Here is a 124,050-nt window from a genome sequence, read left to right on the forward strand (position 1 = left end):
TTTGATTCGTATTCTTTACTGTATTTTTGAGATTGTTCGTTATCTTCACCTTTTGCATTAAAATGCATTAAAAATTTCATAGTCCTGGGTCCTGATTCAGGTTCAATGATTTAGCTTTGTCGGTCATACACAGTATATCATTTTCTTTTACCTGAGTCAGATTTTCGTCCCCATTTGAATGCAGGTTAAATACGGTTGAAGCATGGATACATTAGAGTGGTTTTGCCCTCTAAAACATACCCCTCTTACAATTGTCATTAGTTGTCAATGCACAGAATTTCTGTGTAGGGGTGTTTTTTTTTTTTTAGAGTTTTTGTTTTCTTTGCAAGGGGGGGGGGGGTCTCTCATTCTCAGTAAAATATTTAATTAACGGGTCAGACAATATTTATCATTAGTGTGTAGCCAGTGCAAAGTATGATGGGACAAGTATCTAACTATGAAACTTAATATTTATATGACTGTATTTAAATGCAGCCAAAAAAGCATAATTAAATTCACTTCATAACAAACTTAACAATTTACTTTCATGATTAAATCCTTGAATAACAAGTTTTCCTTTTTTTTTCAACAAAAGAAATTTTTGGACGTAGGCTTGAGTAAGAAACTGTCTCCTGTTTCCTTTAACTTTCAAAATTGTATATAATTCATATATCATTCTAGATTTAGATAGGAAATGCATATTAACGACAAGGAAAAAACCAAATTGCCATTTTCCTATGAAAAGAGAGAAATGTTATGGTCAATTAAGAAAACTCATCAACATGGACAAAATTTTTAGTATTTTTTTTAATATTCATTTTTTTTTAAATTATATGCTATAACGAGAACAAATATTCCAAATTTGCCAAAATTAAAGTAAAAAATTATTGATTGACTGTGTTTAATATGATGATAGTTGCTTTCTTTGAAAATTGAAGTCCTCTTATATCATTTCATTTTAGATTAGAAAGTACCTGCTATCACAGGGAAAACAACTTACACCAAATTCGACATTAAAAAATAAAAAAAAAGTTATTATGGTACTTTAAGGGAACACACCAATATCGATTGACTGAGTTTAACATGATGATGGATGCTTTCTTTGAAATTTTAAGCATCCTGACAATATATCATAATTTTAGATTTAGAAATTACATGCTATTACAACAAAAACATCATCAGATTTATCAAAATGTATTGAAAACAAAAAAGTTGTTCTAATTTAAGAGAACACATGAATTCGATTCATCGATTGACTGAGTTTAATATGATGATGAATGATTTCTTTAAAATTTTAAGTCTTCTGATAATATTTCATTTTAGATTTAAAACGTACATGCTAATAGTAGGAAAACTACACCAAATTTGCCAAATTTCACTGAAAAATAAAAAAAGTTATGGTCATTTAAGGGAACACACTAATATTAATTGAGTTTAACATGATATTATGACGGATGCTTTCTTTGAAATTTTAAGCATTCTGACAATATATCATAATTTTTAGATTTAGAAAGTACATGCTATTACAACAAAAACAACACCAGATTTGCCAAAATGTATTGAAAAATAAAAAAGTTACGGCCATTTAACAAAGGTAGTTTTGAACTCTGTGAGTGATGGTCTACCACTTGGTACACATCGTTTTTATGTCAAATAAGAGTTTGGCGGACGCCAATTTGCCACTTTTGAAGTGGCAGAATTATCCGGCACAGTGTTATGTTTATGACTACATCTGTGTTAAATTTCATTTTGATTTGAACTGTAGTTTTCTATATATAGAGATAGTTCGCGAACCTTTTGATCACCCCTCGTATACACCTCCTAGAACTTCATTTTAAAGTGAATTCACCCTGAGCTACACCTATGGAAAGAGTTTGGACCAGTCAGAGGGCATAAAAAGTTCTGATCATTTTCTTTAAAAAAGTAGATCGATTTTGCACCCTGTACTCGGATATGCTTTTTTGCAAAGTCGATATATCTATGGAAAGACTATAATTGTTTCATATTATGTTGCTTAGAATATAGGTCAACGTCCCAGACACATTATCAGGGAGATGTGGAAGGCTAAAGGTTAGACTACTATACACATACTTGGGAGGTTTCGTCCGTTCGATATCTTTGACAGAATCAAACTTGGCATACTGGTTCCCGCTCAAGGAAAAATGGACCTCTCTTGATTTTGAGGTCACAAGTATTGAACATAGGATATAATGACCTCTCTATATCTTGTGAACCCTTTGCTTAACATACATCAAACTTGTTGCACCAATTCCCTTAATTGACCAAAGTACATTTTAAAGTGAAGGCTGAGGCTACTCTAGAGTTAGGAAGATAATGTTTGCTCAATATTTCGAGAACAATTTACTTCAAACTCGGTATTTGGTCTTCTTGAAAGAATACATGACGTCTACAGATTTATAGGTCTTAAGATCAAGGTCAAACTGGACATAGTAAGATATTCTCTGTTCAATATCTTAAGAGCCCTTTGCTTGACAAATATCAAACTTTGTACACTGATACCCCTTTAGAGGGTAGATAACCCCTGTTGATTTTTCGATCATAAAGACAAGGGTTGAACAACATTGACACTAGACATGTTACGACATCAAATGATATACACGTGTACACTGACATGGGCGGATACAGGATTTTTGATTAGGGGGGGCGTGGATAACTTCGTTCAGGCAGGGGGTCTGGGGGCCGCCTTAAGACCCCCAGTGGGTCCAGGGCGAAGCCCTGGTGGGGGCACGGGGGCGAAGCCCCCGGAAGCTCCTGGGTTTTCGTGTATTTTAAGAGTAAAACCAGGCACAATAATAGTGGTATTGGTTAGTTTATATGTACCAAAGTTTGGCATTATTAATACTAGTCATATCATACTTTGAATAGAGGGGGGCCCAGGGGGCGAAGCCCCCGGAAGCTCCTGGGTTTTCGTGTATTTTAAGAGTAAAACCAGGCACAAAAATAGTGGTATTGGTTAGTTATATACTTAAGTATGGCATTATTAATATTAGTCATATCATAGTTTGAAAATTTTAGGGGGGGCGTGCGCCCCCCACGCCCCCCCTTAAATCCGCCAGTGACTGATACCCTTTTAAAAGAATAATTACCTTAAAGATATTTAAGTCTGATGGAGATAAAACTTACTATTATGTTTGCCCTTGACTAGTATATGACCAATTGTTTTCAATGTCATTGGAGATATTATATTTAAAGTTGTTCCTTTTTTAAATATTGCCACACGTCACTGCTACACTATTACAGATATATGAAAAATTGAAGTTTGTATTTTTAGCTCACCTGAGCTGAAAGATCAAGTGAGCTTTTCAGATCACTTTTTGTCTGTAGTCCGTCTGTCTGTAAACTTTTCACATTTTCGACTTCTTCTCTAGAACCACTGGGCCAATTTCAACCAAACTTGCCACAAAGCATCCTTGAATGAAGGGAATTCAAGTTTATTCAAATGAAGGGCCAAGCCCTCTTTCAAGGGGAGAGAATTAAGAATTAGTGAAAAATTAATAGCATCTTTTAAAAATCTTCTTCTCAAGAACCACAGGGCTAGGAAAGATGAGACTCATGTGAAAAGATCCTCAGGTAGTGTAGATTCAAGTTTGTTCAAATCATGACCCCCGGGGGTAGGGCGGGGCCACAATGGAGGATCAAAGTTTTACATAGAAATATATAGGAAAAATCTTTAAAAATCTTCTCAGGAACAACAAAGCCCTGATTGGTCATATTTATGTGGAAGCATCCTTAGGGTGTAGATTCTATTTTGTTCAGATGATGACCCCGGGGGTAGGCTGGGGCCACAATGGAGGATCAAAGTCTTACATAGAAATATATAGGAAAATATCTTCTTTTGAAGAACTGCAAAGCCATGATTAGTCATTTTTATATGGGATCATCCTCAAGTAGTATAGATTCAAGTTTATTAGAATGATGACGGGATAGGGCGGGCCACAATAGAGGATCGAAAATTTTACATAGGAACATATAGGAAAATATGTTCTTCTCAAGAATAGAAAATCATGTTTAGCATTTTGTTATGGAAGCATCCTCAGGAAGTGTAGATTCAATTTTGTTCAAATGATGACCCCCGGTTTGGGTGGGACCACAATGGGGGATTGGAAGTTTTACATAAGAACATATAGAAAAAAAAATTCTTCTCAAGAACAAAAAAGCTAGTTTTGTCCTATTGATATGGAAGCATCCTCAGGTAGTGTAGATTCAAGTTTGTTCAAATGATGACCCGTGGGATAGGGAGGAGCCACAATGGGGGATCAGATTTTTTTTTTACAAAGGAATATATGGGAAATTTTTTTTAAAAATCTTCTCAAGTACAACAAAGCCATTTGTTATATTGATATGGAAGTATCATCAGGTAGTTTAAAATTCAAGCCCCCCCCCCCCCCCCCGTAATCTTTTCAATACTGAACTGATTTGTGCTTTTGCTTAGCCAATGTGCTGAGGTGAGCGATGTGGCCCATGGGCCTCTTGTTTTAAATATTGTCACACGGGGGGCATAATTATATGTTTCTCAAGCATTTTTGTTTTCGGAGACATTCAGCAAAGGTGATGAGGTGAATGCATTTTTTCCATCCGATAAAATGTATTATAGGGCCAATTTGGGAGAATGATAGAACCAAGAAGTCAAGAATACCTTTATTTCCATCTTTCGGTGTCACAGAAAACTGTAGATATTATTATTGTGTTTTTGTGATTTGAAAAAAAAAGTGCTACATGTACGTCCAAAAAAATAGGAAGGCGTCGGTCAGCGCACGCCATGAAGCAGTAATTTTGTTAATTATTGAAATTTAATGTCAGCATATAACATTTAAGGTGATAGTCTTGTTTAAATTAGCAGTGTACTTCTCGAGAAGATTAATTTCAATTTCTGAAATACGTTGATAAACCAATCGACGCGCTCCTAAAGTAAAAACTTATTTAATGCTTCTTTTTAATGTATTTTAAAACACGTTTATATCTGAGACGTGCAATTAACCTAGAAGATTAACTTTGAAAAGGAGTCTTTTTTTCATTTTCAGAAAAACAGCAAAACCATTTAAATTGAAACTAAGCCAACCAATATTTAAGTTCTCGGCGGTTAAATGGAAACCCTAAAACAGTAAATGAGATAAAGTTTTTAGGTATCATCTTTGATAATAAACTCTCCTTTATCTCACATGTTAAGGTTTGTCACTCGTGATACGAGTTATATCAAGGATTTTTTTGAGAAGTATATTTTAGATAACTACTCATATACCATGACTCAAAATCGCAAAAAATAGGGGGGTCAGTGTGCATCTTATTGAGCAACGGTGCAATTAACTTGACCTTTTTGCACTTAAATTGTAGCTTTTAGGTTAATCACTTTAAATTTTACCATTTTTTACCAAATGTAACCATGGCAATAAATATTATCTTATTTTATGTAAAATAGTTTGAATAATATTTATTATTGAATAAATTCTGCATATTAATACGCGTACTATTGTGTGATCTTTTTGCACTAAAAAAAATCATTTGGGGAATAAAAAATCTAGGTAGGCAATAAAATATTTTCTTGTATCAATCTTTGTATGAAATAAGTGCTGATCGGTTGAATGTATCGTGTAATTTAGAATAATGAAAGTAAAATTGGGGTCAGTGATGTAAATTTTGAGATATTGGTCAAAATACCATCATGGAAATTAATCAAACTAAGTGAGTGTAGATACACTCTCTCTCACAATCTTTAACTGATTTTAAGACATTGGAAAAAAATTCTCTTGTTTTTAAACAAAATTAGCCGAAATAAAACATTCTAAAAGTTCTACAGTCGAGATTTATAGAGATGGTCCAAAAGACAAAATAAAAGTAACAGCGGTTGCAGCGATTAAAAGTAATGCTTCCAAATGAAGCAACAACATTTTACAGCAGAAGCGAAACCATACCATTTGCACTGGAATATATTCAATCCTCTCAAGTGACAATTTTAACAATATTATCGGACTCACTTTCTTGCTTACAATAAATATAAAATATGAGTATCGATCAACAGTACACTTTTGATATATGAATTCAGTACTATCATTTCAACACTTTAAACCATTCCTCACGATAAATTAACAACCAGGCTTCTTGACATCATAGACAGCTGCTTTTTCAATAAAATGAAACTCGTAAATTTACTTCCTTTGTCATTGGTCATTTGTTATTTGCAAAATAATTTTGTTAAAAACATTCCGATTGTACACAAGTACTTCGAAGTTGATATAAAAAAGATGCTTGAGTTTCTGATTGACAATAGCTTTGTCAAGTTGATCAAGTTTTCTAACAATCTGCTGGAATTTCCATTGGAAATTATTGTGGCCCATTATCAGACCCATTTTTGTATCCATATGAAGCAGAATTTATGCATAAACTTCTACAGGAAAAGAAACAAATCTCTTGCTGTGGCCTTTATGATTAATTTAATATTTAGTCTTAACGAGAACATACTATCAATTAACAATCTTCATTTTTATCCCTACGATGATTCGATATATCCCTTTGAACTCAAAATAAAAGACACCACTGAGTCCGACATATCTGTTTCATATTTGGATATTTCATTGGAAAAAGACGTTAATGGTAACTTAACAACAAAACTCTATAATAAACAAAATAACCTCAACTTTTCTATCGTCAACTTCCCTTATTTATGTAGCAACATATTACCTTTATATGAAGTTTATGTCTCCATGTTGATTAGATACGCAAGAGCTTGCTCTACGTGTGATCAATTTCTAAAACAAGACAAGCGTTTGACAAATACGTTGATGGTAATGTACAAAGATATCAAGTGTCTCGTTTAAAGTAAACATTTCGAAAAATTCTATGGTCGATACAATGACCTTACCAACAAATGCAATCTATCATTTAGTCAAATGTTTACTGATGTTTTCATACAAATTGCCAGGCCATTATTTTCACACTGAATTGTCGATGGATTTTTCCCGTTCGACCGATCATGACAAGATGCACACAGCGGGTGTGACCAGTCCACAGTGGCTTACTGCTTACTCATCCATGATACCTGATCCCACCTCGTTTGTCGACAGGGGCTTACTTACTTTCTACTCCTCCATGATACCTGATCCCAGCTCTTGTGTTTTAGAGGTCAGTGTTTGCTCTGCTCCCATTTTGTATTGTTTCAATGGACTTTTGAGCTTGGTTATTGTTCGTTCTCGGCATATTTCATTGACTGAACAAGGTAAAACAGTTGACTTTTGTTCGATTCCAATTCATATTGGCATCTCTGGAAACACTAAGGCTGATAGTGCTGCAAAAGGGGCACTTCAGTGTGACATTACTCTTTTTATAATTCCTTGCACTGATCTGAAATATTTTGTTAAACTTTATGTTAATTTCTTTCGCAAATTTTTGGGGAATTTTTATGATACAAGTAAACTTTTTGCTATAGAAAAAAAAGTTAAAAAATCATCTGACTTGAAACTGCCTCAAACTTCGGGACGAAGTGATTATTTCAAGAATAAGTATTGGTCATTCAAAAATAACGCATACATTCTTTCTCACTCAATAATTTTAGCCAAAATATTTATCTGTGACTGTCCGCTAACTATAAGTCATATTCATTTAAAAAGTACTGATTTTTCGCCTATTCAAAGTAGACTTTTTAATAATGCGAACGACGTATAATTTTTTTTTTACTAATATTAATACAATTTTAGATTATTCATGAAACTGTAAAAAAAGTACAGTAAAATTTAGAGATTCATAATTTAAGCAATTTTGTTGATCAATCTGTATTTTAAAATCCATAATCTATATTTTACATGTTTTAACTGTTTACATATTTTTTTAAATTTGAAGTCCGTCGGATGGGACGTGAAATGGTGCCCATGTCAAGGATTACAACACCCTTTAAAGATCGTTTCTTTTGACTTTGGAAATGATTTTAACAGCTAAAGGTGTTAGTACACGTATTTGAAACAAAAATGAGAATGTAACTCAGTATAAATCTATTTTTTGTTTGAAAAGTCATGCCTCTTTGGTTAGATGAAGGATTAATGAAATTATTGGATATGGGCTCAAAGTCAGGCTGTAAAACAATACATCCTCCAATGCAGCTAGTAGTACAGAGACCATTACCACAAAAGCTTACACCAAAGCATATTATGACCTAAAAACAACTGGATTTTGGTAAATTGATAATGCTGTTTTATATACATATGTATTCATTTTTCTGACACAAAATGTTAACATTATGGTTTCAAACAATCATATTCAGGATATAGTTTTTAATTAAAAAAAAAAATTCATGTTTGTATTAAGAATATATAGGCCTAATCTAAAATAGTCTTACATTCGGATACAAATGTGCACAAGTTTCATTGTTATTATTCGGGTCTTGAGAAGCACATCGAAAGGCAAAATTTACAAACAGGACCAAAATAATTCCATCTGTTCGAGGGTTATGCATTAAAAAGTGAAATTTTTCAAAACAATAAGAAATAACATAGTTTTCTTTTCTATTTTATTTACATCCCTTCCAAATAATCACTATTCACTTCAACACATCTTTCAAGTCTTTTTATCCAGTTTTGTAACATGTCGTTATACCCCGAAAGAGGTACATGTACTCTTTAGATACTGATACACCGCTGAACCTAATAATGCAGAACAGGAATGGAAACGGCGTCCAGTTAACGTTTATTTCAATTAAGGGAAAACGAAAAAGTCTCATCATGATGGTGATAATTCTGGTGAATATGATTGATTGTATGTTGTTTAACGTCCCATTCGAGAATTTTTCACTCATATAGAGACGTCACCATATACCGGTGAAGGGCTTCAAATTTTGACCTTTACTCGCAGTCAGGGCCATTGAACAGTGAGGGATCTTTATCGTTCCAACGCCTGAAGTTGACACGGGAACTCGGTGTTTAAGGTCTCATCCGAAGGACCCGCAACTTTCATTTCAAAGTGCCGAGCGCATGGCGAAGGAACAGTTGCTACCCATTTTTTATCGACTTAGGTCAGTCAGCCGAGATTCGAACTCAAGACTTTCCGATCACGAAGCAAGCGCTCCACCGACTGAGCTAATGTGAACGGTTAATCTGGTGAATAAGGAAGGTGGTCGAGTTGCTGTATTCCATGTATTTTGCAATGTGTGCTTAGAAATTTAAAAAAAAAATGCATACAGAACTCTCCTTGCTGTCCGTCCGCATTTATCAATGTAGGTAGTTTACTTTCTTCAGCAAGCCCTAATTTGTTTCCCAGTTTCCTCAGTTTCTGAACATATTCCTCTGTTTCTGAACATATTCAATAGTTTTCGAGAAATTTGCAATTGCTTTCGTATTTGATTATCATTTAAAATGGATTAGATCCACATCGCAGATACTTTCCCGACTCCTAATCATTTTTTTTTAATCTTTAAAACGCTACCCGATGAAATGTTCAACTTCTTGGCAATCCACCGTCTCTGTCAAAACGGTTTTACAGCTGCAACTGATTTCTCGTTAATAACTGTTCAAGGCCTTCCTGATTGATATTTTCAACTGAATCCTTACCAGTTTGAAATGCTTTATCCATTGGTAAACAGTTTTGATAGATACAACAGAGTTTCCATATAATGACACGAGTTCTTGGAAAATTTCTTTTCCAGAAATACTAGTTGTAATAGAAAACGATAATTGATATACGACCTGTTCAGAATGTCCTTTTGGGGCTTCTTTCTGACTCATGTAAATAATGTCCTGAGGATAGCAGACACTCCAATAAATGTGCAGTATTACAAAAATATAATTAACAAGTTATCCTTTTGATACAGTTGCATCATACGAATTGACAAGAATATGATTGTGAGAATCTGAAGTCTTTAAACTCTCTTACTGATGAGAACATCCAGATAGATAATAAAGAAACAAGGAGTCTGTGAGCGAATGCGCACTAGAAATACCCCCGGTCTGATGTGAATATACACTCTCATGTTGACATCCAATTCATACAAAAATGAATCTTACCATTTGGCATGCCTGCACAAAGATTGTGCTAAAATTTCAAGCATCTGCCCTAGCAGTTGCTGAAAAAACTGTGACAGAAATTTGGTACGAACAGACGGAAGGATAAACAGGAAGTTGACATCGGATTCGAACAATCGTAAATCCCACCATATGGCATGCCCAAACAAAGACTGTGCTAAAATTTCAAGCATCTGCACTGAGTAATTGCTGAGAAAACTTTGTTACGGACAAACGCACGGATAAACGGGAAGTTGACATCAGATTCGAACAAAAATTAATCTTACCATATGGCACGCCAAAACAAAGATTGTGCTAAAATTTCAAACATTTGCGCTGAGTAGTTGCTGAGAAAACTGTGGCGACAATTTGGTACAGACAGAAGCACGGGGAAATAGGAAGTTAACATTGGATTTGAACAAAAATGAATCCTACCATATGGCATGCCTAAAAAAACCATGTGCTAAAATTTCAATAATCTGTGATGAGTAGTTGCTGAGAAAACTGCGACAAAAATTTGTTACGGACAGACACACGGACACACACACAAGTGTAAAACAGTATCCCCCTTCGGAGCGGGGGTATAATAACCCTTGGAAGAGTGGCTGGCTATTTTCACAAACTCAACTAAAAAGATGGAACATTGAAACATATTCAACATTTGTCTTAACCCAAAAGAGAAAGCGTCAATGATTTTATTTATCACAAGTATTGTTCAGTCAAGAATACCTCTTTTGATCAAGCCTTAGAAATGTTGACTACTTTGGGTAAGGGGGCTTATATATCACGCTTATACATAAGCATGTTTTTCTGCTATTGCCAGTTCACCCAATGCATCAGACTTTGAATTACTAGGTTACAAAATTAAAGGGAAGATATTTATATGTGTCTGCCATTTAGATGTTCGGTAAGCTGTGCTGCAATTGAGAAATTTTCAACTTTTCTTGAATGGGTGGTAAGAAGTCAAAGTCATTGTAATAATGTGTTGCATTACCTGGATGATTTTTTTCTTGCAGACAGTGCGGTTACGGAGGATTGCAGTGAGTTAATGTTGCTCTTACGTCATGTATGTGCAAGTAAGGTATGCAAATTGAAAAAAACGTTAGCCCCCACCACTAAGCTAGTAGCCTGCGTGGCGCAGTGGTTAGAGCGTCTGCTCTAGAGTTTATCCTTACGTCGCCGGTTCGAATCCCACTATGGGACGTGGAGACCGGTCCTTCGGATGAGACCGTATAAACGAGGTCCGGTGTCGCAGTAGGTGCTGGCACGAAAAGATCCCTCACAGCTCAATGGCCGGAACTGCCGAGTATAGGACAAAATTTGCAGCTCTCCACCGGCAAGTGGTGGCGTCTCCATATGAGTGAAAAATTCTCGAGAGGGACTTTAAACAACATACAATCAATCAATCACTAAGCTAGGATTTTTTGGTTTGGAAATTGACATTGTTGACATGTCTATCAGGATTCTTTCAGACAAATTGGAGCAGCTCTGTTTTCAATTATTATATTTTTATCTCGTCAAAAAGGTAACCATTAGAGAAATTCAGGTACTGACGGGCTTGTTAAATTTTGGATTCGTACTATCCAAGCTGGAAGGGCATTTGTAAGACGGCCAACTGAGTGGAGTGGAAACGGTCAAATATATTTAAGGACATTACATTCTTGGAACTTATTCCAATTGTCATGTCATTTGCTATTTGGGGCAATGATTTATCAGGCAAACGTGTCATACTTCACACCGATAACAAAGCCCTGGTCACCATTCTAAACTCAGACATTTAAATCAAATAGGGTTATGTACATGTTAAGGTTATTAGTTTTGCATTCACTTTTATATAATATTCAGTTTAAGGGTCAACATATTGAAAGCATGAAAAACACCGACTCTTTTTCTCGACAGCAATGGCTCAGATTCCGACACTCATTCTCAGAGGCCGATCTACTACCAACAGCAATCCCTGCCTCCTTCCTACATAAAATCTACAGCAAAGGATTGAAGAGTTGCTAAGCTGTGCAGTGTTTGAAAGCACTAAAAATTGTACAAATCTTCATTTTGTCAATTTAATTCATTCCGCTGTATGTACTGGGTCAGCGTGATGCAGTCTGGACCCCTGTTCTTCAGGACTTGGTGATTTCGTGGCTAATCTTTCATACAGGCATTTTGCCCCAATACAGTTAGATATTGTATAGCAAAAATATATTTTTTATGAGATTAATGGTCTTCATGACACAACCAAATCATTTATTCTTAACAAGATGCTAGTGGGCTGGAGTAAGGCTAATGCTAGGATAGACACTCGCAAAACCATCACTTTATACATACTTGTTAGCATGAATTCTATACCCCCAAAGATGTACCAGTCGAGTTATGAATCCTTGATGTTTAGTGCAGTTTTCTCAACAGCCTGTTTGGCCACTTCAGAAAAGGTGGCCTTGTCCAAAACTCCAGAGATAAACTCGGTCATGCTATTCAAATGGGTGATGTTATGTAGCAAGCAATAAATCAATTGACATACTATAGGGTATTCTGATCAGTTTATTTGTCCCCTTCTCAGGGACCAGTTTGTCCAGTTCAAATATTGCAAAGATATAATTATGCATGCAAGACCATATTTCCCAGGTTTTTTTCTGTCATATTACTGGCTTGCCAATTAAACGATATCAAGTTGAATCCCTATTTAGGAGAGTCATTCAGAAATTAGGTTTAGATAACGAATTTTACAAAAGTCATTCATTTGGCTTAGGGCCTGCCTCCAATGCATGGGCTAATGGCACTAGTGATCAAGACATCTCGCACATGGGCAGATGGAAGTCTCATTGTATGCTTGGATACATTAGGAAGTAGACGAGTCGTATGTAGAGAAATGAGTAAATTATACGTATCAGGTGTCTAGATGCCAGTGCATACTTGGGTATTTTTGCTTTTGTCGCATAATTTAAAAATTTTTTGCATTGTCTTTTCTGGTTGGCTCATCTTCAATAAAGAGGGTCTTTTGCCATGCAAGGAAATCTAATTTTCGTGCAATTCCAGAGTTAGAGAGACAACTTGCATCCATTCTCTTGAGGGAATGGAAGGAATAAAATGATCGGGATCTTACTCAGGATTGTCGACCCTCCTCACTTCTTAGTTATTCATTGTGGGGGTAACAACACACCCGTTACTGAAGGGGGTAAGTCAGTAGATTTAAGGTTTCAGATAACTAGCTATAGAACCCTGCAGAAACTGGCACAGCAGTTGCCCTCAACAATTATTAATAGTTTGGTGTCAAATTTTGCCTCTCCTACACTGGAGGGAGAGCATTAACCAGCAAACAATGGAGAAGATACGAAAGCGCCTAAATAGCAGTGCTGCAACATCTCTAATAAATGCGGGTGAAGATATTTTAGGTACCCTGAGATCCGCGCTGATAGTCCTCAAGTTTCACCTTTCAGATTTGGGCAGCAACTTATTTTTGTAAAGGTTACAGGAAGGGTTGCAGGCTTTCCTTTCAAACCCTGACTTAAAGGTTTGACCAGCACAAGGAGAGTTTGGCCATGACTGCGCTATGACTAGTTATGGGGTTTTGTTTTAGTCATTTACTTAACGTGGCTGCATTTTGTATACTTGTATTTGTTCGTGACTAGTCCTTTATTGGCGATGCTTTTCCCTTATTTTGGTAATTTTTTTTTTGCCTCAGTGCATTTTTGGCGATGATTTCGCTTATTTGGATAATGCTTTTGCCCCCAAGTTAATTGCATATTTCTAACTATGTTTTTCTATTGAGCATATGGCCTTTTCCTTACATTTGCTTTTAGCAGTTTTGCTAATACCGTTCATACGTGTCTGCATTTTTTAAATATACATGTCATAGTGTCAAGTAAAAAATGGAATTGATTTTTTTTCTTGTTTTGTTTGCGAGATCTTTTTTTTCAATATACAACTATGTTACCCAGTGTCCGTGATGCTTTTATTTTAGCCTTATAACAAATCATAGTTACCATGTGTCATACGGTCTCGTGGCGACTATAAGGATCACCAGTAGGCTCTCTGAACTTTTTGTCACTTAACCGAACATTTAAAGTATATATGGACTAGTCACAAAAGGTGAACTTGTTTCCAGGGTGCCCTTTGCATTTTTAGGATGCCATTACAATGCAGTATATTGATGCCTCGGCTCCCTTATTTAAGCGGCGTAGCTTATTTTCAAATAAAATATTGGTCGTTTTTAATTTTGTTTTTGTTATTAAATACAATGAAGCAATAACCTTTTTTTTTGTTTGGTTTTTGCAATCCCTGTTCAATTTTAAGTGTTTTTCATATTATGATAATGGTATTTAAGGTTAATTCCATTTATCAAAATGAAATACCGGTATTTTGTTTTTTCGGGTTCGGTTGTCAGTGCGTTTTAGCTAACTTGCCTGTTTTATTAGTTCCCATCTTTTCCCGGGGTTATTAGTGTCGCCTTAACGCAGAGCATTGACGTCACGGCAAATTATGACATCCGTCTGTGCTGAAACTTTCACCCTTCCAACTAACCCTGACAGACAGCGGTTGAATGATTCAATGTCATTAATTGCGAGTGTTCTAATCATGTGTATATAATTCAGAGTATTTTTCTTTTTTAAAATGTTTTAGAAGATTCATTTTACATAGTTATTTTGTCGGATTTGTATTTTTATCAGTGTTTGTATATAGCTGATTACATCATTACTGAGGAGCACCTCGTTACTGTCACCTTTTTGTGCCAGCCTTACCAACAATAGCGATAGACACGCGGCTATTAAGCTCACCAGTAGGCTCTCTGAACTTTTTGTCATTTAACTGTACATTTTAAGTACATAGGGACTACCGTAGTCACAAAAGGTGAATATCTGTTGCCAGGGTTCTCCTTACATTTTAAGGATGCCATTACAAGGCAGTTTATTGATGCCTCATTTACGCGGATTTAGCCTATACAGCCAAATAAAATATTCGTCGGTTTTTATTTTTATTTTTTTTGTCATTGAATACAATGAGGCAATAAGTATTTTTTTGCGATAGTAGTTTAATTTCAAGTAATAATGACTGTACACTGCTGTACACTCGTTTGACATTTAAAAAGGTAAGGATTTTAGGAAGGAAATAAAATTTAGAAAGCTTCTGACAGTTTACATATCTATTAAAGTAAAGGGATATTATTTTCATGTTGTGATAACATGCACGTACACTTTTGTTTTCAATAATAGTGCATTTATATTTAAAAGTACTACCCATAATGAAGGGGCTTAGAATATCTAGTATGCACATGTATTCACGCAAGAATTGTAAAGTTAACTTTGATTGACTTTAACACCTTTGTTGCAAAGGGTGTATAAAGGAATACCTGTTCAGGTTTGATCAAACGAAAATTACTGTTGCTCGAAATAATATTTCTGATTTACAATCATGAAGCAACTTCGAATTGTATTTCTATGAGCCGAGCAGGTTGGTAAAACAAGCACTATTGAACAATTTCTCTACCAATCATTTCAAGACGTGACCGCAACTCTGGGAGAATGTTACAACGAGACTGTTTGCCTACCAAGTAAGTTAAACTTCTCTTTTCCGACAGCTCATTTAATTTCGTTCACTTTCTTTAGGAAAAAAAAATCATCAGTCGCTTTATTTCTCTCACAAGTTTATTATGTTGATTTCTGTATTAAAATGTTTTCTTTTTGCAGATGGCATTTGTCAACAAATACAGATTATTGATACAGCTGGCAGCGATGAGTTTCCGGGCATGACTGATTTAAGGACGTACAACACACCCACTACGAAAAATTTCCTGTCGTTTAATTTTCGCTTTTTTGTATATGTTACACATGACTATATATACAATGCGTATGCACATTTTGGACAAAATCGTTCGAGTCGTATTTGGACAGGAAGTTCCAAAAGTTACCCCCCTTTGGTTGTACACGCGGAGAAGAAATTTTCATTCGGCTGGCTATAAAATCCTTGATTATCAAAAAAGTTGAGCTAGTCTGGCCGTCAAATTTCATCGACTCATTCATAAAACCATTATCCACTCAAATAAAGTATTTTTGTAGAGGTACTCATTGACAAAATATTTTTTGAAGAACTTAAACTGAAAAACTATGGTTCATTTAAGCCTTAAAAAAATACTTATTTTTTAATTTAAATATTTTTTATGAAAAAACCTTTCGTTAATTTTGGAAAAAATACTTTTTTCATGTAACTGGTTGCAAAAGTAATCTTGATAATTTTTTGTAATTTTTTTAAACGAGCCGTTTTGAATTTATAGCGAAAAATCACCCCCACCCCCCCTTCTCCTTCAGTCACGTTTCTCAAGCGTCTTTCAGATGTGGGACGAAAACATTGTTAGATCTACAAATACACATGAAAAATTCCAAGCTAGAAAATATTTTTTGCTTAAAAAAAATTATTTACATTATATATCGGAGTTCTTAAAACTTTTCAGTTCATTGAAATGCAGATGTATAGGCAATTTTTGACGAAGCCCCCCCCCCTTTTTTTTTTGGACGCAGTCATTAGAACTTATGAAACGTAGGTTACCTCGAGATATATTTTTAATCTTTTAAATCCCTGAAGTACCAATTCATTCATTCATTCATTCATGCAGATTAAAATTCTGACAACTAGAATAAGAGTTAAACAATCAACTACTAGAATAAAAGTAAAACATATTCTCTAAGGATTTTAATTCCACGTGTCCAATATGTAGTCCATACACATGGCTGAAATGCATTTAATTTTATACCTGCGTATGAATTCAACTTACATTGAATTTTAATCTCATTTTTCATTAAAAGTGAACGCACAATGTTGAAAATTCAACTCTTCTATGATGTAAACAGACTGGTAAATGGAACATATTGTTTCTTATTTATTTCAAACAAGAGAGGGGTCTAAAAGTACATATATATATATGAAGTCTTTTCTGGAGCAATAAGCTTAATTAAGTTGTACGGCTCAGGAGGCAAAATGACAATTGCTATAAAACATAGCACAAAAAGACCTCATGAAACGTAAATCGGTGATTTTTTTTCTCTCCGTAAATGGAAACCTTCAATAAAATAACTCCAGACCAGGAAAAGTTTCTTCTTTAAAGATTGTTAAAATCATGCAGGTTTAGATTTGATTGATTGTATGTTGTTTTACGTCCCGTTCGAGAATTTCCCCCATATAGAGACGTCACTATAAACAGGTAAAGGGCTTCAAATTTAGACCTTTACTAGGCACTCAGGGCCATGATCACAGAGGGCTCCTTATCGTGCCAACGCCTACCGTGACACGATGCCTCGGTTTTTAAGGTCTTGTACGAAGGACCCGCAACTTTCACTTCAAAGTGCCGAGCGCTTGGCGAAGGAACAGTTGCTACTTATTTTTAACGACTTATAAATAAAGTCGCCGCCGTAATTCGAACCTACGACCTTCCGATCACGGAGCGAGCGCTCTACCGACTGAATTTTGGTGAATTTTACCCACCCATTACATTGTCTATCATCAAATGTTTCGACTGTAATAGATGGAAATGACGTATGCTGCATATTTCCAATCTTGCCAGTTAATGTTCCGCGGTCTTATTGCAAATTGACATCATTGTTTATACCATTTCTTGTCCAACTTAGAAACTATAGATCTAGTTGCATATTTTAGTTCGTCAATTAATTATCAAACTTCCTGCCGCGATGCTGGAATTTCACCGTCGGAAAGATTTTAAAGTCCACTGGTGTCAAATCAGGACTATAAGGTACAAGTTCCACTCTCTCAAGTCCAAGAATATCAAGCTGTAGAACTGGTGTTTCTGCTCGATGTGCAGGTGCATTATCCTGGTGCAAGATTACATGTATCTCTGCCAAAATTGTACCTGGTCGTTTCTTTCCTACGGCATGAAGGAGATCTCGTCTGACAACCTGGAATTAATTATCCCGTTCATTAAGGCTTTTTAAAAATAAAATTTACTGCGATATCTAAAAATAAACAAGCAAACTCAAAGAATTGTGGTCCCCCGCTTTCGGTGTCTTAGTGGTCGGGATGCAGTTATTTAGAGCATATTGTAAGTGTCTTGTTTGTGTATCCTTCAAACTTCTAGATGAAAGTCTTGAAGTCAAAAATGACATACCTTTCTGAAAGATGTTGTCATAGGTAATGTAATGTAAAATATAATAGACCCCATCTTCTTTCATTCAAAAGGTATTACCAATTACAAAAAAAGAACTGAAGACTGTAGGTTAAACTTTAAAGTAAAGAGGTCAAAAAACAGAATACATCGTGAAAGGTTTTGAAACAGACAATGCAGATGTCAAATATAAATTCACTATCTTCTCTCATTCAAACGTTTTCAGCAATGTATTTTTTTTAAATTAGGTCAAACTTCCAAGGTTTAGCTCATTGGGTAAAAAATCAAAGCACATTAATTTTGGAAGCATCTTGTCTAAGGTTATGCACATGTCAAATATACCCTAAACTTCTCTCTTTCAAAAGTTGGCAGCAATGATATTTTTTAATTACTTCATATTACGGTTCAAATATCATAGCATGATCAGAAACGATTGGTCACAGGTAACGCATATGTCAAATATGAATGCTGTTTCTTCTCTCACTCATGTTATAAAAAAGGTAGGTCAAAATTCAAGGTCAAAGCAAAGGGTCAACAATTAAAGTACATTAAGATCTTCTCACAGGTAATGTACACATGTGGAATATCAAAGACCTATCTCTTCTCAATCAAAAGGTTTGACCAAGGTAAAAGTAATGTTAATTTTTTTAAGTAGGTCACAGTTCAAGGTCATGGGGTCAAAAATCATAGTATATTTGGAAAGATCTTGTCACACAGGTAATGTACATGTGAAATATGAAAGCCCTATCTTTTCTCATTAAAAGTTTTTGACCAAGGTTAAAGTTTTTGTGACTGACAGACGAATGAGATTTAATGTTCCCTCGCTTTCGCGAAATCGGGGGACAGAAAGTTATAAGCTACACAAATAATTTATAAAAAATTCCAATTATAAAAATACAAAAATGAATCCCACCATATGGCATGCCTAACAAAGAGTGTGGTTATATTTCAAGCATCTGCAATGAGTAGTTGCTGAGAAAATGCAACGAAAATTTGGCAAGGACAGACGCATGGATACACAGGAAGTTCACATTGAAATACAAAAATGAATCCCACCATATGGCAAGCCTAAATAAAGAGTGTGCTAAAATTTTAATCATCTGTGATAATTGGTTGCTGAGAAAGCTGTGATGAAAAATTGTTACGGACAGACACACACACACACAGACCCACAAGGATAAAACAGTATACCTCATCCCCTCTCCTTTGGAGCGGGGGTATATACATTGTCTATGTAATATACGTTTGTATTTTAAATTGAACTTATTTTCAATTGGTCATGTGTATAAGGACAAATAAGTAAACTTGATAGAATATCATTGCAAATTTGCAGCACCTAGCAGGGCAAATATAAACATTTATTAGTGATATCTTTAAAAAACACTATGTTTTGTTTAGCTTCTATTGCACTGGAAAAAAATTGATATGTTTGTTTGTTTGTTGTTTAACTTCCCTCTCGAGAATTTTTCACTCATATGGAGACGCCACCACTTGCCGGTGGAGAGCTGCAAATTTTTTACCTACACTCGGCACTCAGGGTCATTGAGCAGTGAGGGATCTTTTGTGCCAGCTCCTACTGCGACACGGGATCTCGGTTTATACGGTCTCATCCGAAGGACCGGTCTCCACGTCCCACAGTGGAATTCGAACCCGCGACGTAAGGATCAACTCCTTACTCCGCGACTCCAAAAGTTTAAAATTTAATGTATTATATGCTTAGAAACAAAATAGAAACATGTGGAGTGACCCATTATTGCACCCTACATCATACTAATTTTAAACAGTTGAAAAAGTGAAAAAAGAAATTGTCTACATGTGGAGCGGCCAATTATTGTCCCGATATAGCACTCACTTAGAAAATTATACAAGGAAAAAAAAGTCTCACACAGGTTATATATAATCATGAACATTTAAATATATTTAGCCACATAATATTAAACTTCAAAAAAGATATTTTCTACATGGGGAGCGGCCAATTACCGCCCCCGATATATTACACTTACACTGAAGATAATGCATGAAAATTGAAATTTTTTGACAGAGAAAAAGACCGATTAATTTTAGGTTTACAATCATAAACTAATGTACTCATTTCTCAATTCAAGATATATCTTTGCCAGCACTTGCAATTTTTTAAATGTCCCTGTACTTGCTGCTGCTTCCATGTCTTCATTCTCGTTTATATTCCTGGCAGATTACCTCCTCTGTAGCACAAGTCTGCTTAAATAAGAAGCAATCTGATTTGCGACAGAAATTCGTCACTGCCAAATATTTTCCCCATTCTGTTTTTGTCATTCTCATTTCCAACGAAACTTCTTCTGGGTCACACTTATGTCCTGTTCTTTCTCCCTTTGCAAATTTTTCTTTAAGAAAAATGCTTTGTGTGTCTGTAAACTTTTTTCACTGGTTTTCTTTGTTTCAAAGCCCATCCTGCGGACAGTTTGTACGAATTTTCAGGTTCTTTGGATTCTAGAGTACAGTTTGGTAAACCTACCAATTTCCTTTCAATTTTCTCTTACTCCTCCATGGCACCTGATCCCACCCCTGATGTTTTAGAGGTCCGTGTTTGCTCTGTTCCAAAATTTGAATTGTTTAATGGACTTTGAACTTTGAACTGTTCGTTATCGCCATACATTTCAGCTTGGACTTGTCTGATAATGATGGTATTGTTTGTTTGGTTCTGTGAGTTTGTCTTATCAAATTTCCATGCTTGGAAGTGAAAAAAGAATTAGATAGATTACATGATCAGTACGTACTGGTCCCTGCTGACAAAGCAGGTAACAACATTTTCTTTGTTTGTAAGGTTCATTATATTAAATGTATTTTAGAGGAACTTGGATTTAATTCTACAAGTAGTAATCCAACTTATACTCGTAGTTCCCTTTCTAAGGAAGAAATTCTTCAAAATCATAGGTCAGTTTTGAATATTTTTAATATTCCAAACAACCAAAATGAATTTGAATTACCATATTTATATTGGATTCCGAAACTTCATAAAAATCCTTACAAACAAAGATACATAGCGGCTTCCAGTAAATGTTCAACCAAGCCTCTTTCTTTACTCCTCACTAAGATATTAACAGTGGTGAAGGAGAAACTCCAACAGTACTGTGCAACAATATATTCGAGAAGTGGTGTAAATCAGATGTGGATACTTCAAAATTCCAAGGAACTTTTGGAAAATTTGAAATCGCAAGATTTTACCAAAATCAACAGCTTAAAAACTTATGACTTTTCTACTTTATACACAACCATTCCCCACGATAAATTAAAGTCCAGGCTTTTTGATATAATTGACAGCTGCTTTTTCAATAAAAATGGAATTCGTAAATATACTTACCTTGCCATTGGTCATTTGCAAAATTATTTTGTTAAAAAACATTCCGATTCTACACACAAGTGCTCTGAAGTTGACATTAAAAAGATGCTTGAGTTTCTGATTGACAATATCTATGTGGTTTTTGGAGACTGGTTCTTCCAACAATCTATTGGAATTCCCATGGGTACCAATTGCGCCCCGTTATTAGCAGACATTTTTTTGTATTCATATGAAGCAGAATTTGTCCAAAATCTTGTACGTGAAAAGAAGAAAACACTTGCTGTGGCCTTCAACTCGACATTTAGATATATCGACGATGTATTGTCAATTAACAATGGCTATTTTCATTCTTATGTCGATACGATATATCCTGGTGAGCTTGAGATAAAAGATACCACAGAGTCTGACACATCTGTTTCATATTTGGATATTTTACTTGAAAAAGACGTTAATGGTAATCTAACAACCAAGCTTTATGATAAACGTGATGACTTTAACTTTTCAATCGTCAACTTCCCTTACTTATATATGCAGCAATATACCTTCATCACCTGCATACGGGGTATATATCTCTCAGTTGATTCGATACGCAAGAGCATGCTCTACGTATGAACAATTTCTAAAACGAGGTAAATTATTGACAAACAAGTTAATGAAACAAGAATATCAGCTGTCTCGTTTAAAGTCATCATTTCGTAAGTTCTATGGTCGATACAATGACCTTGTCAACAAATACAATTTCTCATTGAGTCAAATGCTGACTGACGTTTTTCATACTAATTGTTAGGCCATTATTTACACACTGAATTCTCGACGGATTTTCCCGTTATTTCCCGATCATGACAAGGAGCACACGGCGGGTGTGACCGGTCGGCAGGGGATGCTCACTCCTCCATGGAACCTGATCCCACCTCTGATGTTTAGAGGTCCGTGTTTGCTCTGCTCCTATTTCGTATTGTTTAATGGACTTTTGAGCTTGAATACTGTTCGTTTTCTCCATATATTTCACGTGAAGCATATAACTGGGATGCAAACATCCTGACTTGCACAGATCATAAAAATTAACATTAACCTTCAAATTCAATGAAATTTGTTTTGAAAAACTTGAAACTCACGAAAACTGTGTGTTGAGTAAATCACTGGTTGATTTTCATGACTTCTTCTATACCTCAACTCAGCGTCAATTTCCCTTTTATCGTCTGCTCCAGCTCATTTTTGTCTTTCACAAGGAAAGCAGGTATTAAGTGTATTTATGCACTGTAAATAAGGCATAACAATGTTTTGAAGTACCTGTTTGTTGTGCCATATCTTCTCAACCGCTGCATCATGATCATGCATCAAGCTTGACTTCTCTGCTATGCATAAAGTAATTTCCTTTCCTGGAGAGTGCCGCAAGGGGAGACAATCAAACTGCTGCAACTGCTCTTTTTGTCAAATTTCTGCGGTTTTAAAATCAAATACTGTGTTTTGCTACCCTTTTTATTTTTCGTATTTCTCAACGGTTATGTCTACTTGTTTTAAAGAGTATCTCTTTAAACATATATTGTTGCGTTTTTGAGAAAAGAGATATTGAAATATGGGCCAAAAAATGTATATCCATAATTCTATGTCTTTAATATAAATTGAGATTTTTTTCCCAAATTTTCTTAATTTTCCTTATAAGAATAATTTTTAAATTTCAAATAAAAACATATATTTTTAGGTATTTGAATTTTTTAACCAAAAAATGGGTCATAGACGAAATAAGGAGACAAATATGTACTAATTAATATGGCATATTAACGGCCCTGTTAATCACAGAAGCGAAAAATGGGGGGGGGGCTTTATTTTTGCATTTCATATATATTTCTCATCAGAATACCAACTTTTAATGGAAATTTTAAATTTTCCATTATTTTTACGAAAAGCTCCATGATTCGTTTCACAGCCTCTAAACGACTTAACTCCAAAGGTGTGCAGGTATTTCATTCTAGAACGTGTAGTGTCAACGTGCGTTGTTGTGAATTGGGCGGTATTGCATCAACTGCGTAGAAAATGGTGTAATGGTTGGGGTAGAAGGGGGGGGGGACTACATATTGTTGCAGAGTTGTAAATGTATATACCATTGTTACACATACTTAAATATCATCCCATTGCGTGTTGAAACGGAAATTAATTCTAAAAAACCTTATATTTGGGTACATCACTTCAACTATTTTATTCCTTGCACAAGATGGACTTTTCAATGCTAGGAAATTTTAAAAACTTTTTTGGTTTCTTAAGCACGATAAATTTTTACGTATATATTTAAATGATGGTCTTAAAGGTGTTCAGTAAATTAATTTAACAAAACCTAGCTACTGCTACTAGCTACTACTAGATACATTCCTGGTATTAGAAAATAGTGGTGTTCAAGATACCGTACAGACAGTCAACTGTGAAAATAATATATAAGCATTGTCATACACTAAATGGTTTTCAATGTAAATGTAACGGCACCAAGTACCACGTACCAATGGAATTTACCAATTTTTTGTCTGTCGCCAAGTTTTGGTTTCTCTAACCCGGTCTTATTGATCAAACTTACCAAAACTGCTAAGTTATAAATATATCAACAGTCATATGTATATCAAAAACATTGATTTCATTTATTTTTTTAAGTAAAGTGCAAGAATATCTACATGTAAAACCTTAAATTATTCAAAAATTAATCCTGTGTTTATTCACTTAAAGTGCTTGTTACACAAAAGGGAAGATAATATCACATCATTATGCAAAGATATTTTTGAATGTATCTGGAATGCAAAATGTTACAAAATTCTGTACGTACGATTGTGATTCAAGATTATCAGCATGGGGATTAAAAATGGTGGAAATTAAAAAGTTAATGTTCGAAGTTAAATAGGTAAATAGCAGATAACTGGATAGTTATTTTCGAAGTTATAAATCGTACTGACTTCTTGATTTTGGCTATGTATTTATTCCTAAACGTGTAATCACCAAAACTATTTTTTGGCAAGACATCTTTAACTCTATGCTCCACGTCATTGAAAATGATCTGTAGATATTTGAGTTGGTACATGAACACTGTTCATAAAATACTGATATGAAAAAGGTATGAAACCTTTCAGATTTTTTTTAGACGAGACCGGAATTTTTTGTTTATTTTTTTTCCCAGCAGAAATCTTGAACACAAAACAATATTTTTTCATGTCTGAAATGGCAAATAAATCTTATTTTGTATTATTGCAGAAATCTTCATGAACAATGTTAACGAATAAAATATTTTATACTTTTTCTTTATTTCAATTTTATGACTTCCTTCTAAAGAGTTTGAGGTGTATAATAACGTCATAGATACACACGTTCACCTACCTTTCGGTTGAGAAATCGTTATATTTGACATCCTCCTCCTCTACTTCTGACTTCCCCCTTTGTGTTTGAATTGAAAGTCCACCCCGTCACTATTTACGTTTTTTAAAAACACTTCTATTAATTCTTCCCTGTTGTTGAATACTCATCACTTGAAAACTGGAAGAGGGGAAACGCTCATTTTGACACTATGGGTATCCCCAGTAATTAAAATTGCAATATAACGATGATAACAAAGTAAACAAAATCATCTTAGTAACATAGTTATTCCATTCATGCACTTTGCCACAGCATATTCACTTTTTATCGTAGTGTGCACTTCATTAAAAATGGAAATCGTAATTTGCATAAATATCTAGCTTATCAAACTTATTTTGCTAAAAACATTCTGATTCTACACACCAATAAATCGAGGTTGGTATTGAGAGATGCTCGAGTTTTTCATTCAATATCTATATAGTTTTTGGACACAGCTCTGTTGGAATTTACATGGGTACTGTGACCTGTTATTTGCAGGTTATTCATATCAAGCAGAATTTATTAATAATTGTTACATGAAAAGAAGTCTCTTACTATGGCCTTCAATTTGATACTTCGAAATAGAGACGGTGTTTTATCAATTACGTTTAACAATATTCAGTTTCATTTCTATGTTGATTCGATACATCTCATTGAACTCGAAATAAAAGAGTCTGACACATTAGTTTCATATTTTATATGTTTTACTAGAGAAAGACATGGATGGCAAACTTACAAATAAACTTCTGAAAAACTTGAAGACTTCAACTTTTCTATCGCCAACTTCCCTTGATTGTGTAGCAATATACCATTATCACCTGCATATGGAGCTTATGTCTCCCAGTTGATACGATACGCAATAACATTTAATGCGTACGAACAACTAAAACGAGACAGACTATCGACAAATAAGTTTATACAAGGATATCAATCTTGTTAAACGTCAACAGTTCACAAATTCTATGGTTTATATGTTAATTATTACCCCAAGCAACATTTTGAAATATGTTTCGAAATTATTTTCAAAATTTACTTTTGTTATCTTTAAAATTGACAACACAAGCAAAATTATAATGATTTTGAAATAATCATCAGAGAGAAAGAAAAGTATGAGTAGTAAATATCAAAACGCCGTTGGAGAGCGTCTTGTCTGCTTAAAAGAAGGTCAATGTTTTACGTAGCGAGTCCTGTATTTCAATTTATTTTAGAAGTGAAATTATTGCAGTAATAAAAAAGACGTTGACATTCATCTTAATCATTAAATGCACATTTTTGACATTTGCATTGTACACATGTTTAACAAGTTAAAATTAGTTTACTCATAAAGAAAGACATTAAAAATTTATTTCAATTAATAATATACACTTAATGCATTTTGACATTTGCTATACATGTTTATTTATACTGGTATGTGTTTGTTGATGTTACTACCAATCGCAAAGCTCTAAATTGATTGATTGATTGATTGTATGTTGTTTTACGTTCCGTTCGAGAATTTTTCGCTCATATAGAGACGTCACCATATACCGGTGAAGGGCTTCAAATTTAGATTTTACTCGGCACTCAGGGCCATTGAGCAGTGAGGTTCTTTATCGTGCCAACGTCTACCGCGACACGGGGCCTCGATTTTTAAGGTCTCATCCGAAGGACCCGCAACTTTCACTTCAAAGTGCCGAGCGCTTGGCGAAGGAACAGTTGCTACATGTACCTATTTTTATCGACTTAGGTCAATCGCGGCCGTGATACGAACACACGACCCTCTTCACGGAGCAAAGCTTTAGATCTATATAGGACAATCTTCTCACTCATGAGCACATCAATTTGATGCTAGGATCTGGATTCGACAATGACTTTAATTCAATTACTTAGTACAGCAAACGATGAAAAGTACACCTAAACTGATGCATCCCGATGAAGAATCTTGTAGACCTAAGTAACGTACTAAAAGCATAAATCAATTTGTATGAGAAACCTACATTCATTAATTGGAAAGAATGACATACATATTTCATATTTGACGAAAGTTTGTTTCGGATTCTAAAAAAATTAAATGTGAAAGGGTTTTAACTTGCTTTTCAAAGAATATATACTATCTATATCAAATATGACTGGATCTCCAAAATTTGTTTGAATTAATTACCATAGGTACTAATTGTGTCCCATTATAAGCAGATCTTCTTTTGTGTTCTTATGAAGTCGAATTTATTCAAAAACCTACTTAAAAAGAATATATCTATTGTTGCGGCTTTAAATTCGACCTGTAGATAAATCGACGTTTTATCATTTAACAATGGAAGTATTAATTTTCAATCATACGTTGATTCGATTTATCCCAATAAACTCAAAATAGCAGATACCGCGGAGCCGGACACATCTGATTCACCTTTGCAAATTTTACTAGAGAAAGACATTAATTTTGGTAGCAAACGAACAACTTCATGAAAGACGTGATGACTTCAACTTTTCTATCGTACACTTCCCTTACTCGTGTAGCAATATACAGTTATCACCAGCATACGGAGCTAACGTCCTCCCGTTGATTCGATTCGCAAGAGCATGGTCTTCATATGAACAATTTCTAAAATGAGGCGGAATACTTACAAATAAGTTGATGATACAAGGGTATCTATAATAACATTTCAGGTCAAAAATTTTGCAAAGTTTGTTTGTTTGTATGTTGTTTAACGTCCCTCTCGAGAATTTTTCACTCATATGGAGACGCCACCACATGCCGGTTGAGAGCTGCAAATCGTGTCCTATACTCGGCACTTACGGCCATCGAGCAGTGAGGGATCTTTTTCGTGCCAGCACCTACTGCGACACGGGACCTCGGTTTATACGGTCTCATTCGAAGGACCCGTCTGGTCTCCACGTCACACAGTGGGATTCGAACCCGGGACGCAAGTATCAACTCCTTACGCCGCGACTCTAGAGCTGACGCTCTAACCACTGCGCCACGCGGGGGGCTGTACTCTTTGTGTTAACTTTAAAATCCTTATCTAATTCTGTAAATCAATTTACCGAACAATTACATCATTAACAGTTATTACTTATCACATGCGAATAGCAAAGAGGAATACCTTCCCTCTGTTGCGTACAAATTTCCCTAAAATATCAATAAAGCCCTGCCCAGCGCAAGAACACTCGATCCACTGGTGAAGAATTTTACAAATCCAGAAAAAAATACCTTTGCTCATTTGTGCACTGTTGGTCCATTAAATGCCCTGGATCAGAGAATATTTTCGAAGAGTTAATGCATGTGCTTTATATTATTAAGTTCCACCCTAACACCAGAGCCATGAAATTCACAATTGTGAAAGGGGCAACCATGCTTATCCTAAAAGTGACTTTTTTATCTGCTAAAAACCCAGGGGATGTGATGAAAATTTTCAAAGAATGCATTTGCATTAAGAGCTCTGCCTTCCAGAATCCTTGATCCTGGGCCGTGAAATTCACCGTTTTGAAACCATTTACTTAGTTTTCCGCTAAATATAATGCTATATGATGCTATATGCCAAAATCGACTGAAATTGTTCAGCAGTTAGAGATAGGAAGTTGAAAATGATCAAATGTTAACGCACTACGAACGACGAAAACAGATAGTAATAGGTCTCTCTTGTGACTCATGTTACTTAAAAAGTAAACAATTGGACTAGGTGTGACTTATCACGTGAACGTTATATGAATATCAATCTATTTCTTAAATCACTTAGATGTACTCGATGTTACACCTCTTTTGTAGTGTTACTTCAGTCTATTTCTTATTAATTTATTTTCTGCTTTGAAAACATCCCACTGGGGGACGTGGAGACCGGTCCTTCAGATGAGACCGTATGAATCGAGGTCCCGTGTCGCAGTAAGTGCTGGCACGAAAAAGATCCCTCACTGCTCAATGGCCATGAGTGCCGAGTATAGGTCAACAAATTTGCAGCTCTCCACCGGCAAGTGGTAGCGTCTCCAAATGAGTGAAAAAATCTCGAGAGGGACGTTAAACAATAAACAAACAAACTGCTCTGAAAACGGTATGACAATTAAATACGTGTTGACATATTAAACTTTCAATCTGAAACCAAATGGCAAAATGAAAGTTCTTAATAAAAAAAAAGCAATGACAGAAAATTGAAATATATCGACAAACACCGATGGTCCGTAAATAAAGTAAGTGTATAAAATAGTACATGTAAATTATATCTATATACAGTGTTTATTACATGTATTATGTTTAATAAAAGTGCCATGCACGTAAGTAAAAAATGAAATTTGCAATTCAAATTTTCAATTATTATACAGAAATAGCTTTAAAACAGTTAGTTTTAATATACACTTTACATAATTATCCTTTGCAACTTTTTCAGTTAAAATTATACGTGAAAGTGTCAGAAAATATGCCTTAGAAAACGTTTTGAGAAATTTGTTAAATATCCTAGTAACACTACATTTTCATCCACTGTACTTCAGGTCTGTAGCAATCAAAAGTGTGTCCTGTAAAAAAAAAGAAAGGATTTTAATTTGCTTAAAACACAATTTAAGTCAAAGTAGAAACACTTATTTCAAACTCTTCTTAATTTGATATTTTAAAAATACATTTATATTGAATACATGTATATAACCTTATTTAAGAAGAGGATAAACTAGTATTTACTCTATTTCTCTAGACATATGGCAAAACATCTGAGCCAACAAAACACAAGTGTATCTAAGAGACAAAGTTAAAGGGTTCAAACTAATGTTGTACAAAGCAAATCTCAGTTTAGGGGTGCGAAAATCACATTTGAAGAATGTAATATTAAAATATAATTAAAATAGTGGGGGGGGGGGGGGGATCAGGAAATAAGATATTTTATCGAGAGAAAATTCTAGCGGCGGCGATTTCTTGTGGATTATTATTTTCTAAAGGTACCCTAGTTAATTATTGTTTACTGTAGTTTAATATAGTAAATTCAAGTTTCAAAGTTATCATATTATAGTTAATCAAAGTTTTCAAAGTTATCACTATAGTATCATAGTGATCACTATAGTAGATCAAAGTTTTCACTGAAGTGTCAAAGTTATCACCACAGTTTATCAAAATTGTCAAGGTTATCACTATAGTAAATCAAAGTTTTCAAAGTTATAACCACAGTAAATCAGAGTTTTCATAGTGATCCCTATAGTATCTTAAAGTTTTCATGGTTATTACTATAGTGTCATAGTGATCACTATAATAGTAAATCAAAGTTTCAAAGTTATCACTTCTGTCACTATAGTTAACTATAGTTTTCATAATGTCAAATTTATTCCTAAAGCTACATGTATCTATAGAAAATTATAGTTAACTAAAGTTTACCATAGTATTTTTTGTAACGGTAAACAGTGTTTCTTTTGTTTTTTTTTAAATTTATGAGAGCTCTTGGTCATTACGTCAACTTTGATCTGATCTGTTTACCAGAAGTCAATGTTACGCTGAGGTTCACCACTTCTACCGCCGCTGGATATACTGAATAAGAACTCTAAATCATTTATAGCTTCAGTTTACTTTTACTGCCCTTATTCTGCTGGTATTAAGATTATATGAGGTCAATTATCAAATTACTGAGATTTGTTGTCTGGTTTTCGTTCATACTATTGAATTTCTTCACTGCATGCGATTATATTACATAAAATAATACATGGTCTTTTATACACATAATAGTTGCAAAATGATGATTAAAAACACATTTAATCTGGACTTTGTGAATGATATTCCAAGAAAAAAAAATTGTGGCAAAAATGAAAAATTAAAAATTTAGTCCGAATTTCCTCTGCACCACCATATATTTAATTTTGTTCTTGCATATTTTCTTTAAGTTATTAGATATTAAATTTTTAAATAGATATTGAGTTATATCTTTGTTGTTTGTCCATTTAGAACATTTTTTGAATTAAAATATTGTAATTCATATCACTCCGTTTCTGTAATCTATAACCATCAGTAAACGTCATCCTTACATGTAAGCCAACCTTTTTTTGCCAGGCAGCTTAACACTTTTGTCTACGTTTGAAAAAATAAAGTGCCAAGCCACAGCATGATACGCCCGTCAAATATTGTTCAATTATCATAAACAGTTTAGAGTGCAAGATTGATTGATTGATTGTATGTTGTTTAACGTCCTTCTCGAGAATTTTTCACTTATATGGAGACGCAACCACTTGCCGGTGGAGAGCTGCAAATTTTGTCCTATACTCGGCACTTACGGCCATTGAGCAGTGAGGGATATTTTTCGTGCCAGCACCTACTGCGACATGGGGGCTCGTTTTATACGGTCTCATCCGAAGGGCCAGTCTCCACGTCCCACAGTGGGATTCGAACCCGCGACGTAAGGATCAACTCCTTACTTCGCGTTAGAGTGTAAGAAAATCATGTTAACCTTGATACAAAGCCTTCCATGATTTTTTGGCCATTGAATTTTAATTAAAGGTCAGAGCGACCTACTTTTAATGCGCGACACACTTTCTACCCAAGATGTATCAGCTGACAAAGTTTGATAATTCTAGGCCTAATAGTATTAAAGTTATGAGCCGGACACGAAAAAGCTAACAGACGGACGGACGGACAGACATACGCTATAACATAATGAGACGTGCGTATAAAAATGAAATATGAAGATAACGAACAGTATTCAATCTCGGAAGTCCAATGAAACGATACAAATTTGAAGCAGAGCAAACACGGACCTCAAAATTTAGAGGTAGGATAAGGTGCCTTGGAGGAGTGAGCATCCCCTGCCGACCGGTCACACCCGCCGTGTGCTCCTTGTCATGATCGGGAAACAAAAACCGGAAAAATCCGTAGACAGTTCAGTGTATAAATAATGGCCTAACAATTAGTATAAAAAACGTCAGTCAGCATTTGACTCAATGATAGGTTGTATGTGCTGACAAGGTCATTGTATCAACCGAAAAACTTGCGAAAAGATGACTTCAAACAAGACTGTTGATATCCTTGTTTCGTCGACTTGTTTGTTAATAGCTTGCCTCGTTTTAGAAATTGTTCATACGTAGAGCATGCTCTTGCGTATCGAATCAACTGAGGGACATAAACCCCATATGAGATGATAAGGGTATATTGCTATATAAGTAAGGGAAGTTGACGATTGAAAAGTTGAAGTCATCACGTTTATAAAGCTTTGTTGTTAGGTTACCATTAACGTCTTTTCTAGTTAATATCTAAATATTAAACAGATGTGTCAATTTGTGGTATCTTTTATTTCAAGCGCACTGGGATATATCGAGTCGACATATGAATGAAAGTAACTATTGTTAATTAATAATACATCGTCGATATATTGAAATGTCGAGTTGAAGGCCAAAGCAAGTGTTTCATGATGATAAGGAGGTCAACATAACATTTATACTGTACTTTTCCTAAATTTTAAAGTTCATTCTTTTTCGAATGTGCTTCAACCCCCCCCCCCCTTCCATTTTACACTATGTGCAAAATGTAACAATGCAATTAATGTGCAGGAGCCTACATTGTATAATTTTGAGTCTAAGACGTCTTATATTCTTTGAGTCACCTTTTCTTACCCCATTTTGTATAGTTAAATACATGTATGTTTGACTATTTTCGTTAATTACTTCAATAAATACGATTTTTCACTTCAACATGGTGTTATCATTAACTCAATAACATTATTTCAAAATAACTTTTATTAAATAAGCATCAATACCTACCCATTTCTTAATGCAACTGTATTAAATTAGAATTTCCTTCTAAGAAACAAGTTCAAATTCTTGTACAATAATAATCCAATGACGGTGACATTTAAAAGAAACATATTCTAAAATGAAAGAGTAAAGTGCCCCGCCACAGCATGATACGCCCGTCAAATATTGTTCAATTAATTGTCATTAACAGTTTAGAGTTGACGAAAATCATGTCAACCTTGATACAAGGATTTCAATGATTTTTCCATTCCTTATAATATTTATTTATACATCTCCTGTGGTGTAGGCATTAATTATAACAAATATTACATTATAGATCCTAAACTGGTTGTGTTAGAGCTTGACAAATGCCCATCTGTAGCCCCCCCCCCCCCAGCTTTCAGATTTGTGAGACATGATGCTCTGAATTAATTGATATTTTTCAAAAATTAAATAAAAATACCATACTAAACAATATCAATCTAGTCTTAACAACTTAATCTATATCAAATTAATGTTAAAAATAAAAGGCTGACCATCAAATGACATATGCTATAAATTGACAAGCAGTTCTTCTGTCTAATTCCCAAAGGATACAGATAAGAGCTGCTTGATCAGAGATCCTCTAAAAGAAATGATTGAGACAGCTAGCCTTCCTACACTGAACTCATTAATTAATCTTTAACTGGATACATGTCCACTTATTACTCCCAACGGAAGAATGGATCTACATGTATAGATACTATTTGCTTTGTAGTGCAATAAAAATGCATATTTATGTCATTCTGAAATTAAATTTGAAAACAAAGATTTATTTTAAAATTTGTTACAAAGATTTATAAAACAGAAAAAAATACTTGCATAATCTTGATGCAACATTTTTAATAATTAAGTAATCAAGGTTCGTGCATTCCTCTTAGATTTGTAGGGACTATCTACCAGAATCTATACTTATAAATTAATAAATTTTGCAAATAAACTCCGAAACGGGTGCACCAGAGTTCTTACTTACTACCCTAACAATACACTAGATACAAGCTGATGTCCGTAAACTATATTTAGATTTCACTCGCATAGTAAGTATCTTACATTAAATTAAAAGTCTACTTTCATTTTCTATAAACAGCCATGAAATAGCTAAAAAGTGAGTACTGTGGCGTTTCCGGTTGGCGGATCTAAGTTACTGGCAATTTTTAATGAAACTGACAACAAGCAATCGTTTATTTATTACATAAAACGTCATCACTGAAATATTCAATCAATACTCGATTTAAATGATATAAAAGAAATAAGTTGTGATAACCGATTAAAAAGGGAAATGTGCAAAATATTTTCGTCATTCACCGATCTTTATATTGACGGAAGCTTCTAGAACATCATATGGCATCGAGCCCGATGTTAAGAAAAAAAACGAGGCGATTATAGCTGCATGACCATAAAAAAAGCTTTTGTGTAAATGGTCATAATTGAAATAATGGTAAATCACTGATAACACTATAACTTGTGAATATAATTATATATCGAAAGACTATTACATGTACATGTATGTATAGTAGGTTTTCCTAATTAATTTATCGGTAAAATTTGTATATATTCCTTACTGAGAGCATCGTGGCAACGAACCCGAAGTACAATTTGTACTTCGTAATAAACTTGCTTACATGAAAAGAGAAAATTAATGAATAAGGTATTGTTCAAATACAATTAAAGATGTAAAATTTTGCGCTTTAATCAATGCACAGTTCATTTCTGAATACAATCTTTTATAGCTGCAATAATGTAGCCCTCTCCTTTTTTGAAGGGGGGGGGGGGGAGGGGGAGAGAGAGAGAGAGGCCAGAAAATTTCAGATCTAAAACAAAAAAAAAAAAAAAAAAAAAATCGGAGAGGGCTACATTATTGCAGCTTAGTCTTTTGTGTCAAATACCCAGCCTATTCATAGGGCGTTAAAAGCTAATTTTTACACAGATACTTGGTTCTTGGTTTATAAATATGTATGTACCTTATTGATAGGTAAAAAAGTAAAGTACATTTTTACATATCAATAAGTTACAAACATATTTATAAACCAAGACCCAAGTACCTGTGAATTTTTACACCCCCCCCCCAATCAATTTATTAGTAAAATGTGCATATTCGTTGCATGCTTTTATCCTTGACGGAAATGAAATAAGAGCATCGGAAGTACAATATCCATAACATAGTATAACAGGTTTCACAATAAACGTCAATTAATGAAATTGCTATTTTTCAAGTTTAAAAAAAAAAATTAAAAAAAATAATACAAACACAAAAAACGGGGGGGTTGGATAGGTAAATCTACTTCATGCGGGATTTTGAACACAGTATTTGTTCCTGCTATAAGCCTGTAGGCTGTCCGTAGAGAACTACAATATATATATTCTGTCGGTAGTGGTATAAATTCAATTCCCCGCGCTTGCGCGGGATTTCATCTAGTTAAAACATATTTTTAAATACTTCATTTTTTTTTAAGATTTAATGTCAGACTGGTTTTAAGCTGCAATTCATCCCGATATCCCCCCCCCCCAAGTATAATTAGTTTTAATTATATTATACAATATCAAATTAGTTTATTATACAATATCAAATTAATTTATTATACAATATCAAAGGTTTAAGTACTTTTCACCAAATTCATTTTAAAAGTTAGGCTAGCCAACTATTTAATCCAACACGGCTGATTCTTTTTGCCCAGTTCCCAAGAGACACAGATAACACCTGCTTGATCAGAGATGTTCTACCAGTTAGCTCCTCACACTAAACTCATTAATTTCTCTCTAATTTGACATGCAATTTTCTGTTATCAAATTCTCCTTGACTAGTGCTTGATAATTACACCCCCTGGGAGAGGTGGAATTTCTCTTGTAACATTACATTTGTTATAGATTGCTGTAAAGTATACATGTATAATGAAAAAAATAAGTATTTTCTTGATTTAACATTTTTTTTTAATAAGGATACTGCAACACTCATGCATTTTTGGGATTGTGTAATCTTATAGTAAAAAGACAGTTTTTTTTTAAATTTTACCTAAATTAAAGGTCACAGTGACCTTGAAATAGGTCTCGAGACACCTTCTACTTAAGATGCATAAATTGGCCAAGTTTGATGATTCTAAGTCCAATAGTTTTCTAGTTATGAGCCGGACAGGATTTTTCCATATTGACCATAGCATCTTAAAGGTCAGAGCGACCTACCTTTAGTGCGCGACACACCTTCTACCCAAGAAGTATACTAGCTGACAAAGTTTGATAATCCTAGGCCTAATAGTATTAAAGTTATGAGCCGGACACGAGAAAAGCTAACAGACAGACAGACGGACGGACATGAACGCCATAACATAATACGTCCCGTCTTTAGACGGGACGTATAATAAAAAGTGAGCAAACTCACATACCCCACGCTCCCTCAAAACTTGACAATTCAGCAAAAATTCTAAGTGCAAAAATAATGGAATCGGAATTTCCTGGCAATATACACATCTACACACTGTGTCCTAAATATCTGCAAAGTTTGAAGAAATTCTGTGCAGCGGTTTAAGAGGAGTTGCGCTGACAAACTGTTCATCTCTATATTCAAGATATGGCTAAAAATCTAAGTTGAAAAGTGCCGAAATTCCCAGAAAAATAATGGAATCGAAATTTCCTGGCAATATGCACATCTACACACTGTCCTAATTTATCTGCAAAGTTTGACGAAATTCTGTGCAGCGGTTAAAGAGGGGTTGCGCTCACAAAAAAAGCAGGACGGACGGACGGGTCAAGAACATTATAACCCCTGTAACTTGTTGCGTGGGGTTTAAAAAGGGGGGAAAAGCATTTTGAAAGGGGGTAATTTTAAGCAGTTGTTGAGAGTACAATGTTATATATTAAATGAAGTGGATAATTCGTGTTGATGATTTCATGCACGTACAGGTAGATTTTCTGCTTTTAATGATGGTGAAATAATAAAAACTCTATCCATAATTGAGGGCCTTGGAATATCTTGAGTTTTTCTCCGTTTTCATTCGCTAAAGAGATTTTTACGTAAGTCTTCTAAGAAATATTCATTTTGATTGACTTTAACACCTTTGTCTCTAAAGAGTATATAAATGAATAGTTGTTCAGCTTTGATCAGACTAAAGTTATTTTGCGATTTTTTTTTCATTCTAAATTTACTAACATGAAGCAGCTTCGAATTGTATTTCTCGGAGCCGAGCAGGTCGGCAAAACAAGCACTATTAAACAATTTCTCTACGGCTCATTTCAAGAAATGACCGAAGCAACTCTGGGTGAATGCTACAACGAGACTGTTTGCCTACCAAGTAAGTTAAAATCCTTTCCAGCAGCTCACTTTATTTCATGCACTCTCTTCAGAAAAAGAAATATTGTTTTAAATTTCTCTCAAAAGTTTATGAATAACCTATTCATCTCTGTACTAAAATGTTCTTTCTTTTTGAAGATGGCATCTGTCAACAAATACAGATTATTGATACAGCTGGCAGCGATGAGTTTCCGGGCATGACAGATTTAAACATCAGAAATGGAGACTATTTCGTCGTTGTGTATGCAATAGAGGATCGCAACACTCTTGATCACGCATTAACATTATGTCAAAAAATTAGACATATTAAAGGTAAATAGATGACGATAAAGACTTTAGAGAAAACATTTCCTACTGTTTTATAATTATGATTTATAAAAAAAAAATCCTGCGTTCATTTAATGAAAATTTAAATTTACTTAAATGTTTAAAATTTTTCTTTCAGGAAAGGATTTCAACAGAATAGTGCTAGTGGGAAATAAGATAGACTTGAATAGTTCTAGACAAGTAACTACAGAAGAAGTCCTACAAAAATCCATAGCCGATAAAAATTTCTGGTTTACTGAAACTAGTGCCAAACTGAACTGCAATATTAGATGTCTCTTCCAAATCATTTTAAGAAACTATGTGAAATCAGATGACTTGTTCCGTAGAAATGAAAATACAAAAGTGACAAAAAGCAAGAACATGAATACAAAAGTAATTCGTTCTAAATCAAGAAAAACATCTATTCAAAATCTTGTATATTCACTACAAGCCAAAGGAGAATGGAAACGTATAGTTTAAGTACCATTTATTTGCATACATTTATCCTTTATTAAGGTGTAAACAAGTTTACTAATATGTACATTTCACTTTTTTTTTTACTTATTTAAACAATAAATGAACATTACCTTGTCATGTTGAGTGTTAGATACGCATTTGCTTAATATTTATTTGATTATTTGTTAGGACTATGCATATGACAGCTTAGCAAGGATGCGCCCATGAATGAGATTTTTATCAATAATACAGAAAAGAAATACTAGTAGTCAAAATATTTTCTAGAGCAATTTGAGATAGTATTAGGCTCAAAGGGCAACCTGGTAGAGAATAACTACCAAAACCTCTGCTTTAGGTGAGACGACCTTTCATAAGGACCTTTTCCCTCTGCTATGGGAAATTTTCAAAAAATATCCGTTGGTCATATAACTCCCTTCTAGGAAAAATTTTCTCTTCTGGGATAATGAAATTAAGGGAGGTTTCATATAAAATCTTTTATGAAGTCTAAGCCTCTACCAAAGCCTTTTTACTATTGTCAGCATATGAACAAATGTTGTTGATGGTCACTTCGCGAAAAACATTAATAGATGACGGGAATAAACCTATCACTTAAAATAATTTATCTCATCATGTATATATAAAACTGAAAATATTAAATTTTCCAGAAATCTTTGTACCTGAGTCAACTTCTATTTCAGAAGCACTTAATAACACTTTATAATGAATAATTTTCACTATTCATTTTACCATGCTTCTTAATTTTAACCCTTTGCACCCTTAAAATCAGACACACAAAAACACATTTAAAGGACGTCTTTCAGGAAAATCCAGTTGGATAACCAGTGAAGACTTTTCTATGAAATATGGTAAAAGAATAAAAGTATTAACGCAAATTAAAAGAAAATTATCAGTTACCTTAGCAATTGTCACTTGCGTGTCAACAAAATGTACAGATTCGATGACGGGTAGAGGGAAACCTTTACTTCCAAAGTCTAAAGAACAAAACATATATCATCATGATATTATGTAACATTCATTAGTGTTGTAAATCATATGCTAATCGTATGAATTAAACTTTGTAAAGAATTTGACTTTTAAAGAAAAAGGAATGACCTGAGCGCTAGCAAAATAACTCAAAAAGTGCACGTTATCAGGTCCATCACATTTCTAAGAGGTCATGCATTTAACGTGTATATACTACAGAAATTACGCATGCCATAACATTTTAAACATACAACTTTGATATATATGTACGTCAGTAAGCAAGTGATAATCATATCGAAGACCTACCATTTAGTTTTGGTTCCACGAATACCGCAACAACACCTTTTATAATCAAATCCAAAACCTGGGGCTACAAAATAAGAGGAAAAAAATGCATTAAAATTTAATATGCATATTTATTGTTATTATACAGCTTAATATTCAATTTTTTTGTAAGTGCAAGATTATATCCAGCTTACTGAAAGTTGTCCGATTTTCGAATCTTTCACTTTCACTGCAATCCTAATTTTGGTAAAATAAAACAAATGTTTTATTATCAATCTGATAAAGTATAGATTTGTGATAATAACCTTTCCAGGTGTAACTCTTCATAGGCAGTAACTGTTCTTAGGCAGTGTAGTGATTTTTCTATGCATCTATGTGACATTTTCGCAAGTATCTATTTTGTATCAAGATATATTCAACAGTTGCAAGCAGGGTTCATTGAAATCTTAGCTCATGACTTTCCTTTTTAAACGAAGACAAACTAATTACATTAGAAACCGTCTCATTTGGTATCACTTATCTTACAATAATTAAAGATTTGTATGTTTTCCAGAAGAACAGAAAATTTGTCAAAAATTTCTTTTTCGTACATAAACACAACCTTCATAAGAATAACAATATAGCCCAAGATCTGGTAAACTTACGGTAATTTTAGGACTTTGGCATAAATCTTCTCATTTTGTATCCTTACAGATATTGTTGATGACATCATCTACGTGAACAATGTATTTGAAAAAATACCTGTAGTTAATACTATTAAAATTAAAATTCATTTACTTAATAAGGAATGATCCTCTGGTAAGAGAGATAACTAAAAGCGATAATGAACTTTTTCAGATTACTATCATTCTGTTCACTTATATAAATTTTGTTTAACACTAATTATTTTCCAAAAGAAAAGGCACACAATTGCAGCATACATTGCCATGCGGGATTTTACAGAAATGGCAATTTTATAAAGACAATTCTATAAAGAAATAAAACTCATTAATCCCAGTTAGAGAACCTTTAACATGTTCATCTTCAATGATTTGTCTAATTTTGGTAATGATTAAATTAATTTGTTTTGAATTTTATTTTTAGCTTTATATTCTGTTAGAAAATGGATAAATTTACATTTAAAAATTCCATGTTCGTTTAGATGACCATTTTCGCTCAAATTTAAATTAAATTTCACAAATGACAAACTATATTCTAGTAAGCATACTTACTGCTGACAATGTTAAGAAGTGGGTGTACTTCCCACCTTGTTGTTGAGCAAAGAAAAGGATGTCACCAGAGGATTCCACCATAGTAGACCCATTCCGGACAGTCATGTTTGGCATCGTTGTAGATTTCATGTATAACATCACTGTTGTGTTGGGAAATCTCTTTCCGATCTAAACACAATAATTTCTTATTAAATAAATGTTAAAATGAATACAAAAGAACATCAAAACATGAACATAGAAACTTAGTGACTCTAGATCTGTTTTTCTTACGAAATAAGATGATGATTGAATGTTTTCGGACTTATCTAATTCTTTATACATTAACCCGCACAAACATCAATTGGTAAATTTAGAAACAAAGCTTTTATACTTCTGGGATGAAATTCCCTATGCATGTAATCTTTTGACAGGTTGTGTTCAAAACCCCTCCAGGGAGCTAAAAGTAAAATAATGTAGGTACATAAAGTTTTAAAAAACATATATATTAATTAGAAATTCATTAAAGTAATATCTCCTCGTGGCTTGAAAATACTTACATCTTTGTTTGTAACGTTGTATTGGAGTTGATTATATTTGTATGCATTATAAGACATAGAGTTGAATAGAAAATCAGACACCCAAAGGTACATCATCCTTGATGTATTGGAAAATCTCAACAATGGAGGAACTGGAAAAGGTGCCTCGTTCGGGTTTGATTTCCAAAATACTTCACCCTAATGTTTGTAAATACATGTAGTTACTAAGAAGGATTGTAGAAGACAACATGTTGTAAACATCATTAATATACATAATGCAATAAACTAATATCTCTCTCATGTAAATATTGTTGTAAACAAGTGATTCAGTATGTTGTATAACTCCCATTTAAATCGTTGCCAAATTTGAAATACATATTCATTGTAGGTGATATTTGATATTACTAAAAGCTAAAAAAAAAAAATACAGGAATAAATTAAAAGAAAAATTATTTCAATTATAAAGAGACAAGTGTAGATATGTAATTCTAAAAAAAAAATAACTATTTCATTTCATATATTTTATTCATATCAAGAGCTCGAATTGGGGATGAGGTGGACTTGCTTAAACATGAAAAAAAACTAAAGGTTGTTTATGGATGCCCATTGATTTCATACGCATCGAAAGGAATATTACAGAGGTACATAAACGTAAATAAGAATTTCAGTTTTGTTGAAATTTACCTTATGGTATGTCTCCATAAATGTAGATTGAAATGAAGGTTTTGACAGGAATCTGTAATCCAGTAGGAACAGCTTCGCTATTTCCACCGTAACTATAAGTTAGTAAATAACAAAAAGTTGTACATGTTACTAAATTAATATCCCTTAATCTTATTTACATCAAATTGAAATTCGATTTGTGCATCTTATATGTACCTGGCAGTTTTTTAAGACTTTCCATTCCATTTACATTCACAAGATTGTTAAGCTGTTGGCATAACTACAAAACAAACTAGAACACTTAACCAATGATTTATTTTTTAAATAGTAAACTAATTATGTTTCAATTCAAAAAGAAGTCTTTTTTTGTCACTTTTACTAACAATTCCATTGCTTCCTCCAACAATATCTTTCAGTTTATCTGCCACTATACCAGAAAACAAATTGTAGATCCATGCAGTGCCGCCATGAAAGCTTATGTCCGCTGAGCCAACACTGCAGCTACAACCAACTGATTTCATTGTAGGATGCCCCGTAGTATCCGACCCTTAAATTGGTTGAATTATTATTTATAACCAACTCATAAATATAACTCATACTCTTAACAGCTGATCTGCGTAAACTTTTAGTAAGGTATTCTCATTTTTAATGCCATTACACGTTATGGTAAAGAATTAAAGTAAAAACTTGATGATTCTTGAGTAATGTGAAAACAAGGAGCCGAAACTATTCAACCTTAAATAAATACATGAGAAACAAATCCCTTCATAATTACGGAATAATTAAAGCAAATTCATACTCTTATTTTAAATGACTATTTTTTAGTGATAATTATTGAACTTCTCCCGAATGAAAGCAACAGAATTGTAAAATGTATTTTATGATTTAAAATAAAAAATTAAAGGCTTATAATATATGGATTTGTTTGTTCTCAAATAATCACATGCATTAAAGAAAAAATTCTCTCTTTTATTTTCATTTTTTTATGTGATAATCTGTAATTGACTTTTGATCTGTTGTCAATTTAAACAAAACAATTTTTAATAGTAGGAAAGACTAGAAAGAGACACATGTCGATGATGAATTGTGAGTTTAAGATACTTCCTCACCCAATTCTATATTAATAGCAGCATTAATGCCACTTGCTCTCAGATCAAAACTTCCAGAATCCGATATAGGAAATCTGTAAAAAGAAAAGAACACATACATGTAGCTGAAAACGTTTATAAAAGATATAAAACGAATACAAAAAATGTTATAATCTTCATCTTAAGATATGTAATTAAAATGTAAAGTATATGACATAGAATTATTGTTTTAAAATGTCTTACATTCCGTGGTATTTATAATGAAATTTTCCGTGGACGTTAAGTGAACCTCCGCTTGTACTCCAAGCCACTCCAACCTTCTGTATCAAAGAGACTCTACTGCTAGGCTTGCTAAATGCGTTTATCTTTAATCTTGAATGAGATATTAATATCATTTATTTTATATTCCAACAGAATACGATAACAATTTGGGATGTGCAAATGTAAATATTCCTTGAAAAATAAAAATAAAAACACAGGTGAAAATTACAATTTATTTTATAGATTTTTAATGATATTCAATTACCCTGTGATGTCATAAGAAACGTCCCCAGAACTACCGTGTTGATCCGGAATTTCCAGGCCCGTCACCTGTTTGGAAAGTATGTCTAACGCAACATCTGTGGCTGTCAATACAGCAAAAAAAAAAAAAAAAAAAAAAAAAAAAAAAAAAAAAAAATTGCTTACTGACGTACATATTAAAGATAATGATTTTAATAAGCTCTTACATATGATGTATGAGACCAATTATTTTTCAGGCATTTATGCAACGAATGCTTATAAGTATATATCTACAAATGAATAAAGGTTGCATAATACAAGTACATGTATTTTGTACATGTAATAAAGTTGTTTTTAGTGTTGTATTTCCTTGTTTGCTTTTATATAAATCAACATGAAATATCATATCTAATTTATGATTTCTTACCTAAAGATACATGTAGGAAGAAATGCTATAGATATTCAAAAGTGGCGTGAAAGGCATCGATGGGTAAAACTATCATATAGAATTTCCACGAAGCATGAATTTAGGCAGGGACTCGTGCAAATAAACATGGATGTATCGGTATAGGTATTTAATAACTGTAGCGTATACATTAACAATTATTTTTTGTGTCTCTAGCTGAATCAGGTATTCATAACTGAAGAAATTCAACTCGGTGATTTTTTTATTTCAATATTAAGAAAACAACCACCATGTTGTATAATTCCTTTTTGTTTGGATGAAGCCTTTGTTAAATGGTAACACTAACTAGTAAAAATTATATTTTTTCCTGAATCACTACATACTACATTTATCGTAGTTGGCCACACACAAACACACAGAAAGAGGAGAGAGAAAAAGCGAGCAAGAGAGAATTTCAACATACCATAATTAAGCGCTTTGTCTGTTATTCTTGTTTGTAGTCCTGGTGTATTACATTTTATGCTCGCCACAGTTATCTGTAAGACAATCAGCCAGTAAACAGGTCCCATGTCCGCAACTTTTCTATAGATTCACATTACTTTACTAACTAAATCGCCATGTTGATTTGGGCAGTGTTTACAAACATGTGTAATAGGCTGTGACCATTTAAACACACCCATGACCTTTCACACAGCCCTCTTATTAAATACGTGTACGGAATATAGTGTATAACTTAGCATTAGCACACATTGTGACGATGGGCATACTCGCCTAAATTACGGGACTGAATTCAGCGTACATAATAATGTTGCATGTATTTCCTTTTTCAGTAAGTATAAAGATACTAAATTTCAACAATAAAATTATTATAATAAAAATAATATCTACACGGAAAAACCTACTGTGACTGCACCTCCTTTGCTTTAATATATTTTCTATGTTCAATAATGACATAATAATATGGGAGAAATATGTGGTCTAAGATCATTGTAGTGTGGTAGATATAAATGCTGTTCTATGCATGCTGGTTTAATAGATTATTAAATGATTAAAAATGACCTGAAATTTGAGAAAGAAATTCTTTTAATTGATTAATTATACTTTTGTGTTGAAAGCCATGAGCACTGTGTAAGTATTGTGCTGAAGAAACGCGGGGTTTTTAAACAGGTCGACCTGTTAAAGATATAGTCCGAAAAATTAATTAATCTAAACATTTTTTCTCAGGTTATGCGTCCGACGTCCGCAGAGTTAAACGTATCTAGTACAGAACCATCTAAACATAGCGATATAAAAACAAAATTAATATATATTTCAAAGTCGGGTGATGTAAAACAATGATGTCATGAACAAACATAATTTAAACTGTATATATGCAAACTCTCACGTTATCCGTTCGATATTCGTTTAATTCTTTGTTATTTTGATATTCCTATGTCAAATTAAATATAGGCCAGACTTTACCGACTCATGACAACTCAGGTTGTTGGACTACAATGCAGCTACATCAAAGTTTGTTTTTTAAATGAAATTCAGAATCTAATTCACAGAAGATTAGATACATTTATTTAGATATTTTTCAAAGATATATTTTCCATGTTTTAACACGGTTATATTATTCCTGTAAGAGCTAGGAGATGTATAGAATTGATAAGATATCCATGACTGGCTGTAAATTTCTAAAAGGTTGGGAGTGGACCGGGGGAGGGAGACGGGGGTGTATTCGCCTTAAATTTTCTAGGTCAATCTCTTTATCAGGAGGAATTTATAAACCAACAAAGAATGTCTTGTGTTCATATTAAAGTTTTGTTAACATATACCAAACTACAAAAGAGACAAGTCACTCAGCACACCACGACTATTTCTAGGCAATGCCATTTCGCACAGGTACCACAATTACAAACTTATGGCAATTTTTATGGGAGCAACTTGTGCTGTCAGTATTGCCTGGATCTCCCCTTAGATTGTTTTTGTTATCGTTACATAAAATGATAACATTCGTTTTATTGTCATCTAATAAATGACAATATTCACAGTCACAATACTTGTGTTATGTTTGGACTGTTGTTCCTATATTATGGAACTTTGCCAGATCAACAACATTACATAACAAGATCTAGAGGCCCAAGGGCCTTAACGGTCACCTGAGTATAATACAACAATTTAGAAGTTAAATACACTGATAGATGAAGCTTTGTTGCCCTAAAGCAAGAGAAGTAGGAAGATCAGGATCAACAAAATAATTAGTCTAGTATTCAGTATCAACTCATAAATTAAGTTCAATCTGTCCCCCACTTAACACTATCACCATGCAGACTATTAACAAACTATTAGTGCTTCTGTACTATTTTTAAACCCATATTAAAACCTCTAGCATTGACCTCTCTTATGGTCTTTGAAGAACTTTTAATAAGATAAGTTATTTTTGTCTCATTTTTATTTATCTATTACTTACAGGTCTATCTGATTATTAAAACTAAGAAAATACTTTTTGAATTATACAATAAACATTCTTGCATAATTATCTTATTTTATTAACCTTTCAAATACATTATTTACAGTGATTAATTATCAAAGGTGAATGGAAAAGGGGAATAAATTCTCTCAGTAGAATACAAATTACATGTAATAGAGCCCTGCCCAGGACCAGAATGCTTAGACAAATGGTCCAGATGTTCAAAAATCTGGTAGGAATACACTTACTTATATCATTTAAACTTATACTCAGTTTGCTTCCGATATGCCCAGAAGCAGAGAAGAATTTCACAGGTACAATGCATTTTCACTACAGATTCAACAAAGCCTTACCCTAACACCAGAACCCAAGACCAAGGGTCAAGAAATTTACAAATTTGGAAGAGTTACCCTCATCATCATAACTATGGATTTTAAAGAATTAAAACTTTTCTACTATATTATCAAAAGCCCCCCCCCCTCGTTATGCCAGAACCCCTGACCCTAGGACCACAAGATTTAAAAATTCTGTTCGAAGCTCCCATTTTCATCATAGCTAAGCAATTTATTGATCAGCTCAACACTAAGGAGCAGACAGGATTAATCAATGATTAATTGATAGAATTAATGATTTTTCAGTATATAATCAATAGAGCCCCGCCCTTACACCAGAACCCCTGACCCTGGGGCCATGAATTTCACAATTTTGGAAGAGGCACTCTTGCTCATTATAACTATGTACTTAGTTACTTTATTTACTTTATTTAATACCCAGGAGCAGAGAAGAAGATTTTCAAAGAATTAATGCATTTTCACTATATAATCAATAGAGCCCCGCCCTAACACCAGAACCCCTGACCCTGGGGCCATGAATTTCACAATTTTGGAAGAGGCACTCTTGCTCTTCATAACTATGTACTTAGTTACTTTATTCAATACCCAGGAGCAGAGAAGAAGATTTTCAAAGAAATAAGGCACTTTCACTATATGATCTATATAGCCCCACCCTGGGGCCAGAACCCCTGACCCTGGGGCCATGAATTTCACAATTTTGGTAGAGGGCTCAATGCTTATTACAATGATGCCAACAGTTTGACTGCTTGATGTACAGGAGTAAAGAATTTTAAAGATTGCATTATTTTTGGTGGTTTTAGCCCCACCCCTCAGGCCCCAGGGGGGCAGGGACCATGAAATTCACAATTTTTGTTCCCCTTTACCCATAGATGCTATATGCCAAATTTGGTTGAAATTGGTTGAGCGGTTTCAGAGAAGAAGCTGAAAATGTTCAAATGTTAACGCACATCGCACGACGCACGCCGACGGACAAAAACGGATAGCAATGGGTCACCTGAGTGACTCAGGTGACCTAAAAAGGCAACGGAAACATCCGATTTACATATATCTAAATTACTTTCGAAAGAATGTTATTTAATCCTTTACTGCTACCCTAAACATACATGAAACATGTAACTATGCTGAAAAAGTTTTGTGTTGACTAATTTTCCAAATCGATCTAGTTCAATCATAAATATATAACAGCTTAAAAAATTGGTTTTAAAAGAAAACTATACGATTCTGGAAAAATGAAATATATTTCCAGCACCCCTAGCACTACACACACTATTTATTTCCGGCTAAATAAAATATTTAATTTAATATACATATTCTACAGACCCCAGGGTATCAATATCCGCACGTGGGACGTTTGCATTCGATTTAATGCTCATCTTGTAATATGAAGAAGTGGTCATTTTACCTTCTTTGGTGTGTGTATACTATTTCATAGACGAATAACTTTTGAGACTGTTGCAAATTGTGGTGATTTTTCATTTCAGAAATAAGATATCATTTTTAGAGTTTCATTGGGATATGACATGAAGTTGGTCAGGTGATCAAACCTTATAACGCCCGAAGAGCGTTATAGTAGATTTGACCAATGAAACTCTAAAAATGATACTCTATTTCTTATATTTATATTTTATACTTTTATTCTTGTTACAAAGAAAAATACGCTCTTTTTAGACTTTGTTATGAAAATGCAACAAACGTACCTACGACATCATGTGACGTCACAATCGGAACTTTCCAAATGACTCGCACAGTTTGCTTTCTATACGCAAGGAAGTCTGATCACATGACCAACTGCATGTCATTGAAAATTGAATGTCAATTTAATTCATATTCTCATATAAGGAAAGACATCTGCAAACGTAAATATAAAGTCTTATTCAATTATGGACTCTTTCGGCTTCGCCTCGGTCAATATTGATATTTTTCTGGTAAATAACAAATCATATTCACTACCGAAAGATTCCATAATTGTGTTATAATATAGTCAGGATTTGAATGAATAAGACGTTGAAGGCTGCAGGAGGATTACATTTTCATTAACGAGCTTTTGTCGTAGAAATATAAAAAAAAATGTCCAGATTACAACATAACAAGATAATCTTGCGATAGACTTGCCTAACAATTTTCCTGCTCAGATACACTCGGAGCTCGTACCTCGCACACGAACCTCGAGGTTTGTATGGAGCGTAGCGGAGTCAGCCGAGGATTGCCGATTGGTTCAGATATACAGCTGGCTCTAGCCCTTGCAACCATATTGTTTTCAACGTTATTTGAGGTATTGATTGTGACGTCACAATGCCGCTGCACGTGCTCTGACCCTCCGTCTTCAAATCCAGTGAATATTATACACTTATCCAATGTCTGTGAGTGGGATAGCTCTTTTATCAAACCTGCGACACGAACTATTCCCCGAGGGCTTGCCCGAGTGGAGTAGTTCCTGTCAAGGGTTTGATGAAAGAGCTATCCCAGTCACAGCCAGTGGATAAGCGTTTTATTATACTGATGTATATAATAATTTCTGAGGGTTGGATTTACCTGATACTACAGTTCGATAGTAAAAACATGAAAAAAAAATATAATTATAAAAGTTTTTAACAAGTATTCAGAATAAGATAACACTGCTAGAATGAGCTGAAATCCTGATGACGTCACAATGCTACTGAAGTCAGGATGACATCATAAGTCTATAGATTGATTACAGGAAATCAAAATTGGTGGCAAAAATTGCATGAAAATTTTCCGAGGAGTGGATAGCAAAAACTACACTGTATACCCCGAGGTATAGCTTTGCTATGTGTGGAAATTTTGAGATTATAAAGATAGTTATTTTACCTTCTTAACTTTATATAAGAAACATCTTAACAGAGGGTATAAGTAAAGTGTTAATTTGATTATCAAAACATTTTGATATAACTTAGATTTTCACTTTCTTAGATGTCGAACCGCAGGCAATTTGTACAACTGTGGAGAATGTGGTACATTGACTGCTCTAGTGACACATAATTATATGTGACTGCTCTTTGGAGCGCTAAGGAACTCATGTAGATATGGAATTGTACTTAGGACCTCGTGGTACATATACATATGTGATTCAACTTCTGGTACGCATATGACTGCGCTGGGGAACAAATAATTATGTAACTGCACTGGGGATTTCATGTCTCCATGCAATCATGACATCTGATAATATGTTTAGAGCACATACATGTAATATTTATGATGGTGGGTGAGTTCCTGTTTAGCATGCCATGTAGAAAAATGTATGCAACAATAGGTGTGGGTTGTGTTGTTATTAAATATAGTCAGCTATTTCTTATTTGTATCAGTTCTATCCTGTGTTTCACACCAATTTATCAGACTATCCCTGTAAACGCACTTTGAATCATACTTAAATTTAGTTGTAATAAATCAGGCACAGATCCAGGAGTTTTTTTTCCAGGGGGGGGTCCCTCAAGTTTAAAAAATTTCCAACACAGAAATTGACAATAAAAAACCCCCAAAATAAACAAAATAAAAAAAACAAACAAACAAACAAACTGAAAATCCATAATCCATTTCACAAACCTGAAAAAACCTATTTCTTTGTGGTGGTGGTGGGGTCCAAGTTTTCTGGGGTGGGGGGTGGTGGTACTTAAGTCATTTTTATTTGCTGCAGCATATACTTTTAATTACTCTAAAAATTCCAAGGGGGGGGGGCGGACTCCCCCCCCCCCCTTCTAGATCATGCAAATACTTGAAGTACGTTAGAATTAATGTATTGGTGTCGTTTGAGAATCGGAATAAATTCAGTCTATTAGTGTTTTCTTTGGTTGCTTTCACAACAGACAATGAGAAAAAATGACGCAAGGAATACTTACGGGACTATGTTAGAGAAGTTAGAGAAAAAAAAAGGAGTATAACGAGTTCTTGACATTTACCAAAGATTCGTCCTATACAAAATATACTACAGCTTTGAACAAAGATCAGGTTGGGTTCATTTATTTATTTTTGGAAACATCAAATGTTTTCTGGAAGGTTAAATTTCTTGGACTTTGTTTAAGGACATTGGCAAGGCACGGTTTTCCAGAGAAAAAAGGTATAATACATGAGTTTTTTCACTTGTAAAATAGTGATTGAGAGTGATCTCCCGTGTAGAATTATGTGATGTAATATGCAGCAGTTGTAAGGTAGACCAGCTGAGAACAATTCTTAGGTCGTGTGTAGGAGGCACCATATTTAGTAGCTACAAATAAAATTAAAAATAAATCCATGCAGATATTTTAATGACAATTCGTTTCCTGTGAAGTAAATTACATGTCAGATAGAAACAGTCACCGGTCTTTTGACCATTATGAATAATGATAAGATGTTAAGGGAAGTAACTCAAAAGTAAAGAATGGTGCCAGTATGTCTGTTTATATGTATTTATGTTTCTATATACGTATTTTCAGCCAAAATATCTAAATATTAGAGGAAATGAGTATACAATAATGTAAATGATACATAAACTATATGAAAAAATGAGTTTTGGAGAAATCTTATAGTGACAAATTATGTATGTCCCTTTTATCAACATTTTACATAGGAAATGCATTGAGAATTGTCAAAGCATTGATTTGACAAAATTTAAAAAGGAAAGTTGGCTTGATGGGTTTAACGAATTAGAATATAACCTGTTTAGTACCATTACCTTGATCATACCATATTATCATTACACCTGCTCAAGAGTTCCTGAAAAATTCTATACAATAGCCAGGAACCTTGCCAATGTCTTCAAATTTGACACAACTACTATGTCAAGAATAGACCCCAGCATTAAAAAACACTTTGACAAAAACCATATCAAAAAGAATATATCAAATTCACTCCATGCTCTGCAAAAAACATAACAGTTTTTCATCAAAAGTGATATAATACATTCAAAAGTCTTTTAACTATATGATCTCTCAAAACCAGGGAAATCCCACTGGGATTGAGAAAGGCCTTGATGCCCAGGCCCTTCACCCATTCAATGACCATAGCCAGTGCAGCGAAGTATGGTGCCACCACGAAAGAAATTTAAAGAAAAAATACAATTCATTACAATTGCCCATAACTTTCGATTGGTTGGAACTATGGCATTCATATTTCACATGTGTATTTCCTGTGACAAGACCTTTCTTTTGGAACCAATATATTTGATCTCTTGTCTTCTCTCAAGGAATACACATATGAAATATGAATGACAGACGGACGGATAACTATATACTCCCAAGTCTTCAATTCAGTTTTCGGCAAAAAATGTCCATACATCATAACTTTGTATAACTATATTTTGTTGTGGGTCATAGCCTATACCGTCATCTATGAGCGAAGGGGTATTCACTTATATTTTCTGGGTGTCATGTGTCCCTGTGGCTGCGATGAACTGCGGAAAGCTTCGCAGCTATGTTAAGGTTGTCCGAAGTCTTAATATGCATTAAAATATACATTTTATTTTGATCTAGATTTTAATTTCATTTTGTAATCTATGTATGAATTTGCAGTCAACTTGTGATGAGAGTGTAATCAAGTATTATAATAATGCATTTTTGTGATGTCACATGACTGTTGATCAGGTGACGGACAAATAAATTTCTTAAATGTTGCACAAAAATCGCATCGGCACAAGTGCAAAACAACATTATTGAGAAAAAATTAGTCACATAAATCAATTCATCGTGATCTTTGGTACATATAAAGTGCTGGGGGCAAGTCTGAATTTTATTTCTTGAGAAAATATTCCACGATAAATTCAACTTACCCATATACAAGAGTGCATTTTCCACTCTTTATCGCAATTTATGCAAAATAGGATAAATAACATACAATCCCCCAGCAAAATTCAGTTACAGGACATACTTCTTTAGTAGATTCACACATAATATCTTCAAATTATCCTTATTAATCAGTTGTGCCAGTCAAATATATACACGATTTATAAATTCTAGTTCTGTCCACGGACGGACAGATAAGAGGGAACGTATCACAGTCATTTTTTGTTATTGTTTGAATATATGTATATCGGACAAATTAAATGAATAACAATATTAAATTGCAAATGTTCAACATCATAACACTTAAGCTTAAAGAACAATCCATACACTTGAACCAAACAACAACGCTAAAAAATCTTCATGTCATGTGAAAGGAATGTAAAAATCATGAATCTTTCCCCGTCATGTCAGCTCAAGTATACAATGACTTGACGTCATATGCTATTATGAACACGAAACAATTATTTTGTTTGATGTTAAATGCGAAAAAAAATATTCTTAGCAAAATTGCATTTTACTTATTCAACAATGATACAAACATTCTTTTCCGAGATATATTTTTGTTTTATTAGGAAAGCCGTAAAACAAAGTATTCAAAAAGGACTTATTGCATAAGCATTGTAAAGGGATGAATTGTACAGGATTCGCCATTTTTTAAATTTTTTATATTTTTGTTAAAAACCTTTTATAGATTATCCCACCACCACCCTCCAGAAATCTCGCATTTATACTAATCTTTCAAATGCTTAACTGTTATTTTGTAAAATTTGCATAAGGTAACTCTGGCTGTTTTCAAATGATCTCCCTTTGAACTACGTACGAACAACGATCAATGACATGAAGCTAATATTATTGCGCAAGCTCAGTGATCAATCGACGAGAGTTTATCTTGCTAAAGAAATACTGTTAGAAGATGCGAAAACTACGTTATATTAAACCCTTCATAAGAGGCAGAGATGAAGTACTTTTATTTTTTCTATAAAAATAAAACAAACAAATATTAAATCCGCAGATATTTACTTTTGATGCATGTCAGTTTTCACCAATACATTTTATAAGACATTGTAAGTAAAGAAAAAAATTTAAAAAAAAAACACTCTTAACGATACATTAAGTCTGAAATATTCAATAATACAGATGATCTTCAAATAAGTCAAAATAATATGAAAATGTTTATCCGCTAAAACATCCCCCTTCTTATTCCGTATTTCAGTGTTTTTGAATTTCATTGCCCATGCATCAGTTTCTTTTGAAATAATATATTTAGACACAAAATGACTTAATTTTGATTAACTGGGTCGAGCGAAATGCATGAAACCTGCAGAACACAATGACAAATAGATAAAAGTAGCACTCTCTAAAATTTTTTATGCACAAATAATTTTAAAATTTAGAAATAAAAAAATGCTCCTAAAAAGAGCAATATGCAAATCATGACAAGGCCAATGATCTTATACATGTATCTACACATAACTTTACTCAGGCTATTGCGAATCATTGAGATGTATTGAATGCTCTGTCTTTTTCTGACTTCGGGTATTCTCTAACCTTTCCCTTGTACCACAAGAATTAACCCGCGTTATATGCACAAATTAAAACTATTTGTTGTAGAATGAACACTTCAAATCTCTGGTGATCTTCCTTCGAATGACATAAGTATAATGCCGCAGTTTAGACTTGGAATCTCACATATTTTACTTGACTTTGGTTTATGCCTAATATAGGCAAACATAGGAATTTATTTATTTATTTTTGCACCTAAAAATGCTAAGAAGTGAAATTTGAAGTTGTTTGTTAAGATGCTGTCCAATTTTCAAAAAAATCACCTCTCAATCCCACATATGGAAAATTAATTCAGAACAAAAGTGGAGTCAGAGAGAAGATTCCTTTTTGATCTTGTAGCGGCAATGCGCTGCAAAGTATCTTACATTCATGCAAAAATGTAATGACAGTTACCGTTGAAAAATTATTTATCTTCATAAGTCTAATGCGTCGGTAATGATAAGAGCTTTCATGTTTTCTATTGATAGCGGTGAACGGTTACTGGTCACGTGATGAATAGAACTCAGCTGACAAAACAGTTACTTTTCAAAGACTGCAACAATGACCTTGTATTTACTTCTTCACAGTAGAAAGAAATCGGGAACTTGTGTGTATATAGTTTGGAACTGCACTGAGCACGTGCAATTACTCTCTCACACTTTTGCAATTGCTATACTAGTATCTTCCTACAAAAATTACCGTTCACGGTAGCTCAGTCGGTAGAGCGCTCGCTCCGTGATACGGAGGTCGTGAGTTCGAATCTCGGCCGCGACAGACCCAAGTCGATAAAAAAATGGGTAGCAACTGTTCCTTCGCCATGCGCTCGGCACTTTGAAGTGAAAGTTGCGGGTCCTTCGGATGAGACCTTAAAAACCGAGGCCCCGTGTCACGGCAGGCGTTGGCACGATAAAGATCCCTCACTGCTCAATGGCCCTGAGTGCCGAGTAAAGGTCAAAATTTGAAGCCCTTCACCGGTATATGGTGACGTCTCTATATGAGTGAAAAATTCTCGAATGGGACGTAAAACAACATACAATCAATCAATCAATCCTACAAAAATTGCATACTCAAACACTGTAAAGAAAAAGTTTTATTTTAAAAACCATTTTCATGCAACTAACTCCTTCCCAATTCTGATTTACACAGATAACTCATTTGTATAAATAAAAGAAAGTATCTTAAGATTAAAATATCCGAGGTTTTGGAAAAAATGAATCAATTTGTGAAACTTGAAATAAGTACGAGTATGTTGTTGATGGTGGCACATTTTGGGTACACAGGTTGCATTTGCAGCAGTATGCATGCATATGCACTTGCCGATACATGTGCGTGGATGTGCCTTCTTTATTAGGAGGAAGCAGAGAATTTTTGTTAATAACCTTTTATAGATTATCCCACCTCCACCCTCCAGAAATCTCGCATTTTTACTAATTTTTCAAATGCATAACTGTTATTTTGTAAAATTTGCATAAGGTAACTCTGGCTGTTTTCAAATGATCTCCCTTTGAACTACGTAAGAACAACGATCAATGACATGAAGCTAATATTATTGCGCAAGCTCAGTGATCAATCGACGAGAGTTTGTCTTGCTAAAGAAATACTGTTAGAAGATGCGAAAACTACATGTACGTTATATTAAACCCTTCATAAGAGGCAGAGATGAAGTACTGTTATCTTTTCTATAAAAATAAAACAAATAAATCCGCAGATATTTACTTTTGATGCATGTCAGTTTTCACCAATACATTTTATAAGACATTGTAAGTAAAGAAAAAACATTTTAAAAAAACCACTCTTAACGATACATTAAGTCTGAAATATTCAATAATACAGATGATCTTCAGATAAGTCAAAATAATATGAAAATGTTTATCCGCTAAAACATCCCCCTTCTTATTCCGTATTTCAGTGTTTTTGAATTTCATTGCCCAAGCATCAGTTTCTTTTGAAATAATATATTTAGACACAAAATGACTTAATTTTGATTAACTGGGTCGAGCGAAATGCATGAAACCTGCAGAACACAATGACAAATAGATAAAAGTAGCACTCTCTAAAATTTTTTATGCACAAATAATTTTAAAATTTAGAAATAAAAAATGCTCCTAAAAAGAGCAATATGCAAATCATGACAAGGCCAATGATCTTATACATGTATCTACACATAACTTTACTCAGGCTATTGCGAATCATTGAGATGTATTGAATGCTCTGTCTTTTTCTGACTTCGGGTATTCTCAAACCTTTGCCTTGTACCACAAGAATTAACCCGCGTTATATGCACAAATTAAAATTATTTGTTGTAGAATGAACACTTCAAATCTCTGGTGATCTTCCTTCGAATGACATAAGTATAATGCCGCAGTTTAGACTTGGAATCTCACATATTTTACTTGACTTTGGTTTATGCCTAATATAGGCAAACATCGGAATTTATTTTTTTTTTATTTTTGCACCTGAAAAATGCCAAGAAGTGAAATTTGAAGTTGTTTGTTAAGATGCTGTCCAATTTTTATTCAAAAAATTCACCTCTCAATCCCGCATATGGAAAATTAATTTTCAAAATTAATTCAGAACAAAAGTGGAGTCAGAGAGAAGATTCCCGTTTGATCCTGTAGCGGCAATGCGCTGCAAAGTATCTTACATTCATGCCAAAATGTAATGACAGTTTCCGTTGAAAAATTATTTATCTTCATAAGTCTAATGCGTCGGTAATGATAAGAGCTTTCATGTTTTCTATTGATAGCGGTGAACGGTTACTGGTCACGTGATGAATAGAACTCAGCTGACAAAACAGTTACTTTTCAAAGACTGCAACAATGACCTTGTATTTACTTCTTCACAGTAGAAAGAAATCGGGAACTTGTGTGTATATAGTTTGGAACTGCACTGAGCACGTGCAATTACTCTCTCACACTTTTGCAATTGCTATATCTTCCTACAAAAATTGTATACTCAAACACTGTAAAGAAAAAGTTTTATTTTAAAAACCATTTTCATGCAACTAACTCCGTCCCAATTCTGATTTACACAGATAACTCGTTTGTATAAATAAAAGAAAGTATCTTAAGATTAAAATATCCGAGGTTTTGGAAAAAATGAATCAATTTGTGAAACTTGAAATAAGTACGAGTATTTTGTTGATGGTGCACATTTTGGGTACACAAGTGCAGGTGCACTTTCCGATACATGTGCGTAAATGTGCCTTCTTTATTAGGAAGAAGAAGATTTTTGGTAATAACCTTTTATAGATTATCCCACCACCACCCTCCAGAAATCTCGGATTTATACTAATCTTTCAAATGCTTAACTGTTATTTTGTAAAATTTGCATAAGGTAATTCTGGCTGTTTTCAAATGATCTCCCTTTGACCGACGTAAAAACAACGATCAAAGAAATGAAGCTAATATTATTGTGCAAGTTCATTGTGAAATGACGAGAGTTTATCTTGCTAAAGAAATACTGTTAAAAGATGCGAAAACTACGTTATATAAAACCCTTCATAAGAGGTAGAGATGAGGTACTTAAATTTTTTCTAAAGGAAAAAAAAAAAAAAAAAAAAAAAAAAAAAAAAAAAACAGCAAAGAAACAAAAATCCGGAGATATTTGTATATATATATATATATATATATATATATATATATATATATATATATATATATATATATATATATATATATAAAGCACTAAAAACTAACAACATTGTATATCCTAAGTGTCGGATCTACTAAGTAGATACAAGGTCACGGATGGAAATTTATATAAAGCACTAAAAATGACTAACGACACGAACAATAATAATTGTCAAATTTTCGGGACGACTTGTCCCTTCCTCAGGACAAAGAAAAAAGTTAAGAAGTCATAAAAACAAAGGAAATAGAGACAACTCTCAGACGAACGTTTCTATAAGAAACTGGACTCTGAGCCTACTAAAGAATTCTCCACCGCCATCACCAAAACTCTTGACGAAATGTTTGAGAAAAACGAGATTGGTATCAACGTCTATGAGACACTCAATCCTATTGACTGTAGACCAGGACAATTTTATCTGCTTCCTAAGATACACAAAGAAGGTATGCCAGGTCGCCCTATAGTTAGCGCTATTGGACACCCCACGGAGAAAATTTCTGAATACATCGATTTACATCTCCGTCCACACGTAGAGAATTTGCCATCCATCTCAAGGACACCACGGACTACCTTAACAAGACGCCCTCTACTGGCCTTCCAGATCATACCCTTTTCTTGACTATGGACGTCACATCTTTGTACACCAATAATCCGCACGATGAGGGTATCGAAGCCTGTAGAGAAGTCTGGGATAGTAGATCCATACAAATTCCTTCTACCGAGTCCCTTGCCAAGCTCCTTGAACATGTTCTCAAGTATAACAACTTCATGTTTAATGTAGAACATTACCTGCAGGTTAATGGCACTGCTATGGGTACGAAAATGGCACCATCTTATGCCAATATTTTCATGGGCAGACTGGAACGCAACTTGCTACTTCAAGCACCATTTAGGCCCCTTAGCTGGTTGCGTTTCATTGACGATATAGAGATGAAGTGGGTGGAATGTCGCGAGAGCCTCGAGGCATTCATTTCGTTTGCCAACACCTTTCATCAGTCTATCAAATTTACAGTAGACGTATCTAATTCGAAAAACATATTCCTAGATACTACATCTACCCTGAATGATGGTGAAATCAAGTTCAGTTTCCACACGAAACCCAGAGATTCCCATCTGTATCTTATGTCAACTAGCTGTCATCCCCCACACACATTTACATGTAAGGGTGTGCCTAAGGGTCTAGCCACCAGAATTCGGCGCATCTGTTCATCCCCTGCCTTATATCAAGAACAAAGCGGTCTCCTTAAGTCCCACGTGTGCAAGAGAGGCTACAATGCCCGCACCGTACAAACTGCTATTGATGAGATGGCGGGACATGACAGGCAAAACCTATTACGCTACAAGGAAAAAGACAATAGCGACAGGGTCCCTCTGGTAACCACATACCATCCCGTCCTCAAGAACCTCAGCGGTATCCTTCAAAAGAATCTGCCAATTCTCCACTCAAATAAACGAATGGCAGAGGTCTTTAAGGAGCCCCCATTGGCTGCATACAGACGCCCGAGGAACCTAAAGGACATGGTAGTAAGAACCAGATTGGACAATCCATTACCTAACGGGTGCTTTAAAACTTGCTCTGACAGAGGATGTCTTCTCTGTAAGTACAGCTCTGACACAGACAGTTTTAACAGCCCCGTTACAGGCCGCAGCTACAAAATACTAGGGAATTTGTCCTGTCTAACAGACAACTGCATTTATCTCATCAGTTGCAAAGTTTGCTCCAAACAATATGTTGGTGAAACCGGAGATCTCCGCAGGAGAGTCAATAATCACCGTTCTACCATTAGGACCAAGAAACTCAATGAACCCGTTGGGGAACATTTCAACCTTGAAGGTCACAAATGGGAGGACATGACAGTAGTGGTTATTGACCATAATCCAAGATGGACAGACGCGCAGAGAAAAGGCAAGGAAAAGTTCTGGATGCACAGGCTGAAGTCATTCCGCCCTAATGGTATTAACAAACTTAATGACTTCACCAGGATGAACGTGAACTAGACCCAATCCCGGATTGTAACAAACAAGTTCATTCTCTCTATATAGTGTAAACTTTACCGTTAATTCGTTTTAGCAATCCTGGAACAACCTACCCAAATATTTACAGCTTACACTTTTGTTTATTTCTTTTTTCCGATTTCCAAATTTATAATATATCCAAATTCATATTTCAAAATTGTCCTTCCATATTATCTTTCTTTAATTTCTTTTTATCATGTAGAGTTACGCTATTTTGAGAGAATAAGACAATGTACGATTTACTGTTGGTCGTAATTAATTAGCGATAATTAATTCGTTCAATTATGTAAATCACACTTCACCTGCGTACACCCGATAAACCGGACGCAATTCATAGCGCTCCGGATTTCTTTGTTCACAACTGTTTATAAACTCCAAATTAAACATGTAACATTGTAAATATTTAGTGTTTGGTAGTTTAGTAGTAGTGCTAGTTGTTTTTGCTTCATTGTTTTTATGACTTCTTAACTTTTTTCTTTGTCCTGAGGAAGGGACAGGTTGTCCCGAAAATTTGACAATTATTATTGTTCGTGTCGTTGGTCATTTTTAGTGCTTTATATATATATATATATATATATATATAGGTATATGAGGTTGTTTGTGGGCACCGACCTTCTAAACAGGTTTGTGGGATCTCGCATTTCTACATTGCATAGCTATGTCATATTCATGATTTAAGCGTTATATATGGTCATTATATAATATATAATATAATTTTTGAGATAAGATTAAAAATGTTGTATATCATTGTGGGTTATTATATTCATATATATAGAGCATTGTGGGATAAAGTATATACATCGCACAATGCTCTATATATATGAATATCATGACCCACAATATTATCATATATGCTATATATATTATGTGCTGCATTTCACAATGTAAGACATAAGAATTAATGTTTGATATAAATATATATATGTATATTTACATATGTACAATATGGAATGAATCATTAAGAACAGTTTTGCTGGATTCAATATAAGATTTTAACTATTACTTTTCAAGTATTTTGGGGTCATATTACATAATGACTCACTGCGATATACGATTTATGAGATTCTTAACAAGATATTTTAGGGATATCCTCTCTCTATATATATATCCCACAATTTCTTACATACTCAAATATATATAGTGACAAAGATGATTTAACAAATAATGTCCACCCCACAATGTATTATTTATAATTTATTTATTCATTAAGCATTGTTAGATATTGAACGGCATATTTTATCTATATGCCTACTTATCCCAGATTTTCTTATATACATGTATATAGTGAACCACATTTAAGCATTGAATTCTTATTTTTAAAAGTAAATATACAGATATAATCACTGCATTGATTCCATAATGTCCAATCCGTAATGTATTTTTATTGATTCAACATATAGGATAACAGAGTAATATTACGAGATTCTACACTATATATTTTATGCAATCGCCTGTCCCACAATTCGTTATATACATATATATAGTGACCCACAAACAGCTATCATCACTACATTTATAACATAATGACCTTCCATTCGTGAATTATTCATTTAAACAATAAAGGGCTTATCAACCTTATATTATGAGATTTTAAAGACAATATCTTACGTATATGCTTACATATCCAAAAGTTTGTTATAAACATATCTATATCGTGACCCACAAACAGGTATAATCACTATATTTATCCCACAGTTCATATATACATAGATACATGTACCGTGACCCACAAACAGGTATAATCACTATATTTATCCCACAATTCATTATATACATATATACAGTGACCCACAATCAGGTACAATCACTACATTTATCCCCCAATTCATTATATACATATATACATTGACCCACAATCAGGTATAATCACATGCAATATATATATCCCACAATTTGTATATACAATGACCCACAAACAGGTATAATCACTTCATCTATCCCATAAGTCAATCCCTTATCGTAATATTTACTATTACCATAATCTATTTATTCAACATATAGCTTATCAGCCTAATATTAGAAATTCTCAACAAGATATTTCATCCCCGAGCCTACATATCCCACAGTTTCTATATACGCATAGATAGTGACACAAAATAGGTATAATTACTACCTTAGCCCGATAATGTCCATCTCATGATATTTTATTTATTTATTTAATATTATGACATTATTAAAAAGATTATTTTATGCATAACACCTACTTATCCAACAATTTCTTACATATACATGCAATGACCCACAAACTGGTGCATTCATTAGACTGATCCCATAATGTTCATCTTATCGTACTAATATTTTATTTATTTATTCAATATACAGCTAATAAACCTTATATTATAACACTCTTGCATGTTACACTTTTTTTGCAATCGCCTACTTTTCAAACAATTCCTCATATACATGTAAATTCGTGTATATAGTGACCCACAAACAGGTATTAGCATGTACTATACATTGATCCCGTAATGTCCAACTCGAAAGTGTATTAATTATTTATTCATTATACAACTTTTCAGCCGAAATTATTAGATTCTTAACAAGATATTTTATTTAAACGCCTACTTATCCCAGAATTTCTTTTAAACGTAATTATTAATTAACCAAAAACAAGTATAATCATCGCGTTGATCCCTTAATGTTCAATCCATTACGTATTTTTCTTCTTTATTCAATATACAGGTTATCAAATTAATACTATGAGATTTTCACAATATATTTTATGTAATCGCTTGTTTATCCAACAATTCGTAATATACATATATTATAGTTACCCACAAACTGGTATGATTGCTACATTAATCACATAATGTCCATCCCAAAATGTATTATTTATTTATTCAAAACAGAGCTTATCAACCTTATATTATGAGATTTTTAACAAAATATCTCATCTATATGTTTCGTATCCAATAATTTTTTATGCCTATTTAAATATAGTGAACCACAGACTGGCATATAATCACTTTATTTATCCCACAATACATTTATATATACATTTGTACAGTGACCCACAAACAGGTATAGTGACTATAGTTATCCCACAATTCGATATATACATATATACAGTGACCCAGAAACCGGTATAATCACTTCATTCATCCCATAATGTCCATCCCATACCATAATACCATTATAATATGATGATATTTTTATCAATGAAGAGAAAGGTTTAAAGCGTCAAGTGCCTGTGCATTGATCCTAATAATTTACAGGAAGGGGGTGCACCGTGTGAAAATGTTTACATAATGTACAGTAGTTAAGAAGATTTTAAAGATTGTATGAATTTTGATGGATATATGTCGACACAACAAACATTAAAAGGCTAATCTAAAACTGCAATATTCCAACTTGTATTATCTGCAGATCTAGAACACACTCAACAAAATGTATTTGAAAGCAAATATATGTCTAATTTGACAAGAAATTTTACTCCCATTTCACAGAACTTGAATATTATTCAAATAGAATTACTAAAAGTTAAACATCTCATTTAATAAATATTCTTATTATGATCGACCTTCAGAATCCACCCATTTCAATTCAATTTACTGAGTATTAACGGAGAATATTTAAGAATATTTAAGAACCCGGGTTTTTAATTTGCCCGTACAGGTCCGACAGCACCAACCCATTTTACCAACACTCGAATTTTGACAATGGAAGGAAATTTTCAATAAAGAAATGATAAATTTTATACCGAACACATCTATCGTATTTTGTATCATAAACCGACAACGCAAATGGCGTGATATCTTACATGTACATTTTGAACAGAATACAATAAGTTTCATTTTGATAACTGGTCATCATGGTCATTATTTAGGGGATTATTATTGAAGAATGATTCAATTCAATCTCCTGAGAGAGGATTTTGGGGCGGGTCATGTCTTTTATTGTTTCCTCACAAACCAACCTAATTTGAATATATAATTAATTTTGTACGATATATACACACAGATTTGAAAAAAAAATGTTTCGTGATACATGTATGTTGATATTAAAACATATATATCATTTTTCATTCTTGTTCTATAAGTTAGAAAAGAATATCAAAAATTATAAGAGGTTTGGTATAAGTTTAGGAGTAAGGGTTTGAACGGAAACCCGCTGAGAAAATTGCGTTTAAAGAGGTTCGCTCCTCAGCTTTTGAGCATGTTTTTGGTTCGATCTCTATTTAAAAAAAAAATCTGCATAATATTTTAGTTCTTACAATAAATTTGAGTCTACAATGCCAATTAAACTATATTCAATTAAAATTCCAAGATTATATTCCATACCAAAGGCATTAGAAAAATTTTCTGACGGAATTTTTTTTTTTTTTTTTTTTTTTTTTTTAGAAAAGAAAATGATAGATTTTTCTCTTTCGAAGTATTTACACCACTGTTAAGTTTGAATTCCTATTTTTCCATGCAAGTTGCACACAGAGTTATTTTGTGCAGTGAAATGTTTTATGTTGGTCCCAAATTATTTATCAAAATATCTGCCATGAATTCTATTATCATCTTGTGACAAATATAGCAAATTTATTGTGAAAGTCCAGATAAAAAATAGCCTCACTTTATGCTAAAAATTGACACATTTTTAATATATTTTTTTAAATTACATCATAAACCCCCACATTTAATTTTCTTTTCTGAATATATAATATAATTTTAACCATTCTGCTGAAATTCAGCAAAATCTTTATATTCTAAAATGATTGACTGCTTGTTTAATGTTTAACGCCGAGTCGGCAATATTTCAGCCATATTTCGGTGGATAATTCTGTTTATATGATCGGGTTTTGAAAGTTTTGATTTCTTTGGCGGCCCCCGATGAGCCTACTCTTTTTCGAAATCCAGAGAAAAGATCTTTTACGTGCCAAGGGGATTGTAATCCTTGACAAGGGGCACCATTTAATGTCCTATCCGACGGACTTAAAAATACGTAAACTGTTAAAAAATAAATTGAGCTATGTATATTTCTCATCAAAATTGCTTGAACTACTTACTTCTAAATTTTCCTGTAAAAACCAGTTTCATGCAAATATTCTAAAATTGTAATAACATTTGTAAGAAAATTCTTACATCATTCTCACATTAACTAAAAGTTTCCTTTGAATAGGCGAGAAATCGGAACATTCCAAAAGAATATTATTAATAGTTAGCGGACAGTCACAGGATATACATTCTGGCTCAAACCCTCGTTTTAATATTATAAGTATGCATGTTAATTTTTTGAATGACCAATATACGTATTCTTGAAATAATCACTTCGTCTTGACGTTTAAGGTTGAAGTCAAATGATTTATTAACTTTGTTTTCTATAGTATATTTTAAAATGATTTTATTGCTTGTTATTTTTTTAATGCCAGAAAAATGACATTTTCTGAATGCAGAAAGGTCAAATAATTGACTATGCAAAGTAATTTGAAACTTTTTCGTTGTCATAAATTTTAATGTGTTTATTCTGGATAAAATAAGACTTTATGATTTGTTTGGATAAGAAATATTGAAGGAAAAACTTCGAAAAATTGATATATTTGTTAGACATAATTACAGTGCAAAAAGGTCATATAAAATGATCCAAAGTGCCAAAAAAGAGCACTAACACTCATTTTTTGTTTTCATTTTTAATCAAGCTCTATGTGTAGATTAAAAAAATATACTACTTAGTATTCTTAATGCTTTTTGTAACATGATCCAATCTCCTAAATCGCAGTAATTATTGCGTTTAAACAAAAAAAAAAAAAGACTGCGTTTAATCGCAATGTTTATTGCTTTTAAATGCAAAGCACAACTCGTAAAAATGCATACGCCATATTAGTTTTCCTATCTCCGATATACGCAATGGGGTATACTTTTCGCATTTGTTACACCTGACTGCTTTCTTGTCAGGGGTATACCTGCGTGGAATGTACGACAAGTGTTCCTGTTGGTTATGTTACATTACCTTTGTTTACATTTTATTGCAGTTTACGTGTATTAGTGTTTGTTTTGCACTGACCTTTGCAACTGATGTTAGTTTCTTTAGTAACTTTTTTTCTGCCGTGGAAGAAGCACAGTTACTTTTGTCGCTACCCGAGAGTTTTACAATAGCTATGTAGAATACAATTCGTCCGTCACCGATGAAAACTGATGCAAAGTAATATGGCAGACAAACCTAGATTTCTACCTTTTACGAATCGTGTTCAGCTTTAACTTATAAACCATATCAAAAAAAGGAATTTTCTGGATTGCCGTACTAGCCGGTTACATGTACCGACTGCGGTCCAAACGTACATTGTATCAGGATATATCAGTATATCATTACAACACTATATAAGCATCAAAAGAATTCTTGAAAATTTACAAAACATTGACTTTTTATGAAATATTTGTAATGTGTAAGGATATTATTTCGAACAATGGGGGATGCAGTTGGGAACACATAATTTTGGCTTAAAGATTCTCAATCCTCATGCTTTTTCGGATACTTGCAGTTTCGGCACAAGATACAGATCATCGTGTAAGATCTCATGGACGGCAAAATCAGACTTCCGCGTATATTCCAAGTCATTAACATGTTTCTATTAATCGCATTTCAACATAATTTACTTTAAACATTTTAGCATAATGACAGTTTTTTCCTTTACATGTATATATATATCAACGTATCTTTAAAAATATACATATTAGGGATGTTAATTTACTCGGGTAGCCTAATAGAATAACCGGGGTCTTTAGTCAAGCGATAATCGAGTGCTCATTAAAATAATTTTTGTCTTATCTGTTTATCTGTACTTTCTTGTCAAAATGCTTGTACACTCAATATTAAAAGCAAGCCACTGTCACACCTATAATTTATGCTTCTGTATATTAATTAAAATTAAAATCTCTACCGCATATCTTGTCTTTAAGGTCACTTTATCAAATACTAACTATGGCGTGTAATTCCTTCTCCAGATGCTAATACATGTATAAGTAATTGAACGATCAATCGTGTCTATAATTCCAACTCATTTATTGATCCGCTTGACAGTGGAACAGTTAGACTGTTCTTTTCATCAAAATTTAAGAAAAGCCTGTGATAAATCTTAATTATGCAAGTTTTGTGTGAACAAATGTGTTAAATTAATTCCATGGTGGAATTTGATGTTCACCATGGAATTAATTTAATTAGACATTAAGTATGTAATCATTCTAGTTAAAAATAATTCGGTTCGGAAATCAAAGGGTCTAAGCTTTGATAACAACCGAAGATAAAAAAAAAAGCGATTTATAAATGAATTTAGATTACAATAGCACATTTTTAACGAGTAACCGAGTAAAAAATATTTAGTCGATAGTCTTTATGACCGAAAGATAGTCGAGTACTCGATGACATCCCTAGTACATATAATAAACTAATTATGTTCTATCTTTATGTAGTCTACCAACTTATGTTCCAAGTTTTATTAAAACTAGCTGCAGATCAGTAGCTCGCTGCTCTGAAAAAAATTGTGATGGATGACCAGAGAGCTACAGTGCCACCCATAGAAAAAACTGTATATTTATTGCGCACAAAAAGTTGCGCTCAAGTTTGGATTAATTTCTCCAAATTCTTACCTCAACTGCAGAAAAGCTCGATATTAAAATATTCCTTTGATTTCTATCAACTACTCTCATATTTGATATCTGCACGAAGCGCGTTGGATTGAATTATCTTGCCGTCCAAAATGGTACATAGGCAAAATTTTCGACGGTTTCAATTTCAGACCCAGGAGGGATATTTACAATGGCTATAAGGAATGTTTTGTTGTTGAAATAGTAAAAGAATATGTTAGAAACACATGGTTAGTAATATTTTGAGATGGCACTTTGAAAAACACGGAGAAATTAATAGAGAAAAAGCGTAATTTTCTGTGCGCAATAAATATACACTTTTTTCAATGGGTGGCACTGTAGCTTTCCGGTCTGTCAATATTTTTTTTCCGGAGGGCTACAGTTCTGCAGCTATATTAAAACTGGACGAAAAGTGTAGAAAACGTAGCACTTCGAAAATATATTTACAGACAAAAAGACAAACAAAAGAACGGCTATCCCAGATCTAAATCACATAAGCTAAACATATGCAATATTTCTTCATTGAATATTAATACAGTAGTCAATGAAGACCTATCATTAAGAACACATTTTATATCGAGTAAAGTTTCCAGTTTAATTTTATTGCCGAATATGAAAAGTATAGAACACCGGAAAATAAAAGTTCAAGATTTTCAATAATATCGGAAATGAAATGCAGCCCGTGAGACACAGTTAAATTATTTTAACTACATAATTTATTTACCTTTTTCGTGGTCTATTAACCTTTTCTTAAGAATCCGGCATCGTTTCCCATAAGTTCCCCTTTGTATTACATGGCGCGTTCGGTACAGTGTGGTTATTTTCACTATGTGAAACCAACATTATTTTCACAATGTGAAAGGTTCCTTCTGAGGGTTCCAAAAAATCACTCTCATTCAATAAATGTTACAGTATTTCACTGTTGAAAATATAACAAACTATATTATTATTTAAATATTCTATGTTGCTGTAACTCTAACTTAAATATGAGGTACACTACTATTAATGTTTATTAATCAAGTTATTATTGTTTTAATCCTTTACAGAAATGGGTAAATAATGATAAAATTAATCTATGATTACCAAAATCAAGATTCAATGAATTTACTCCACATATCTGTACATAAATGTTGAAAAGGGGGGGGGGGGGGGGCATTCCCTACATGAAATTCTGTTTCTTGTATTTATTGATTTGACGGTGCTTAAAAAGTCTATAATATGTTATTCGTGATGCGTTTCTGTAATTGAAGGTATGCAGCTCATAAAAGAAAATTGGAATGGACGAGTACGATATATCCTTTTTCAGATCATTTTTCCATTACAAACCTGGCGAAGACGCAGTCATTAAGTGGAAGGGGTGGGGTGGGGGTGTCAACTGAGTTAAATATTTGAGAAGCAAATAAAGTAACAGTTTGTTTTACAATTTGAAACCTACTACGAGCATTTCTTAGTTAACATGTTACTATATCTTCTTTTGTACAACTCTACCCGAAATGTAGGTGTGGGCACAAAAATTCCTTGCCCTCTCAAAAAAAAAAAAAAAAAAAAAAAAAAAAAAAAAGATAGGACACTAACCTCAGCCGCCCTTCCCCCGTGATTACGCTTATGCTTGCAGCTAAGTAAGTTTTGTAACTTTATATTTCCTGATAATTGTTTAATGATATGATTTTACAGTAGTGAATTGCTGTGTAAATACATTGCTTAATGTTTGTTTGTTAATTTGTATCGCTTCCCAACTTCTAGTTATTCACAGTGGGGTGCCGTCTGGTAGGGGGAGTTTGGTAGCCAGCATCTCTATTAATCCGCAGTATATAACTGTCATTGAGGGGATGACCAGTATAAATAGGGTTCAATTGGTTAATTGCTCTGTAGACGTGTTGATTATTTTGAAGATGTCGGAGGCACAAATAAGACGGGCTAGAGAGGATTTGGTAATTAAACATTTATTATAGTTTGGTTAGGATTTACCAAGTGGCACCTGATATTTCACCGAAATCCTTGGTAAAATTATTGCACACCAAGGGCTTTTGGAGAAATTATTTGTGATAGCCTAAATTATTAAACGGCTATTACTTCTCTTATTTCTGGGAATTAACACCAGCACCAATTTTACACAGAAATATTTACCAAGGTGTTGTGTATTGGTGACTTGGTTAATTTTGGTAAACACCGAGCCGCACCGAAATATTTACCAAGGTGTAGCTCTGGTGATTGATTAATTAGGGAATTGAATAAAAAATAAAATATTCATTGGTAATAACATATAACTTTGGAAATTATTAGGTTAGTGAGGTGAATAAAAAAAGTTGGGGTGAATTAATCTCATTATGTTCATAAGTTTCTTTATTTTCTTTAAACTGTAAATAAATGGTAGAATAAAATTGATTTTATTTCTTAAAGAAAAGTAAAGGTTTATCTATTAATACAAGGATTACTTTATCAAATTCATACATTGGGATTTATATCTTGGGATTTACTAGTGCAGTGGATTATAGTTTGCGTTACAGTGTGTGATTCAGTATGGAGTATTAAATAATTTTCACAATAAAAACCACGTTCCCTATAAAAATTGTGTTGACGAGTTCCACTCGCGTCAAAGTGTAAACAGGATATTTTATAAATATTGTTGCGTATGCATACATGTTTTATTTCTGCTTAAGATGGGTTCAGTTATTTAAACAAATTTTATTAATAACTGAATATACAAATTAAGTGTATCTTCATTTTCAAACTTCAGAATAATGTCATCTTGACATATTATATTTAGTGTTTGTGCATCAGATTCCCAAACCTAAAAATATCTTCAGAAACTTTTATGTTATCCATATGCTCTGTAGGGCTACTTGTTGATATGAAAGTTCAGATCAAAAGATTACGCTCCCAGAGAGGGAATTGATCCATTGAAGCTTCTTAATGAAGCGTGAACCCTCCCGAAATTACCTACATCCGATACAGAATTAGTGGTGTTCAACAATAATTCTGTTGGATAACGTTTTAACTTGAAATACAAGGCAACTTTCAAACACTTACACACTATAAAATGTGTATACATATTATTGACGTGTAATTCATACAGACTTGTTAAGTAGGCATATTTCAATAAGCTACTGTTAAGTTCATAAATCAAATTTTCTCGGTGTACATCAATGCATGTGAGTATACACGAAAATCGTATTCAAATCGAGAATCAAGTATTAAGATTTCATAAGATTGCATGTTCACTAAATGACAAATCTTTTTTTTTTCAAGCACAAGTGTCATTTTTAACTCCGTGGAAGCAGCTGCAATAAAAATGCCATATTGCATGTAAAACGTGTATTCGGGTTGTTCTTATGAGGATGATTAACATGATTAAGAGATATAGATTCTTTAAAAAAAATAAAAGAATCTCTCTTTCTCCGACCCCAGTAAAACATTCTTTAAAACGATATTTTTGGTGATAAAATATGTAGAAGTTCGCTGCACTTAAATTGTATTATCACATTATGACATTATGTGCCGATATGTATGCATGGACCATTCCATCGTCCATTCTTCATAAAGGGAAAAAAGTATCAATTTGTCGTCGGTGTTAATTTGTATCAATGAACGACATGTACAGTAAGGGTAGCCAGGTACATATTATCGCCGGCGAAAAAATGTACAGGGTGGCGATATTCACTGTCAGATGCATCCCAAGAATTCCGTGCCAATTTAGCTTTGAGCTGAACTCCATAAAAGTGCTACCGGTACTCCCCTAAGAATGATTCGAGAAAAATGATTGCAGTTAGAAGCTTGGAAAAAATAAACTTTTCACAAATATTTCCTTCGAATGTCATTTATAGCATTCATTTCCTTTATTAAATATGGTCAATTATTTTTTTTTACCATGCGTTCTTCTTTTCTTACATGTGGAGTGTATTTCAATTTTATGCAGAATTAATTAAATTAATCTTGGAACATAGCAATTTTTTATTCAAGCCCCAAAATGTTTCTGAATCTAAGGAGAATCCATAGTGTGCAAGTCCTGCTAAAACACCGCAAATTACATGTACTCTACCCTGCATATTTCACTTACCCCTTCAGAAGATCTAGAAGGGAAATGTGGCCTATTCACACCTTTTCTACTACGCATTTAAAGACACATTTCTCAATATTTTTTTTCACAGACACTGTCCTTTCCATCTATGCCCTTAAATCAGCCCATTCCACCCCGTATACATTTCCAGACATTTGTATGGGATAATTGGTACTACTTGCATGGTCAATGTAATGGGCTGTCTATAACATCAAATTAAGGGTTACAGTTTCGAACATTTATTTTCTTTTTTTTATTTTACTTTGTTTATTGTTTACTCGTTTATGTTTATTTTATAATTTTACTCAGTATTATTATTGAGCACGAAGGATATTGAAATCATTACCTCCCCCACCTCCTCCAAAAAATGTTGAAAGGCCTCATATTGTTCTCTGAGAATAAAGTTTTAAAGCTTTAATTTGAAATTTGTAAAAGTTTTGCATCCTTTCCTCAAAACTGCTGACATCATTTGCCTCGCACCACTCTCATGGGTAATATAAAGATTAGCGATAATTGCACTTCGATTCAGTTCAGCCTAAAGCTACACCGGAGAAAATCCACAGAATTTCTTCCCTCAGATCAGCAATCACGATCCACACTCACTAGCGGCCGACATCGGCATTATCCAGTACTACATATATATGATTGTGGGTCACGTGAAAATGCAATAGTCGGGCAGTAAGTTATTGGATGCAAGTGAAAAGAAAAAGCATGCGTATTTCAGAATTTTAAAAGATTTTGAAAGAGTTATTCTATGAAAACTTTGATAACCTACTGTAGCCCCACCCTTCTCCCCGAGGGGGATGATCTAAAAGAACTGAATTACACTTTATAAGAAAGCTTTCATATGAATTTTGACTCTTCTTACAAAGTGGTTCTTGAGAAAAAAAATTTAAAAGATGTCACTAAATTTCCACTAATTCATAACTATACTACCCTTGAAAGAGGGCATGGTCCTTCATTTGAAAAAAAACTTGAATTTCTTTTATCCACGGATGCTTTGTGGCAAGTTTGGTTGAAATTGGCCCAGAAGTAGATCTACTTATAATAAGAAGAAGCTGAAAATGTAAAAAGTTAACAGAATGATGACAGACAAAATGTGATCAGAAAAGCTAACGAGCTTTCAGCTCAGTTGAGCAAAAAATGTTAACCCCAACACCAATTATATCGGCACATGAATAAGAATCACGCAAAAAATAATTTCCAATAATCATTACTACTGAAAAAAATCTATTTCCAAGTATATATAACGAGGAAAAAGGATAGACTGATTTATCAGATATCTCAAGAAATACGGTATCTTGACATATCATAGTGATGTACACCAATCCTGGACACAATTTTCTGACCAAAACTTTTTTCCTACATTATTGCGAGTTATGCTAAATAAATACAGCTTGTTTACTTATTTATCTGCCTTACACTTTGCCTATCCTTCTGTGTGTGTGTCAATCTCTCTCTCTCTCTCTCTCTCTCTCTCTCTCTCTCTCTTCACGACCTTAGTAAATACTCTTTAACACAATATATCGGCGACAAAGTGTGCATATGTTCACAGTACATGTTGTCACCGACGACAGAATGTGCTCGACACATTCCGGCCCAAACGTTTCTAAGGTCGACTTTAAATTCAAGGTAATACGAAATTGACCAAGCTGTTAGAATAATTTGACAGTATTGAATATTGATTTTATGTTCTCTTTTTTAATTGAATTGTATTCTTACCAATAAAAAGTGTTTGTGATTTGTACAGTTAATGTTACATTGACGTTGAATAATATGCTGTTGGGGTGTAATCAGGACAAGCTAATTCAGAGAATCTGTGTTCCCCGCTTAAGGGAAAAAAAGAAGAAGAGCATGCAGTGATCGGGGGGGGGGGGGCGGGGCGGGTCCGAGGGGGGACACTTTAAGAAGGGCGGGCGGAGCCATGGGGAGTTAAGGTTAAAATTTAATTGCAAAAACAGCTTCTTGGGATATCGCCCGGAAATGAAAGTTTCACACACAGTCACACACACAGAATGTATGAATTTACGACTTTGACCTTTGACCTTTTGACCTCAAAATCAATAGGGGTCTTTCTTAAGCCATAGGGAGTTGTGGTATAAAATTTCATTGCAAAATCCCAAAGGCTTCTCGAGATATCGCGCGGAAACGAAAGTGTTAAAACAGAATTTATGAATTTACTACCTTGACCTTTGATCTTTTGACCTCAAAATTTACATGATTCTTACGCCATGGGAAGTTGCTGTGTAAAATTTCATTGCAAAAGTCCAAAAGCTTCTCGAGATATCGCGCGGAAACGAAAATATTACAGACAGACAGAAATGCATGTGTACAGACGGACTGCCCTACGGACGGACGGACGGACCGAAAATAATATCCCCCACTTTCAGTAAAAGCGGGGGACAAAAGTTCAGTCTTATGATCTACACATCTATTATTAAACTTTAATATTGGCTTGATCAGTGACCTCAGAATAAAGGGATGGTTATTCACATACCGCAGTGGATGTGATCTTTCTAAGATCATATGAATCAGCAACCCCACCCCAACCCACCAACACTTAATTCTCTATAAGTTACTTGTATCATAGATATTCCCTGTCTAAATTGGTGAATACACGTATATTAGATATTTCTTCTATACTTCATACAATTTACAAAGCTTTAACATTTTTTTTCAATAATCAAGATTCCGAGCTTATAATTAGAACAGCAAATTAAGTATATACACTGTACCTATATGGTATTTAGAATTGTTGATTAGATAAAAAGAAGTGTAAACTTTCCGTGTAAGTCGATCACTTAAAATACATATGCTTAGGCGAGTTATACATATACATGTACGTGTGAATATAACGAGTTTTCCAGACGGTGAGTCGATTCTGACTGGGGTGCATAGTCCTAGGAGCGAGTTGTCTTAGCGATCTGTCAAGCGCTCAGGTGCATGTGCAAGCTGCATTGCATCCGGTTTTAATTCGCTTATATATTTTCTGCCTGAAGCTTAGAACCCTCCACGCAATAAAGAAAAGTTACACTTGCTAAACTCATGAATTCTTAAAAGTTTTGGGATTATATCTCATCAGTACTTTCTATGCCCCAGAAGGTCGAAGATCTGGGCATAATGTTTTTGTCCACCTTTCTGTCTGCGAAAACTTCAATTTTTGAACTATATTTAGTAAACTTGAAGTTTGGAATTAATATTTTAATATTAATGCCCTGTTTTAAATTCTATCGGGAAAAAAAATCTGCATTTTTAAAAATAAATGCTAAAATTTTTAAGAACAAACGGAATGGCATACAAGGTCATGTCACATGGCATACAAAGTCATGTCATAAAACAAAATCTTTATTTTTTTTCATGATGATGATGATGCATATTTTGTATCATTTTATCGATCCTTAATAATTTAGTAGTCCATCCTATGCACAGTTACATCTGTACATAGGTATACAAGTACATAAAATTGTAACAGATTCTCGATCTCCCTTTCTCTCTTCTTCCTTACTGGAAAATTAAATTTGTATCAAAACCAAGGGGGGGGGGGATGGTGTAAATATTCCAAAATAAATATTTTCTCTCCATTCATTTACAAAAACATTTATTTCTTTTCTCAGACTTTGAATTTTGGAATTTGATCAGTTGGTATGTTGTAAGTAGTTAGTATTTTTATTATATGATTGAATAATTCCCATCTCTCTGATTGGCTGAGATCCAATAATGTTAGAAAAATACTGTTATATTGACCTGCACGTGACCTTCCAGGTCAATATAAGTAATTATTTATTCTTCATTGGACCAATAGATAGGGAAATTCCAAATTGATGCAAATAGTTTTGGAAAGTTATTTCACTTGCACCTGACTTCCACTCATATGAGGTCGAGGAATCTACCATATATGGATATTGTCGTCATTGCGCACAGAGGTGCTTACAGCGAGCAATCGTCCAATCCAATGAATGAGCCGAAAAGCATGATGGTCTACTACTGTTTATATTTTACTACAAACACGTGGGTCAGTCAAATTTAGGACGCGATTTCAAATGACTGCGGGAAAGTCAACTAATAATTATTTCTAATGTTTTTGTGAAAAACACGAAGAATAGGTTCTAATTAAGATTTTCCATGCTCACATTAACAAACAAAGTCAATTTTCCGTGTTAAATAGTACATTGAAATATCGCTCACAAAGTCTTCACACGTAAATAAGAGTTTTTATAACTTGATATTCGTAAATTTGCCATGCTACTGGTGTTATTCGTTGTTACTTTGTTATTTGTTTACTAGAAATTAAAAGTTAATTCAGTTATTCAGTTATAAAAAAAAAACATAAGTCTATTGCTGTACGTTTTTTTAATTCTCATGTACATTGATCCTAGAACGTGTATATTGAGTAGCATACATGTATATATCGAAGTTGTATACGTAGTAAACAATGACAATACGTGAGTACACCTCAGAGTCGATTTGTTTTGGACCAGGTGATAGTACAGCACGGGAAAAACTGCCAGGCTATTGTCAACAAACGGACTTATACAATGGAGTAGAGAAAACCCAGATTTTACCGTTGTAAAACATTTGTATGTAAATGTGAGTATGGAACTAGTAGATAATGATGTACATATTATATTAAGTGTGTAAAATTCTTGGAAAAATGCATCATGTCTTTCCGAGAGCGATTTCAAAAACTGGCCTTTACGAAACGTACATGTAGTATTTTTTGTAGTAACCCATAATGCAACTCATGTAGCTGATTGGTCAGTTTGCCAGTCAGTTGGGTGCCTCATTTAGCATGTAAATTTATCCTGACGTCACAGAAAATAGTTTCCTCGACTTAAGGCACATAGATTATTGGGTGAGGCTTGGGAGTGGGGGCTGCAGGTGGCCTGCCCCTCTCCCCACCTTTTGAGAATGTAAATTTTTAATTTAAATTTTAAGGATGAAAAATTGCAATGAAAGCTCCCCTCTCCCCTCGTTTATGGACCTTTACATCCCACCAAATAAAATTTTGAGTTGGGAGAATTTTTTTTTTTTGGGGGGGGGGGGAGGGGGGCTAGTCAAAAATTTGTTTTCAGGTAAGTTGCCATTTTTTTCTTTTAATATCCCCTTTTTCAAAATCAATCCTATATATGTACTTGACATTTATTTTTTCTACATTGCACCTAAACTAGAATTAAAAATTCCAAAATAATACATTTGGTTGTTTTTTAACCCCTCATTTTCTCTCATTATGTTTGGCTAGTACTTCAGTAGATGTGAACAAGTAAGATGGCATGGATTGCTTAATAAGTGTGTGTCATTTAATCATTGAATCATATAATAAAGCAATTATTGCTGGGTTTTTTTCGGTCAATACGATGATTTAGACACCTTCGAAGTACAATATTCACCTCGCCCTTATTGTCAGGTCTTTGTTTTTATACTTACTACGGATAACTCTTTTCTACAAGGTCCCTAAAAGTTAATGTAATTTTTCATTTAAGTTATCTTATTTTTTGAAACCGATCTATGAACTGCCGGTCAATAAACTGTGATCTATTGGACCAACTGTCGGTCAATAGACTGCGATCTATTGGACCGCAACGAATTTCGGAAAAACCGATCTGGGTTTCGAATTTATATGTAACATTGCGCAGACGTCAATGGTAAACAATAATTTGAAACAATGCTATAAATAATGAAAATGGAATTAGCTAACAAAATAATAATTTAATGCCTGAGCAATTAATAGACGAGAATATTTTTCCCGAGGTGCAGGGAGCAGCTCAGTGTATTCTATTGCCCTCGGCTGTTGGCCTCGGGCAATAGAACACACTGAGGCAGAGCTGCTCCGTGCACCTCGGGAAAATATTCTGGTCTATTGACTGCTCAGGCATTAAGGTAGATCGCGGGTTTACTGTGTCTGAAAACATACGCTGAAAATTTGTCAGCTAAATCCTTTCGTTTCAAATTTTTCTTTCTGAAATTTTTTTGAGATTCGTCTGCGTGGTTATGTTGTAATTGTATTTCAAATGCACTAATGTTGATGAGAACAGGTGACACTATTTCAATGAAATTTGATGTAAAATATGCCTTTCACGCCGTTATATGCATTTCAAAACCATGCTCATAATATTAAAATGAAGCAGACGAATTTTATATTACTCAACACAATAAATGTGGAGTAAATTTAGAATCGATCTATTAAAAAAAAATTAATATGTACTCTAGCTCAATTTCTCGAAAAAAGAACTTTAAAGTTTTACAATTTTCCATCAAACATTGTATTTTCATCACGACGTTATATTACGTTAGTGCGACATCATTATTTTCGTATACCTGCGTGACCAGAAAAAAATATTAATTAATCAACAATTCACTCAAAATAAAGCATGTTATCCGTAAATTCAATTTTTATTGATTGATGATAATGTTCATGTAAAAGTTGCCATACTTTACCCACAGCGTGGCACTATTTCAATGAAACACAGGAGAGAAGTCATATGATTTTTTTCCCTCAATAAACTCAAGCAATGCGGAAAAATTCTACAAAAAAGGACGTCTTATCCAAGGGGAAATTTGGCCAATTTTGATCAGTTTAGCATGTTTGTTTTCAGCTTATGACTTCTAAATAAATCAAGTATTACAGTGGCGGATCCAGAAATTACAGAATGAGAGGGACAACTCTTGCCTTGACCCCACCCACCCACCCACACAACACTATCAGCAGGTCTACATGTAATGCGAATCACTATTGGATGACATACAAGAATAGATGGCAATTTAGAACGTACATATATTTTATTTCATGATGTTAACTACTTTTATTTCTTTTTTAGAATCGATTTCTACATATGATTAAAAACAAAATCAGCCTTTGTATTGTATCAACATAATGACATCTTAGAAGGGTACACATACATATATCATGTGAAGGACTACATGTAAAAGACTGCCTTGACCTCAACATTGCTGACACGCCATTCCGGGGGTAAGGGGGGGGGGTGTTGTTCAAGCTTCCACTTTGGGAATTTTAATCTGTATTAAACTGATCTGAAATAAACTAAATCAAATAACATAATTCACGAAACTGTGCCAGTTTGGTGTTGATGTCAAAGCAACAGTCCTTTGCCATTTGTGTTGTGGCGTGTTCCTGTGGACACGGAATTCGTTTTGTCGCACTTACTGATATTCTATATAGAGAATGGATGCCAATCCGTATTTTATTTTCACCAGTGCAAGGAAAGAGATGTAAAGGTTAATTGAAAAATACACACTCTTTCAATCCCTCTGCAACAATTTCAAGTCAACTTCTCGCCTCCCTGCCTCCCATGAATTTTCGTCCGTGCAGTATTTTGCAAGTGCGGGGGCATCTTCCGACTTTTCTTTGTGTTGTGTTTTTTGTTTTAAAAACCAAGTTATTCAAGCTTGCTATTCTTTCCTGTTACACAAACTTTCCTTTATGTTCATTGCGAAAAGGTTTTGATGGTCTGTTGATTGTGACGCAATTTTCTTTTTAAAAATGATGTAATTTTTTAATTCCGCAAAAATGAATTGAATGACAATTATATATGCAAAGAATGAGGAATTATTGCGTTTTACTTTGATAAACAGAATTAGTTTTAGCCCCTGAATTTTCCAACATAAAGAACACTCTTATTTTAGTTAATGATCCATCCTTTAGCTATAATTATAAATGAATAAATATTTTTACAGACTACACAAGCTTTACTGTATGTTTCATTTAATACCGTATACTGCTGAAGATATTTTTTGCTTGTTTGTAGTTTGATACGTAAATGCGATAGGCTTTCTACGTCGAATCCTATTGTGACGTCAGCAAACCCGCGATCTACCTTAAATAATTGTATAGCATAGGCGTCAAAAGAAAATTAAAGTGAGGGGCTAATTGAAAGTGTGTGTGTGTGGGGGGGGGGGGCTAAATCTTAAAAAAAAATGTAAGCCCCAATTTTAACGCCTATATTATGTATATCTTAGCAAAAAAGTGGGAGGTTAAGCCCCCCTAGCCCCCCCCCCCCCCCGGTTCCGACGCCTATTTATAATTTATAATGTGGACCGAGGCACTTCCTGGTATCGAAGATGTCGAGTGTCATCCCTTGTTTTTTATGTACATTGAAATATGATTTTAAAAAAAAACTGTGGATTTCAGTGATTTCCGATTTTTAATATAATTAGTGAATTTAAACACTCAATACACTATCCCGAAACAAAGCCTTTTTGACTGGAAGCAATGTATCTCTATAATATAAGTTACTAAGAAAAATGATCGAGTGCGAGAAGTTTCTTGGTGCAAAACTTTCCATTGATTAAGAACCGCTGTGTTTATGTCTTACAAAACAAATATATCTGGTCAGATGCTGAAGACTTGTAAGTGTCAGATCAACATGCGTATATATTTCTTAATCCAACATCATGACCCACCCTTTTATTTTAAGATAAATTTTAGAGACATTTTATGTCATTAATTGATCTATTCTTAATTAGCTAGTTTATATAATTCAATATTTAGGTACAATGTATGTATGATATAATTGTGGGTCATTAATTTGTATATATATAATGTTGCGGGATCAATGTACAGTACGAGTATATTGTTGTGGGATAGTATATAAGTATAAAGATATACGTATATATCCAAAAAAGTAAAAGAACATTGTTGGATATATACTGGGTTTAGGCAGTTTACGCTTTATAAACCGCGAAGTGGTCACCTTTTCAAACCTTCAGGGACCATTCAATCGACTGAATGGCAGAGGTTCATCCCGTGGGAGGATTAAAGCAAATACTCGAGACTATTTAGCGAAGAAAATGGTTAGTGATTGTCCTATTTTGAATTACTTGTTTTATTCAATACGTTTTAGACGTAATTTTTTTTGTTCCCAAATCTTTTATCTCTTTCTCTCACATAAATGTGTTAATATTATAAACACATATATTACATAAATATGTCTATATATCTATATCAAGGTTCTACATGTAATGCATGTATCGGATAATTATGGGTCATTTATATGTACATATATATAGATATAGAATATTGCGGGATCAAATTACAGGCAACTATACATCATTCTGGGTCAATATATTGATATAAAGAACATCGTGGGATATGTACAGTTGTACTTGTCTATCTATAAAATATTAAAATCACTGTTGATTTGATTACACTTCCCTAAAATCTTAACGCGTAATAATTTTTTTCTGAATAATCCTTGAGTTGTGAATGATTTTCTGCGACTTCATACTGACATATTCCTTTATTACTTAAACTTCACCGTTTACATCAGGGTAACGCGCCTTCTTTATAGTAACATTTTAAAGTCATTATATCTTATGAAATGATATACTTGAAGCTTTCTTTCATATCTGAATAATTATATAGACTTTAGGAAGAACACAATTATAGAACGATTAAAACTTATAAAATTATTTAACCTTATTTTTTCTAGATTTATACAATGTATTACATTAAAAGCAAAAGCTCATGCATGGCATGACATACATGTAAATAAATAATGCGTTACAATCTGATAATGATTCACTGCAATTAGGCTATAAAATCTAACTGCTTCCCATAATCCCTCCAATACTCATGGGGAAGTATATAAAAAATTGTGGGTCACGCGCGAAATTCTGCCAATCCACAGAGTGGTAAGATTTCATATATATATAATTGCATTGTGGGTCATTTTTTGAGTGTGTAATTATGGGTCAAAAAAATTTTTTTTGTAAAAAATGAAAATAGTAACTATATTATTGTCATAAACAAATTTTTAGGCACATGGTTTGTGGGTCAATATATAATGACCCATAAACCATCCATGATACCCACAACGTGAGTGAAAAAGACACAAAATATCCCACAATCCGCATGGCACAAAACTATATATATATATATATATATATATATATATATATATATATATATATGTACTTTCTTTATATTATCTTTCTTTCCTATAATACGGTACTTTGCCAGATCAACGACATGACATAAAAAGGCAACGGAAACATCCGACGTTTTCCAAAATGATATGTTTCAAATTAGTCCAAGGAACAACTAACTAAATAAAACACGAAAATTTTCAATTTTATACGAACGAATTACTTTTCAAAATTTATTTAATGCTACCTGATTTACATATATCTAAATTACTTTCGAAAGAATGTTATTTAATCCTTTACTGCTACCCTAAAAATACATGAAACATGTAACTATGCTGAAAAAGTTTTGTGTTGACTAATTTTCCAAATCGATCTAGTTATATCATAAATATATAACAGCTTAAAAATTGGTTTTAAAAGAAAACTATGCGATTTCTGGAAAAATGAAATATATTGCCAGCACCTCTTGCACTACACACCATTTATTTCCGGCTAAATAAAATATTAAATTCATACATATTCTGCAGACCCCAGGATATCATTATCCGCACGTGGGACGTTTGCACTCGATTTAATGCTTTGCATCAATATAAATCATTATCTTGTAATATGAAGAAATGGTCATTTTTACCTTCTTTGGTGTGTGTATACTATTTCATAGACGAATAACTTTTAAACTTCTGAGACTGTTGCAAATTGTGGTGATTTTTCATAAAGTACAATTATGGACTTTTTCGGCTTCGCCTCGATCAATATTGATATTTTTTTGGTAAATAACAAAATAATCATATTCACTACCGAAGGCTCCATAATTGTGTTATTATATAGTCAAGATTTGAATGAATAAGACATTGAAGGCTGCATGACGATTACATTTTCATTAACGAGCTTTTGTCGTAGAAATATAAAAAAAGGTCCACATTACAACTTATAACACTTGAAGATAATCTTGCGATAACCTTAAAATTTTCCTGCTCAGATACACTCGGAGCTCGTACCTCGCACACTAACCTCGAGGTTTGTATGGCGCGAAGCGGAGTCAGCCGAGGACTGCCGATTGGCATAAGGAATGAATTTAAAAGCTACATAATTTATACGGTAAAAAGTGGGTTGGGGCAGTTTACGCTTTATAAACCGCTTCGCGGTTTATAAAAAAGTGTAAACTGTTCCAACCCACTTTATACCGTATAAATTGGGTAGCTATTAATTTCATTACTTGTAATTTAATTTCCATTCATTTAGTGTAAGAAAAAAGATGATTGCTCTTAAAAATGACTTCAAATTTTACAAAATTTAAATGTAACTCAGGCGGATCGATACGATTTTGACGCAAGTAATTGTGACGTAGGCAACTCAATCTATACGATATAAAGTAAATTTCTCATCCAATCAAATGGCGCGTTAGAATCAGAATTAAATTATTCAGATATACAGCTGGCTCTAGTCGTTGCATCCATATTGTTTTCAACTTTATTTGAGATATTGGTTGTGTCGTCACAACGCCGCTGCACGCGCTCTGATCCTCCGGTGAATACGTCTTCAAATCCAGTGAATATGTAGTATTATGAACTGTTTGCGTTGGTTTAGATTAATATATAGGAATTATTTATAGACTATAATATAATAAACATAAATGTTAATTGATTTATCAAAATATTTTGATATAACTTAGATTTTCACTTTCTTAGTTGTCGAACCGAAGGCAATTTTTAGGTTGTGGTACATTGACTGCTCTAGTAACACCTAATTATATGTGACTGCTCTTGGGAGCTTAAGGTACATGCGTGACTGCGCTAAGGAACTCATGGTACGTGTAGACATGGCATCGTACTTTGGACCTCGTGGTACATGTACATATGTGATTCAACTTCTGGTACGCATTTGACTGCGCTGGGGAACATATATGTAACTGCACTGGGGATTTCATGTCTCCATGCAATCATGACATCTGATAATATGTTTAGAGCACGAACATGTAATATTTATGTGCGGGTTAGTTCCTGTTTAGCATGCCTTTTACAAAAATGTATGCAACAATAGGTGTGGGTTGTGTTGTTATTAAATATAGTCAGGCCAAAATAAAAAAAAATACCTTTATTTCCCCTAACGCGACCGACCCAATTAAATCCCGCCGACTGAATTTTTTTTTTTTTTTTTAATGTTTATCAACTTTTATAAAGTACAATTTCATGAAAACCCATTCTTATCATAAATTCAGAATGTATTTTCAAAGCTGCTGTCAGCAAAAAAAATTATTTACCTACCTACCTACCCAACTTCAAATTTTAGGGTCGGGTTAGTGCATGGAAACAAAGATATTTTTATTGATGGCCTCAGTTATTTCTATTTCTTATCTGTATCAACTTTATCCTGTGTTTCACACCAATTTATTAGACTATCCCTGTAAACGCACTTTGAATCATGTGACAAATTAGGCACGGACCCAGGAATTTTTTCCAGGGGGGGGGGGGGTCCACTCAAGTTTAAAAATTCCAAAACAGAAATTGACAATAAAAAAACAAAATCAAAAAAATCAAAAAAAAAAAAAAAACAAACAAACAAACGTAAAATCCATAATCCATTTCACAAACGAGAAAAAAACCTATTTCTTTGTGGTGGTGGTGGGGTCCAAGTTTTCTGGGGTGGGGGTACTTAACTCATTTTTATTTGCTGCAACATATACTTTTAATAACTCTAAAAATTCCAGGGGGGGGGGGGGTCCGGACTCTCTCCCCTCTTCTAGATCATGCAAATACTTGAAGTACGTCAGAATTATTGTATTGGTGTCGTTTGAGAATCGGAATAAATTCAGTCTATTAGTATTCTTTTTTGGTTGCTTTCACAACAGACAATGAGAAAAAATGACGCAAGGAATACTTACGGGATTATGTTAGAGAAAGAAAAGGAGTATTACGAGTCCTTGACATTTATATTTACCAAAGATTCGTCCGAGTTCTTGACATTTATATTTACCAAAGATTCGTCCTATACAAAATATACTACAGCTTTGACCAACAATCAGGTTGGCTTTATTTATTTATTTTTGGCAACATCAAATGTTTTCTGGAAGGTTAAATTTCTTGGACTCTGCGTAAGGACATTGGCAAGGCACGGTTTTCCTGAGAAAAAAGGTTTAATACATGAGTTTTTTCACTTGTAAAATAGTGATCAAGAGTGATCTCCCGTGTAGAATTCTCTACGCAGTGAACCGTGAAGACCAATAAAGCGTATTCTACAGAGGTAAACAAAAACACTTGTACTTCTTTCAACGGGTAGAATCATCTATATACAACAAGAAAGAAAAGAAGTAATATGCTTTTTGTACATTGTGTTCAGGGGACAAAGAGCCAACAGGTTGTCATTTACCTTAGCTATGCTGGGAAAGGCAAAGATGTGATACAATATGCAGCAGTTGTAAGGAAGACCGGCTGAGAACATTCTTAGGTCGTGTGCAGGAGGCACCATATTTAGTAGCTACAAATAAAATTAAAAATAAATCCATGCCAATATTTTTATGACAATTCGTTTCCTGTAAAGTAAATTACATGTCAGAGAGACTTTTGACCATTATGAATAATGATTGGATGTTAAGGGGAGTAACTCAAAAGTAAAGAATGGTGCCAGTATATCTGTTTATATGTATTTATGTTTATTTTATTTTTTTTTCAGCCAAAATATCTAAATATCAGAGGAAATGAGTATACAATAATGTAAATAATACATAAACCATATGGAAAAATGAGTTTTGGTGAAATCTTATGGTGAAAAATTATGTATGCCCCTTTTATCAACATTTTACATAGGAAATCCATTGAGAATTGTAAAATCATTGATTTGACAAAATCTAAAAAGGAAGGTTGGCTTGATGGGTTTAACGAATTAGAATATAACCTGTTTAGTACCATTACCTTGATCATACCATATTATCACTACACCTGCTCAAGAGTTCCTGAAAAATTCTATACAATAGCCAGGAACCTTGCCAATGTCTTCAGATTTGACACAACTACTATGTCAAGAATAGACCCCAGCATTAAAAAACACTTTGACAAAAACCATATCAAAAAGAATATATCAAATTCACTCCATGCTCTGCAAAAAAAAAACAAAACATAAGTTTGTCATCAAAAGTGATAAAATACATTCAAAAGTCTTTTAACTATATGAGCTCTCAAAACCAGGAAAATCCCACTGGGATCGAGAAAGGCCTTAATGTCCTGGTCCTTCACCCATTCAATGACCATAGCCAGTGCAGCGAAGTATGGTGCCACCACGAAAGAAATTTAAAGAAAAAATACAATTCATTACAGTTGCCCATAACTTTTGATTGGTTGGTACTATGGCATTCATATTTCACATGTGTACTTCTTGTGACAAGACCTTTCTTTTGGAACCAATATATTTTATCTCTTGTCTTCTCTCAAGGAATACACATATGAAATATGAATGACAGACAGGCGGACAACTATATACTCCCAAGTCTTCAATTCAGTTTTCGGCAAAAAATGTCCCTACATCATAACTTTGTATAACTATATTTTGTTGTGGGTCATAGACTATACCGTCATCTGTGAACGAAGGGGTATTCACTTATATTTTCTGAATGTCATGTGTCCCTGTGGCTGCGGTGAACTGCGGAAAGCTTCGCAGCTATGTTAAGGCTGTCCGAAGTCTTAATATGCATTAAAATATACATTTTATTTTGATCTAGATTTTAATTTCATTTTGTATGAATGAATGTATGAATTTGCAGTCAACTTGTGATGAGAGTGTAATCAGGTATTATAATAATGCATTTTTGTGATGTCACATGACTGTTGGATCACGTGACGGACAATTATAAATTCCTAAATGTTGCATAAAAATCGCATCGGCACAAGTGCAGAAGAACATTATTGAGAAAAATTAGTCACATTAAGTTAATTCATCGTGATCTTTGGTACATATAAAGTGCTGGGGGCAAGTCTGAATTTTATTTCTTGAGAAAATATTCCACGAGAAATTCAACTTACCCATATACAAGGGTGTATTTTCCACTCTTTATCGCAATTTATACAAAATAGGATAAATAACATACAATCCCTCGGCAAAATTCAGTTACAGGACATAATTCTTTAGTAGATTCACACAGAATGTCTTCAAATTATCCTAGGCTTCTTAATCACTCGTGCCAGTGAAATATATACATGATTTATAAATGTTAGTTCTGTCCACGGACGTGTAAGGATAACGTTTCAGTCATTTTTTTTTTTTTTTGTTATTGTTTGAACATATGTATATCGGACAAGTTAAATGAATAACGATTTTAAATTGCAAATGTTCAACATCATAACACTTAAGCTTAAAGAACAATCCATACACTTGAATCAAATAACAACGATAAAAAATCTTTACATGTCATGTGAAAGGAATGTAAAAGTCATGTCTCTTTCCCCGTAATGTTAGCTCAAGTATACAATGACTTGACGTCATATGCTAGTGTGGTACCACAGCCCGACTCATCCGTGTGCGACCTATCTAGAATGACATAGATCTCCTGACCTCCGTCTTGCCAGACGTCTTCGACATAACCTGTCATACAATTAGACATAATCTGGAGGGATTAGTCAGGTAATTCATCGACCATTACGACATTGGCGTCGCCAGTATCTGTGGAATCTGCGAAATTACGCTTTTCTTGGTTACCAAATTGCAACAACATAATTTCTTGTGATATCACCGAGCATCTCACGAACCATGTGTTTGCTACTGTTGATGTTTCACAAGGTGGTTCGTAACAAATAAATACAAGTGTATGCGTTTTATAACCATAGTTTTTTAGTATTAATTATATTTTCAGAACATTAATGAATGCATTAATTTTCATATTCGACTATTAACTGCATCAACATTTTAGAAAGAAAAAAGTCACGTGACTTAAATTCCCTCGCTTTTGATATACGGCGCGCATTACGTGTCATATAATTTTAATTGTTTCTCAAATTTTTATATTCCTTGAGTATTTTTTTTTTCTTTTTCTCTGGTTAATTATTTCAACAAAAAAAGGAAAAGAAAATTATCAGCAGTACTATCATTGAGATTGTAAGTTCTGACAATATAGCCCCATACATTGTGTAGGTACTGGGGGCCACTGGCTCTGCTTTTGCTCTAAGCTATCATTCTATTTCCTATCTTGTAAATATTTTGAAAAATAAAATATTTATCATTGATAATGGCTACAAGTAAACCAATCAATCTATGCAACGCCTCAGAGATGGACTTGAAGTCATTGAAGGGCATTGGACAAGCTAAAGCCAAAAGAATTCTTCAACTGAGAGAAACAAAAGAAGACTTTGACTTCAATGATGTTGCTGATGTGACCCAGATTGCATTCTCTCAATGGACAGCATGGAGTGAGGCAGGTGTTGTTACCATCCAGAAGCCCCAGCCAGAGACTTCGGCAAATCAGCCTGAACACACAGCAGAGGATACAAGTGCTGAACAACTGCATCTCACTTTACTGGAGATGAACAAAAGCATTCAAATGCTTTGTGATGAAGTCAACTCCTTAAGGTCACAAGTTGTCCTGAAGTCTGATGTCGATTCTATAGGCCAAGTGTACAACACGCCACCTGTACTGACAAATGAAGTTGATGCAGAGAAAAGTATTGACAAGTCACTGACTCTTACAGCTGACACAGTTCAAACCCCAGACAAGCCGTCAGAAAAAGGGAAGGAACAGAAGCTGATTATAGACAAATTGACATCTGTCATTCCTCCTTCAGGATACATCTCGGATCCTTTTAAAGGGGCCAAACACAAAACAAGCACACCCCTGAATGGAAAGTTAGAGAGTGCTGATTTCCAAGATCTAACACCGATTCAGCTGAGCTCTAAGTTTGAAAAGGACCTCAACTTCCATTCCAAGAAGAAAGGAGGTGGTGAAAAGAAGATTGATGACAAATACATATTAACATCTGCTTTAGGTCCTCATACTTCCCAAGATAAGCCCAACATAATGGGGTCTTCAACTCCTAAGGAACCAAGCAGAGGTAGAAAAACAAAAACAAATAAGAGAAATAGATCCCCATCATCCAGTTCCTCATCAGATGATACAATGTCAAAATGGACTCGTACATCAAGGAGCAGATCCAGAAGCAAGAGCCCACAAGTTCAGGAAATGTCTGTTTTCAAAGGCAGTGAAAGTCCAAATTGGGAATCCTTTATTTACCAATTTGAAAGGGTTGCTGCTCATCGTGGATGGTCATCCAATAAGAAGGCTTTTCGTCTTTTAGATTGTTTAGATGTGGCTCTGGAATATGCAAGGAAAGTAAACAAAAATGGTGACTACAAAGAGCTGAAGCGGCAGTTAAAACAGAGATTCAGCAGAAAGGAAGTACCTATTCTGGCTCGTCGCCAGCTCCCCTTTACCAAGCAACTGGAAAATGAAAATGTGGAAGAATTTGCTCAGCGTGTCTACTTTTTAGCTTTAGATGGTTATGAGAGCTGTGAAGGGAATATGATTGAGGAAATAGCAACAGAAACCTTCCTACGTGGCTGTCGGGATAAAGAAGCTGCTATGAAAGCTATGGATAGAGAACCAACAACACTTCAGAAAGCAGTAAAGTATGTGAAAACAGCCATCGCTAACCATCGTGCTTTATATGGGACCAGAGGAAGCACCAGAGTAGCCACCAATTCTCAACGCCAAGTTTCACTCTCGAGCAGGGAGGGCTCTCCAGCAGGTGAACCTTCTGTTTGTAGGGCTGAAACCAAGCTCTCTAAAGAGAAGGACAGCAACCATTCCTTGGATAAGCAAATTTTACACCTTACAAATTTAGTTGAGAAATTAACCACAATAGTTCACCAATCCTTTGGTAGAAATCAGAGTAGTTCACCTCTATCGAAAGGGCATTTCCTCGAGAGATCTCGAAGTCCAAGTCGATCACCAGCCAGAGGCCAGCGCTTCTCTTCTCCAAACAAAAGAGACCACAATACATCAAGTGAAGTGAAAAGCCCAATGAATGGTGATTTAAACAGAAAAGGATCAAGCCAGTAGGCCAACACTTGACCCCTGATGAAAGTGGCCTAGAAGATAATGTCGTAACTATAAGGAGAACTTTAGGAAAAAGGATCAAACTTAATGTCACCATAGGAGAGAAGCCTATAAATGCAGTTGTTGACACAGCTGCCATGATAACTCTTGTCAATGAGAAAATAATGCCAGACAGTCAAATAGCTACAGCCGAGCTCATAAGGCTAAAAGGGCTAGGTACCGAAATAGTGCATGGTAGATTGCTCAGGAATGTGCCTCTCAAAATTAGTGACCTTCATGTAACTTGGGACTGCTGTACTGTATCAATGGATGATGACATGATCATAGGACTAGACTTTCTAGAGGCCAACCATGGGATCATCAACATTAAGAAGGGAGTGCTGTTTCTCGAGGACAGGAAATTTCCTATAAAGTTGATATCCGATCCACATGAAGGGCACCCAGGCTCTCGCGTCCGGATACGGAGAACAGTATGTGTACCACCTAACACTATAGCCCAAGTGCCGGTTCAACTAGATAAACCATTATCTGGTGACTATGTTGTTCCCCCTCACACCTAAAATCTAATGTTCTTGGGTCTCATACCCTTGGAAGTGGCTCTACAACAACTATGAGCTTCATAAATGACTCAAATACATCAGTCAAGATCAAAGAGGGGACTGTGGTTGGAGAAGCTGAGGCTTATGCTGAAATATGTCCAAATGACAGTAGTGCTCTTCTCATTAGAAAGAACCAGACATATGAACCTGATGATAAGTTTCCAGAACATCTTATGGATCTGTATGAAAGATCAACTCCAGGACTTAGCGACAGTGAGAAGCATCGTGTCAGACAGCTGCTGATAGATTATCAGGACATATTCTCGAAGCATGATTTAGATTTGGGCTGTCTAACCTCGGTTACCCACAGAATAGACACGAAAGATAATCCACCAGTCAAACATAAAATGAGGAGAACGCCACTTGGTTTCCAGGACCAAGAAAAAGCACAACTGGACAGAATGCTAGACGCTGGTGTCATACAACCTTCCAACTCGAACTGGGCTTCGGCACCAGTGCTAGTGAGAAAAAAGGATGGGTCTATGAGGTGGTGTGTAGACTACCGGGCACTTTATGAAAAGACGGTAAAGGATTGCTATCCACTACCAATTATTGAGGACTGCTTAGACACTCTTCAAGGAACGGAATATTTTGCTACCCTTGATATGGCCTCCGGTTATTACCAAATAATGATAGATGAGGGGATAGGCACAAGACTGCTTTCATTACTCGTTATGGTCTGTTCGAACACACCCGTATGGGGATGGGGCTATGCAATGCTCCAGCCACCTTCCAGAGGGCAATGCAACTAGTACTTCGGGGTTTAACATGGGCTCAGATCTTGGTCACAAGACTGCTTTCATTACTCGTTATGGTCTGTTCGAACACACCCGTATGGGGATGGGGCTATGCAATGCTCCAGCCACCTTCCAGAGGGCAATGCAACTAGTACTTCGGGGTTTAACATGGGCTCAGATCTTGGTCTACCTTGATGATGTTGTAGTATTAGGTCGCAACTTTGAGGACAGTCTTCAAAATCTCAGGAAAGCCTTTGACAGATTTAGGCAATATAATTTAAAGCTAAAGCCTAGGAAGTGTGTCTTGTTTAAAAAGGAAGTAGAATTTCTGGGGAAAGTAGTTAGTAGTAGGGGCATATCAATCTCACCATCAAAGACAGAAGCTGTTAGGAACTGGCCTACACCCAGTAATGCCACCGAGCTACTCTCTTTCTTGGGATATCTAAATTACCATAGGGATCACATCCAGCACTATGCTGCTATATGTGCAGTTCTGTATGACTTGGCAAATGTGAAGGAAAAATGACTTGGACCACTGTGCACCAGGAGGCATTTGAAAAGGCTAAGATGGCTTTATGTTCCGCACTTTGCTTGTCATACCCTGACCCTGAGGGACTCTTCATCTTGGACACAGATGCCTCTGATAAGACCATTGGTGCTGTTCTATCACAGGTGCAGGAAGGCAAGGAAAAAGTAATTTGTTATGCAAGCCATGTACTATTAAAGCCTCAACGCAAGTACTGCACAACTAGAAAAGAGCTATTGGCTGTAGTGAAGTTTTGCAGCCACTTCAGACATAACCTTCTGGGGCGACGGTTTCTCCTGCGCACAGATCATAACAGTCTTGTGTGGCTTATGCGATTTAAGCACATAGAGGGGAAGCTTGCTAGATGGCTCGAAGAACTGGCACAATACAACATGGAAATTGTCCATAGACCTGGCAGAAAGCATACAAATGCAGATGGAATGAGCCGCTTGCGGGACGATATTGCAGGAGCAAATGTTAAAGATCTTCCATGCGGAGGCTGCCATTATTGCCAGAGAGCACACATACAATGGGGACGATTCGTTGAGGATGTAGATGACGTTGTGCCTTTATCGAATCGACCATCTTTGTCTCCGGTGCTTAAGGTGAGGACAGTAATGCAACTAGATGACAAGCCTGGGCAAGGTAATTCTTGTGTGTGCAACTGGGCAGTTGGAAGTTAGCCATCTGAAGTACGTAAATTGCAGGAAGAAGACCCAGAGTTATGTCCAATCATTAAGTGGCTAGAGAATAATATTCAGCCCAAACAGTCAGAGCTCCGTTTACAGAGCCCAGGTACTCGGACACTGTGGTTGAGTAGAAAGAATTTGCAGTTTATAGGCAGGGTTTTATATTACAATTGGGATGGTAAGGCAAACAGGAGTCTCTGCCTGCTCGTGCCACAAGGACTACGGCGTTCTGTATTACATGGTTGTCATGATTTAAAGTCATCTGGCCATTTAGGCCAACAGAAAACTCTTGAGCGTTTAAAGCAAAATTATATGTGGTATAAAATGTCCAGGGACTGCATAGATTATGTCGCCTCTTGTCAAACTTGCAATCAAAACAAAAAACCTAATGTGAGGCCAAAGGCTTCCTTAGGTCAGTATCACGCTGGTTTTCCCATGGAGCGTGTTCATTTGGATATCCTTGGACCATGAAATATATGGAGATAACGAACAGTATTCAAGCTCAAAAGTCCATTAATCAATACAAAATAGGAGCAGAGCAAACAGGGACCTCCAAACATCAGAGGTGGGATCAGGTGCCATGGAGGAGTGAGCATCCCCTGCCGACCGGTCACACCCGCCGTGTGCTCCTTGTCATGATTGGGAAATAACGGAAAAATCCGTAGACAATTCAGTGTGTAAATAATGGCCTACCAATTAGTATGAAAAACGTCAGTCAGCATTTGACTCAATGATAAATTGTATTTGCTGACAAGGTCATTGTATCGACCATAGAACTTACGAAATGATGACTTTAAACGAGACATCTGATATTCTTGTTTCATCAACTTATTTGTCAATAATTTACCTCGTTTTAGAAAATGTACATACGTAGAGCATGCTCTTGCGTATCGAATCAACTGAGAGATATATACCCCGTATGCAGGTGATGAAGGTATATTGCTGCATAAGTAAGGGAAGTTGACGATTGAAAAGTTAAAGTCATCACGTTTATCATAAAGCTTGGTTGTTAGATTACCATTAACGTCTTTTTCAAGTAAAATATCCAAATATGAAACAGATGTTTCAGACCATTTCATACAAGCGAGGATGGTAATAACTATGTGCTGATGATGATTGATCAGTTTACCAAGTGGGTGGAGATGGCAGCTCTCCCTGACCAATGCGCACTTTCTGTAGCTCAGAAATTCTTGGTGCATTTTGTTGTCACATTCGGATGTCCTTTAGAAGTACATACTGACCAAGGAAAGAACTTTGACAGCAATTTGTTTTAAGCCTTGTGTGAGATGCTACAGATAGCCAAAACACGAACTACACCCTACCATCCCTCATCAAATGGGCAGATAGAGCGTTATAACACCACCGTTCTTCAGATGATAAGATGTTACATAGAGAAAAATAATAAAAACTGGGATAGAGATCTCCCTCTCCTAGCAATGGCCCTTCATTCCACTATACATCGCCAGACAGGTTATACTCCAAACCGCCTTATGCTTGGCCGAGAGGTTATTCAACCTATCCATTTGCTCACTGGAAATATCCCTGATGGTCTTAACTCCCAGGAGCCAAGTGATTGGTGCATTGATCTTTCCAATCGAATCTCCAAGGCTCATCATCATGCACGTCAAAATATACAAATGGCACAACTAAGTCAGAAAAGGGACTATGACCTTAGACTGTGTGAAAACCACTATAACCCTGGGGATATTGTGTACAAGTTGGATTCAACGACTAAAATTGGTCAATCATCAAAACTTAGACCTCCATGGACTGGGCCGTATCTGGTAGTCTCATGTGATGCTCCACTTTACACCCTCAGGGATCAGAAAAAAGAGCGTGTGCTGCACCATGATCGGTTGAAACTGTGCAAGGACCGAGATATCCCCATGTGGTTACGAAGGTTGCGTTATCAGTATTTCCAGGATAGTACATCTAGCATGGTTTCTAAGGATCCAGATTTTAGTATGGTTCAGCAACCCAAGGGGCATGATCAAGACGAGGATCTTACTGAGCCAATAGAATGTCAGGACCACACTGGAACTTTAGATGATAACGAGCACCTTGTGCTACCCAAGGTTGCTGAACAGCCAAGACATGGAAGTAGTATCAATCCTGCATCCAAGTACAAAGACTTTGTGTAGACTCATTATTTTGTACATAGACCTATGTATATATACCTTTGTTTGTATTTTCTTTTCTCTGTTTTCTTTCAGGAACAGCCAGTGGTCCTTACATTCAGTTCAAAATATGTTTATTTGTATGAGCGATTATATTTGTAGACTGCTAGAATAATGGAAGAAAATCTGTGGGATGTTAATTTTGTCCCTGACTATGATACTTCATCTGGGAGCCAGTCAGAAGAACGGATAACCCTGGATGAGGTGATGTCTGACACCAGCATCTCAGGAGATACACAAGATGCGAACAGGGATCTGAAACAGATGATCGGTAATCTTAGATTGAGTTCCTGTAGGTATGGTAAAACTTTTGACTTCAACTCTTCTTAATGGATATTTGGCTCTGTGAGTATTCAAACTTTCATTGATCTGATTCATTAAAGTAGGGGAAGGTTTCACTTTTCTCACCCACAAGACCATACTTAATATTTTGACTTTTCCCGTATTGGCTTGAGCCGTCATCATGTAGAAATCAGGTCTAGCTCGATTAAATCTCAAACGGACGTCGACTCCATTGAGTAGAAATCTATCTTGTTGAAACAAATCCAGATGTAAACAATCCAACAAAGTAATTTTCTTACTAGCATCTATGGCTTGATGACGTTTTCTGTATCCTTCGTTTTTAGAATTGGCTGGGTATGCTGGAATGATGGGTTTGTTAATGGTCACAATATTAGAAACTGCAGCAAAGGTCTGATTAGCAGCCACCCCCAGATCTGCTAGCCCCCTTTCGTCCATGTGTCCTGCCGTATCTTTTTCCCATAGACTACAAGCTTTCATTTGTGTGGCTAAAGTTCTGGGTTTGTAAGACAGTAATTTCTCCAGATAAGCTTTGTAAGGATAAGTATCGGTCCCTGGAGTGATTATTTTTCCATTGAGATTGACATCAATTTCCGTAAATAAGGAATGTAAGATATTATTCACTGGGGCTGTTTTAGCAGGATCTCCAGCCAGATCACTTCCATCATTTTGGACAAATTGACATACCATTTGAAGATAAGTTTGAGATAAATCTAGATATTGATCTCCTTGTCCTTTAATTTCAAATTCGATCGGAGCTGTCTCTGAATCTAAAGTACTAGAAATAGGGTAATATTCTTCCCATTTGGAGTCTTCTAAAGCAATATTAGTGGGAGGGACTTGGAACAATTGTAAATTATCCATCCCACAGGCACAGGAATCGGGCTGTAACATGATGTCTGTCTACTAAGATTGATTTTTCACAAATGAAACTCTTCTCCCTCGCACTCCTCTATTTATAGTCTCTCAGTCAAAGACATCTAAAGACCTTGTTTTCTTCTTGGGAATATTGTCTCCTTGATTTTTTTCTTTTTCTTTTAGGACCTCCTCTAGCCAACAGAACTCTTTCTGTCTGTTTTCTTTTTTTCTTACTATCTCCTAGATTCATTCTTTGCTTCACCATTCCCGAAGTATTTTTCAGGGCTTGTACTCCGTGAGTTTTGATAGCGTCTTTTAAAGATCTCTTATTATCTAACACGTCTAACCCCGTTCTAGCAGCAGCGGTCAAGGCATGTTTAGCTCCCGTTTTCAGTAAATCCGTAAAAAATCCTTCCCCTCTTTGATAGATTTTTGGGGGTGGATAATAATAAGCTGGTGGTGGGGGTGGGGGTGGGGGTGGTTGCTGTTGACCCCCTCCTAATATTCCACCTAATAGATTACTGACTACTGGAGCTGCTAATTTTAACACCGGAGCTAAAAGACCAAACCCGTGTCCTTTTTGTCGTAATAAACCTTTATGATAAGTCCAACCGTGTCCTCTCTGTCTTAATATTCCTGGATGATACTGCATGGTGATAACTGTTCTTAAAAACTGACTTTCCTGCACTCTGAGGACTTCCTTTTATACCCCTTTAGGGCTGAATACAATATAGACAGCATACCAGACAAGCCATGACTCCCAATAGGATGTAACACAATAATTGTACACTCATCTCAGTACACTTTTCTAAAATGAAGTTTGACTAGAGTTTTTCCACTTAAAAAAGGCATGGGTTTTCCCAAAGGTGTCATGATGTGTATCTCAATGGTATCAAAATGTTTTTTACTCAAAGGGAGATATTCCGCACGTATGGGTTCCCATTTACATTGATTGTCTTTCTGTTCAAATTGACAAGGGACCACTCTTAATAATTTCAAGGCATTCGATCCTACGGTCTGGGGTTGAATCAGATCACAATACACATACATGGATTTTAAATTTCGATATAAATCTACAGTCTCTGGATAACTGATGTTAATCCATTTGGTCATGTCTTCTGTCCAATTTCCGGGACTAATTTAGAACCATAAAATCCTAATTCATAAGCCAGACTTAAGGGAAGACGTACAAAGATGGGAATTTGACGTAAATGAGTGACATAATTCACTCGATCGAAATCCTCCCGATAATGAAATTTCATCTCAATTTTTGAGGGTTTTTCTTCTTTCAGGTCTTGTATCACTGTCTTTAAGCTCTGTTTTAAATGTCCATACACCTCATCCTGATCACTGTCCACCACCATCACACTTCCTTGATCTATGGGTTTCTTTTTCTCGGTCCATTTGTGATACTTTTTCCAGATTTTTTTCATGGTCTGTACTAAACCTTCATTGATTTCTGCCAGGATAGCTGTAGGGTTGGGATAAGGTCCCGGTCTAAATCGAAGTCGATACAAATTCAATTTCTCTTTAGGATCATAAGTACCGCTTAACCAATAAGCTTTACTCCAATCTACTAAAAGCTGGGTTTGTTGAAAAGTGATGGGAGTACTTTTCAATAATTCAAACCGTCCCCACTGGTACTTATCGGGGTCCTCGAGATCCAGTTTCTATGATGGTGAAACGCCTTTAAAAAGGTGGAACTTTTTCCACTATACACACTTCGATATAAGATTCATCATGACTTATATTTTCTATACTACAAGGATAAATCATTTCGGTTAATGCTACTTCCCATTGACCATCCGTTAAATCCACAGATTGTGATAATAAAGTTTTAAATTGAGCGATCGTATTCCTCGGAAAAGATTGCATGGAGCTATCACTGGGTAATGTCATGTAAAAACCACTGCTCTCAGCCATGTTCAGTAAGAGACTGAAAGATATTCACTTCTGACCCTTCAATTTATATCACCAAATTTGGTTTTTATTTTTTTAAATTGCCCATCAAATCAACATTAGGAAAAAAAAACCTTTTTTTTTAGGTTTTAGTCCCTTATACACAAACACTTGGTAGAGATTCAAGTATACTCATTGTGACGTCATGGTCACAAAAATGTCACATGGAAAAATAAGATCTGTGATTTATGTTTCTATAATTTTTATTCATAACAAGAACAAACAACAAACATCACAAACAACGAACATTCAAAACTATGTTACTGTTTGTGTATTTGTAGTCTTTTTAGGGGTATGATGTATCATCGTAGGACTAGGCATAATATAACCTACGGAAGAACTAACACAGACCATCCAATATTCTCGATTAGTATCATGTAAAGCTAACATGACCACACTGGTAATGATAAGAGATACACAAATGAATAATTGTGCAAAATAAACAATTTCTTCTCGAGGCACTTTTTCTCCAAAAAATTTCCAATGAGGAGTTATTGAATGAGATCCGTTTGGGGAATCCATGAATCGAAACTAGGAGGATATCCTTTCCACCGCACTTTGACTTCTTGAATGATTTTTTTCCCTACACGTCGCTTTTTATACTTCGTACACATCATCTTTTTTAATAATCTGTTGTAATTCTTTTTCGTAAAAAGTGCCTTCTAATTCCACACCATGATCATCTTGGATTTTATACACATAAGGATATCTTCCAGGCACTCTTTTAGAAATGGTAAACAGTTCTGTAGTCCAGTTAGGTAAATATCCTTTTTCAAAAGTGCGTTTGGCTTTACTAATGCGGACCCGATCTCCTTGTTTAAATTGTGTTTTTTAGGAAACTGTTTCCGATTTGATTTCCCATATAAAGTTTTCCAGACTTTCAATACATTAGAAGCATTCACTTGAGCTGGTGCTCTTTTGATACTCCGATGATAAGAATGATTGTAAGCATATACTAAATCCCGTAAGACGTCTAAATACCGTCTGGTTTCATGACGAGTGAAATAACGCCACATGCGTGCTTTGAGGGTTCTCTGAAATCGTTCCACGATACTGGCTTTAGTGTCCGTATTACGAGTGGTAAAAAAATGAATGGATTTAAAAGTGTGTAAGAATTCTTTATTGGTAAATTCTTTGCCTTGATCGGATTGAATGCGGATGGGACGTCGTCCGTCTTGTTGAAAAATCTCTTCTAATCCTCGAATCATTTCTTTTCCTGTTTTCTGTTTTAAAGGCACTACCCAAGCATATTTAGATAAGACGTCAATGGCACACAATAAAAAAGTATATCCGTCATTGTATTTCTTTAAACTGGACACATCTGCTAAATCTAATTGCCATTGTTCATCTATGTCGGTCACTCTAGTTTGTTGTCTGCAGAATTTTCTTTGAATTGATTTATGTAAAGTATAAGTATCTTGTTCTTTTAACCAGTCTCGAATCTTTTTCAAGGAAATTCCTAAAGGTTTGACCTGATGATACAAAGCTTGTATTCCTCCGTACCCTCTTTTAGGATCATAATAAATCTCTTAAAATATATCTTCCACTTGTTTCTTTTTCATTTGTTAGGTAAAGGAAGCCAATTTTCTTCGATTTTTGCTAATTTCTTTTCTTCTTCTTCGAGTTTGGCTTTTAATTTCTGTCGAGCTCTAAAGGGACTATATTTGGATCCTACCCTTCTCCCTACAGGGGTTGAAATGGGTTTTTTAATGACGGTTCCTGGATCTTCTATAGGACTACTCACTGGAGTGTCCAAAAATGAAGAAAATCCACTATCGTCTCTTTCGTCACTTTTAGGAGTACTGATTTTTCCAGGTTTCTGCATGGCTTTTATAAGGTTTCCATTACTCAGGTATTCCAGAGGAGTACGGGTCTCTTTTAAAGCTTGAGCAAATTCTTCTAATCCTGTAGGAACCGGATGATTTTTACGAGAATGAGATCTCATACTATCAGCCATTAAATCCACAATGTTAGAATCTGGAACTTTTTGACCTCGATAACTAATTTCACCTTCTTTATTCCAAGTTAACACTTTAGGGTTTTTCTTTAAATGATTTAATAATAATCCAGCTTTTCTTTTCATGTTTTTATTGACTGTTTCAAGGATTTCATCTTCAATCTCAGCTGGGGCTGCTGGTGATCCTGTTGCTTCTGCAGGGGATGGGGGTACTGGAACTGCTCCTGCTGCTGGTGGTGCTGCTGCTGCTGGAGCTCCTGCTCCTGGAGCTGCTGCTGGTGCTGCTACTGCTGGTTGAGCTGATGGTTGAGCTAATCGAGTTTTTGTAGGTTGTTGTCTAGCTTGTTGTAAATAATTTCTATAGCGATGAAGTTCTTGACCATATAAAGCGACTTTTTCTTCTGGGGTTAAATCTTCACGTCTTGTCATCTCATCTAATTCCTGACCTAAACTGATAGTAGATTGAAATTCTGGAGGTTTCGGTAATTTTCCTTTAAGTTCATTCAATAAGACTTCAGGAACTAACTCATTTTCCTAGGAGGGCTGCTGCTCCCATAAGTAAAGGAGCGAGTAAAAGAGGGAAGAGGCCTCCTTTTTGCTGGACTAACAAAGCTCGTCGTTTCTGAATGGATTGAGGTTGAACTAGTCTCCTTAAGATGTGTTTCTTTGGAGCTAGTTTTCGTTTCTGAACCGAACTGAGAGGTAACACTCCTTTTAATAGGTTGTACACGATCTCACAAATTTTCAGAATACAATCTCCAGAACAATGTTTTAAAATACTTGTCTTTAAGGGTGAAGAATAATGAGGATTAAATAACACTCTTAAAAGAGGCCCATGAGATTTTAATCTTGTAGAACAACAAGTGTTCTTCTTCTTCTTCTTAGCCATCCTTTTCAAACAATGAAGAAGTGTCCCTCAGTGTGTCCTCCTTTTATACTCTTTAAGGAGGAGGAGCATACATGCCATGTTTGTCTTTCTCATGTTTATCTCTATTTTTTTTCGGTGACATAGATTTTGGAACAATATCGACATTTATATCTCATTCCTTTTGGAAGTTGAGATGTAGAAGCAGACAAAGGTTGAAAGCGGGTTATTTTAGGAGTCTGTATGGGTACTTTAATTCCAGGAGAAGGAATTCCTACATTGACTTGAGGAAATAAATCCGGGGCTCTTTGACTGCCTATGGGTGCCATAGCACGATCCATTCTCATTTCAGCTTGTTTCTTTAATAACTCTCCAATAGTTTTTTGTCTTTGTTCTTTATAATACTGATGAATTTCATTTCTTAGACTTTCAGGCATAGCTTTACGTTGAGCTGGAGTTTTTGGAGTAGCTTTTTTCTTTCTAACACCAGCAGGGGTTTTTCTTTTAGCATCAGCAGCAGTTTGAGTAGGTTTTCTCTTCTTTCTGCTCTTTTGAGCCACTCCTCCTACTCGGACCATCCAGTCGGGAAACACTCTTTGATTCTTATTATTGACTCTTACCACTACACTTTTCAAACGACGAGCACGTCGTTTTTAGGGGTATTCCATTTAAATAAATGACGAATGATGACTCCTCCTAAAAATCCTGCTCCGCCACGTTTTAAAATAGCTTTTTTTCTGTCTTCCTCAGTAGCTGATTTATCAGCAATGATACTTAAATCTTGACGATGATGATCAATAAATCTCTGGGTCCGTTTATTAATGGGTATTACCCCTTTCATTAAATTTCGAGCTCCCATAGCAAACCAATTCAATAAGGCTTTACGCCCTAATTCAATTAAATGAGTTCGCTTGGCAGGATCTTTTTCCCGCTGTAAACGTCTTAAAGTTTTCACTAATTTACTCTTGGCTGATGGTGCCATGATGAAAGTTGAATGATAAATGAAAAGTGTGAGGGTGATACATTTTTATTTATACTCTTGGGGCATGTGTATAGTCAACAATTCAAACAATCGACTTCTCAATCTGTATTCATCTGGGGTGTGTGGACTTAAATCCACCAAGAGATACCCATGAGGAACATTGGTAGCTTCTTGATAAGCAGACATTAAATGAGGTAGAGCTAACTGACGACTCAAGACACTGATTTGAGATTTGTCTCTGGGATTTTTAAACAAGACTAAATAATGAGCATTCAAACTAATGGTGCGATGTGATGCTGTCCTATCAAATAAATTTTGAGTGATGTAAATCACACTGGTATTCCGATGATGAGCTTTACGGGTAAACCAATCCACGATCGATTCAATGGTTTTTCCTCCTATCATGTCGTCAAAAATGAGTAAGTGTGGTATATTTAAATTAGCCACTAATTTCTCATCGTCTTGGGGAATATTTCGAATGAAAGACACCCGATCTCTTAAAGAAGTGTAAGCAGGTTGCCATTCCCGATAACACCACACAATTTTTTGTGGAAAGGGGGAAATCCAATGTAAATTTTTTATTAATTTCTTGACAAATTCCGTTTTGCCTGATTTAGAAGGTCCTGCTACCACCATGGTAAATTCATGTTTTAATTGAAAAGAGGGAAGAGGTGTCTCCTCAGGTTGCATGATGACAAATGAAGACAAAGGTAATTTCAATGCTTTATTTATAGTTAATAACAAACACACACACACACACATAATACATGAAGGGATGATGACATCACAATGAGTATACTTGAATTTCTACCAAAGACTGTGTATGAGGGACTTTTAGTTTTTTTGATTTTTTTTTTTTGGTGCACAAGAGACTGCTGCTGCTGTCTAGGTGTTTTTAAGAATCTGAACTGGTGCTCCTATATAAAAATAGTAACAAAGAGTTAAAAATAAACTTACAAAAAAAGGTATAAATACAAAGGGGCTAAGGTGTATTAAGATCAGTTTGATGATGATGAGCTTGAGTAAAAAGCCAAAAGATATGGAGGAGGAGAAAATACCACTATTAGAAAAAAAAATGATCATGCCTATGGAAGAAGAACATTCCAGTCCTCAAAGAATAGAGGAGAAGAAAATACCATTATTAGAAAAAAGAATGATCATGCCTATGGAAGAAGAAGAACATTCCAGTCCTCAAAGAAGAAGAATAGAATTAAAAACTCTGGAGGATGAAGAACCCTGTAATGTTTACTTGGCTACAAATGAGGATATCCATGATCCAAAGAACCCATACAGAGATTATCCAGTAGCTATTAACTGGACATTTGTCATCCATGATGTGAGAGAAGAAGAAATAAATATGTTCATGAGCTGTGAAGATGAATTTCAATACCTGATCCTACAAAACGAAATTCATCCCTGGACAGGAAAAGTGCATCAAATCAGGGGATTCATTCAAATGAAAAAACCTGTTGGAGGACTGAATGTGGCTAGAGTTCACCTGGAAGCAGATTTTTGTATGTCTCACAGTACACCAGAATTAGAAAGAATGTTTTACAGACAAGGTGGCAACTAGGAAGAATATGGAATTCTGAAACCTGAGGAGAGAAACAAAGAATTACAGTCCAGAGATTGGATAAGATGGGAAATTGGTGCCTGGAGAGATTTCCTGGAAAGAAAGAGAGAAATGATCAAGAAACTGGAAAATAGAAATTAAAAATTTTAACAATGTTATTGTTGTTGTTATTTTGTTCAGGATAAATATATATATATATATATATATATATATATATATATATATATATATATATATATATATATATATATATAAAGGTGTGACATTTTTTAAAAAATATATATTCCCAATCATGAGTTTACAGGAGATACAAGGAGATTTCTTAAACTTTCCTGTAGAAGCTATTGTACATCAATGTAATTGTTTGACAGTGAAAGCTCATGGATTGAGTCAAAGTATAGCTGAGAAATACCCCAGAGCTAATCTATATGCTACCCGCAGACCTTTAGGGTCTAGAAATTTAGCTATAGAAGAAGATAGAGGAATTCCAGGCACCCTTAAAGTGTTTTCTTTACAAAAACCAGTAGTCATTTGTCTGTTAGCTCAATGGGATTATGGAACAGGACATTATAACCGCCTACCTTATTATCAAGATACACCAAAAATAGAGAAAAATGGTTTCAAGCTTGTTTACAAGAATTGGGAACTTTACCTTACCAGACTTATGCCTTTCCTTACAAAATAGGATGTGGTTTAGCAGGAGGAAATTGGACTCATTATAGACAATACATTGAACAATTTGTAAACACTTATCAAAAACAAGTGTACATTGTTCATAAAAAATGACCTATGTGTGTGTTTATGTGTGATATTTAAAAAAAAGTGTGTGTATTATAAAAAAAATTGACACTGTCTGCTATAAAAAAATAACACTTATGTGTTAATAAAAATCATTATGTGTGATATGCATTAAAAATATGTTTAAAAAATATATATAATCTTTGTGTGTGTTAATAAAATGATTATGTGTAAAAATAAAATAAATATTTATTTCATTTAATTTTTTTTTTTAATTTAAATATCTAAAAAAAAAAAATAACAGTGACCCCTGGGTGTTTATGAGACGTTTCTTTTATAACCAGATGTTTTTGAAAAGGTATCTTTTTCGAATCATTGAAGTGGCCCTTAAAAGGGCCGTTGGATGATTTTTTTTTCTTTTAGGGTTTACTCCCTAGGTGATTCAGCAGAGTCCAGCCACCGTGGTGGTTGATCGCTGAAGGACATCCAGGGATGAGGGTTGTAGCGACACAGAGGGCAACCCAGTCTTCTGTCAATCAGTCGGGCCGAACATAAAAAGCATGCCGGTCTCTGTCTACACTGGTCGCACACATAATTACTCTCCTCGTCTTCGCAAAAGCACAAACTGCAGAAGATGGTTGATAGGGGAACCTGTACTCCCCAGGTGGGGATACACCCCTGGAATCTAGTCTGGGTCTGGGTCTGCTGGGTCTGGTGATGGTAGTGGTGGACCTCATTCACCGTGGTTGGAATGGCAGGTGAGGGTGATGGCGATTCTGGAGAATCTGGCAAGTTGAAATTTCTCCCCTCTTCCTGGGGCCTTGGATGGTAGATAGGCCTTGGTGGTGGTGGTGATGGTGGCCTTGGTGCTGGTGGTGATGGAGGTCGAGGCGGCGATGTTCTGCTCCTCCGCTCTGGCCTTACATATGACGTCCTTGATCTTCTTCTCGCTGATCTGTTCTCACTAAGTTGTACCCGCATCGTCGGACATCTTAGTACCTCTTCTCCATCAGTAATTCTTCTGACTGCATAATAACAAACAAGTTCGATCCCAGGTATTAGGTATAAATCCTCGTGGAATTCTTCAGCCATATCGTATGGGTCGCTAATAAACAGTTAAACTATGACAGTTAACAGCTGACCAGCGTCGGTATTATACACACAGCGCGACCCGAAAAGAAAGCACCTTAAAAGCCCGGATGTAAGAGAGCTCAAAAAATCATGGAGAATTCAAATTTGTGTTATTCTGTGTTTGTGAATACCTCTATTGGAGTAAAATAACATATTATGGAATGATATATCCATTCAAACCTTCTAGTGAAAGAAGGAAGGTAAGTTTTGAGGATGATTTCACAGTATTATTCATACATGACATTCCTCCGTCGTTTAGAACAGGCTCATTCATGCCGAAGCGAAGCCCTAGCCTTGAGTGACCTGAATACATAAAATAAGGAGTTTTAGACTTTTAAAAGTGTGACACAAAGAAAACTTAATGTCTATCGTAAGATCGAACCTAAGGAAAAGTGTTGATAGGGTTTTTAAATCAAAAGAATCCTTACAAGTGTAGAAATAAACTTAGCGTCGGTCTAAGCATAAACACAAGGGAGGTCAAAGGTCAGCCATTTTCAGAAAATCACTATATAGACTTGTATAGAGCCTATAAGATTCTTTTCAATCCTGATCTTTTATGATGAAAATTTTGAAATGAATACAATCGGAAACTTATAAAAATCATTTGTATTTACTTTATTTCCAATGGCAAAAGTCTAGATTTTTAATTAAGAACAAAACATCTCAGCGTTTAAATGTATAGACTTGTATAGAGCCTATACGATTCTTTTCAATCCTGATCTTTGAAGATGAAAATTTTGAGATGAATACAATCGGAAACTTATAAAAACAATTTGTTTTTACTTTATTTGCAGTGGGAAAAGTTTAGATTTTTATAAAAAGACCAAAAAACATCTCAGCGTCTAAAAATAAACACAAGATGGCGTCCTATTTTGTATAGAAATCAAAACAAAAAAGCTTAGTGTTTTTTTTCATTCTTTTTTTTTATTTTTTTTGTTTTAACAATTGTTCCAAGTGTTGAATTCTCTTTTGAAATCTTAATCGATCCGCTACTAGAGCCATTCATTCACTTTTCCGATCTTCGGGTGGTAAATCATGAATTTCATTCAAGTCTGTATTAAAAGTCACACATTTCTTACTAGGTCTGATATTTCCAGAGATTTCATTCCGTATTGAATACAGATTTTCTCCATCGTTTCTATTTCTTTCCAAAGTAGAATCACTTTGCTCCCTTCGGGATGACATAGAAAACTGTAGGGTTTTTGTAAATATTGCATCATGTTCATCCCGTACATTTTTTCGGGTAAAGTCTTTTTCATTCGTTGACATAGGAAATGAATAATCGCTAATCTCCCCACTGTCGTACGATGGGATAAAGCCAGGCATTGTAACCATAAGTCCTGAGTTGTTTCTATGATGTTGTCTGCTTTCTGAAACACTTGTTCCGCTTCGGGGGGTAATGGTTGTTCCTGTTGTTCTAGACATTGCATTAAAGTATCATAACTTTCCAACACTAAAGTGTGATAGTGTCTTAACATGATATCAATGATTTTTAAAAAAGAATGTTTTTTTATGAGCTTATTTATACCTTTTGGGTTTTTTTTCTATTTATAGAAATAAACCAATCAAGGTAAAAATAGAATAGACTTAAGTTTTTTTTGCACACAGTACTATTGCACAGGTGTTTTAAGAATCTTGAATCGGTGCCAAGATTAAGTACATGACCTGTGCAGGTGTTTTAAGAATCGGATCTCGTGGTGTTATAATTAGTAACAAAAAGGTTAAAAAAATCAAACTTGAATCGGTGCCAAAATTTGACCTGTGCAGGTGTTTTAAGAATCGAATCTCGTGCTCTAATTATAGTAACAAAGAGCTAAAAATAGTTTTTCATAAGGTATATAAACTCAGAGTTTAAGTCAGTTATAGCATCAGTCTTAAGTTACATGTAGCACATGTAGAGAATAGACATGGCAGAAGCAATGATGAATCTTAATAATCTTACAGGTCAGAATTATATTCCACCTCAGAGTACAGGGCTGGGATATGCCTTACCCACGGCACCTGATACACAAGATCCCATCGGATTGGATTTGGGACTTTATAATATGCAAGAGCCCATGACCAAAGAAGATATGAGCATCTTAACCACCACTCTGGATGGAATTATTAAAATGCTGACGGATTTAAAAGAGTACAACACCAGTGAATTTTGTTTGATAAGGGGCAAATTATCCAGATTAGAAGTTAAAGTGACTAACATCCAGGAGAAAATGAATGGTGGATTTTATCAGAAAAAAGAGAGCAGTAGCAGTAGCAGCAGCAGCACAGGAAAAAAGACAAAAGAAACAGATCCATGTTACATTTGTAAAGAGTTGGGACATTGGGCTCCAGACTGTCCCAGAAAAAAAAAACAGGATTTGTGTTACAAATGTGGAAGAATGGGACATTGGGCTAATGAGTGTCCAGAAGATGATCAACAATTAGTGAAAGAAGTACAAAAATTAGAGAAAACTCAAGAAAAGAAAAAGATTCAGGAACATCAAATTCCTACCAAAGGCACTAACAAAAGAAAACTTGAGAATACCAATGTAAAGGAGAAACTAAAATTGAAACTCCAGAAAAATAATTGACACTTTGTTGTGAATAATGGCTGTGAAACAGTAAGTTTTTTTGTTTTGTGAAAAAAAAAACCTTGTGATAGTCCTGTTATAATAGGACTGTTTCTCTGATCTTTTCCTTGTTTTGTGTGATAATGACGTCATAATGGACATACTTGAATCGCTGCCAAGACTGTGTAGGTCCTGCCTCTTAGTGAGTAAGCAAAAAAAAAATCCTTTTTGCGCAGTGATAAAAATCTGTGATTTTTCCTGTTGTAATAGGACTGTTCTCTCTGATCTTGTTTTCTTTTTATATTGTATTGTATTGTATTGGGATCAATAATAAAAGGTTTGAAATTGAAAAATTGATTGTGTATTTTTTTAAAAAAGGGTAGTTGAACCGGCTAGCCAGGACCTTGGGCGGGTGCACTCAGTTGACCCGGCCAGGGCATTTTGAGACTTTTAAAAACCCTTGATAGGGTATCCTGGATAGACTAGGCCACCCCATTTTGAGACTCCTTGAAAACGGTATCCTGGGTAGACTAGGCCAGCGCATTTTCCCACTTTTAAATACCCTTGATACGGTATCCTAGGTAGACTAGTCCAGCGCATTTGACATTTTTCTTATTTTCACCTTTTTTTTACCGGCTATAACGGCCCCTATACTCCAGGATAGCCCTGGCTATCCTGGAGTAATCTACTACTGTCCCTTCACTTATTAAGAGAATGGCTTGGGCTGGACAGCTGGGAGTGTTTGCGCCAGTTTGCATCATCGAGCCTCCATGAAAATGTAGTGGGAGAATTTAATATGCAAGAGACCCAGCTGATGACATTCTACGCCACTCGCTACAGTGAACACAAAGTCGTCCAATTTAAAATAAAGCCATTGAACCATGTAGCATGTTTCCTGCACTGGCAGGCTGTTGGTACCTTACTAAAGGGCTTGAGTATTGAACAGCAGGAAGTGTTCAGGCAGCACCAACAGCGGCTTTTGGCGAATGGGATGACCATAGATAGACCCTTCAATATTACAGGGAACCCCGTCATGGCCAGAATTGTTGATGGTCATTTCCATCTCGATCAAATCCTGCGCAGGACCAATTTCAAGACCCGGTTGGAACTAGAGCAGGATTAGGTGGAAGGGTTCAAGTAGAACATGCTGTGGCTAATTATGTCTTTCCCCGCCAATGGGAGTCTTGGCAGGCACACATATTGGATGCTGAAAACATTTCTGTGTCCTTTGGTATCCACCCCCATGTTGTTGAACTGGCAGAGCAGTGCCTTGACAGGTTTATGGAATTGGTAACGCATCAGCGTTGTGTAGCCATTGGGGAGGTTGGCATCGATCTCACCACCAACTGCAGATGCAACCCCTGACCCCTGTGTGAGGCCAGAGGAATGCAGGGAACGTTTGTTGAGGCTCCAGCAGGACTTCCTAGCAGATGCCCTAAATATGGCAAGAGATCTGGGTAAGCCGGTCATTCTGCACTGCAGGGACGATGAATCAGGTGAGGCAGCTAAACACACCCTGGCCATTGTCCGCATGATGGACATGACTCACCATGCCTTTCATAGGCACTGCTTCACAGGTTCGGTGAAGGAGCTCCACCAGTGGGAGATGGAATTGCCTGCGGTGAAATTTGGCGTCACTATGAGGTCAACTCAGGACCCGAATCTTGTGGCCAGGATCCCAGTTGAGCGCCTCTTGTTGGAGACGGATGCTCCATATTTACTGCCAGCCCCTGGTTGCAAGATGAATCATCCCTGGAACCTAGCATCTCTTGCTGCACAAGTCGCCTCTATCCGCAACACACCAGTGTCATTTATCCTGGAGATATGCAATAACAACGCCAGCCAGTTCTATCGATTGTGATTTTTTTTTTCTTTTCTCTACATGTCCATCAGTTATATAGTGTATTTTCTGTATATGTATATAATTACTTCAGAAAAAAGGATTTCTTTTATAGTAGTGTAAAAAGACATGTAAATTTTCATGATTACTCTATTTCTCAGAACTTGTATAAGTGAAGGGATTATGTCTCTCACCAGTACTTTGTTGAAAAGTAATCATGATTGGTTAGTATTTGTATATTTTCATATTTTTGTACGAGTTGGCATTTAAGTAAGTTTGTACAGTATTTGGGGGGTGGATTTTACACATAATTACGGACGTTGGTTAAATTCGCCAATGGATATCCTTGGCTCTACAAGGAGGGGAGGAGTGTGGTACCACAGCCCGACTCATCCGTGTACGACTTATCTAGAATAACATTGATCTCCTGACCTCCGTCTTGCCAGACGTCTTCGACATAGCCTGTCATACAGTTAGACATAATCTGGAGGGATTAGTCAGGTAATTCATCGACCATTTAGACACTATTATGACGTTATATCTAGGTAGCTCAGAGAATTTACTACAGTTGGAACAGTTTGATATTTTACGGACAGCCAGTGGCGTATATTCCATATATAGGCAAAAAGGCTGCTGTAGCTTACACATCATTTTACCCACTTTGTAAAAATTGAATATTTATACTGCAGTACTGTTGAAAAGGAGGGGGGGGGGGCCAGAACACGAGACAATTATTTTGTTTGATGTTAAATGCGAAAAGAATTACGAACACACCCGTGAAACGTAAACTGTTTTTGTAAAGGGCACGAGCTCTGTTATTGTTAATGTTTACGTTTCAGTGAGTTTGTTCAATTTGTTAAACACTGCACACATCACTGAGCACGGACTGACAAGTGAAAGTGCTAGGTTGTATCAATCAAATGCAACCCGAAATTTGTAGTTTCAATAATTGAGATGAAATTTCATGTGAATCCATGAAAACTGAGAAATTTGAAAAATTATCAAGGAAATTCGGATTAAATGTATTTATTGAATATTACGGATTTCATGTTTCCTTTTCACCAGCTCATTTCATGTTAATAAGTGATCAATAATAAGTTACAACTTTAATTTTATGGAGCAAGATATTTTTTTCCAGTCAGCAAAATTTATTTATATGCATAAATTTCATAACTTCTCTGTGTAAGAGTACTATTTTTAAGGACTGACTTTCAAATGACCTTGACTGAAATTCAAGGCTGAAGTTTTTGGATGTTAAAATAGTATACACAGTCTGAATAATGAGTATTCAAGAAATCAAGAATCTGCCATTACAAGAAATATGAAAAGAATCCATCCTTAAGAAAAAGAGAAGAAGATGGTGGAAGAAATGGAAAAACTTTGCAGATGGAGAGAGCTCAACCTTGACCTTTCATCTTTTTGTCTTAAAGCCACATTAATTTAAAGTTTAGCTTTTTAATCTTTATTTGCTTAAAAATTGGGTGGGCGGATTTTATTTTTTATTTTGTTTTTCTGCAAGCATCTACATATTAACGAAATATATGGAGATAACGAACAGTATTCAAACTCAAAAGTCCATTAAACAATACAAATATTGGAGCAGAGCAAACACAGACCTCTAAAACATCAGAGGTAGGATCAGGTGCCATGGAGGACTGAGCATCCCCTGCCGACCAGTCACACCCGCCGTGTGCTCCTGTGATGATCGGGAAACTACGGAAAAATCCATCGACAATTCAGTGTGTAAATAATGGCCTAACAATTAGTATGAAAAACGTCAGTCAGCATTTGACTTAATGATAGATTGTACTTGCTGACAAGGTCATTATATCGACCATAGAACTTACGAAATGAGACTGCTGATATAATACTCTACATTCCATTGTACAAAAATCGTTCTTCTCAAACAAACTTTATTTTAGTCTAATTGATCATATAGGTTTAAGTTGCAGACATATTTATCATAACAGCACATTTTAACAGCAAAATAAAACGAAATTATGACTTTAAACGAGACTGCTTATATTCTTGTTTCATCATCTTGTTTGTTAATAACCTACATCGATATCGTTTTAGAAATCGGTCATACGTAGAGCATGCTCTTGCGTATCGATTCAACTGAGAGATATAAACCCCGTATGCAGATGATAAAAGTATATTACTGCAAAAAATTTTCACATTGTAAATGCCAAATTGATATATATACATTTGATTGCTTATTCTTTTTAATGTGTACAGTAGATATTTTTTGTACAAAATATTTATCACAATGTAACTAGTTATAATTGTAACGGGGACCGTTACAGATGTTCCCCAAACGCTCCCTAACTCCCTTTTCATGTCTTATTCCCTGTAAGCTTCATTGAATAAGGCAATCAAGTATATTGGTTTTTTACGCATTACACGCGCGTGCACGTGCATGCGTGTGCAGAATGGCCATGTCATCTCGTCTATACTATAAATGCATCTTAATTCTGAGTATCGAAACATTTCTTCAAAAAATATTAAAGTTACGGCTATATCAAGTATATTGTTCATTTAAGCATTGCACGCGCGCGCACGTGCATGCATGTGCATGATGACCAAACTATCTTGTCTACACCATTAATATCTCTCCATATTATAAGTATTGAAGCATTTCGTCAAAAAGTATAAAAGTTACAGCTATATCAATTTTATAGGTCATTTTAGCATTGCACGCGCGCGCACGTGAATGCATGTGCATGTTGACCATATCATCTTTTCAACACTCTTAGTATCTCTCTATATTATAAGAATCAAAGCATTTCATCAAACAGTGTAAAAGTAACGGCTATATCAAGTATATTGGTCATTTTTCGCATTGCACGTGCGCGCACGTGCATGCATATGCATGATGACCATATCATCTTTTCTACCCTTTCATTATATTTCTGTTTTTTGAGTTTCAAAGTATTTCTTCAAAACGTTTAAAAGTTACGGTTATATCAAGTATATTGGTCATTAAACGCATTGCGCACGCGCATGCATGGTCTTACATTCAATGTTGATAGTAACATACTGTTGGAATCCATTATACCTATTTATATTCTAAATTTCATCCTGTTTTGTTGAGAACCAAGAAAGTTATAGCCATTTAAAGTTTAAGCCAATCAGATTGCAGCACACGTGCATGCGCGTGTTTTCATGATAATTCTTATATATTATATTGTACAACCTCCTAATGTATGACTATGTTCTAAATTTCAAAGTATTTTGTCAAAAAACAAAAAAGATACTGAGACTTTTGTTTCAGCCAATCAGAGCGAAGCGCACGTGCATGCGCGTGAGTTCATGCTGATTTGACCATGTCATCTTGTCTACTCTACTAATATATCCTTAAGTTATAAGTTTCAAAGCATTTCATCAAAAAATGTAAAAGTTACGGCTATATGAAGTATGTCAGTCATTTCACGCGCCCGCACGTGCATGCATGTGCGCGCAAAATGACCTTCGTTCCGCACATCTACACAACATGCCTATTAACCCTAAAAAGGTTTCAACTCAATTGGATGAGCAGTTTCCTAGAACACTCGCGGAACAAAAAGTACCGGAGAAGACATAAGAATAAAAAAGAATAATAATAATAATAATAACTAGATACTTATTGCCTAGGCAATAACAGGTCTTCCGTTTTCTTGACTTCTTCGAAAAAAAAAACAATCTTGCCAATAAGATTACTCTAAATAATTAACAAAAGTTATCTCGATGCTTTCAAAGATATGTAAATACAAATAAAAACAAACGGAATTACTTTCCTGTTTTCTTTATGTACTTCGTCGTGAACGAAAGTGCTCCAAACGTATAAAGTGTTCATTCTACACCTTAATTATTCACAACTGATCCTCCCTAAAAGTTTCCATGAAAAACTACTCATGTTTGAGACAACTTCCGGTTTTTCGGTTTGCACTTCCGGTGATTATAAATTGCATGGTTATGGTCTATCTAACATCCGCATTAGCCAAACATTTCTGTGAAAAGAAAAAAAACTATAACAATTCACTTTTCTGCATCGCTTCCTGTCACGACCGGAAGTGACGGCAACGTACGATTTGTACATGATGTAAATAAACTGAGGACTGACTATCAGTTCTGAAAGTTTTAGACTTTAGCAATGTACTGTTTCTGAGCAATTTGGTGAACAAAATCTCAATTTGAGGACAGAAAAAAAACCGACCGGAAGTGCATTTTCCTAAGATGGTTAACGACACACTAGACAATTGCAATCTCAATAACATATATAAAAATCATTTCAAAAAACTTTATCTATGAGCGATATTTTTGGGAAAGTTAAAAATCCCAATTACATAGTTTTCTCTTATAACCGGAAGTTGTCGTTTTTTGTTTCCAGTGAGAGCAACACATATAGAAACTGTGAAAGAGGTTCAATTATATGATGCAAGTTTTATTTCAAAAAAGAAAATTTGAAATTTTTTATTTCTTTGATCACTTCCTGTGACGACCGGAAGTGACGGCTGACGCTATTAACCCAAATGGTTTTGCCTACTCCTTAAGTTCTATTACTCCTATAAGTTTGGTGTCTTAATCTCTTACTGTTTTTGAGATCTCACTTGTACAAATTCTTATTTTGCGGACAGTAAAACACGCGACCGGAAGTGAATTTTACCAAGATATTTGACGTTACTCTAGACATTTGAAGTCTAAATAACATATTAAAAAATCATTTCAAACACTTAATCTATAAGCGATATTTATGGGAAAGTAAAATGCTCAAATTATGTAGTTTTTCGCTTATAACCGGAAATTGACGTTTTTGTTTCCGGTGGGACCAACATATTTCGAAACTTCGAAACAGATACAATAATGTCATGCAAGATTAAATCTAAAAAAGAAAAGTTGAAATTTTCGATTTCTTTGATCACTTCCTGCGACGACCGGAAGTGACGGCTGACAAATTTAAACATATTCTGCAAACCTTCTTGTCATGATCTATAATCCCTGAAACTTTGGTGACTTAATCTTTTACCGTTTCTGAGAAAACGTCCGGACATGAATTCTTTTGAAAAAACGGAAATCGGACATATCTGACGACCGGAAGTTTATTTTGGAAAATGCTCAAAAAAGTTTTTAGTTTATTTTATTTGTAAGTATCCCTGAAAGTTTCAAGAAAATCCATTGAGTCATCTCTGAGAAATCGCTTGGACAAAAAATGGGAAAAAAAAAAATAATAATAACTAGAGCAAAGCTCGTTGCAAAGCAACGAGTGGGTCTTCCTTCTTAGCTTGTAAGTTGACGTCGTAATAAAAGGATAAATATTTGTTTAATTTCCACCTAAAGGTTACATGTTTCTGTTTAGATTGTCAACTTTGCTAACATTCTCTTTCTTCTTTGACCCAAATATCAAGAGACCTCATCTCCGGAACTCTGAATCTGGAGTGAGCATGAGGATATATAATTCAACTGTACTCTCTCCAACAGTACTCCTGAAATTGTATCCAAAACACTAATACTCCCAGACCCTCATTTCTTGAACTTTGACTTTTGATTTTTAATTTCTAGACTTTTCTATTCATCTAACATCTTTGATGCAATCATGTTAGTAACACGTGTCATACAACAGAATCATCAGTGTTTTGCTATATCACTGTCATAATAATTGCTTGACAAAACATTTACACAGCATAACTACATAGTAAGTAATCCAAATGTGTTACTGATTGAGGATATCCATTCTTTAACAATCAGTAAGTAGAAAAATACTCTTACAAGAAATGCACAGGGATGATTTCAGTAAGACACGGTGTCACTTGTGGAAAATTTTAACATAACATCTTTTTTAGCCTTTAACTTAAAAGTTAAACTTCATTATCTCAAAAACCGATATCTAAATACATGTACCATTTATATGGTGAAGTGAGTTGGTACTCCCAACCCCTTATTCTTTAAGTTTTTTACCCTGCATGGTTATCTGGAGTCATTGGATATCTTGATGTCTAATCTTGGTCCAGTTGAAATTGAGAAAAAATGGTTTTACTGTACTTCTTGGGTTCATTTATTCAAATGTTTTACAAGGGGGGAAAAAGACACATATATTTAAATTTTCGTAACATGTTAAAATAATCTTTTACATGTACATGTATAATACACATATATTCAAGTAAATTTTTTTTAATAAGAATTCATTAAAAATATTTGAATCCATTGAAGTTGATTGCAGTAGATATAATGTGAATTATGAGTCTAAGACACAACAATTTAAAGAATAGTGGTCTCATTCTGTCATTTGTCAACTGAAAAAGTTTGATGATAATAGGCCTGAAACTGTTCAAAATATGCCTCTAAATCATTTTGAAAAAAAATGGCTGCAAAATTTAAAAAGTAGGTAACCATGAACTACTTTTGAGTCAACATGATATGAGGTCCTTAGATGCATCAACTGACAAGATTTGATGATCCTAGTCCTTATAGTAAGCAAAATATCAACATTAAAATAAATGTAATTTTTGGTCAACTTTGAAGTGACCTTGAGACCAAGGCCTCTGTCCCAGAGTGATTCCCTGTGCAAATTTTAATCTACAATATATCCTCATCCTTTTGTGAAAGAGTGATAATCTGCCCAGTGGTTCTTGAGAAGACGATCTTTTAGCAACCAGTACTTTTGGTTTTATTTACCTAATTATCTCCCCTTGTTTAAGGGTCACAACCCTAAGTTTACTATAAACGGGAGCCCTTGGGCCATGGATACACTGTGACAAATTTGACAATAATTGGCCAAGGGGTTCTTGAGTTATGGCCCATATTCTAACAAGAGGCCCATGGGCCACAACGCTCACCTATTTTAACATAACATCTTTTTTAGCCTTTAACTTAAAAGTTAAACTTCATTATCTCAAAAACCGATATCTAAATACATGTACCATTTATATGGTGAAGTGAGTTGGTACTCCCAACCCCTTATTCTTTAAGTTTTTTACCCTGCATGGTTATCTGGAGTCATTGGATATCTTGATGTCTAATCTTGGTCCAGTTGAAATTGAGAAAAAATGGTTTTACTGTACTTCTTGGGTTCATTTATTCAAATGTTTTACAAGGGGGGAAAAAGACACATATATTTAAATTTTCGTAACATGTTAAAATAATCTTTTACATGTACATGTATAATACACATATATTCAAGTAAATTTTTTTTAATAAGAATTCATTAAAAATATTTGAATCCATTGAAGTTGATTGCAGTAGATATAATGTGAATTATGAGTCTAAGACACAACAATTTAAAGAATAGTGGTCTCATTCTGTCATTTGTCAACTGAAAAAGTTTGATGATAATAGGCCTGAAACTGTTCAAAATATGCCTCTAAATCATTTTGAAAAAAAATGGCTGCAAAATTTAAAAAGTAGGTAACCATGAACTACTTTTGAGTCAACATGATATGAGGTCCTTAGATGCATCAACTGACAAGATTTGATGATCCTAGTCCTTATAGTAAGCAAAATATCAACATTAAAATAAATGTAATTTTTGGTCAACTTTGAAGTGACCTTGAGACCAAGGCCTCTGTCCCAGAGTGATTCCCTGTGCAAATTTTAATCTACAATATATCCTCATCCTTTTGTGAAAGAGTGATAATCTGCCCAGTGGTTCTTGAGAAGACGATCTTTTAGCAACCAGTACTTTTGGTTTTATTTACCTAATTATCTCCCCTTGTTTAAGGGTCACAACCCTAAGTTTACTATAAACGGGAGCCCTTGGGCCATGGATACACTGTGACAAATTTGACAATAATTGGCCAAGGGGTTCTTGAGTTATGGCCCATATTCTAACAAGAGGCCCATGGGCCACAACGCTCACCTGAGTTACTTTGGTCCTGGTGTTCTTCACCAGACCCGCCCTCCCTTGTAATACTTATTGCGGCCCCACCCTACCCCCGGGGCCATGATTTGAAAAATTAGAATCTACACTACCCCAGGATGATTCCACATATGTTTCAGTTTTTCTGGCCCAGTGGTTTTTGAGAAGAAGATTTTAAAAGATTTTGCCTATATATTTCAATGTAAAACTTTGATTCCCTATTGTGGCCCCGCCCTACCCCTGGGGGCCAAGATTTGAAGAATTTAGAATCTATACTACCCCAGGATGCTTCCACATAACTTTCAGCTTTTCTGGCCCTGTGGTTCTTGAGAAGATTTTTTAATGACCCCACCCTATTTTTGTCTTCTCTTGATTATCTCCCCTTGTAAAGGGGGTTGGTCCTTCATTTTAACAAACTCCCCTTCACCCCAGGATGCTGTGTACCAACTTTGGTTAAATTTGGCTCAGTGGTTCTTGAGAAGAAGACAAAAATATGAAAAGTTTACAGACGGACGGACAGACAGACAGACAGACGGACAGACGACGGACAACTGGTGATCAGAAAAGCTCACTTAAGCTTTCAGCTCAGGTGAGCTAAAAAGTTTACGTACACCGCACAAATGGCCATAGCATTAGCTCTTTGAGCCTTTGGCTCACAAGAGCTAAAAAGATAAAAAGAATTATGTATCTTAGAATTGTCTATTTGTAATCAAAGCTATATTGAAATCAGACCAATTTCTTGAAATAAAAATTGCACTGTTGTAGTGCAAAAAAATTAATGATATTTTACATGTCGCTACAATATTCAAAGAGGGTGTGTTGCAAAATTTTGAATTACATTAGAGGGGTTATGACTGTTTCATCGCTAATTATAGATGATCAATGCAAAAACACAAAGTTGAGAATTGCAATGTCATTGAAAGTCTTGGAGAGCACCGAGCTATTAAAAAATTATTTCTTCAGACAGGTCATTTTTCAAAGTGCACAGTAAATTTCCTTAAATCAATGTGTCCGCAAGCTTTTCAAACAATCCTCGTTCATGTACATGCCCTTAGCACTGAAGTCATTTGAAATATGCACATATGTTAACATTTGTTGCTGTATATGCCAAAATAGCAGTTCTCTCTAAATGTTTTTGTAAAAATACATATATTACAAGTTCTTAATGTATTAAGGCCTGATGTGTCCATAATCCTAGATGGAAGGACTTTTATCCTTGTGTGACTGTTTAAATTTCACTATGCTGCTTATTCTTCGTCATCTCCAAACAGATGCACTTCTGGCAAATATGGTCATGCTTGGTATCAAATTTCAGTTATCAGATGGCAGTCACACCTATCCAAAAGAAATTGAAATTTCTCATTTAAAATAATAAAAAAAAAAACTGTACAACTTATAAATGATAAATAGCGATGTTAATTTTACTCGGACAGCTAAGTCGCACAGTCAGAGGCTTTAGTCAAATGAAAGTCGAGTACTCGTTGAAATTTAAATTAATTTTTCATGTCATTTTCCTTTTTGTCTTTAAGAGACTGCTAGCCTGTACAATATTTAAACTACATTATAACCATTATGCAACAAATTATTGAATCATTAACATTTTCGTAGTAATAAATATATGTATCAAATGTATTTGATTTCAAATATAATATTTACTGCCAGTGTTTTTTTTTTTTTTCAGTACTTTGGGACTGGGGGCTGGGGCCCTCAGAATTGGGAATTTCAGCATCAAGTAGGCTAAATTGGGAATCTCCCAGAAAGCCCAATCACTTAAAAAGCATTGTCAAAAAGCTTTGTTTTTGTCTTTGTATTACTTTAACAAACAATTGTTATAACTAATCAAGACTATTCTTGGTATGGATTATCTAATTACTTGCATCAAGAACAATAGTGGTATGAATTATCTAATAATGAAGAAATCCAACTTGGCTGAGGTGGCAGAGGATAGTTTTTTTTTTTGATGCCAAACATGTGCCGAGGGGGTACACATATACATGTGATCCATAAAAACATGTACATGGGGACAGTTTTCCAGGGGCTAATTAATTACACTTCATATGCCCATGGCTCACAAATTATGTCAACAAATTACATGTAATCTGCTTAGTAGAGTGCACATGTACCAAAAATGCACCTGGGGTCTCCCCAAATTTTGGCTTGTTTTTCCAAGATTTGGGCCTCAGTCGCACCCATACAACCCATCCCCAGGCCCGAGCGAGCAGGATAAAACACCCAGTAGTCTGTAAATCAATGCATGCCCTAATGAAAATTCACCAATTGATATGGGGCCATTCATCTTCCCTCTGAGATACACACCTTCTTCTAAGGCCTACTGCTTTTCAGCTGAATTTTCTCTGCAACTGACCATGTGTCTTAGGTTTGCATTTACAACTCTGTATATGATAAGCGTCATAGTGACACCTACAAGTTGCCCATCATTTTTTTCAGCAAGCACTTTGCTACACTGCAAATGTGTCCCATAATTATTCTAATCATTTTTCTACATAAAATATCACATCAAACAGGGGATATCTCAATTTTTTAAGAAATTTGACCGGATCTTTAGTACGAAACTATCCCCTGCCACCTTTAACTTTCAAAGTTTGCTTTTTAATTAAAATAACTTTCCATATTTAGAAAGTGCAATCAATTCTGAGTAAAAATATACTAAATATGTCTTATTTCAATGAAAAATAAAAAAGTTAGAGGCAAATAAGTGACCCCACCAATTGTCGGTCAACCACCTTAACCCCATATTCTTTGTGTTACTTCAAAAATGACCAACTCCTACAATCCAAAAGAATCTATTTCTTAACAAAACAGTGTTTAATGGTAACTTTGATCAATTTCAAATGCAGCTACATATAAAAAATTCAATAAGAATTGCATGCCCTCATGAAATGTACTCACATGAAACACATACTCTCCTATTTTTGATGTTTTGAGAAATCCCATTTTACCTCTTAATTGCTTGAATTTATACATCTATAGCTTGTTTGCAAAAAGAAAACCTAATCTATTTTTCAGGATATTTATTGTAATATACAAAAATCCCTCTTGCATCAAAGGTTCAAGAAGAAGTGTCCTGAAAATTGCAGTTATCTACCCTACCCCTCCAACCATTACCTGATTCTATAGAAAATATACTGTGGAAATCTGATTTTACTGACTGTCCTTTTTCTGAGTATATTTCCATTCAATTTCAATGTATCTGAGTGATCAAATACATGCATTTGATTCCCCTGAATAATTAAAGTGATCGTCCTTACTTGGCATTTGTGAGTAAATTTTAGGTGTTTAGTAGAATCCAATAATTACATGAAAATGTACATATTTCTGATATTTTGTTCATTAGATATGCAAAAAGACCATCTGTTTTGTTATAATTTAAAGAAAAATATATAATCTATATGAAAATAATGAAAAGTTTAAGTTTTATCATATTATAGAAGACAAATGAGGGGAAAATGAAGGGGAGGGGGGTATTTTTTTTTATTTAATTATCAATAGTAAGATGGGTCTAATTTGAAAAAAAATTAAAGCACAGCAATTCTTTGAATAAATGTGGTTCTGTGAACTGATATATTTGCAATCGCAGCATACTGACTCATTCTTTTCTCAAAATAGTGATATTTAGTGAAAATACATGTAAAAAAGAGTAAGTTTATAATTTGTAATTTCAGTGATATCGCAATAACTGAGCCCCTTTAATTTTAATTAATACCAAGTGATTGCATCAAAATTTGATAAAATATATGTGACAGTGCCCAAACTATTATTTTCAAACAAATAAATTTTTCTCAGACAAAAATTGCCTTACTCTGTTAAGATTTGTTATGCTGATGCTTCAAACTCTTTGAAAATGTGTACTGGGAAAGGTTTACCCCCCTTGTGTTTAGGTCTCTTTACCTAAATGAATAAGAGTCAAATAAAAGAAATATGGTGAGTTTTGAAAATGGCATACATCAATAAACTTATTTAGAGAAGAATTAGACTAAATTACATATTTCTGAAAATTGGTGTTTTCAGATAGTTTTTTTAAATGCCAAACATGTGCCGAGGGGGTACACATATACATGCGATCCATAAAAACATGTACATGGGGACAGTTTTCCAGAGGCTAATTAATTACACTTCATATGCCCATGGCTCACAAATTATGTCAACAAATTACATGTAATTTGCCTAGTAGAGTGCACATGTACCAAAAATACACCTGGGGTCTCCCCAAATTTTGGCTTGTTTTTCCAAGATTTGGGCCTCAGTTGTACCCATACAACCCACCCCCAGGCCCGAGCGAGCAGAATAAAACACCCAGTAGTCTGTAAATCAATGCATACCCTAATGAAAATTCACCAATTGATATGGGGCCATTCACCTTCCCTCTGAGATACACACCTTCTTCTAAGGCCTACTGCTTTTCAGTGAATTTCCTCTGCAACTGACCATGTGTCTAAGGTTCGCATTTACAACTCTGTATATAAGCGTCATAGTGACACCTACATGTTGCACATCATTTATTTCAGCAAGCACTCTGCTACACTGCAAATGTGTCCCATAATTATTCTAATCATTTTTCTACATAAAATATCACATCAAACAGGGGATATCTCAATTCAATTTAGTACGAAACTTAGAATCCCCTGCCACCTGAACAACAAAACCTGCTTGAAAAACATGCAATAAACAAACTAAATTTGATCAAATATTTTGTAAGTTTTTCTTTGGAAAAACTTTCATTACATTTTGGGAAAATACAGGCATATTTTCAATTGGGACTGGGGCCGAATTTCGGCCCCAAGTCGGTTCTAAAAAAACACTGACTGCACATTTTATCTATATACAGAACATCAAATGCTCGTATTTATCCTTTCTTTTCCTGCTGCTAGTACATGTACCCGTGATTGATTTCTTACCTGAAGCCATTTGAATGTGTCTTGTCAGTGACCCGTGATTGTTAAACAATTAAAGTGTAACTCTTATAAAAACAAAATTTTAATTATGAGATTTTTTGCATTCAATCAATACAATTTAAAAATGATTGATATTAATATCAGAAAGTAACATCTTTGAATTATGCTCATAACCATTCCCCAGTTTACATGTATTTATAAAGTTTTATTATTCTTCATTAATTGGTAGTTCCATTATATGAGATCTGAGATCTTATGAAATTGCAGGTTGAAACTTTACAATTTGGATCCGACATCTTTTAAAGTATGCCAATGCATGTTTGTCGAACAACAAAATTCCTTTGAACAATTAACAAAGACTGGTTAAGGCTTTCCCTGAGTTTGAACACTGATACGTTAATAAATGAACTGAGCAGATCCAATTTTTTTTAGCTCACATGAGCCATAGGCTCAAGTGAGCTTTTCTGATCAAAATTTGTCCGTTATCTGTCGTTGTTGTTGTTGTTGTTGTTGTAAACTTTTCTCATTTTCATCTTCTTCTCAAGAACCACTGGGCCAAATTCAACCAAACTTGCCACAAAGCATCCTTGGGTAAAGGGGATTCAAGTTTGTTCAAATGAAGGGCCATGCCCTCTTTCAAGGGGAGATAATTAGGAATTTGTGAAAAAATAATGGCATCATTTAAAAATCTTCTTCTCAAGAACCACTGGGCCAGGAAAGATGAAACTTATGTGGAAACATCCTCAGGTAGTGTAAATTCAAGTTTGTTCAAATCATGACCCCTGGGGGTAGGGTCGGGCCACAATGGGGGATTAAATTTTTACATAGAAATATATAGGAAAATATCTTTAAAGATCTTCTTCTTAAGAACAGCAAAGCCATGATTGTTCATATTTTTATGGAAGCATCCTCAGGTAGTGTAGATTCAAGTTTGTTCAAATCATGACCCCTGGGGGTAGGGTGGGGCCATAATGGGGGATCAAAAATTTACATAGAAATATATAGGAAAATATCTTTAAAAATCTTCTTCTTAAGAACAGTGAAGCCAAGATTGGTCATATTTATAAGGAAGCATCCTCAGGTAGTGTAGACTCAAGTTTGTTCAAATCATGACCCCCGGGGGTAGGGTGGGGTCACAATGGGGGATCCAAGTTTTACATAGAAATATATAGGAAAATATCTTTAAAAATCTCCTTCTTAAGAACAGTAAAGCCATGATTGGTCATATTTATATGGAAGCATCCTCAGATAGTGAAGATTCAAGTCTGTTCAAATCATTACCCCGGGGATAGGTTGGGTCCACAATAGGTGATCAAAGTTTACAGAGGAATATATAAGTCTTTTTCTCAAGAACAGAAAAGCCATGATTAGTCAAATTGATATGGCATCTTTGGGTAGTGTAGAATGAAATTTGTTCAAATGAGGGCCCCCAGGGGTAGGGTGGGGCCACAATGGGGGATCAAATATTTACAAATGAATATATGGGAAAAAAATCTGCTGCTCAAGAACAACAAAGCCATTTGTTATATTGATATGAAAGCATCATCAAGTAGTTTAAAATTCAACACCCCCTTCCTTGTAAACTTTTAAATACGGTACTGATTTTTGCTTTTTTTTCCTAGCCAATGTGCTCAGGTGAGCGATGTGGCCCATGGGCCTCTTGTTTTACATTGAATTTAAGAGTAGCAAATTTTAAACGAACAACCGACTTAACAAATTTTAGTCGATAGTCAATATGATTGAATGATAGTCGAGTACTCAAATATTCATTGACACCCCTAATGAAACCATCAAACAGAGTTCAAAGATACTGTCACATTTTCCGTGTATTATTTGTAAAAAGTACTCTATTAAATAGATGTTTACATGCAGTCAATTTTGAGGATGTAATTACAAAATATAATATAAATAGGGATTAATTAGGAGTTTTTTTTTCATGATTTCACAAAGGAAATGCACATAACTTATACATGTAAAAAATTTATTAGAGATGGCAATGGTCAACTGGGTAACCATCTAATCAGTCAGAAATATAGTAACCGGTTTAGTATGGGATGACGGGTTATGATTTTCATAACCGGTTAGTGGGTATTTTTTGTATAATATGTACTTTTTAAATAATATACCAGTATACATATTTTTTGTTTAAAAATTACCACTAAGATCATGTAGATAGCATGTGTTAAACTAGTCTCATTCAAGCAGATGCTCGACTGTCTCCATAAACTCCTGCTCGTTGGAGTTTACGGAGACAGACAAGCATCTGCTTGAACGAGATTAGTTTAAAACTGAAAAGTTGCTATCGACTTATTAAATTATTCACAATATACAGCCACTGTGAAAACAAATCCCCATTATTTTGTCATTACAGTAAAACATGCTTATAAGTGCCAGAGACAAATAATTTTGATTCATTATAAATGTATTCATTTTTCAGTTTAGTTTTCAGTATGTTTTAAAACCACAGGGAATGAAAATCACTTCACTATACGCTTCAATTCCTTATTTAAGTCTGTTCGCAGTAAGCGTGTTTTACTGTATAACCCAAATACCACTCTAAGTTTACATACCCAAATCATAAAAAATTCTATATTCTAATTTCAAGAACTAATTTTTTACTAAACAGTGTTTTACATGGTAATTAATCTAGTTCATTATCTGTAATGGTAGCCTAGTTGTAGGGTATTCATTTTGTAATCAGGAGGCCTGGGCTTGATTCTCATTTGCTGTGTCAAACCTAAGACATAAACATACAGGTAATGAAGGTTCCTTCACCAAGCGCCAAGCATTAGAATGATAGTCAAAGGTTTTTCAGATGAGACCTTAAAAACCTCACAGTAGATGTTGGGACAATAAAGAACCCTCACTGCTCAATGGGCCTTAGTGCCAAGTATTAAGGTCTATGTTTGAAGCCCTTCACCAGTATGTGGTAATGTCTCTATACGAGAGAAAAATTCTTAAGTAAGATGTAAAACAACATACAATCAATCAAAGTGTCAGTAAGAAGCTGATCCTTACATCGCAGGTTCGAATCCCACAGCTGGATGTGGAGATAGGTTCCTCAGATGGAACCGTATGAACCGAGGTTCTGTGTCACAGAAGGTGCTGGCATGAAAAAGATCCCTCACTTCCCAAAGGCCATAAGTGTCAAGTACAGGTCTATATTTGCAGGCCTCCGCCAGCAAGTGGTGACATAATAATACATGTATGACTAAAAAAAATTTGAAGGGGCAATAAACAAAACACAAATCAATCCTGCAGTGTTATCACAGAAATAATTCAAACTTTTATGTATAAATATATTTCCAAATTTCTTTTGCAATTTAACTGAGTGACATTTTTGAGATTTTCCA

The 124,050-nt window shown here is 34.8% G+C and overlaps 3 protein-coding genes across 3 annotated transcripts; 1 reads left to right on the forward strand and 2 right to left on the reverse strand.

Moving 5' to 3' along the window:
* Window positions 1-29,015: 29,015 nt before the first annotated feature.
* LOC133172345 (lipopolysaccharide-binding protein-like) lies at window positions 29,016-85,668 on the reverse strand. The gene is made up of 17 exons (XM_061307210.1): window positions 85,451-85,668; window positions 83,805-83,912; window positions 43,634-43,706; window positions 42,790-42,889; window positions 42,507-42,635; window positions 42,285-42,358; window positions 41,559-41,722; window positions 41,392-41,455; window positions 41,197-41,288; window positions 40,534-40,710; window positions 40,368-40,433; window positions 39,998-40,165; window positions 39,431-39,498; window positions 38,981-39,023; window positions 38,808-38,871; window positions 38,433-38,509; window positions 29,016-29,251 (listed from the first exon to the last, which is right to left on the reverse strand). Exons 1-17 carry the CDS (start codon window positions 85,511-85,513, stop codon window positions 29,210-29,212), a joined length of 1,572 nt encoding a protein of 523 aa, XP_061163194.1. The 5' UTR covers window positions 85,514-85,668; the 3' UTR covers window positions 29,016-29,209.
* Window positions 85,669-93,426: 7,758 nt separating this feature from the next.
* LOC133204825 (uncharacterized protein F54H12.2-like) lies at window positions 93,427-94,395 on the reverse strand. Its single transcript, XM_061340568.1, has one exon. The coding sequence runs from the start codon at window positions 94,393-94,395 to the stop codon at window positions 93,427-93,429; it is 969 nt and encodes a 322-aa protein (XP_061196552.1).
* A 13,252-nt stretch (window positions 94,396-107,647) lies between these two features.
* LOC133204826 (3'-5' ssDNA/RNA exonuclease TatD-like) lies at window positions 107,648-107,974 on the forward strand. The gene has a single exon (XM_061340569.1). The coding sequence runs from the start codon at window positions 107,648-107,650 to the stop codon at window positions 107,972-107,974; it is 327 nt and encodes a 108-aa protein (XP_061196553.1).
* Window positions 107,975-124,050: the final 16,076 nt, after the last annotated feature.

This window comes from Saccostrea echinata, unplaced genomic scaffold (genome assembly GCF_033153115.1).
Source record: "Saccostrea echinata isolate AGI-Se365-2 ecotype Australia unplaced genomic scaffold, CSIRO_AGI_Sech_v1 ptg000054l, whole genome shotgun sequence".
Lineage (NCBI taxonomy): Eukaryota > Metazoa > Mollusca > Bivalvia > Ostreida > Ostreidae > Saccostrea > Saccostrea echinata.

Coding starts and splice junctions, on each gene's coding strand:
- LOC133204825 (XM_061340568.1), bottom strand. CDS start 94,395: ATGTTACAGCCCGATTCCTGTGCCTGTGGGATGGATAATTTACAATTG.
- LOC133204826 (XM_061340569.1), top strand. CDS start 107,648: ATGGACATGACTCACCATGCCTTTCATAGGCACTGCTTCACAGGTTCG.
- LOC133172345 (XM_061307210.1), bottom strand. CDS start 85,513: ATGTTATTTATCCTATTTTGTATAAATTGCGATAAAGAGTGGAAAATA. Junction 42,636..42,789: donor GTTTCTTATGACATCACAGG/GTAATTGAATAT, acceptor ATCTCATTCAAG/ATTAAAGATAAACGCATTTA. Junction 38,872..38,980: donor CGAAAATCGGACAACTTTCA/GTAAGCTGGATA, acceptor CTTATTTTGTAG/CCCCAGGTTTTGGATTTGAT.